At 42.5% G+C, this 118,467-nt stretch overlaps 1 protein-coding gene and 2 long non-coding RNA genes across 5 annotated transcripts; 1 reads left to right on the top strand and 2 right to left on the bottom strand.

Annotated features, from left to right (window-relative positions):
• Positions 1 to 3,560: 3,560 nt before the first annotated feature.
• VTCN1 (V-set domain containing T cell activation inhibitor 1) lies at positions 3,561 to 72,968 on the bottom strand. The gene is given in 8 exon segments (XM_033436530.2): positions 3,561 to 4,594; positions 11,488 to 11,654; positions 16,680 to 16,958; positions 19,832 to 20,069; positions 20,071 to 20,180; positions 20,802 to 20,855; positions 30,990 to 31,054; positions 71,713 to 72,968. Coding segments are annotated over 7 exon segments (900 nt in total). The 5' UTR covers positions 71,745 to 72,968; the 3' UTR covers positions 3,561 to 4,594; positions 11,488 to 11,532.
• On the top strand, positions 71,869 to 73,110 carry LOC125964615 (uncharacterized). Of its 2 annotated transcripts, none has more exons than XR_007477806.1 (3): positions 71,869 to 71,995; positions 72,636 to 72,812; positions 72,957 to 73,110. It is a non-coding gene; the product is annotated as an uncharacterized LOC125964615 (long non-coding RNA). The 2 variants fall into 2 exon arrangements; XR_007477807.1 differs by having other exon boundaries at positions 71,888 to 71,995; positions 72,665 to 72,812.
• Positions 73,111 to 88,302: 15,192 nt separating this feature from the next.
• On the bottom strand, positions 88,303 to 110,192 carry LOC117203027 (uncharacterized). 2 transcript variants are annotated; one of them, XR_007477773.1, is made up of 5 exons: positions 110,090 to 110,192; positions 108,286 to 108,386; positions 102,538 to 102,639; positions 97,479 to 97,720; positions 88,303 to 90,651 (listed from the first exon to the last, which is right to left on the bottom strand). It is a non-coding gene; the product is annotated as an uncharacterized LOC117203027 (long non-coding RNA). The 2 variants fall into 2 exon arrangements; XR_007477769.1 differs by lacking the exons at positions 88,303 to 90,651; positions 97,479 to 97,720 and adding an exon at positions 97,743 to 100,830.
• Positions 110,193 to 118,467: the final 8,275 nt, after the last annotated feature.

Here is a 118,467-nt window from a genome sequence, read left to right as displayed (position 1 = left end):
TTATACAAAAAATTAATGGATGGAATAAAGATTTAAATGTTGAAAAAGAAACATGGAAATACTAAAATATAAAGATTAATATTTTAATGTAATCCAGGGTACAGAAGCCATGTTTAAACATATGTAAACATAAGTACTAAAAGAAGAAACTTTTAAAAATGGAAAAAATTGATAGATTTGATTGCATAAAAAGTGTGGTTGGTCCTGGCAGAGTGGACAGGACCATTTGTGGTCCAGTGCTCAACATTTGTGAATTCAAGGAAGAACTTATAATAATTAAACATATTCTTTCCAGGTATATTTGAGGCCAAACAACATGGAACATATAAACTGGTCTCAAGAGACATTTTGGATCATCTGGTAAAGACAATTATAGCAGATTACAACCATCTTCTGAAGTCTTGGAGACAGTCCCCAAGGAACTTTTGGGAACACATGAAGGTGACGTTAGAGTGAGTTAGGAGGAGGCTTACAATTTCACTGCCAGCCCCTTTGTGAGTTAGGGAAGGGCTTTGGTGGAAATGCCTAAGTGTAATTTAGGAATCATTGCAGTCTCCTCCAGGGGGAAGGGCCGTCTTCCTTACAGATGGCTTCAGATCTTCATGAGCAATGAAGCTGAAAGCTCCCAATGAGTCCTCATAGTTTAATATATATAATAACACAATAGCCAATATTTATATAATGTTACAGATATTTATAGCACTTTTACACATGACCATACTTTTTCAGAAATAGTATGGGTTGTCATGAGAGATTTGAGTTTGAATGCTTTTTCAACCTGTTGGCTTATATGATCTTTGGTAAGTTACTTAACCTCTCAGGACCTGTTTTCCCCTCTGTAAAATGGTGATGGTGATGGTACTAGGGTCAAGGTGATACCCACCTTATAAGATAAGGACTGAATGAGACAAATACCTAGTATGATGTTTGAGACCTAGGAAGCACTTGATTTCCTTTCTCTAAAGATGGTTATTTGCGTCAGTAGACCTCACATTTCCACAGTAGTTATATGTTTATGAAGGTAACATATTCAAATATGTCTCACGTTACACAGTGATTCTTAACTCCCGCAATGGGGGTGGAAGTGGTGATGCCTGTATTGTTAAAGAGCACCCCCGCACCCTCAGTGAGAGTCCTTGGTCTACACTTGACACCCCAAGGATCTCTCACTAGTTGGATATTTTTACTCCTGCTTTACTTCAGTGAAGTGAGGATTATTTACCTCTGTGGGAAGACAGTACATTAAGCTAATGAAAAAGGTAGTCGAGAAATTACCTTCTCATGTGTGGCTAGATGCCAGGGAGCATTGTTTTCTTGGGGTGAGGGAGTGCCTGTGGGGAAGTTGTGATGGAAAGAATGGTGGAAAGACAGAATACTCAGGGTCTAGAGGACCGTTGATTGGGCTGTATGGGAGAAAATGGATAAAAGGGAAGGTGAGAGGAACTGAAGACAGTTGTCATTTTTCTCATAGATCCTCATTTAGCAGTCTGTGACTTGGCTTCTTCTGGGGTACCTACTGCCTCTAAATAGGAACTGCTGTCTTTATGCTGTAAACTTGTCACATTTCCAGTCTCACCTACCCTAGGTATGAGACCTGGACCTACCACTTGGGTCGTATACGGTTACCTGACTCATCAAAGTCATATTAAGTACCATAAGGTCCTGGAATTTTATCTGTCAAAGCCTAATAGTTCTCCTTATAATGATACATAATGGTTACAAATAAATTTTGGGAACTACAGATAAATTTTGGGAACTGCAAATATGGAAGGCAAAGAGAGAAAGGAAATGGTTTCAGTTTGCTATGAACTGCTTACAGGCTAGATTAAGTGAGCATCACTTTTGGCTTATTGTAAAGAAGGGATATAGGACTAAGCTATCCATAAAGTTCTTATTCGAAGTATCCTTTAGAGTTTTGGGTAAGGGACCTTATAATTGAAAATGCTAAGGATACTTCTTAGGCCAGGCAATTAGATTTGAACTGAAGAGATAAGATAATGCTGCAGGTGAAATTATGACTTTGAGAAGAGAGAGGCATATCATTATCTGGGGGAGCCTTGCCGTTCATTAGACACAGAGGCTCCTTTAGTGGTAACTACAGACACCCCCCTTCTAAGTTGTGACTTAACTGCTTTGGCCCAGGAGATGCTATCAATCGGTAAACAAAGCTTCCTGGGAATGTCTGCTTGATCCTCTTAAGAGCAAGTTTCCAAAGACTGCCTAGGCCCCCATCCTTATTTTGTCGTCATCTTGAAACTGTCCAAGTGCTCAGCAATGAGGAGCAATAGACAAAAACAACGTGCGATTTTGTGTTAAATTGCATGTATAGACTAGAGAAGAGTAAAATCATAGTGCACAGGACCACTCAAAGACAGCTTCATGGCAAAGAAGAATTTATGCTCAAGAGAGATAGAATTTAAAGAAAGACAAGAGAGCATCTCTAAGGTTCTGTTTTTGTGACTGTTAATTTTTACTCATGGCTCCCATACTGAAACTCCTGGAGATGATTGATGTGAAAGAGGAAATAAGACAGTGTTAGAAGGAGCAAGGTGCTCAGGCGTGTAGTAAGACAGTCTGAATTAGAGCAGCTGGTTGGATGTATGGAGACTTTACCAGCTGGAGGGAGATTAGGAATTACAAGTTTCATTAATAGAACCAAAGCACATCACAGATGCCATCAGGCAGAAGCCTTATTATGCAGTAATGACCCCCTGCACGCCCCATCCCCCAATTGACAATGCACAGATTGCGGTCACTGTACACTTCCAATAAATCTGGGTATAGCTGGTAGCCAGTACTTCTCCTTGAAGTTTGACTTGTTCCCTCAAATTGTTAATACTTCTGAAATGTTTTAGCTTTTGGCATCTGGATTTGAGCTTCCCTCGATGTTTGTGGTGTACATCATATTCTCGTCTTTTTACTTCAGTTAATAGCATCTGGTGTCTAATGCCTCTGCACGTATCACTGTGTGGTCATGGACAAGGCCAAAGAATTAACCTGGGTTGGGAGTCGTTATGCTTTCAGTTTACTTTCTCAGTTTGGTTCAGCATTATTCTCTTCTTGCAAAAGGCCGTTTGGGAACAAGCTGGGAATGCAGCAGTTATTTCAGAAGTCCCCTGGGAATTTGCTCTTTAGCAATTAAATTACCTTTAGACTTTATTCCAACTACCAGTGTGATTTTGAGCAAGTTATATAGCCTGAGGATAGCCAGTTACCCACACTTCACCCTGGACCTCTGGGTCTTCACCTGAAAAGTGAAAGGACTAGGAAAGAGGATTTTGAGGTCCTTCCACCTCCAAGATTTTGAGAATTTGATAATTCCTGACTAGTAAGAATCAGATTGTTTTGATACTAGAGCAATGGGTTTGTCCACCCGTGTGTATTCTCCCACATTCATCTGCCTCAAGTCTACTGTCACCACTTATTTTCCCAGATGGAGACTCGGCAGGCTGGTAAAGCCTAATGTAGTTCCCTTAAGAAACTAGACCCAGCCACCTTGCCCATACTCACAGGCTCCTGTCGTTCCCTCCCATTCATTCATCCATTCATTCATTCATCCGTTCATTCAACAAACATTTATTGAAGGCCCGTTATGTGCTATGTACTAATCTTTAAAACCTGATGTATGGCTTTTTATCCATTTTCCCTTATACTCGCGTTCTTTGGCAAACTAGGCAGACAACAGCATAGGAAATGTATATTCAATCATTCTTTTGAATGGTCAGAACTCTAAAATGAAGTTTTCTATAACAAAATGTAATACAGGCACAGTAGGTCCAAAGTGCCAGGGAGGCAGTGGTCAACATGCAAAAAGTGTGGGAAGGGGCCTGGCAAGAAAACATTCTTTTCCATCAAAGTTTCATTCCTCAGGGCCTCACTTCAAAGGTTCATTGCCCCTGCTTTCAGAAATCTGTTTCAAGGAAGTTACATGTTTTTGCTGCCTTAATTTGAATTTTGACTAGGCAGTGTGCTGAGATCTAAATTCAGCCTGAGAGAACTTGTGATGGAACTCAGGCAGCTCTCTCACAGGACTTGATTTGTAGAGTAGAAAGAAAGGAAAGGAACGTAGAAGCTCAACCAGCTGAAGATAATCCATCAGGAATTCCTGGTTGCCTGAAACTGAGTTCTGGCTCTCTGTGCTGAGGCAGCAGCCAAAGAGAGAGAAACTAATGCCTAATTTTAGGAAGCAAACAGGTTTGTTTGCTCCCCTGTTTTCTAGATCCTTTTCTACTCTACATGAGGGTTTCTTAATTCTCAGCACGATTGACATTTGGGGCTGGATAATTCTTTGTTGTGGGTGGCTGGCCTGTATGTTGTAGGATGTTGAGCAGCATCCCTGGGTTCTATCCACTAGATGCCAGTAGCACCTCCAAGTTGTGACAACAAAATTGTCTCCAGAATTTCCAAGTGTCCCCTGAGGTGGTGCAAAGTCACCTGGTTGTGTCCCACCGCTGTAGATGCTGGTGAAAGCTGAGGTTGTCACTGTCCATGCAGGATATGAAGTAGAAGCCTCAAACCCTGTGATGGCAGGATATCACACACAGTGAAGATGAGAGGTCTATCTTTTCCTGGACCATTCAAGGATGAACATCATCTGAGAAGTAAAATAGCATTAGTTTGTTTTAAAAATCAGGTGTTCACATAGTTTAGAAAATCAGTGTTGCCCAACTACATTTTTTATGTTAAAATTATGATGTTTTTCCACATATCTTAAGCATGTGTCAGGTGGGAGGAGATGCCAGGGCACTTTCGCATTGTAAATGAAAAGCGAATCATTTGACCCATCACTAAAATACAGCTACCTCTGAATTGTGAAGTGGCAGCTGATTAGCAGCTTCTTACTGAATCCACCAGTTTAATTTGTGGATTATAAAATGTGGATATATTGCAATCAAAACTTTCTAGAAACTTCCTCAGAGCAACATTACAGCAGTATAGCTAAAGATTCTGAGACAAATGAGATGCAGTATCCCATTCTCTCACTCCCTGGATGGGGATGGGGAGGTCCCTGAGATATGGGGATATACTTGTCTCTACAGTCACTTTACTTCAGAGTCTAATACACTTCTCTAGTTCAGATGAATTGTTTCCAACTTTTCATATATGTCTTTGAAGATAAATTTATCTTCTTCACATTGAAGTCTTCTGTGGGTTGCTTTTGGCTTCTTCTTCTTGATGTTATTTGTTCACTCCTGAGTTCTAGACATAAATTCATTTCTCCCCAGAACTATAAAACTAGGTCATATCTTGTGGTGAAATAGTTCTGCAGATTCCTGGAATTCTGAAAATAACAGCAATAGGATACCATTACAGCCATTCAACAAACATTTATCAAGAACTGAAAGTCTCCCTTCCACTTGTTTTTCTGTATTCTGATGATATTCTGTTGAGGCCACATGGTATCATGGGTTGCTAGGGGAAAGGAGATGGCTCGAATCTTCCCTTAAGGAAAGGGATCATCCTCAGAGCAAACAGGAACTGAGAGAGGAACTATGGGCAGGCTCCTAGATAGAAGTGGAAAGGTGGCTTCTATCTGAGTTCTCAACCAGGCAATGTGTGTGACCTAAAGTGTCATGATCAGTTATAATATGTATCTCAAGTAATGATCTCTTCATTTATTTTTTTAAAATTGATTTAAGGTTATCCCTCTGTAATTCTAGAGAGAAAGAGATGGAGCTGCAGCTAACCAGGTAACAGTATATAACCCTTTGTGTACTGCATGTGAACATGTATGTCTTGGTTTATTTAAAAAAAGAAAAGACTGCAAATTTTACTGCTCTAAGGGAATACAAGATAAAGATGAATAAGCTATAATTTATAGGTCAGATTATCTAGTCACAGTATATTAAAAACTCATTTCCTTGTGGGACTCAAGGAAAGAAGAAAGGGCTCCTTCTACTAATGAGACACTCAAAGGATAGTTTCCTTAGGGAAATCTCCCTCCAGTGATAACCATGGAGGTCGGAAATGATGGAAACTGGCAGATTTCCTTACAAAGAATCTGTTCTGTGCACTTCACCATAGTGTTTGGAGAACAGGAGAAAGAATGAAAAGCAGATCAAGAGATCCCCAGCCAAGATGGTGGAGTAGAAATACCCTGAGCTAACCTCCTTTCACAGGCACACCAAAATCACAACCCTTTGCAGAAAAACCACCGATGAAAAAGACCGGAGCCTACCAGAAAAGATCTTCTACAACTAAAGACATAAAGAAGGAACTACAGTGAGACAGGTAGGAGAGGCAGACTCAACGATATAGTCAAGTCTCATACTCCCAGGTGGGTGACCCACAAACTGGAGGATAATTACATTGCAAAGGTTCTCCCAAAGGAGTGAGAGATCTGAGCCCCATATCAGGCTCCCCAGCCCAGGAGTCCTGCACCAGGAAGACAAGCCCCCAGAACATTTGGCTTTGAAGGCCAGTGGGGCTTACTTTTAGGAGAGCCAAAGGGCAGGAGGAAGAGAGACTTCACTCTTAAAGGGTGCACACGAAATCTCACATGCTCTGGAACCCAGGGCAGAAGCAGTAATCTGATAGGAGCCTGGGTCAGACATACCTGCTGATCCTGGAACGTCTCCCAGAGAGGCAGGAGGCAACTGCATATCACCCTAGGAACACAAGCACTGATGGCAGCCATTTTGGGGAGCTCCTACCATGTGGACACTGGTACTGGCAAATGCCATTGTGAAACTCTCCTCCTAGCTCATCAGCACCAACACCTGGCCCCACCCAACAGCCTATAGTCAACAGTGCTGGGATGCCTCAGGCCAAGCAGCTAACTGGGCAGGGACACAGCCCCACCCATCAGCAGACTGGCTGCCTTAAGACCACCTGAGCCCATAGCTGCCTCTGGACATGGCCCAGGACCCAGCTCCACCCACCAGTGGGCAGGTACCAGCCCCAGAATCCCCTGGACCCTGATGCTGCCCTCCAGGAAGCCTATTCTAGCCTCTGGGCCAGCTTCATCCACAAGGGGGCAGACACTAGATGCAAGAAAACCACAATCCCAGAGCCTGAAGACCTAGCCTGCCACCAGTAGGCCAGACCCTGCCCTGGGGAGCAGCTAGGCCCCAGCCCTAACCACTAGCAGGCCAACGCAAACTTTGAGACACCCCAGACCCAACTGTGTCAGGAACCGTGCCCACTCCCCCCCCCCCCACCCCAGCAATCCAAGACCAGCCCTGGGACCCCTGGGCCCTGCAGTTGGACTCTAGGACATGGCTTTGCCCACCAGTAGACCGGCACTAACACCCTTGCTTCACCCATCAGTCAGTGGACAATATTACCAGAGTTTTCTGGACCCTGACTCCATCCACTCATGACCCAGCACTATCCCTGGGTCCCCGTGGGGTTCCGCAGTCAGCTGCCTCTGCAGCCAGCAGCCTCCACGTGAGACAGGGCCTGGCAACGTTGGACCAAGGGCTAACCAAGCTTACTAGACCTCCCACATAGTCAGCCTGCGACAACAGGAGGACCCATGCAATCCTCATATGAAGAACTCCAGGGCATACAGCTTGAGTGATGAGAGAGGAGTGTGCTGTTGGGACGCATAGGAGGTCGCCCACAAAATATCACTTCTCCAAGGTCATAAAATGTAACCAACCTACCAGATACATAAAAATACAAACAGCAAGGTAGCAAAATGAGGTGACAGAGGAACATGTTCCAGATGAAGGAACAAGATAAAACCCCAGAAGAACAACTAAGTGGAGATAGGCAATCTACCTGAGAAGGATTTCAGGGTAGTGATTGTAAACATGATCAGAGAACTAGGGAGAAGAATGGATCCAAAGAGTGAGAAGTTAAAAGTTTTTAACAAAGAGTTAGAAAATATATATTGATAGAACAACCAAACAGAGATGAAGAATTTAATAACTGAAATGAAAAATATACTAGAAGGAATCAACAGTAGACTAAATGATGCATCAGTGAACTGGAAGACAGTAGTGGAAATCACTGACGCTGAACAGAAAAAAGAAAAAAGAATGAAAAGAGGACAGAGACCTCTGGGACAACATCAGGTGTACTAATATTCACATTATAGGGGTCCCAGAAGGCAAAGAGAGAAAGGAACTGAAAACATATCTGAAGACATAATAGCTGAAAACTTCACTACCCTGGGAAAGGAAATAGACATCCAAGTCCAGAAAGTGCAGGGAGTCCCATCCAGGATTAACTCAAAGAGGAATACACCAAGACACATTGTTACTAAAATGGCAAAAACTGAAGATAAAGAGAGAATATTAAAGGCAGCAAGGGAAAAGCAACAAATAACATACAAGGGAACTCCTATAAGGCTATCAGCTGACTTTTCAGCAGAAACTCTGCAATTTGGAAGGGAGTGGCACAATATATTTAAAGTGATAAAAGGGAAAAACATACAACCAAGAATACTCTAGCCAGCAAGACTGTTGTTCAGATTTGATGGAGAGATCAAAAGCTTTACAGGCAAGCAAAAGTTAAGAGTTCAGCACTACCAAACCAGCTTTTCAAGAAATGTTAAAGGAACTTCTTTAAGTTAAAAAGAAAAGGCCAAAACTGGAAACATGAAAATTATGAAAGGAAAAAGCTCATAGGTAAAGGCAAACATAAATGTAGGAAATCATATCATGCACAAAGCTAGTAAGAAGGCTAAAAGACAAAAGTAGTAAAAATCATCTATATCCTCAGTAAGCAGTTAAGGGATACACAAAACAAATAGATGTAAAATATGATACCAAAAACAGTAATCATGAGGGAAGGAGAGTACAAATGCAGGGTTGTTAAAATGCATTTGAAATTAAGAGATCAGCAACTTGATACAATCATGTGTGTATATATATATATATATATATATATATTGCTATATAAAAACCTCATGGTAACCACAAATCAAAAACCTATGCTAGATACACAAAAAAGTAAAAGGAATCCAAGCATAACACTAAAGATGGTCATCAAATCACAAGAGAAGAGAAAAAAAGAAAGGAACAAGAAAGACAGAAACAAACCCCAAACAATTAACAAAGTGGCAACAAGAACACATACATATCAATAATTACTTTAAATTTAAATGGACTAAATGCTCCAGTCAATAGACTTAGAGTGGCTGAATGGATAAAAGAACAAGACCTGTATACATGCTGCCTACAAGAGACTCACTTCAGATCTAAAGACACACAGACTGAAAGTGAGGGGATGGAAAAAGTTATTCCATGAAAATTGAAATCAAAAGAAAGCTGGGGTGGCAAAACTTATATTAGACAAAATAAGCTTTAAAATAAAGACTGCTATAAGAGACAAGGACACTGCATAATGATCGCGGGGTCAATCCAAGATGAAGATCTAACAATTGTGAATATATATGCATCCACCATAGGAGCACCTAAATACATAAAGCAAATGTTAATGGACATAAAGGGAGAAATCAACAGTAACACAACAATAGTCGGGGACACCTCACGTCAATGGACAGATCTTCCAGACAAAAAAATCAGTAAGGAAACACTGGCCTTGAATGACACATTAGACGAGATGGACTTAATGTCTATATCTATCTATCTATCTATATATATATATCACATTTCATTCAAAAGCAGAATACACATTATTTTCAAGTGCACATAGAACATTCTCCAGGATAGATCACATGCTAGGCAACAAAACAAGCCTTGGTACATTTTTAAAAATTGAAATCATATAAAGCATCTTTTCCAATCACAGTGCTATGAAACAAAAGAAGTCAACTACAAGAAAAAAAGACTGCAAAAAAAAAAAAACACACCGAAACATGTGGAGGCTAAACAATATGCTACTAAACAACCAATGGGTCAATGAAGAAATCAGAGGAAATAAAAAAGAAATACCTAGAGACAAATGAAAATGAAAACACAATCCAAAAATCTATGGGACACAGCAAAAGCAGTTCTAAGAGGGAAGTTTATAGCGACACAAGCTTACCTCGGGAAACATGATCTGACCTGAGTCCACAGCAGCCCCATAAGAAAGGGTTTCCTCTGATTTCGTTGTTTGCATACCACCTTCGCAATTTTTACAATATCCGTGTACTACCTTTTATCTAAGTATACAACTTTATATTTGTATTTCAACCACTTTTTTTAATACATCTTTATTGGAGTATAATTGCTTCACAATACCATGTTAGTTTCTGTTGCACAACAAAATGAATCAGCCATATACATACACATGTCCCCATATCCCCTCCCTCTTGAGCCTCCCTCCCATCCTCCCTATCCCACCCCTCTAGGTCATCTCAATCACTATTTTTTAAAATAAATGTAAAAATTTTTTTACCACACTCAAAAAAGCAAAGCAGATCAACAGATTTTTGTCTGCCCTTGAGGACTTAACAATCTAGGCAAGGAATATATGTGCCTTAGAGAGTGTAAGATATTATAAATTATACATGCTCACCAAGGGGATGTGAGATAAAAGGACCAGCAGGAAATGGGTGAAGGAAGTGTGGACCTGAATTAGCACAGAGTAGAGGAGATTTCCAGGAAGGGGCAGAGAGAGAGGGAGCAAGGCCAGAGAGCAGTAGTAGGTAGCTGAGAGAAGGAGGAACCTTAGGGAGAGAAACTTAGAGAGCTGTGACTGCATAGCTGAGGACTTTAACTTTGATATACTAGTGCCCAGAGAGTCACTTTAGGTTGCAGAGTAAAGGACTGCTGTGATGAAAATAGCATTTGAAAACTTTTATTCTGGCACCTTGTTTCCTATCACCTGAAACAGAGGGAGGAGCAAGTACAAGGTTTTAGAACTAGTCGGGGCATGAGATGATTAGGGGCAATCTGAAAGACCACATGGGCAAATACTGTAGAGCTTGGTAACAAATTGACCTGAAGGACAGAGGGGGACAAAAATAGCTCTAAGGTTGTGAGCCTGGTGCATGGTGGCAGTGCCACTGAGTAATGTGGTAGTGTTGACTGTAACTTCACAAGCTCAGTTGTATACAAATTCCACATGCAGAAGAATATTCAGAAAGAGATGTCCTAGCAGTAATTAGAGCCAAAGGAGTGAAGTGAGAGTGGGAAGTCTTAGCAAGAGGGCTAGTTGGTGAGTGCTTTGTCAAGTCTCCAGTCAACAGGGGCTTTGTTGAGGGGGGCTGGGAGGAGGCCACTTATGTGAGCGATTATGCTCATGTCATGATGTTTCATTGTGAAATCCAGAGTAATGAGTGAGGGCCAAATATCTCTTTCTCTTCAATAAGATATGTTTGCCTTCAAGGATGACTGAATAAATGAAAAGGTGTTTGAATTTACACAAATATTTGAATTGCAAAGAGTTGTTTTTCCTGTACGTCTGTCAATGAGGTCTCTACTCTTTGTTAACAAATGCTTACCTTTCACAATAGCAGTGGAAATAGTGCCTACTGCCCTGATGTTATTAAATGTTTCTCTCTGGGGCTGGTGCTGGGAGCTGCTTGATTCCTGTTAGGGACACAAACACACATAGTGGCTCCCTGACACCATTTGTGATTCATCTCACCTGTCGTACCAGTGACTCTGCATGTTTCTGTGTAGCCAAGGTGCATTATTTTAGCATCAGGTAAGGGCAGAGAGGCAGGAGTACCCAGGTGATGGCAACAGAAGAGACACACAGGGAAGCCTTTGAGTTCAGCAGCTGGAGGTGACTTTGCCTTTTAATCTCAGAGTCTGTAAAGGGAGAGAAAAAAGTTCAGGGTCATAGAGGAAAAGCTGGATGTCTCCTTCACATGGCTGGTTAGCAAAGAAAAATACCCCCAAAAAACAGAACAGATTGTTCCTAATATAACTTGTGCCCTAATTTGAGGTCAGTTTTGTACCCCATTCTCTACCTTTCTGTAACTAGCTTAAAAGCAGAGCTTTCCCTTTCTGCAAAGACGTTCCATTCTCTCGCCCACTCCAGTGAGCCCTCAGCCAAATGAAAAACGATTCCAATAAGCACACGGCTGTTGGTCACCAATAAAGAGCAGGCTAAGCCAACAGCCGCGGCCAGTCCTGGGTGTCGGACAGATTCTTCTTCCTCTAGGCAGTGACCTTTACAGGTTCTGTGTCATTTGCTTTCCTCACACCACTACAGAGTAATGAGAAAGTATCGTTCTCATTTTGAAGTAGAGAAAGGCAGAAGTGAAGAAATTAAATTACTCTTTACTCTATTTTCTCCCTCGACAGTCCAGTGTCATTTAGCTCATTTCAGCTCTGATACTTACTAGCTGTGTGACTTCAGGCAAGTTTAGGCAAGTTACTCTATATGTGCTACAGTTTCTTCATCTATAAAATAGGGCCAAAATAATAATCATCAACTTCATAGGATTCTTGTGAGGATTAATGAGTTAATACAAGTAAAGCACTTAGAACCTGGCACCATAGTAAGCATTCAGTAAGTATTAGCTGTCAAGACAATAACAGTAACCCCACTCAAGCCTAGTAAACATTACTTCCATTAAGCTGATCATTTTCCAAATCCACCTCCTTAGCCTGAATTCTGTCCTAAATTCCACATCTGTATTTACAGTTGCTACTATATGTCAGTTAAAAATATAATTATTCAGCAAATATTCTTGAGCACCTGTTGTTTGAGTTCAAAGGAGTCCAATAACACCCTCTCCCCAGCTGAGTTCTGAACCAATTAAAGAGCAAGACAAAGTGAGGCAACTGGAAGACTAAAATCACCTTTATTCCTGATAAATCTGATAATAAAGGATTAAGCATTGTCTGCAGGGAAGTGGGCTGCAGCCCAGACTTCCCCAGTGACAGGCAGCACAAGACTGGGGCAGGCTTCCTCCCACAAGGGCAGATTCTACCCCTGAAAACTGTTGGCTTAGAGGAGAAGAGTAGAATGTATACTTCTGGTTAGCTAGAGAGAAAAGGAAAAATGGGGAGCTGAGCTATTTATACCCAGCTTCTCCTAATAAACTCACTAATTGGGAAAGTTAATTTCTCTTCCTCTGGGGAAGAGTGAAAGAGGAGAGAAGAGAGACTAGAAGGGTTACGTTGGTGGGGATCTCTTCCCGTGGAAGGAAACATGTGGAGGAGGGATGAAGCAGTCTCCCCCAGACTTGGTGTATGCTGGGTAATGTGCTAAGCATTGGACATCTCTACCTTTGTACGTAGTGGGCACTTTCAACTCAGTAGCTCTAAAATCTTCATCTTTTTACCAGACATGTTGCTTTTCCTACATTTTCATTTTTGTTGTTGGTAGCATTACTAACCTCCTAAGCAACCTGGATATAGCAATATCAGACCCCTTTTGACTTGTTCCTTCTCTTGTCCTTCACATTTGTGTCACCAAGGCCTGTAGGTTATTTTCTTCATTAACTTTTGATTCTCCCACCTTTCCTTCCCATTGTCGCTGCCCCAGTTAAGGCCCTCATAATTTCTCCCCTGGACATTGACATAGGCTTCTGACTTCATGCCTTCCTAGTCTATCAAAACCATTCTTTTTCTTCAAAACCCAGCTTGAACTCTTCCTCATCTATTGAGCCACTACAGTCATAATTAACTACTCTTTTCCTGTGGGTACTGTATCCACACTGATTAACTTCTCTTATGACAACTGTGCTATTCATCTCAGTGTTTCATGGGACTTACAAATTACTTTGTATATATTTGGCACTAAATAGATACTTGTTGAATGAATGACCCAGATTAGCAGTATAGTTAGAGAACACAGGATATAAACCTCATGGCCTCATTCAGTTGTTTAAAAACTTACTTTGTGCATGGTAAGAAGGAATTATGTTATTTTATCTTAATTTTGAGCTATGTCATGCTTCTAAAAGTTGGATATAGTCCTAGTACTGGTACATGGAACACTTGTTCTGATGTATCCTATAAGCATGTATGGAAAAAGAACCTGCTCACTGAACAAAAGCTGTGCCCAATTTCTGTGGTTTGTTCGGTTATTGCCATTTCTATTAGAAGACATTAGTTACATAGTTGGAGCTTTTAATTGAGATGTAAACTGAAATACTGTTGTTAACACTCATTGTTTTAAATGCCTAATGCTTATTTCCCCCTTCTCTTCTGGGAAGGCCTTCCATCCAGGTACTGCCTCATTGGTCTAAGTATGGGCAGCTGACCCAAGTGGAGCTGTTCTGGGAATATATTCAATAGAATCAGACTGAGGGATTGAGCTTCAGTCTAGTTACTCTCTTGAGTGAAAGAGACTTTTAAAGGTAGGAGCTCTTGGCAACCATATTCTGCCCTATAGACTAAAACAAGAGAGAGTAAATTAGAGAGCAAAGAGAATAAAGTAGAAATGAGAGACAAAGAATGGAATTTAAGTTCTTGGATCCAGCTGTTATTGAAGCCACACTGCACTTTCTGTCCTTGGTTTCATGAGACATCCTAATACCCTTCTAATAAATTCCTTCTTTTAGCTTAGGCTTCAGTTGGTTTTGTTTTCTGTTATAGGCAACTAAAAGTGTTCTAATTGGTACAGTCACCAGTTTGTTTCACAGGATAGTGGAAGAGCTCTTTCTCATATATATGATTTTTTATTAGATACTTTTTTTATTGTGGTAAAAAATGTGATATGAAACTTACTATCTTAACCATTTTAAGTGTACAGTTCAGTAATGTTAAGTATATTCACATTCTTGTGAAAAAAATCTCCAAAACTTTTTCATTTTGCAAATCTGAAACTATACCCATTAAACAACAACTCCGTATCCTTTCCCCTTGGCCCCAGCTCCTGGTAACCATCATTGTACTTTGTTTCTATGAATTTGATTACTTTAGATACTTTATAAGTGGAATCAAATGGTAGAATCAAATAATATTTATCTTTCTGTGACAGGCTTCACTTATAGCATAATATCCTGAAAATTCATCCATGTTGTAGTATGCAAAAGGATTTCCTTCCTTTTTAAGGCTGAATAATGTTGCATTGTATGTATACCACATTTTGTTTATCCATTCATCTGCTGGTGGACATTGGGGCTGCTTCCTCCTCTTGGTTATCGTGAATAATGCTGCTGTAAACATGGGTGTGCAAATATATCTTTGAGACACTGCTTTCAGTTTTTTTGTACATAATACACAGAAATGGGACTGCTAGATCATTTGGAAGTTCTATTTTAAGTTTTTTGAGGAACCTCCCATACTGTTTTCTATAGTGGTTGCACCATTTTACTGTCTCACCATCATACACAAGTATTCCAATTTCTCCTCATCCTCACCAACACTTGTTGTTTTCTGTTGTTGTTGTTGTTAGTAGCCATTCTAATTAGTATGAGGTGATATTGTGGTTTCCGTTTACATTTATCTGATGATTAGGGATGTTGAACATCTTTTCATATACTTGTTGGCCATTTTGTATATCTTCTTTGGAGAAATGTCTGTTCGAGTCCTTTGCCCATTTTTTAACCAAGTTATTTGACTTTTTCATTGTTTAATTATAGAAGTTCTTTATGTATTCTGGATACTAATTCCTTATCAAACATATGATTTAAAAATATTTTCTCCCATTCCATAGGTTGCCTTTTTGTATATATAAATTTTAATTAAAAAATAGCTGATGAGGAACTTCCCTGGTGGCACAGTGGTTAAGAATCCACCTGCCAGTGCAGGGGACACGGGTTCAATCCCTGGTCCAGGAAGATCCCACATGCTGCAGAGCAACTAAGCCGGTGCGCCACAACTACTGAGCCTGCACTCTAGAGCCTGCGAATCACAAGTACTGAGCCCACGTGCCACAACTCCTGAAGCCCGTGTGCCTAGAGCTCTGCAACAAGAGAAACCACCACAATGAGAAGCCTGTGCGCCACAACGAAGAGTAGCCCCTGCTCACCACAACTAGAGAGAAAAGCCCGCGCCCAGCAATGAAGACCCGATGCAGCCAAATAAATAAATAAATAAAATTATTAAAAAAATAGCTGATGAAAATATGGTTTATTCAGTTAAATTCAGCAAACATTTAAAGGGCACTTAAAATGTGCAAGGTATTCTGTTTGGTACTAGGCTTGATATAAGACAGTGGTTCTTCTGATATACTCCTTCCCCTATAGCTTGAATTCAATTTAACCCCAGCAGGGATGGTTTTAAAATTCATAATTCAGTCTATGCATTTCCTTGACACTAGCTCAACCCTAGGTTTTGTAATATACTAAAGCACTGCAGGGAGACTAGGGTGTTGAGCCTCCCTGGCTCCTGGTCTTCTCAGCCTGGGAGGCCAGCTTAATCTGGAGCTTTCAGATTAATCTTGTGCCAATATTAGTGGGACCTTGAGCAAGTCCTGGAAGGACTGAATAAGAAAGACTGAGGCAGACTCTAAGACCTTTAGTCTTCAAATCAGAAGTCTTCTCAAAGGCAGGATAGACCCAAACCAATTTGGGGGGACTCGGGATGTAGATCACCAGCTGAATATATCAAAGATTTCAAATCATCATCACTTCTCCACTGCTTTACCAAACCAGTCCTTCTGAGTTAGGGCCTCAGAATCCTAAACACTGCCCTCCAGACAGTAAGAAGGTATACAAGATGAAAACTCATTGCCACCTTTGACCTGTATGCCATAAATATTGTTTTGTATTAGTTTTCTTCTTACATAATGCAATCCCAACTGGAATTGTGATCGAGATCTCTGTGAAACTTTCTATGCCCTGGTACATAATATATCTGTTAAAGAAATTAGGTTTTAGTTTACACTAGATTATAACCCCAATAAACCCATACCAAACGTGTAAAGGAACCCACCTGTCACTTTGATATCCCCTGTGGCTTTGGCAATGTTGTTTTCAATCATACAGGAGTATGTGTTGTTGATCGTGACATTGTAGAGTACAGATACAACCTTTATGGTCACATTCTTAGAGTTCAGCTCAAAGCTGGTGTCGGAGACTTCTGAGAAGTTGGCTCCCTGGTCAACTTGGGATGCCCAGACCACTGTTGGCTGGGGAAACCATCAGGGAGCCTCACATCGTAAGCTCTCTGAGGTGGCGTTACAGTCCACGTTCACTTCTGGGATGCTGAAGGCTGCAGGGTTGAAGGTCAAAAAGGGGCAGGGGTCAAGGTCAGACGGATAAGACAATATAGCCTTTGAAGTGCTAGGTCTTAAAAACACATTGAAGTGACTCAGTACTTTCCCAGTGGGCTGTCTATGTATCACCCATTGTATTGTAGATGCAAAAAATGATTTGCTCATAGTATTGCTATACATCACAACACTTTGGACAATATCACAAACTCCAAGGACCTAAGTTCTAGGTATACTTGTTACAACACATAAATTTCTCCAAGTAAGAGAAGTTCCAGTGATCACACAAAAAAAATTATCAATCAGGGAAACTGGGTATTTATTTTCCTAGGCACCTATGAAGCCTCCTGAATTTTATGTAATTTTTCTGCCTGGAGGGTAAAAGCGTGGGGAGGGAGAAGGAAGAAACAAACAGCATTCACCTACCCACAGAAATTCCATACACAGGCCTTGTCATCATGGGGATCTGAAGTTTGCTTGGGTAGAGACTGCCCAGCCCTGGTATCCATGAATAAAGACAGGCATTTGTTTTCTTTTAAGATAATTCTCCTCACTGGAGAGGCAAGTACATTTTGAATTTAAGACTAACTTCCTCTATCTAGGCAGAGAGACACTTACAGAAAATGTTAAGGCCTGGACTTTGGCCTGTAATATGTTTATTATGCCAGAAGGGCAAGATACAAATTATTAATTTATTTAGCATCTTCCTTTGCCCAGGACTGTGCTAGTGTGGACTGAGAGGTGGAAGGAAAGCCTTTGCCATGCCCTTCAAGAGCCTGCTGCCTAGCAGGAGAGACGTACTTGGAGCACATACTCGGAGCAGGCAGGGCACAAGCTCCTGGGAGATGATGTGGGAACCTGAGTGCACATGACAATGAACCACCGTTTATTGAGGGTGTGCTCTGTGCTAGGGACCGAATTCCAGACAATTTTTTTGTTCCTCACAACAGTCCTAGGGATATCTATTATTGTGCCCATTTAACAAAATAAGCTTTTAATTTTAGAATAACTTTAGATTTACAGAAAGGTTGCAAAGATTAGTACAGAGAGTTCTTGTATACTTCTCACCCAGTTTCCCCTAACATTAACATCTTAAATAACCATGATGCATTTGTCAAAACTGAGAAACTATCATTCGTATATTACTATTAACTAAACCAGCCTTTATTTGGATTTTACCAGTTTTTCCACTAATGTCCATTTTATATCCCAGGATCCCATCCAGAATACCACATGGCACTTATTTGTCATGTCTTTTTAGACTCCTCTGGTCTGTGACAGTTTTTCAATCTTCCCATGTTTTGCATGATCTTGACAGTTTTGAGGAGTACTGGCCAGGTATTTTGTAGAATGCCCCTCTATTGTAATTTGATGTTTTTCTCAAGATTAGACTGAGGTTATGGGTTTTGGAGAGGAAAACTATAGAAGTAAAAGTGCCCCTCTCATCATGTCACATCAGAGAGTGCATGCTATTAACATGATTTATCACGGGGATGTTAACTTTGATCACCTGGCTGAGTCTATGTTTGCCAGGTTTCTTTGGAAGCTGGACTTCACTAAGTCTAACACACCCTAAGTGCGGTGGTCGGGGAGGGGCAAGTTCTAAGCTCCGCTTCCCGCAGGGGGAGAGATCTAAATACATTATTTGGAATTCATCTATAAAGAAGATTTGTTTCATCTCCCTTATATAAGTATGGACTTGTGTATTTATTTTATGCTTAGTTATAATTTAATACTATATTGTTTATTTTGTTGCTCAGATGGTTCCAGCTTTGCCATTGGAAGCCCTTTCAGTTGGCCCCAGTGTCCCTTTGACCTGACTTTATTAACCCCTATTTTAAGATAAAGAAGCTGAGGCTCAGTGAGGTTGCCTTGCCCAGGCCACTGTATGTGCCTAGGTCTGACTAGATCTATGCTTCAAACCACTACATACACATATTATGAAAGGTCCAAGAAAGATCTGTGCAGGCTAGCTTAGCCTGGGATGCCTCAGGATACTTTCTGCCTATCCTTCAAGGCTCCTCCCAAATGTCAAATTCTCTCTATGGGGGCCTTCCTGTCCCTTTCCTCCCTATGCATTTGGATATGATCTCTTTCTTCCTCTGAATCCCCAAAGCACTCTATTTATATTTTCTCTTAAAGCATATAATACACTTTACTAATTATTGTAGATATGTTTCTTATCTACATATTTTTCTTATTTACATATGTTTCTCATCTCTGCCCCGACCCTCAACTCTATAAGCTCTACACTCTCAGCTCTACAGAAGGAAGGACAATTATCTTTGTTTTCTTAATCATCTTCTTACTCCTTCCAATATCTCAGTCCCTTGTACATAAATACAGAAAATATGTTAAATTTAGTTGGTAAGAAAGCATGGATTTCATTGGAGGAGGATTAGTGAGTTTATAGGCCAATATTGTTTTGGTCAGTTACCTTTGAACTTCTCCTATAATGGGTTCCAGTGTCGTGAGTCCCTGGAGATACTGATTTCAGACTTGGGCTAGGGCCTACTTAGCACAGAAAAGTCTCAGACCAGATTATAGTCTTCTCTCACTAGCAAGACCAAAGGGAAAGAACAGAGAGCTACTGATGGAGAAAACATATTCTGGCAAAATATTTCAGGGAATATATGAGAAAATTCAGAAGAGGCTAGAGTCCTGAGCAAAAGATTTTAAGACCTAATATTATAGTGGGTTACTTCCGGAGCTGGTGTGGGTCTTGGACAGCAAGGATGGCTGCTAGCAGAATTCGGATGGTCTTTGATATTAGTCACTCGTGAGCATAATATGACATTTCATCAGCAATTCACACTCTCTAGTCTCAAATATCTTCTGGCACCTTCTTTCCCTCTCTTCAAAAGTAACTTACCTCCAGTTTTATACTCGAGGTTAGCATTCCCCTTGCCTTTAGAAGTGATGATGTAACACTTATAGGTACCAGCATCTGTGAGTTGCACATTTTTCAGCCTCAGAGAGGCATTGCCAACTATTACTTGATCAGCAGACACTGCTGTCTGACCTCTGAACATTTCATGCTGGTCCTACAGGTCATCTTTGCCTTCTTTGAACTCATGGGCCAAGCCCATTACACCTTCCTTCAGCCACTGTTATCATGATATCAGAAAGTTTGATGTCGGGTTCAAAAGTGCAGCTCAGGATTCCATCCTCCCCAGTATTCCCAGCTGAGGTGAGAGTAGTGACTGTGATGGAGTGTCTTCCTACAATTCAGGAAACAAGGGTCAATGCCAAGGGAAGCTTTGGAACATCTACAACCAAATCCTTCGTTACTAAAAAGCCAAACAGGGACTTCTGTAATAAATTAGAAATATACAAAACAGGAGAGGCATGAAAAAAGAAGACATAAGAATAGAAAGAGTATTAAGACGATAGTTTTGATACCTACAGCAGATCTGCCGACAGCAGATAAAAAAGCTACACTTTTTTTTTTTTTTTTTTTTTTTTTTTGCAGTACGCAGGCCTCTCACTGCTGTGGCCTCTCCCGTTGCGGAGCACAGGCTCTGGACGCGCAGGCTCAGAGGCCATGGCTCACGGGCCCAGCCACTCTGCGGCATGTGGGATCCTCCCGGTCCGGGGCACGAACCCGTGTCCCCTGCATCGGCAGGCGGACTCTCAACCACTGCGCCACCAGGGAAGCCCCAAAGCTACACTTTTTGAGACCAAGCAACTGAAATCTTGAGACCAAATAAGAGGAGAACGTATTGGACTTGGGTTTTGAAGATGGGAATTCAGATCCTGGTTTTGTCACTTAAGAGCTACGTGACCTTGACTACATCTCTGGATCTCAGAAAAATGGAGGTAATGATATCTGTCTTACCTACCGTAAAGTGCTCTTGTGAGGATCAAATCAAATGGATGTGAACTTGATTTGCAAACTGTAATTACACATATAAGGTATTGTTATTCTCAGTTAACCAGAAGTGGCACAGACGTGAAACCTCACGTTAACTAAATATGGCTAATAATTCTGAAGAATGCTAAATTCTAAGTGTTGTTACTTTTATCTCCACTTGAATGATGAAGAAACGAAGGCATAGAGAATAGAAGTGATTTGGTCAAGGTCAGAGTGCTAGCTATGGCATAATGAAGAATGATACTTAATTAAATTGATTTTTGGCCTAAGATTTTTGGCCTAAGTCACACCCTTCTCTCCAAACATATAACAAGTACAAGTATTAATTATGGTGATAGCCACATCCACTGCCTCTTCCCCACTTGCCCAGCTGACAGCCCACTCTGTAAAGGATTGGCCAGCTCTCCTCTCCGTACTGGAGGCTGCTGACTGGGGATGACTACAGGGGTGCTTTAATTAACTGAATATTCTTGAGAGCCTCCTTCTGTGGCTTGGATGTGAAGGTAAGGAGAGGATGGGTCTTTGAGCCCAAGAAGAGAGTGGAACAGACCCAAGGAAGTGTGGGGGAGAGACCATGAGAGGAAAAGGTGAAGAGAGTCCCCCATCACCAGAGTTGCCTTAGATCCTGAGGGTTTTCCGGTCTAGTTCCTGTCCCACTGGGTATCCTTTAAACAAACACCTTATCTTTATAATGGTCTGCACAAACCTCTCTTTCTTATAGCCAAGAAAGTTCAACATGATGGATGCTGGGCACTTCTCAATGGACTTCTCAGCTTCCTTATTGGTGTTCCTGCCTCTCATCTCTGCCTCCATCTACCCCATTTTACATGCATTAATCTTACAGGTAGACCTTAAAGTACAATCCGAACATGTCAGTTTCCTAATCGCTAATCTTCCATTGCTCCCAAGGGCTGTGGAATAAACTTCAGACTAACAGCATGGCCTTCAAAGTTAAAGATTGCATGCCACATAGGAAATGCCCATAGATATTAGCCCTTTCCAGCCAGACTTCCCACTACATCCTTTCCAAGTCTATATTGTAGTCTTTGCATATCAAGTGATTTATTGATTTGCTGCTTTCAATGAAAAAATACATAAGCAAAACACACTTGCTATTTTTCAAATGTAAGAGGTCAACATTATGAACTTAGGGGATATCTTTGGCATCTTGCGTCTTCCAGCCCTTAAGGGGTTGGAATTGTCTTATTAGCTCCTATGCTTTTATAAAGTAGATGAAGGTAATGGATTAGGGACAGAACTGGAGAAGCAAGCTAGATGAATTTATATTATAAAGAACAGAGAGTTACTGATGGAAGAAAAAGTACCAGTAAAAACGAGGCAGAGGAAACAAAAACCTGTGCCTAGGCTGGGCTGGGAGGATGTTTTGGAGGTTTTAGAGTGTAGGAAAAGAGAGGCTTTGGAGCAGCTGCCATGCATGGTCATTCATGTAGGAGATCTGGGAGAAAAATTATGAAAGAAGGTAGTACGAAGTTTAGCTGTGTAATAGGAATGCAACACACCCCATCCCCTGCCTTGGCATTTTATTGAACACTGCTTTAAAGATTTAATTTGCTTTTTAATTGTTTTCACTTGACAGATTGATATCCAAGACATTGCAGGCTAGTACTGGTTATAATTATACTATGCATCTCCACACACTGCATTGTGCACCTACAATTTATAGTTCCCTCCTCTCCTTTATCACCAGTTATCCATATTCTACTTATATTCAAGGCTATTCAGATGGCAGGACTCGCATGAAACCCCCTTTTGATGTGCCAAACCAAAATTAAAAGATCGTCTCTCTCCTCTTCCTCAACACGTTTCTTTGCCTTTATTGTAGCATCTGTCTCCCTCTACCTTGTCTCTAGTCTGTCTCTGGCACTAATCTGTAAGCTTTTCAAGGGGAAAAAATGTCTTAATCGTATCTGTAAGTCCTGTAACGCTTTGATGGTTAATTTTATGCGTCAGCTTGACTGGGCCCCAGAGTGCCCGGATATCTGGTCAGACGTTCTGGGTGTGTCTCTGAAGGAGATTAATATTTGCATCAGTAAAGCAGATCACCCTCCTTAATGTGGGTGGGCCTCATCCAACCAATTAAAAACCTAAACAGAACAAAAAGGCTGAGCGAGAGGGAACTGGTGCTGCCTTTGAGCTGGGACACAAGTCTCTCCCTGCCTTCAGACTTGAACTGAAACACTGTCTCTCTTTGGATCTTAAGCCTGCCAGCTTTGGGGCTGGAACTAGCCATTGGCTCTCCTGGTTCTCAAGCCTTTGGACTCAGACTGGAACTAAACTGTCTGGGTCTCCAGCTTGCTGCCTGCAGACCTTAGGACTTCTCAGAGTCCATAATCATGTGAGTCAATTCTTTCTAAATCTCCCTCTCTCTCTGCCTCTCACTCCCTTTCTCCCTATACCTCCACCCTATTGGTTCTGTTTCTCTGGAGAACCTGACATATAAATTCTGGTACCAAGAAGTGGGGTACTGCTGTAATAAGTACCTAAGCATGTGGAGGAAGTTTTGGAACTGGGTAATGGGTAGAGGCTGGAAGAGTTTTGAGGTGCGTGCTAGAAATGTGGATGTTAAGGGCGATTCTGGTGAGATCTCAGATGGGAAATAAGGAACGTGTTATTGGAAACTGGAAGGAAACAATCCTTGTTAGAAAATGGCATAAGAACTTGGCTGAATTGTGTTCTAGTGTTTTGTGAAAGGTAAAACTTGTGAGTGATAAAATTGGGTATTTAGCTGAGGAGATTTCTAAGCAAAGTGTTGAAAGAGAGGCTTGGTTACTCCTGACTGCTTATACTAAAATATGAGAACGGAGAGAGATGAATTGGAGAAGGAATTGTTAAGCAAAAAGGAACCATAGCTTGAAGATTTGGAAAGTTCTCAGCCTATCCATATTGCAAAAAATGAGAAGACTGTTCTGAAGATAGCGCTCAGGGTGTGGGTGAACAACCATTTAATAAGGAGATCATAGGTATGACTCATGAGGATTTTAACAGCCACCTCAACAGAAGCCAGGAATAGAGATAGGATTATATACTGCCAGCTTGGTACAGAAAAACTAAAGGGAATAGAAAAATGAGACAAAATGAAAGAAAGCTATCAGACTTCGTAGATTTAACAGAACCAGACCATGGATCTATTCAGCTCTATGCTTCAGCAGGCCAAGGGCCTCTATTTCAACAGGCTGGAGGGCCTCTAATGGAAGCCTTAGAGATGGGGCCATCTGGAGCCTCGGGTGGGGGTTGGCAGTGGGACTTCTCAACTGCTAGAATTGTGAGAAAATAAATTTCTATTGTTTAAGCTACCCAGTGTATGGTATTTTGTTATGGCAGCCTAAGCAAACTAAGACAAGTGCCTAGTGCTATGTTTCTACAGAGAAAAATAATATTTGTTGAGTGAATGAATAAATGAATGAATGAAAGAATGAAAATCAGTAGAAATCAAAGCACTGTTTGAGATGATTCTATCCAAAATGATTGTAGGAGTAAGGAACATTTGGCTAGATTATCCCAGCTAAATTTGGGGGAAATGTGAGTCAGTGAGAAAAGAAAGCAATGAAAATACACCATGATTCTCAATAAAATCATAGAGCAAGCATAACTATGTTAGAGCAAGGGTAAATCTGATTGTAGTTTATAAAGTTCCATTAAAGTTGAATTGAAAAATTAACTTTTTAGAAAAAACACATGATTAGCACAGTTTATGGAGAGAATGAAATGGTAATGACATATCTTAGTTGAGTAATTATGTTACTGAATTAATTTTAATGTGTTGGCCTTGAGCCCACAGGTGGAGGATTTGTTGAACTATCTCTTAGAAAACTTAATGATTAAAAGTAGGCAGCTGTGGAGTGCCCCAGGGACCCACCGCAGGCTCTAGCTCATTTAAGGTTGCATTAAAGATGTGGCGGATGGAATGTGTGTAATGTTGATTAAATCCCCCCTCCTTGTAGCAAATCAGGAGGAGGAATAAAAGCCAGTGAGAATTTAAGAAACCATGAGGACCTGGCCATTGCTTTGCACCCAGAAAGCAATCAATAAATACTTATTTGTTAGGTGAATAAATGATGGTTACAAGTGATAAAATGAGATTTACTTTGCAAGCAACAGTATATAAATATTGCTTCTCTCAAAAAGAAATCTGTTTTCAATTTTGCAAACAAATATTGGCTCAAGGAGCTATGTTCTAGGAACGAGTTTGGCCTAATATGACTCTCCAGACCTCCTAACCACCAGGGGCTCTTGTGTGGTTTGTTGAGGGTAAAAGGGCTTTAAGAGATGGTTAGAAGGAGCTATCTACTGATAGAGAATTTTGTTAAACAGGCACGGGTTTCAAGAATTCCATTGGTCTCTAAGATTCCATCAAACCTCTTTAAAGTTAGAAGTCCCAGCCACTTACTGAAAATGAATTCTCTAGCTCATGAGGGCTGATTACTATCACAGCTCTGGTCTGCGTGGGAAAAGAGGAGCTGTCAAAGGGCGGGAGCAAGCTGAAATTGGAACCATTTTGTTTTCACACGAGTGGGCACTATTCAATTGCCCTCTGCAGTAGGAGCAGGAATCTCTTGGGAGGTGGGGTTATAGGTAACACAAGGCAAGGATTCTTTATAGAAATTACGATTCTGGGTTGTCCAACACCACTGGATGAAACCTGGGAAATGAACTTTCCTTTGACATGACTCAGTAAGACAAGTTCTGTAGATTTCAGTAGCACAGAGAGCATCCTCAGCTTCTGCTGCAACCCAGCTGTCCAGATGGGCACCATAGCACATGGTTTAAACGTGGAAACACATAGGCTTAAGCCTGCACCAGTGGAACCTGTGGTGGCACCTGTGGGTGCCACTCTTGCCAGAGAAGAGGGCAGGGTTGGGGATAACAGTTGCTCTTGTGAGAAGACAGCAGAAAGGATACTGGGCCAGGCTAGATAAAGGAATGAAGTAGGGAAGCTGCAGCAGAGCACTGGCGTTTGAGAACAGGTATCAGGCTGTCTGTGTTCAAGTCCCAGCTCTGCCACTCACTGGATATGGGACCTTGGGCAAGTTTTCTAACTTCTCTATTCCATAATTTTTTTCATCTGTAAAATGGGGATGCTAATAATAGTAGCTTCCTGAGAAGGCCCCTGAAAGGACTAAGTGATACAATACAGGTAAAGAGCTTAACATAGTATCTGACTTGCCACATGTTAAACCTTAAATCAATGATATTGATAACCATTATTAATTAGAATCATTTGGAAAGATTGCAGATCAGAGCACCGGGAGGAAATAAACACTTTACTAAATGCTTATAGTGACTCATTTTAAGTCAGATAACAACCTTGAGAGGTAGGAATTACTGTTCTACCCATTTTATGAATAGGACAAAGAGGCTCTGGGGGATTCAATGGCTTGCCTAAAGCCCCGTATCTAGCAAGTAGTGGAGCCAGTATCAAACTCAGTCTTGTCTGAGTCTGTCCTAAGCCTATACTCCTTCCACCACATTTTGCTGATATCCAGGGCCAGACTGAGATATAGAGAGAGCCTATCCACTAAAACAGTATCCCCACCTTATGTAAAAATAAAAAACAATGAAAAACCATAAAACAAGTGTAAGAAAGGCCAACATCTGTCTATTTTCTCAGATGACTACAGTGACAAAATACGTATCAATTTTTTTCCAAACAACTTCGGTGCTCCTGTTTCGGCACCATAAGCACATGCCTGATTGTTTTATCCAGTGACCAAAGATGGAGCATAATTAGGAGGCAGTGTCCTGTGGCTTCCTGCCCTGGCTTCCCTAACTTCAGAGGAGCTTCTGGGTGTGGCCAGGAAATAGTACAAGTTTTAGGAGGTGCTATGTGAATGCATTAATAATAGCAAATTATTATTAATGGCACTGATGGTATCAATGCAAACAATAACAGCAGCCATTTATTACACACGTATGTGTCTGGCACTTTATAAACACTTTCTCGTGTAATTCCCACGACGACTTTATTTTACCAGTGAAGTTCTGGGAAGTTAAGTCATATCCCAGGGGACACACAGTTAATGTTAGACCTGAGATTAGAACAACTCTGATCCCTACATGTTTCTACTATACAGAGCTGTTCAAAATCACCCAGTGGGTGAGTGATAGCACAGGGACTGGCAAATTATAGTCAGGGACCTTCCACTGCATCTCCCTCCTTCTCAAAGGGTCATCCACGAAGGCTGCCCTAAAACCAGCCTAATGGGAGCTGTTCAGCCTCTCTTCCAAACAACCTACCTCAAAAGCATTTTATGTTTTATGGGGTCCACATTTAGAGCTTGTAAGGAGTGGAATGGCTATGAGAAGGTGACATACACAGCCTCAGGAGAGTTACAAAGAAACAGATTCTTTTCTGTGTTTAGGAATATCTTTACATCTTTAAAATCTGTGTTCTCAGGAATATTGCCTGCAAGGCATACCAGAAAACACCCTTCTCTGCCACATCTCTGCATGACTGTTATCACTGGTATGGAGTGATGGGAAAGAGTGTGGGTTCTGGAAGCAAATTTCCAGGGCTTGAAACACAACTGCGCCTGCTTGCTTGCTGTGTGCAACTTTAGGCAATTTCCTAATCAGGACATAGTAATATTTATCTCCTATTTGTTGTGAGTGGTAAATCAGATAATATATGCAAACTTATTTAGCACAGTGAGGTGAACACAAAAAGGATTCAAAAGATATCACCATCACCGTCATCATTATCTACCTAATGCTATTTGCTTAATTTCACTGTCTTGTGTATTAATCCAGCTAACATTTTATCTAATTTACTTAAAGTGTGATAATATAATGCTCTCGGGTAAGGGTTATGGTCCTTTTAATAGAGGCAATTTAGAAAAATCCAACTAAACAGTGTTAAAGTAATAAATAGCCCACTTAATCCAGAATAGCCAGCTTTTACCTTATGAAATAGAAGGCAGAAAATCTTTCATTGGTGGTAGGGTTTTAATATTATTGGTGGTACACTGCTGAACTGAGTGAACTGTAACTTTTATCTATGTATTCACCCCTCCATGCCTCCGTCCACTTGTCTATTCAGAAAGCACTTAAGGGGCTTCCCTGGTGGCGCAGTGGTTGAGAGTCCGCCTGCCGATGCAGGGTACACGGGTTCGTGCCCCGGTCCGGGAAGATCCCACATGCCACAGAGCGGCTGGGCCCGTGAGCCATGGCCGCTGAGCCTGCGCGTCCGGAGCCTGTGCTCCGCAACGGGAGAGGCCACAACAGTGAGAGGCCCGCGTACTGCAAAAAAAAAAAAAAGCACTTAAGGAGTACCCTCTGTATTCAAGGAACTGAGCTCAGTACCTGAGGTTGCTGTAGCTATGCCACAGGAAAAGGTATACGTAGCAAAGTGTTGACTGTCACAGGGAAGCTGGAGTTATAACTAAAGAAGAGGAGTTAAGGATTAGTGAGGAAGCTACCAAAATATATGTACTGATATATTTAAAAGTCCAAAATATTTGCTTTACTAGTCAATATTTTATTTCTATATATATATTGTAGAAGATATAGAAGTATAACATACATACATAAAGTGTACACATAATTGTGCAGTTTGAAGAATTATCACAACTTCTCCCCATGTACCCAGCACCCACACTGAGAACTAGAACTTTACTATCCCCCAGAAGTCCCCTCGTGCCCCCTCCTAATGGCTGTTCTCTCACTCTTCCCAGGAGAATAATCATTATTCTGCCTTCTAATAGCAGAGGTTCATTTGCCTGGTTTTTATACAGAATGTACTGTCTTGTATCTGGCTCTGTCGCTCAGCATTATGCTTCTCATATGAAAACGCACCCAGTCTGTCAGTCACCAGGAAATATTTAGAAGTTAAAATCACAACAGTGTCCCACAAGATCCAGTGCCGGTGAGGGCGTGGAGCACTGGGTCCCTCATACACTTCCTGTGAAGAGGGACTTGGTAAATCACTTTGGAAAACTAAATGGCGGTATCTACTAAGGGCTGTTTATTGGCTTTCTGGACGTACTGTTTTGTGAAGTGCTTATTTTAAGATATTAGAAAAAGAATTAAAAGACAGCAACAACTAGGTCCTACTGTACAGCACAGGGAACTTTGTCCAGTCTCCTGGTTTAAGCCATAATGGAAAAAAATATTAAAAAAAAAAAGAAGGTATACATGTGTATAACAGAGTCACTTTGCTATACAGCAGAAATTAGTACAACATTGTAAATCAACTAAACTTCAATAAAAATTTTTTTTTTAATAAAAAAGAATTTAAATGGATCATCACTTAAAAAAAAAAAATTAAGGGACTTCGCTGGTGATCCAGTGGGTAAGATTCCGTGCTCCCAATGCAGGGGACCCAGGTTCGATCCCTGGTCAGGGAACTAGATCCCATACGCATGCCGCAACTAAGAAGTCCGCATACTGCAACTAAAGATCCTGCATGCCGCAGCTAGACATGCTGCAACAAGGATCCCGAGTGCCGCAGCTAAGACCCGGCGCAGCCTAAATAAATAAATAAATATTTTTAAAAAAGAAAGAAAAGACAGCAAAACAAAATGGAAAGAGGGACATTAATAAAGATAAAAGCCAAAATTAATTAAATAAGAAAATCAGAGAAAGTAAAAAGAAAACCAAAACCTGGGTCCTTCAAAACTACTAGAAAGCTAATTAACACCTGTAAACCTATTTTAAGATATGAGAGAAAAAAAAAAAAGATATGAGAGAGAGAGCGCCCAAGATTAGGAATAGGAAGAGATGAAATAAAGAAAAAACAAATTATAAAAGAATATTAGAATGAAACAGGCTAGTGAGCTCAGAAACAGATCCATTCGCATTTGGATACTTGATTTATGACAAAAATGGCACTAGTGAGAAGTGGGGGAAGGATAGTATTTTGACCAATCTTGCCACTATCTTTGCCCATGCACAAAATTATTCTAGATAGTTGTAGATATAAATGTGAGAGGTTAAACATTAAAGCTTCTACAAGATAACCTAGAAGAAAATGTTTAGGACCTTGGGATAGGCAGACTTCTTAAACAAACTGGTTACAAAAAACTCCTGGTATAAAGGAAGAGATTGATAAATTGGACTATGTTAAAATTAGGAACTTTGCTCATTGAAAGCCAGCATTAAGAAGGTGAAAAAACAAGCCACAAAGTAGAGGAGGTTTTGCAATACACATAACCAAATTGCACCCAGAATATATAAAGAGTTCCCACATATCAAAAAGAAAAAGATAACCCAATAGAAAGATGGATGAAAGACAAAATATACATTTTTGTTGATAAAAGAAAATGCAGAAGGATGCTTATGTCTTTTCTAGGCAAACATATCTACAACGAGTTTTCTTCATTTAGGCCTTGTGATTACTATTTAGTGGCAGCACACACACTGGAGGAGAGTGACACAGAGAAAAGACAGCTGGAACTATAAAAACTAAAGTTATGAAGTAACAGCTTTGGCCACAGACTAAGTTAAAATAAATGTGTCGTCCTGAGTCAGGCACTTTAAGGGAAATGAAGCAAACGACTTGCTTCAGAGAGGACAGCTGCTGGTCTAACTCATTCAATGTCTTAATTAATCTGGCATCCGTAATAGATGCTTCTGAGACATGGTGTCCACAGAAGAGAAGACGATTCCTGCAGTTGACATCAGTTAGCTGCATTCAGAAACCCGCCATCCATGCCGCAATGGCTTCTGTTTCCTACATGGAATGGCAGTTATGGCCAGGATAAGGATTCTCATCAAGAACCCTGTGTACAAAGACTTGATGTTCTTTAACACTTCAGCTGAAGCTTCATTGCAAAGGAATCATGTACTCAGGCCAGCCATTGAGAGAATGGCTCAGCCACAGCACGTTACCTATGATCCCAGAGTGATATCTTCAGCACTATCTGGTAGACAGAACACTCTGATAGACATTCCATTTGATTCTCTCAACTACCTGGTGAGGTAGACATTATTTCCTCCACACCATACATGAGAAAACTGAGGTCCAGGGAGTTAAATGAATAAAGTGCAGAGAACACAGTCAATAAGTAGAAGAACCAGTTCTCTACTCTGAAGTTTTCTTGGTCCAAGATCTGTGCTCTTGCCATTCTACCACACTGAATGATTAGGGACTTAGGGACCAGGGGTGAATGGATCAATGATAATGCAATAAATCACATACCTGAAATACCAAAACCGATGATAAGTGCAATTGCTCCAGCCAGAATAATGGTGGTGCTAATAATGCTGTGGAAAGAGAGAAAAACAGGAAATTACTTCTTCATTCCACTTGACGTGCTGCTTCGCAACCTGGGCTCATACCTGTCATTTGTAAGAGGTGTTACATAAAGAGTCTCAACGTTTTCTTCAACATAAGCTCTTTCCTAGAAATAGGTACCTTAGAAAAGAATCTCAGCGATCTCATCCCTGTCCCCCTGGGGTGCTGGGATAGATTGAAGGAGTGGCTCTTTTATCAGGCTATGTGTGTCATCGTTCCTATTTCCAGGTCAGTGAAGACCATACACAAAGACTGCTGGGGAAAACCCGATGGCATTTCTGTAATGCCAGGTGCCACTTGAGGGGGGACTGGTTCCATCCCCAGCCCACCCTGAGCATTACTGCCCATCCCTCTTACATCATTAACCTATCTGTTTTGTCTCCTTCCATAGACTTTAAACTCCTAAGGACAGCGGTCATGTCTTCATTTTGTACCCACTCATCTCTAGTCCACTTCACCCTGCAGATCCTCGACAGGAGTTTGTTTCCTCTTATTAAAAAAGTAAGACAGAAAGTTTAGAAAGTACAAATAAGCAAAAATAAGACAATAAAGTCACCTGTAACTCCACCATCCAGACATAACCACCACTGACTTCTTGATATGTATCTCGCCAGTTTTCAATGAGCAGATTAACAAATGACATTTGGGAAATAAACAAATAAGGAAGTATTGCTTACATTTACTGAGTGCTAGAATTACATAGCAGACATGTTGTTTTAGGCACCATTTATGGATTATGTCATTTATCCATGTGATAATCTTATGAGGTAAACAAATGTACTATGTCCATTTTACAGATGAGGAATGACACAGGGAGGTCAAGCATCTTCTGTACATTCACACGGTTGGTAAGTGGTAGGGCTGGGATTAGAATCTGTCTCCAGAATCTGCACCTGCCTACTTCCTACGCTGCCTCCCAGGGGTGAGGGCTCACAAGTGGTCTGTCCCTCCTCTCTGCCCAGAGGGGCCCATGAGGGGATACCGGCTTTAGCTGGTGAGAGTGACTCAGGCAGAACAGAAGGTGCAGGTCAGAGCTGGCATGGGGGCAAAACAGTTCCTGGGAAGCTCGCCCAGTGCTGCCTGCTCTGGTGCATAAGTCATCAGGCAGGTGTCCTCGGCCACACGTTCATTGCTGGCAACTCATACCCTCCCCACACCCACGCTGATGTTACACAATAGGCACGACAAAAGAAAGGCACAGAGAGGCAAAGAATGATGCTATAGAGAGAAAAGGGAAGCACGGGGCATTTTACTTGCTGCCCTGAATAGGCTCATTGTACCCAGCTCTCCTCAGCTCAGGGATGGGCCCACCAGAGAGAAACAACAGACTTACAAGAAACAATCTGAGTAAACAGTTACCCTGGAGGATAAACCCTCATGAGGTACAGCCATAGGGGCAGCAATTGAATAAGCAAAACGAAGCTTTTAATAATAGGGTATCTGCAGTTGATTCCAAGAAGAGGCCACATTTGACCACTTCCCCTCTCTTTACACACCCAGGTGTGGCCTCAGATCTTACTGGTCCAAGTGTGTGAGAACAGGTGGACAAACTCATAGCAAGAGGTATTATACTATCTGGCTCTCTTTGACTACTGAGCTGACAGCAGACTTGCTTTTGTGACCCAGGAACTCACTCACCTTTTGGGTGAATTACTTCATCTCTCTGAGACTCCGTTTATCCTTAGAATGGGAATAAGAGTAATTCCTGCTCTACCTTCTGTGTTACAGGTTGATGTGTGTCCCCCTCCAAATTTGTATTTTGAAGTCCTAAGCCCCAGAACCTCAGAATGTGACTTTATTTGGAAATAGTCATTGTAGATGTGATTAGTTAAGATGAAGTCATACTGGAGTAGGGTGGGCCCCTAATTCAACGTGACTGGTGCCCTTATAAAAAGGGGAAATTTGTGCTCGCAGGGAAAGCACCATGTGAAGATGAAAGCAGAGATCTATAAGCCAAGGAACACCAATGTTTGCCAGCAAACTACTAGAAGCTAGGGGAGAGGCCTGGAACAGATTCTCCCTCACAGCCCTCAGAAGGAACTAACCTTGCTGACACCTGGACTGCTAGTCTCCAAAATAGTGAGACGATATGTTTTTCTGTTGTTACCCAGTTTGTGGTACTTTGTCACAGCAGCCCTAGCAAACCAATACAAATGAGTTGTTTTAAGAACAAAACTGACAATGATTGTTGCATATTCCATAAAGGGCTATTCATATGTTACTTTTTACTATACAAAATTTACTTGTGGCTTTTTGCTGCAAGCTTATTATCAAAAGCTAGGACTTAAGTCTGGAGAATAACCCTACTGGTGATAATGAAAATATCATAGTAGTTTGATATATCGAAAAAAGCACATACTGGGCTTGGTGCTAAGCATTCAATGTGCATTTTGTCTTTTGCTTGAATTACCAGATCCTGTTCTCCTTAATTTCTCTCATATTCCTCCATTTCTATTTCCACTGTTCCTGGTCACCATCATGTCTCACCAGCATCACTGCAACACTCTCCTGACAGCCCTGCTTCTGGTCTAGACCTCTCCAATCCATTCTTCACACTGCCAGAATCAGTGGTGACCTCAGAATTTCTGTGTGAGTGTGGCTTAGGGGAGATAACCTAGTTGAAAGCAAGGCCGAGGGTGATCACTGAGGCAGTATAATACTGTAATCACAAGCATGGCTTCTGGATCCAGCCTGAACAGGTTCAAGTCCCAGCACCACTACTTACTAATCGTGTGACCTCAAATTTCCATTCCTTCTTGTGAAGATTGAGTTAAACACGTTTTAAAAGATCACCTAGGGGCTTCCCTGGTGGCGCAGTGGTTGAGAGTCCGCCTGCCGATGCAGGGGACACGGGTTCGTGCCCCGGACCGGGAAGAGCCCACATGCCGCGGAGCGGCTGGGCCCGTGAGCCATGGCCGCTGAGCCTGCGCGTCCGGAGCCTGTGCTCCGCAACGGGAGAGGCCACGGCAGTGAGAGGCCCGTGTACTGCAAAAAAAAAAAAAAAAAAAAAAAGATCACCTAGAATGGTGTCTGGCGCATAGGAAGCTTTAATGATATTAGCTATTATCATTCTTGTTTTTCTGCTATGGTTATATAACAAGCACATGTTTCTAATGAAGTATATATTTTCTTGGTGGTGCTGATGGAAATGGTTGTAAGGACCAACTGTTACCCTTTGGTTAGCTACTGAGCTATTGGTAAGAATGATCACAAAACTAATCATTATACTCCTCTGCTTAAAACTTCAAGTGCCTTTCTATTTCCCTCATGATAAAAATCCACTTTTTGATGTAGCCAGCATGGCCTTCCAAAGGGGGCCTTGCCCTCTCTCTCCAGCCTTGCCTCTCCCCACACTGCCCCTGGGTCCTGCACTCCAGTCGCACTGAACCATCACAGGTCTCCCTGCTGCAGACCTACCCTCTCTAAGGAGGGGGTTTGGACAGCAGAGACACTGAACAGACACCTGGATACTCACCAACAGGAAGGGGACAGCGGAGGTTTTAGGTTTCAGTCAAAGCAGCTGAGCCCATCTTCCTTACCCCCAGGCCCACATGCTTCGCTCGCTATGGAAGCAGAACCCTGCCGTCTGGCAGCAAGTTCCCTATCTAAGCAGAAATCACCTTGAGGTTTGTTCTGAGCTGGTATTCCCTTGGGAAACCACTCAACCTCCAGAGCCTTGGAAAGAGAGGCAGGAACTATCAGAGCAGCCAGATGAAATAATTCTTGTCTGCTGCTTATTAATTTTTTAAAAAGATGAATAAAATATTTCACATACGGTGTTCTTACATTGCTTTGTGGTTTTTACCTCCCCAGAATAATTTCCAATAACTGCTCTCCAGGAAATTTTTAATGCAAATCTGTGTCTTCTAACCACTGCACTGGAATTCACAGTGCACATCTGTTAGACCCTCCTGACAAAAGAGCCCAGATGAAAGTCGATGCCTTTGGAGGATTTGCTCACTTAATAAACATTTATTAAGTACTTACTATGTGAAAGACATTGTTCTGGGCAATATGGAGAAAGTATAGAGATGATGTAAACAAAGTGCCTGCCCTCAAGGGACTTACAGTGTAACTGAGGTAAAACACACACACACACACACACACACACACACACACACAAGTAAAACATACACAAACATACAGATGCACACGCAGACACACATAACACACCACTGTAATAAGACATAATGTGGTGAGGGCTTCCGTAAAGAGAGGAACAAGTTCTCACAGGAATTCTGGGGAGGTAGGAAGTATTTAAATCTGAGAGAAATAGGGAGAATCAAAGTGCAGTTTCGTGACCAAATTGCAAAGAAAGTAAAGAGAAAGGCTTTGTTCAGAAATATATTTAGCTAATTCATGCTGTAATACAGTCTCTCTCCAGGGCAGAACCAAAAAGAAAAGTGGTTGTTTCTGCTGCACCGCATGGGGTCAGGACCCAAGCATCCCACTTTAGTGCTCTGGGCCGGGAGAAGGTGATTTCAGTGGCTGTAGAGCTCTGCCTTTCAGGGGAGGGACCAGCCTTGCAGCCTGGGAGTCTGCAAACACATCCATACTACCCAAGGATGGCCTTGCTCAGTTCCTTCACATGTCTTTGCTTCAGCTGTGGCCGCTCTCTGTGGCACTTGAAAGAAATGAGGCTTTTCTATTAAGACATGTTGTGTTCCTGAAAAACCTCACATTCTACAAAATCACACAATGAAGGTAACAGGGCTGATGGCAAAAAATAGGGTTAAGAGCAGATTATTCAAAGTCTATGTGACTTTGTAATTGGTCTCTAAGAGATGCAGTAATCGGTACCTTGGGAGGTAAATTGGACGGCCAAAGCAGGCAGCCCACCCAGTAGGCCCAGAAGCTGCTTTGGGGAAAATTTAAAATGCGCAGAAACAATTGAGTCGAAACTCTGACTTAAGGTGCCGTGAGCCAGTGAGACTGCTGTGAAGGTGAGTATGATGGGGGGAAGTGGAACCTGGGAGGTGCAAGGAACCTGGGATGTGTGTCTCTGGGGCAGGAGCCCCAAGGGCAGGTGTTCATTTAAAATTAAAAGAAAAAAAGAACGGAAAGCCACACTGAGCCCTTCCCACTGAAGTTGTCATTCTTCTCTGCTATTTCAGCTCCCCTTGCCTTGGAAAAAGTTGCATGTGAACCAATACTATTTCCATGGTAAGCCAGTATTGTTCCCCTATTTTCCAACCACATATGAGCTAATTAGTGCTCTAGAAATCTATATAGCAGCAGACAGACTGTATTAACGAATTACCAAGAAATAAACCGGGATAGAGGTACCTATCTCTTAAGGACAATTCTCATTGTATCAGAGGTCCATGAGGGTGATAAAACAATAGCTAATTCTTATTGGTCATGTTCTGTGTGCCAGCGCTATGCATACAGAGTCTCGTTCATTCCTTACAACAATGCTACGAGGTAAGTACCACTATCTTTACCTTTTGACATGTGGGGAGACTGAGGCTTAGCTTAAGTAAATGACCAAGCTCTCGCAGCTAGAAAATGGGAGAGCCGGGTCTTAAACCCAGGGAGTCCAACTTGTGAGCCTGTGCTCCTAAGAGCCACACTTCTAGAAAAAAGTGCCATATGGCAGGAGGCTACAAGTTTGGAAGGCTCCCTTGGCCTCACCCCTGCATATCTTCTCTTGCTCCATTTCTGAAAACAAGGCCTTCCTTGATCCCTACGCCATTGTGTAGAGCACTCATCCCAGAAGACGTCAGCTGCTCTTTGTTTTATTCACACATTAATGGTTTCTCTGTTGTCCAGTTTCAGCCTCCTTCTCAAATACTTAGAAGCTGAGAGATACCACATTCCTTCTAGATCATCAGCTTACCGCCACTTGTGTAACTGGTAAATGATGAACGCTCTGAAAATTAGATTAAGTTAGCAAACGTGGGATTAATCTGAATAAATTCTACTCTTAAATATTACAAGCAGAATATTTGAGTAAATCAGGTAAATGTTTGCATCAATCAAACATATTACTTTGTTCATAAACTAATAAAGTAACTAGGTTTATAAAGGAATGCTGAAATTGAAGACATTTATTTCAGCCTATCCAAAAAGTTTCTCTTTCTCTCTTTTTTTTCCCCATAAAAGGAGAAAAGGAATTATTTTAAATACTATATGAAGCACTGGGCTTCAAGGTAAAATTATGTAACTGTTTTCTAGATATTGATTAGTACAGGTTTTAGGTTTCTGAGAAGTTTAGATTGCCACGTACTCAAGTTCTTTTTTTCCCTGAAGAATCCAGGATGTAGAGTATGTTTCCCTAACTCTAAGTGCCTCTCCTTCATCTCTTTATATTGGGAAAAGCAAGGCGAGCGTGGATCCAGGGAACCCAGACCGTGAGCATCAGGAGTGGGGAAGAAATTGGCAAAGAGGAGGCGCTATTCCTTGCAGCTTGAGGAGCGTGTGTGGAAGAGGGCGTCCCCTTTCTGGGCAGGCCTGCTCTGTCCACACTGCGGCGGTCAGCATGGCTTTGTGTTCGGGAAAGGGATTTTAGGAAACTGCGTATGAGAGACTTGGGTGCTCTCAAGGGTCAGGTTGAGGCATCCTTTCTTCTTTCAAGCTGCCACTAGGGGTCGTGACACAGAGTTGTGGGGTCCTCCAAAGCACAGGCCCCAGGATTACATCATACGTGGGCCCCAATGCCACAAAACCAGGGAGACATGACCAGCGAATAGATTTCATCTCGTACACCTGCTTCTTTTGAATGTTCTTGGTGGTGGCCTAGGATATTGTGTTGGAAAAGATTGCAAGGCTGCCTCGGGGCTCAGCAAGAGAGAGGGCCACCACTGATGAGAGATTTCTAAGTGAGCATTTCCAGGTGAGCCCTATCCCTGGGTTAACAGCAACACATGAAAGGGGGCTTTAACTGACCGATCACTACGAACTACCTGAGTCTCAGGCTAATTTAATGGCAAAGTAGGGCAGTGTTAGCTGACACTCCAATGTCAGCGAACAGTCCAATGGCAGTGTTAGCTGACGCTCCTCCGTGTACATTTTGGGCCCTAGGCTTTAAGAAGAACACTGATGAACATGTATATTTAGGACAGTGTTTCTCAAGCTCAGCCCCATCGACTATTTGGGCCAGATAATTCTTGGTTGTCGGGCTGTCCTGTGCATTATAGGATGCTGACAGCATCCCTGGCGTCTAGTTAGGATACCAGTAGCACCCCTGCCCCACTTGTGACAACCTAAAATGTCTCCAGATGTGCTACCCCAGTTGAGAATTGTTGATCTAGGAGTAACAGGACCACGGTGGTGATGTGATTAGAAGACAAGTCTTTTGAAGAATAGTTAGGGAAACCAGGGTAGTTTAATGTAGACAGGACTAACTGTAGTGATGATCATTCCAAAACTTGAAAGGTGCTATACGGGCCTATTCTCCACCACTCTGGAAGCAACGAAGCCAGTAGGTGAAAGTTCTAGGAGGTTAGCTTTAGATTCGCCATACAGAGAAACTTTCCAACAGAGCTTTCTGGCGCTGGCCTGAGACTGCAGTTTCCCATCACTGTGTGTGGCGTACAAGCAGGGGCTGAGTACCCACTTAGGGAGAGAAGTGGGAAGGGAAGAGTTTCTGGTACCAAACAAGGGTTGGAGCAATTCTGAAAGTCCCTTTCAAATACAGTATTATAGTTAAATGATTCTGTCATTTGATATTCCCTGGGATTTGCTCTGGCCTTGCCGTTGCCACAGTTGCGTATTCTGTATATGCCTCCTAAAACCTCTGTTAACAATGAGAGCTCATACTTACTGAGTGCCTGACCTCATTTATCTCATTTAATCCCCACAACAACCCTATGAGGTAGGTCCTATTATCTTTGTTTTACAGGTGGGGAAACCGAGGCCTAGTATTAAGGAACTCATCCAAGGGCTGATCCCCGGGGAATTAGACTCCACTGTCCATGGCCTTCATTATTATACTCTATTTTATACAAATCCAAAGTTTTGAAAATCCCAGGGGTCAAATCTGTGTCCAGGCTCATGTTTTGTACAGTTGTAACCTATGGAAGGACAACATGGCCAGGTTTACGCAGATTGAAGGAGTCCCTCTCGCCCAGGAGCTATCTTTTGTCTGAAACTCTGAAAGGAAAACAGGAAGGGGGAATGTCAGGTGGAAAAATACAGAATGTTCATAACTAGACATCTTTCCCTAAACAATGTTGGAGTTTGCAGCGAAGCCATTCTATCTTATTCTTAAGCTGGCTCTATTTATAACCGTCCCCCTGATTGCCCACGAAGCCCACATTAGCATTTCATCAGGCGGGTGCACAAGCAGAGCGAGACAAAAGTCAATACAAGGTTGATTACTAGTCCTTTTCCTAATCATACCTGTATTTTCCGTTCCTCCTTATTCTCACCTCAGAGAAAAAAAAACATTTCCAGAAGATTCCTTCAGCAGCATAACCGATCCCATTGTGTTTAATAACAAACACACTGCAGCCCTTTTATGAACCTCCATGGCAGCAGGGAGCTTGAATCACTGAGAATGCTGCCATTCATCCTATACCGGTGTCCAAATTAAACACTTCCACCTCCACAGGATTCTTGTAAGGGCCCAAAGAAACAAACCATGCTTTGTAACGTGTAAATATTAGCTATTATATTAAAATTATAAAGGTTAATTTGAATTTTTTACCCCTTCTTAGTACCCCCTAATTTAAACGACTTCTCATTGCTGTAAAGTTCAAACTGAGCCTAGAATTTAAGACCATCCTAAAAGGCCATGCTGTCTGTCTAACCCTTCTCCCCATCTGGAGCCCTGTGTTCCATCGGGCTGATCTCCCGGTTGCCCTCTGCCTAGCACATCCTTCCACCTCCTTTCTGGTTATCAAGAGCGGGTTCCGTTCAAAGCCCAGCTCAGCTCTGTCTGTCCTCTGGCGTCTCTCCTGAAGGCGCAGCCCAGAGCATGCTCTCCTTTCTCTTTCCTTAACAGAGTTTAGAGAGTGGGGCGGGAAGGTGAACCCCAGAACCCGTGAGAGAGGAGGAGGGCCAGGCACTGGCGTCAGGATGGGAGGCGGAGGCAGGGGCTGGATCTGAGTCGGTCTGATGGGGAAGCACCGCGCAGGCTCCCTCCGCTAACCCTTCCTCCCCTCGGTCACTGTGGTCCGGGCCTTGGGCAGACGGAGGGCCCACAGAGCGTGAAAGATCTAAGGACTGGGCCACCTGCGCAGTTCCCTAAAGCCACATTTGACTGTCTGGCTTTTTATTCCTTGACCTGCCTTCAGGATCACGTGCTGTCACTGAAGAGATTCAGAGCACTGCCTGGGCTGTCCCTTCCCAGAATGCCTAGCCCTGCCATCAGTTTACTGTTTATTCATTAATAAAGCTGGAAACAAGTATATTGGGCACCCGCCGAGCACTTCTCTACCCAAGCACACGTACCTGTCTTAGGCAGTCTGATGCCTCGGCGTCCTGAAATGGGACCCAAGGACATACTTGTACACTCCAAGGCTTCTATCACTCACGCTCTTTATTTCAGTAACACTAAAAAATATCCCCAGAGAAAAGCAGACCACTGTATCCTGGAAATCAGTAGGGATACGGTGTATAGTCTTCCAAAAGCCCTACCAGGAATTCTACTGCAAATCCTCACCTGCTTGGACTCACATTCTCGTGTTTTAGCCATGGGCACAGTTCTGCAGGTGTGGCCATGGAAAGTTTTTGAGGACGGAGGTGTGGCAATCAGGCTGCCGGGCCCATTCTTTGAGGGCCTGGCCTGTCTGAGCTGCACTCATCAGCTGCCCTGGGGCTGCCCTGTGTGTCATGACAAGCCTTGGTTTCCCACACCAAGGACAGTTCTGAAACCCAGGGCAGGGGAAACACTCCCTGTCCTAGGATCTCCAGCTGTTCTCAAGTTGAACTCCTTTGTGGACCTATTACAGACGCAAAGTTTCCCTGGCCTTCCTGGAATCTGCGCCCTGCCTCTGCCCTGGAGCTGGGCTTGAACCCAGGCCTTCTGGTAATGATTTCAGATTCTGCTCTCTGTCTTTCCCCCTCTGGTCCAGCCTGAATTCTGGGACCCTGGTCTCAGCTTTCTCCTGTAGATTCATGGTTCCTGCATTCCCCTGATACTATTACATGCAATAAGGTCCTACTGTGTTCTCCTGTACCAACCCCCGACTCCCGTCCCAGACCCTTGTGGGCCACCCTAACCCACCGTGGCCCAGGGCCAGGCATTGACCCAGAGACTGGTTACAGGGCTACAATGAAACACAAGGTTTCTTTTTACCTTCTGATTAAGACTTCTACATATTCAGATACCATATTCTAGTAACAGCTTAAGATTTAAATCTCAAGTATTGATTTGAGCGTTAAAAAATGAAGAAAGCATATGAATTCTGAAAGGTTAAAAAGTTTGAACACAAATAAAAGCTCAAGGATAGTCTACATAAATTTGTGGATAATTTATCCCATTTCTTGCCCCACTTCTGGCCCCCTACTTCCATGTTCCATTTGTTCTAAACTATCTTGGGCCCCTAAATAGGCCAGGCTGTTTCTTGTCTCTATGCTTTGTTCATGTTGTTTTTCCATTTCTTGGAACATGGTAGGAACTTAATGTTTGTTGAATAAATTCTCCACTTTAGAGAATGCTTCCCCTCAGAGTGTCTAGCACATAGTACTTAAAACTTGAAGTAATGATTAAGTCAAATATCAATACTGTGTTACTAAGGGAAACTAACACATTCTTAATTTTTGAGCAGCCAACTATGGGAGAAATGATCATTTATCTTCTTCTCTAAAGGAAAATATTGGGAGTTTTGGAGTGACATGTACACACTGCTATATTTAAAATAGATAACCAACAAAAACCTACTGTATAGCAAGGGAACTCTGCTCAATATTCTATAATAACCTAAATGGGAAAAGAATTTGAAGAATAGATCCCAGTATACGTATAACTGAATCACTTTGCTGTACACCTGAAACTAACACAACATTGTTAATCAGCTATACTCCAATATAAAATAAAAGTTTTTAAAAATAGAGTAAAAACTAACAAGAAAAGTATAACTATTGACACAAAGATTTAAAAAATTTTAAAAAATAAAGGAAAATAATCTTTAAAAAATTGTAGTATGTGAAATCTTGCCAGTGCTATGAGTTATAACAAAATGCCTTGGAGAGTTGGACATAGGAGAAGGCCTGGTTGGCTGGGGTCACGAAGGGAGCCTGGAAAATGAATTAATTGATAAAAGCTATGCTTGATTACTTGTTAAACTTGTGTCCTTTCAGTCATTCCTCTCCACAAATGACTTACAAAATAGAGGCGTACCTCTAAAAGAAAACTTTACAGGGAATGAAAATTTAAATTTCCAGCAATAGTGAATATAAATATCTTTTTAAAAATCTAACTTTATAAATACTGAATAAAACAAAACAAAGCACAACCAGACACATATTTTTGAACACTTGGTTTTGCTGGCAAGAAAAAGAAGAGAAATGTGCAGAGGCTAAAAATGAAGGAGACACATGAATCCAGACAAGAGAGTGCTGAACAGTGGCTATCTATGCTTCCCAGTGACCAAAAGCTTCTGTCTTAAGAGCCATGCAGAATACAGAGACAAAGCTAAGGGGCCACATAAGCTAGGGGCTCTAATTGGAGACTCACATAAGCTAGGATCCCTACTTCCCCAAAGGACAATAACCTCACTTGGTCTTGGTTCTGAGTGAAGAGAAAAAAATACTCTCCTGCGAGTGTGTATGTACCAGCCAGTCATCATGCAGGTTTGAGGCCCGAATTCACAACACATCCAGCCCCAAAGAATCCTAAACCAAGAGTTAAGTTTAAAGCATTCCTAGTTGGTAAAGTCCCAATGCTTAATAGAAGCAAAAGGAAATATTCTCTGAAGAAATGTACTCTCCACCAGATGAATGGATAAAGAAGATGTGGTATATATACCCAATAAAATAAGAATGAAATAATGACCATAAGTAAGAATGAAATAATGCCACTTGCAGCAACATGGATGGATGTAGAGATTATCATACTAAGTGAAGTAAGTCAGAAAGGGAAAGACAAATATCATATGATGTTGCTTATATGTGGAATCTAAAAAATAAGAATGAACTTATTTACAAAACAGAAATAGACTCAGACATAGAAAACAAACTTATGGTTACCAGAGGGGAAAGCAGGGGGAGGGATAAATTAGGAGTTTGGGATTAAAATATACACACTACCATATATGGAGTAGATAACCAACAACGACCTACCATATAGCACAGGGAACTCTACATAATATCCTGCAAAAACCTATAATGGAAAAGAATCTAAAAAAGAACATCTATATATATGTGTGTGTGTGTATACATAGTTTTATATATACAACTGAATAACGTTGCTGTACACCCGAAACTAACACGACATTGTAAATCAACTATATTTCAATAAAAATTTTAGAACATAGAAAATAAAAATGATTTTCCCACCTCAAAAAAAAAAAAAAAGAAAAAAAATGTACTCTCAACCCAGGGCACAATAAATTTCAGCAAATGAAATTCCCCAAAATACAAGCTCATGATAATACAAAAAAAAACCCCACTAAGTACACAGAGAAACAACTACCATGAATAAAAGCTGATAGAAACAAGCAGATTTTTTTTTTTTTTCGGTATGTGGGCCTCTCACTGTTGTGGCCTCTCCCGTTGTGGAGCACAGGCTCCGGACGCACAGGCTCAGCGGCCATGGCTCACGGGCCTAGCCGCTCCACGGCACGTGGGATCTTTCCAGACCGGGGCACGAACCCGTGTCCCCTGCATCGGCAGGTGGACTCTCAACCACTGCGCCACCAGGGAAGCCCAAACAAGCAGATTTGGCATGAAAAGACTTTCCATATTGAAACCACTAGATACAGAGCATAAGCTAAGATTTTCAAATTTGTTAAAATAAATGAAAGAGGGAATGGAAAGCCTGAGTAAGGAACAAGAGACTAAAAAAACTGATCAGAAAAATTTGAAAAAGAACTAGACAGAATATCTAGAAATGAAAAATAAATAATTGATTTTTAAAACTCGCTGGACAGGTTAAGTAATAGATTGGGTACAACGGGAAGAGAGAATTAGTCTATCAGAAATAAGAGTTGAAGAATTACACATGATATAGTATAGAGAAACAGGTTAAAAATATAAAAGAGGGGGAGGAGGGGGATCAAGATGGCAAAGTAGGAGAAGCTCACCTGCCCGCACAAACATGTCAAAAACACTCTACATGTGGAAAAATTCTCACAGAAAACCAGCTGGAAACTGGCAGATTTCCTATACAACCAAAGCTGCACATAAGATCCTCATGTAACTAGATAGGACAGGAGGGAAAAAAAAGGCAAAATAGACTTTAAAATGAAGTCCATAAAGAAAGACAATGATGGACATTATATAATGTTAAGAGATCAATACAAGAAGAGGATATTACATTTATTAAGATATATGCACCCAAGAGAGGAGCACCTAAACCCATAAAACAAATACTAACAGACATAAAGGGAGATATTGACAGGAATACAATAATTGTAGGAGATTTTAACACCTCACTGACATCAATGGACAGATAATCCAGATAGAAAATCAATAAGGCACAGAGTTTCTAAATGACAAACAAACCAGTTCAACTTAATTGATAACTACAGGACATTACATCCAAAAACAAAACCCAGAATACACATTCTTTTCAAGTACACACGGAACATTCTCTAGGATAGACCACATTCTAGGTCACAAAACAAGGCTCAACAAATTTAAGAGGATAGAAATTACTTCAAGCAACTTTTCTGATCTGAAATTAGATATTAACCACAGAAAAAAAAAAACAGGAAAAGAATGAATACTTGGAGACTAAACAACATGCTACTAAAAAGCCAGTGGTTAGGGCTTCCCAGGTGGCTGGATAAGAATCTGTCTGCCACTGGATAAGAATCTGTCTGCCAGTGCAGGGGACATGGGTTCGATCCCTGGTTGGGGAGGATCCTACATGCCGTGGGGCAACTGGGCCCATGCACCACAACTACTGAGCCTGCATGCCTAGAGCTGGGCCCATGCACCACAACTACTGAGGCTACATGCCTAGAGCCCATGCTCTGCAACAAGAGAAGCCACTGCAATGAGAAGCCTGTTCACCGCAATGAAGAGTAGCCCCCACTTGCCGCAACTAGAGAAAGCCCGTGTGCAGCAACGAAAACCCAACACAGCCAAAAATTTTTTAAAAATTAAAAAAAAAAACAGTGGCTCAATGATGAAATCAAAGAAGTCAGAAAATAACACAAGACAAAGGACAATGAAAACACCATGTAACAAAGCATATGGGATGCAGCAAAAGCAGTTCTAAGAAGGAAGTTCGTAGTGATATACAAGCCTCCCTCAAGAAACAAGAAAAATCTCAAACAATCTAACCTACTACCTAAAAAAATTAGAAAAAGAAGAACAATCAAAATCCAAAGTTATGAGGAGGAAGGAAATAATGATCAGAGAGGAAATAAATAAAATAGAGATTTAAAAAAACAATAGAAAAGATCAATAAAACCAAGAGATTTTTTTAAGATAAACAACATCAACAAATCTCTAGCCAGGCTCACCAAGAAGAAAAGAGAGAAGACCCAAATAAACAAAATAATAAATGAAAGACAAGAAATAAAAACTGATACTGCAGAAATATAAAAAATCGTAAGAGAATATTATGAACGCTTGTATGCAAACAAATTAGACAACTTAGAAGAAATGGACAAGTTTCTAGAAACATACAGCCTGCCGAAACTGAGGCAAGAAGAAACAGATAATTTGAACAGATTGATCACTAGAAGTGAAATAGAATCTGTATTAAAAAAAAAAAAAAGGAAAAAGAAAAACTCCCTACAAAAAAAAGTCCAGGACTGGATGGCTTCACTGGGGAATTCTACCAAACATACAAAGAAGAACTTATACTTATTCTTCTCAAACTCTTCCAAAATACTGAAGAGGAGGGAACACTCCCAAGTTCATTCTATGAAGCCACCATCACCCTGATACCAAAATCAGATAAAGACACTACAAAAAATAAATAAATAAAATAAAATTACAGGCCAATATCTTTGATGAATACAGATGCAAAAATTCTCAGCAAAATATTAGCAGACTGAATCCAACAAGACATAAATAGAATCATACACCATGATCAAGCTGGATTCATCCCAGGGTCACAAGGATGGTTCAACTATGGAAATCAATCAATGTGATATACCACATTAACAAAAGGAAAGACCAAAACCATATGATCATCTGAATAGATGCAGAAAAAGCATCTGACAAAATTTAACATTCATTCAAGATAAAAACTCTCACCAAAGTGGGTACAGAGAGAACATATCTCAACATAATAAAAGCCATTTACATCTGTTTGTGTCATCTTTGATTTCTTTCATCAGTGTTTTATACTTTTCTGAGTACAGGTCTTTTACCTCCTTAGGTAGGCTTATTCCTAGGTATTTTATTTATTTTGTTGCAACGGTGAATGAGATAGTTTCCTTAATTTCTCTTTCTGATTTTTCATTGTCAGTGTATAAGAGTGCAAGAGATTTCTGTGCATTAATTTTATATCTTGCAACTTTACCAAATTCATTGATTAGCTCTAGTAGTTTTCTGGTGGCATCTTTAGGATTTTCTATGTATAATATAATGTCATCTGCAAACAGTGACAGTTTTACTTCTTCTTTTCCAATTTATATTCCTTTTATTTCTTTCTCTTCTCTGATTGCTGTGGCTAGGACTTCCAGAACTAACAGGACAGCTAAATGTAAAAGAATGAAATTAGAACACTCCCTAACACCATACACAAAAATAAACTTGAAATGGATTAAAGACCTAAATATAAGACTGGACACTGTAAAACTCTTAGAGGAAAACATAGGAAAAACACTCTTTGACATAAATCACAGCAAGATCTTTTTTGACTCACCTTTTGAGTAATGGAAATAAAAACAAAAATAAACAAATGGGACCTAATGAAACTTAAAAGCTTCTGCACAGCAAAGGAAACTATAAACTAGATGAAAAGACAACCCTAAGAATGGGAGAAAATTGTTGTAAGCGAATCAATGGACAAAGAATTAACCTCCAGAATATACAAACAGCTCATGCAGCTCAATATCAAGAAAACAAACAACCCAATCAAAAAATGGGCAGAAGACCTAAATAGACATTTCTCCAAAGAAGACATACAGATGGTCAACAAACACATGAAAAAATGCTCAACATCACTAATTATTAGAGAAATGCAAATCAAAACTACAATGAGGTATCACCTCACACTGGTCAGAATGGCCATCATCAAAAAATCTACAAACAGTAAATGCTGGAGAGGGTGTGTAGAAAAGGGAACCCTCTTACACTGTTGGTGGGAATGTAAATTAATACAGCCACTATGGAGAACAGTATGGAGGTTCCTTAAAAAATAAAAATAGAATTATCATATGAGCCAGCAATCCCCCTACTGGGCATCTATGCAGAGAAAACCATAACTCAAAAAACACATGACCCTCATGTTCATTGCAGCACTATTTACCATAGCCAGGTCATGGAAGCAATCTACATGCCCATGGACAGACGAATGGATAAAGAAGATGTGGTACATATATACAATGGAATATTACTCAGTCATAAAAAGGAATGAAATTGGGTCATTTGTAGAGATGTGGATGGATCTAAAGACTGTCATACAGAGTGAAGTAAGTTAGTTAGAAAGAGAAAAACAAATATCGTATATTAAGGCATATATGTGGAATCTAGAAAAATGGTACAGATGAAACAGTTTGCAAGGCAGAAATAGAGACACAGCCGTAGAGAACAAACGTATGGACACCAAGGGGGGAAGGGAGGGTGGGATGAATTGGGAGATTGGGGTTGACATATATACACTAACTAATACCTATAAAATAGGTAACTAATGAGAAACTGCTGTATAGCACAGGGAACTCCACTTCACTGTACAGTAGAAACTATCACAACATTGTAAAACAACTATACCCCAATTTAAAAAAAAAAGCCATTTACTACAAACCCACAGCCAACACAATACTCAACAGTGAAAACTGACAACTTTCCTGCTAAAATCTGGAATAAGACAAGGGTGCCCACTCTCACCACTTCTATTCAACATAGTACTGGAAGTCCTAGGCACAGCAATCAGACAAGAAAAGAAATAAATGTCATCCAAATTGGAAGGGAAGAGGTAAACCTGTCACTATTTGCAGATGCCATGATACTCTATATAGAGAACCCTAAAGTATCCACACAAAAACTATTAGAACTAATAAACGAATTCAGCAAAGTAGCAGGATAGAAGATTAATATACAGAAATCTGTTGCATTTTTTACACTAATAATGAAATATCATAAAGAGAAAGTTAAAAACAATCCTGTTTAAAATGATATCCAAAAAAAACCCTAGGAATAAACTTAACCAAGGAGGTGAAAGACTTGTATGCTGAAAACTATAAAACATTCATAAAGGAAATTGAAGATGAGTCAAAGAAATGGAAAGGTATCCCACGCTGTTGTATTGGAAGAATTAATGTTGTTAAAATGGCTATAATATCCAAAGCAATCTACAGACTTAATGCAATCCCTACCAAAATACCCATGAGATTTTTCACAGACCTAGAACAAATAATCCTAAAATTTATATGGAACCGTAAAAGATCCAGAATTGCCAAAGCAATCCTGAGGAAAAAGAACAAAGCTGGAGGCATAACCGTCCCAGACTTCAGACAATACTACAAAGCTACAGTAATTGAAACAATGTGGTATTACCACAAAAAATGGCATATAGATCAATGGAACAGAATAGAGAGCCCAGAAATAAACCCACACACCTATGGATAATTAAACTATGACACAAGAGGCAAGAATATACAATGGAGAAAAGACAGTCTCTTCACCAAGTGGTATAGGGAAACCTGGACAGCTACATATAAATCAATGAAATTAGAACACTTCCTCACACCATCTACAAAAATAAGCACAAAATGGCTTAAAGACCTAAATATAAGATACGACACCATAAAACTCCTAGAAGACAATGTAGGCAAGACATTTTCAGACATAAATCGTAGAAATATTTTCTTAGATCAGTCTCCCAAGACAAAAGAAATAAAAGCAAAAATTAACAAGTGTGCCCTAATCAAGAGCTTTTACACAGCAAAGGAAACTGTAAACTAAATGAAGACAACCTAGGAGAAAATATTTGCAAATGATGCAACCAACAAGGGGTTAATATCCAAAATATACAAACAGCCCATACAACTCAATATTGAAAAAAGAAACAACCCAATCATAAAATGGGCAGAAGACCTAAATAGACATTTCTCCAAAGAAAGCATACAGATGGCTAACAGGCACATGAAAAGATGCTCAACATTGCTAATTATTACAGAAATGTAAATCAAAACCACAATGAGGTATCACCTCAGACTGGTCAAAATGGCTATCATCAAGAAGTCTACAGGTAATAAATGCTAGAGAGGGTGTGGAGAAAAGGGAACCCTCCTACACTGTTGGTGGGAATGTAAATTGGTGGAGCCACTATGGAAAACAGTATGGAGATTCCTTAAAAAACTAAAAATAGAGCTACCGTAGGAGCCAGCAATCCCACTCCTGGGTATATATCCAGAAAAGATGAAAACTCTAATTGAAAAAGATACATACATCCCAGTGTTCATAGCAGCACTATTTACAATTACCAAGATATGGAAACAACACAACATAAGTGCTCATCAACAGATGGTCAGCTTAAAATGATGTGGTATACAATAGAATATTATTCAGCCATAAAAAAGAATGAAATAGTGCCATTTGCAGCAAAATCGATGGACCTAGAGAATATTATACTTAGTGAAGTAAATCAGACAAATATTATATGATATCACTTATATCTGGAATCTAAAAAGTAATACAAATGAACTATATACAAAACAGAAATAGAGTCACAGACATAGGAAACAAACTTACGGTTACCAAAGGGGAAATGGAGGGGGGAGAGATAAATTAGGAGTTTGGGATTAATAGATAGAAAGTACTGTACATAAAATACATAAGCAACAAGGATTTACCATATAGCACAGGGTACACCAGGAACTAACACAACATGGTAAATCAACTATACTTTAATGAAAAAAAAAGTTTTCACCACAAGAACAATAATTCTATAACTATGTATTGTGATGGATGTTAATTAGACTTGTGGAAATAATTTCTCAATACATACAAATATCAGATCTTTATGTTGTATACCTGAAACTAATATAATATTGTATGTCAATTATACCTCAATAAAAATTTTAAAAATATATGTAAAAGAGAGGATAAGACAAATGAAAAATAAAATTTTAATATATATCATACCAGAGGTCCAGAAAGAGAGAATAGAGAATGAGAGAGAGGCAATACCTGAAGAGAAAAAGTATTTTTTTAAGTATTCATGAAAGATCCCAATCTTCAGATTCAGGAAGCTCAATGCATCTCAAGTAGTGTAAATAAAAAGAAAGCTACCAGACATTTCATAGTGAAACTGTAAAAGAACAAAGACCCAAAAGGTCTTATAGGCAGTAAGAGTGAAAAGACAGATTACCTAAAAAGGAATGAAAATTAGACAAATAGCTTATATTCCAAAGTAACAAAAGAAGCCAGAAAAATGATGGAATTATATTTTCAAAGTACGAAGAGAAAAGGAAATTTGAGATATGAAGTATATGTTTAGTACCCATTAGGTATTATGGATACTGATACGATATGGAGAGCATGTGGTACCCATGATTAAGGCTTCGTGCCCAATAGAGAGACTACTAGATTATGCTATAAACACATAAAAGTAAGATTTATACCTTCACCATAGGGGTAAAATCAGCATTAATGGTCATCCAGAGAATTTGTTTCAAGCATATTGAGCAACTTGGAGAAACGAGTCACAGACAAAGCTTGATAGCTTTCCAGGGATCAAAGCTATCAAGAACTTCAGGAGATGAACCAAAGAAAGCTGTACTGGGTCAGCATAGGGTAACTAGAAGCCCAGGCAGCAGCGGGCTATTCACAGGGCTGATAAGCTTGTCCTATGGCATCTCTCCCACTGCTGACCAACCCACTCACACATGGGGGCCAGAGATCAGAGTTAAGTTTCAACGAACTCATCTAGAAATTTACAATCAGGAAAACTAGATGGAAGTGTTTTTTAACTTGTGTATGCATTTTCTGGTTTTATAGTTTAGTGTCCTTTCCACTTTGAATTACATGCTGGTTGGTGAGGGCATAGGTGGGCACCTCTAACAAATTTTTTTAATGCTTAGGGCATTATTTCTGAGCTCGAGGTAAGAAATATTTGAGGGCTAGGGAGGGAACTACCTTTTTCGATTGGTGCCTTTCTCCATGATGTATATAATGTCTATAGGATAGTGCCTGTCATGTAGCAAATGCACTAGAAACGTTAGTTTCCTTTCCTGCTCTCGAGAGATTAAGGCCCACGTCAAGAACCAGGGTGACGGTGGTACAAAGTATGTATTTCAAGACCAGAGGGGTGGAGGGTGGTCTTAGGGAAGGAAGACCAGAGACACTTGGGGCAGATTCTGTTAGGGACTGAGGGTCCTGCTAGGCCTGGGAGGAATGCCTCCCCAGTTTTCCTTTGGTCTAGAAACTAATTAGCTTTGCCTCTTGCTAACCCAGACAGAGATGAGAAAAGAAACCAATGCTGGTGCCCTCAAAGTTGCCACATTATCCAGTCATTTTACATGTTGACTTAGATTTCAGAAGTTAGGATAAGAAACTAGCTTTGTTCGTGTCATACTTAGATTTCAGAAGTTAGGATAAGAAACTAGCTTTGTTCGTGTCATACTTAGATTTCAGAAGTTAGGATAAGAAACTAGCTTTGTTCGTGTCATATTTACAATGTTTCTTAGTTTCCTCCCCCTTTCTAGGCATATCTTACTCAAAACAAGGACAGAAACAATTTTTCACATTTCAGTCAAATACAACAGTTCCGGTGGCCATGGAGCTGAGAATTCCAGGAAGGAGCCGGGGACATGGCAGCACAGGCAGAGGCCTGAAGAAGAGACGCAGGAATGACCTGGAATACTGGCCTTTTTCCATTCGGGCAAATTTCCTCCTACCCAGAAAAAGCAACCACATTCTCCCAGAGGGCTGCCCTGAGAGTCAGAACCTAGCTGGGTTGGGAGTACCCTGGTCAGTGCCAAAGGGGCATTTAAAAAATTTTTTTATTTTATATTGGAGTATAGTTGATTAACAATGTTGGGTTAGTTTCAGGTGTACAGCAAATGATTCAGTTTATATATATGTATGTATATATATATGTATGTGTATATATATATATATGAATCTATTCTTTTTCAAATTCTTTTCCCATTTACGTTATTACAGAGTATTGAGCAGAGTTCCCTGTGCCATACAGTAGGCCCTTGTTGGTTATCTATTTTAAATATAGCAGTGTGTGCATGTCAATCGAAAGGGGCATTTCTTGGACGAAATGCTGCTTCTTGCTCTGAAATGGTGTCAGGTTATGGGAGCAATCTTTCCAAAAATGGGAACTGTGGTTTGACAATGGTTGTGTGTGTTACTTCCAGGTGAGAGAGGTCTGAAAGACATAGTTTGGATTCATAATTATTTGAATTTCTGGGATAATTCAATGGCTCGGAGGGACACTAGGCAAAACAACGGAAATTACAACAGTCCTGCTGATCCTGAGACACACAGCCTTGGTTTGATCCTCTCAGTGTGTAAAGTGGTTTGTATCTGTTTGGACAGCCAGATGGGACATCTCTAGGGTTCTGGGGCTCAGTGGCATAAACTCCATTTGAGGACCGAACAGAATACAGCTCCCTTCTTCCCTGCCTTAACAGCATTAGAGGAGCAGCTCATTGATAGATTTTTCTGCTATTTTCCAAGCAATTTTATAATGCTATATTTTATGTTGCGACTGGGGGCTGGGAAAGTGCAATGAACTATTCATTCCAAAGGAAAAGAAAGAATTGGTAGGAGAGAGAATGAAGAGAGAGAAAAGGTAGGTATAGTGGATGGGTCCCTCACGCCCCCTCTCCACTTCTAATGTCTGGGGAAATGCTTGTCCAGATGTCCTCTGTATGGTCACTGATGTGCGGAACCAAGAGCACAGGAGTGAGACACATGTGAGTGGCCCAGGCCCCAGAACTAGCCCTGTTTCTACAGTATTGTAAGTAAGATTCAGAGAGCATGACTATTTTCACATTTGTCTGCCAAGATTTCTGGGCTTCCTTTCAAACCCTTAAAAAAGGGTCCTTTTTCTATCCACTTTAACCAATTATACAGTATTATCCCAAACCCATAATTTAATCATTCCTCCAGGCACTGAGTAACTGGGGATAAATCAATAGCATTTGTTCTGAAGCATGAAGTTCCCAAGAAGACACCACATTCTTTCCGCTCACTTGCAAGCTACACAGACTCCTTATTCTTTTGTGTGTGGCCTTCCTCCAGGTAATGTTTGAGGGAAAATAGTGGCGATGTGTATCAGAAGCTGTCTCCTTGCCCTCACGGTCCCCTGCACATTTCTCTGTCCGACAGCTTGTCACATTGTATTGAAATGATCTGTTTATACATTTGTGTCTTCTTTAATCTCCTCTCAATTTCTCAAGAACAGGAACTGTACCTTTATGTTTTTGTGTAATAATAGGATGTTAAATTTAAAGTTTCAGCGGAGATTTGAGATACAATAGATGCTGCACACAGAAGTGAGACACCACGTCACTCTGTAGAGTTTAAAAAGGGAATCTTTGACAAGCAGTCCCATGATTCTTAGCCACCTCAATCAGATGAAGGGCTATAAAAAGGAATCAAAGTAGAGAGAGATTTGTGATGCTATTTCTTAGGAGAAAAAAATTTTTTTCTCTGCTATGAGGACATACTCCTCTCCCTCCTCGACACACAAATACAAAGCACAAAGTTGGGGTGTGGTGGGTACACCATGGAGTACAGCCAAAGTCATACTTGTGAAATTTAATGTGGTCTAGAACAGGTCAATGAGAGAGAGAGAGAGAGAGAGAGAGAATGGGAGAATATGCATTTGGAGGTCAGTACTCTTTTACAAGGCAAGGAATAGGTGAGTTTGTCCAACAGGCCAGATATCCTAGAGCCGTGATGAGTTCCCACCAATAGGAATACCTGGGAGAGGGGACCTGAGCATTGAGAGTCATGTGTGAAGTGGACCTTTGGGGAACCAGGTGCTGAGGAGACATCAGGCAGCTGATGGAGAGGACAAGTTTTCATCAGAGGCTTCAGAAGTTTCAGCATGTATTTCCCTACTGAATGCACTTTAAAAGGTCAGAGGGAAATAAAAATTAAACTGTGCTTTGATAATAACCTACTCGTCATATTGGATCAATATATCAAGTCACATATATTTCCCTAAGTGTCAGACATAGTGCCTGACTCATCCTGGGCATTTGATAAATGCCAAACTGAGCTAACTGCTTTTAGCACATACTCTTCTATGAATCAAAATACGTCCATGAGGCAGCCCAAATGAATGGCAGCCCACATTTTTATTTCAGGGTTATGTCTACTTAAATTACCCTTCAGCGAAGATTTTAAGGAAACACTTAAAATTAGCTACTAAATATACATTTAGAAATAAGCTCTTAATTATTATACATAAATATTGTCAAGCTCCAGAGACACGCTCCTATCGTAACCTATACAAAGCCCAAACGTCTCATGGTTTGGTTTTTGACAATGTTACAGTCAAAGAAATATCAATCCAATAGAAAAGTTTGACTGAAACCGATGGACATCTAGGAAAGCATCCGAAGGTATTACATGGATAATGCACAGAAAAACTAAAAAAAAAAAAAAAAAATCCTCCTTCCCAACTTCTGTTCTTATTAGAACAGAAAATTCCCTTCTCAAAAATTTCCCCAAACTCCCTCTGAAATTCACTCCCTGTCTCTTCTCCCTCCTGGCCTCAAATCTATTCTCAGCATTATCCTCTTCCCTTTCTCTTATACCCTTTTCAGACTTCTCAGCATGTTTTTTTTTTAATTAATTAATTTATTTATTTTTGGCTGCATTGGGCCTTTGTTGCTGCGCACGGGCTTTCTCTAGTTGCAGCGAGTGGGGGCTACTCTTCGTTACGGTGCGTGGACTTTTAACTGCAGTGGCTTCTCTTGTTGTGGAGCACAGGCTCTAGGCGCGCGGGCTTCAGTAGTTGTGGCTCACGGGCCCTAGAGCGCAGGCTCAGTAGTTGTGGCACACGGGCTTAGTTGCTCCGCGGCATGTGGGATCTTCCCCAACCAGGGCTCAAACCCGTGTCCCCTGCATTGACAGGCAGATTCTTAACTACTGTGCCACCAGGGAAGTGCTCTCTACCTGGTTTACTCCATTGAATTCATACTTATGAGTGGGAGGGTGAGGAGACTTAGCAGAAAACACCAAGATTTTCCTGAGGAGTTGGGCAGAGAAAGAAGAGGCTGTGAACTTCATTTTCCTCTCCATAAAAGGGAGACTTGCCAAAGAACAGCTTTAGGAGTAAGAATACAGTAATAAACTATAATGGAAATGAATCTGAAATACGTATATGACTGAATCACTTTGCTGTATACTAGAAACTAACACATTGTAAATCAACTATACTTCAATACACCAAAACAAACAAGAACAAAACCCCCAAACACCTGGCCTCTGTTTTACTACCTCTGGGGCTTTCTCCACCTCACAATAACTCATCTTTAGCTTGATAATGAAGTGAAACCTTATAAGAAATGTATTTCTTTGGTTTTGTTTGTGATTAAGATGTATAGTGTAATATTTTATCTCATTAGTCATTGATACCTGGGTGTAAATGAATGTCTTAGTTTCTTTACTGAGAGCAGGGTTGGATGGTAAATTAAGAAAGAGAGGCTAAGACATAAGAAAGAAAATCTCAATAATGGGGAAAAGTGGGAACATTGGATACAAAATTTGCCATTTTCTTTTTCAAAATGTTGGCAGGGTTAGTTCTGGTCCTGGAGAAAGGCTTATGTAGGAATTATTATTTTGGGGATTCTAGCTGGCTGGTAGGGGTGTGAGTTGGAGCAAACTTTAGGGTGGCGATAGGAGGACCATTTGGCCACATGTATCAGCAGGTTTCAATGTGCATAGTGAGCCTTGATCCAGTGATTCTACTTCTAGGAGTTCATTCGAAAGAACCAACAGGATGTATTTCCAAGGATGTTAACTATAGCATTGATTGAAATTAAGACAACAGTTGTGAGCAAATAACTGGAAGCACCTACATGTCCAAGAATCGGGAACTGAGTGAGTAAATTAAGGTTCATCATGAGAGGCAATACTACGCAGGTGTAAAGAATCACATCATAAGAGAATGTTTACTTATATGAGAAATGTTCACAAAATTGGTAAGTAGAAAGTAGTTTCTAAAATAATATGTACCGTATGCTACCGTTTATTATATCTAAATACAGAGAAAAAAGACTGGAAGGATACATTGAAGGTGGTTATCTCCAGGTTCAGGATGATATAGATTTAGACATTTTTTCTTTTGTGCTTTTCTGTATTTTCCAAATTCTCCCCACTAACCCCACATTACTTTTGTAAAACAAATAAGGAGAACATATTTTTAAAAAGAAAGCATTGCTCTAGTTTTTCTAGGTTTGACCTAACTCTCTTTGAGAAGGTGGGTGGACAGGCATCTTTCAGTTAGATGCTCCCACAAAGTTGTTAACTTACAACGATTTCCTAGGTCAATGGTTTGTACTTTCTGTAGAACTCCCACGGGAAGAGCCAGGACCCAGTGAGTGTGTGCTAGAAGTTACCCATAACTGGTTTTTCTTCCTTTAAGTTAGCAGACGTGTTCTTCATAACTCCATAGGCTGTTCACAAGGTGCCCGAGGTGATGATTGGAGAACAGCCTCAGTGTGGCGGACCCAGGTTAACAGCACCAGGAGCCCCAGATAAACTGAGCACTTCCTTCACAATTCAACACCTTTTGGGGATGCTGATGAAAGCCACCATCCTGTGCCTTGCTTCTTTACAATTTTGCCTTAAGGGTAGAAAACTGGGAAGCTAGCAGGATCCTCTACACGTATTAAACGGATTCTCTTGTAGGTCCCACACTTTCTGCCTCAGAAAATTAACACTTACATTCAGATAACACACTTACTAGAATAAATGGAATAGGTTGGGGTCATTATTAGTGAAAGTATAATTACTTATTTGCTGGATCTACAAAAGTCAAGCATTTCATAGTATTTTGCCTATGAGAAATGTCAACCTAGAATATGAGAAAACAACCAGATTTATCTTTTTTTCGAAGTTTTGGTCATGTTCAAAAGCTTTCAAGGTTTTAGTCTTCTCCTACAGTTTAAGCACAGAAGTTTTGGGGGATCTCTTTAAGGGGAAAAAAATTCTTCTAGCGTTCCAAAAGAACCAAGATCTTGATAGCTTTGTAATATCAAAACACTTCTTTCTCATACCAATAGTCCTCTCTGCTAACACTTCAGAGTTTTACTTCTAAAGGTTTTCAAAGAAAGGCAGTGGAACCTGGCATTTGGGGTTTTGTCACTGGGACTCCTGGGAAGCTGGGCTCCTGGGCTCTTGATAAAGTGCAGCTACCAAGACCTTGGCCGTAAGCGGAAGTTGCCTGGTAAGATTCACCTTGCACCAGCCTAGCCACCTGACTTCCCCAGCTGCTCCACACGCCTAATCATAGTATCAAAAATAAAATAACTTTTTTCTAGACTAGAAAAGGGCATAGACTTTGGAGGCAGATAGATCTAGACTCTATTTTTTATTCCCTTTGCTTACATCGTACTAAACAGTTGTGATAATGGATAAGCAGTGAGATTGACGATCCCTGGGAGAAAAGTATCAGTAAGGGGCACCATGGGCCCAGCAGAGTCTGACCATTAAGCAGTGGATCCTGACCTCACCATCTCTTCCTGCCATTTGAAAATCATTCTCAAAAATGATTTGAGTGGTGACCTAAATGGGAAGGAAATCCAAAAAAGAGAGGAGATATATATATAGAGAGAGAGAGCTGATTCACTTCGCTGTACAGTAGAAACTGACACAACATTGTAAAACAATTATACCCCAATTAAGAAAAAGGATTTGATTTCATCTGCTGGTTTTGCCATCTTCTAATCATTCTCCCAAACATCCCCATTCACTTTCTCATGTCACTCTATGCCTTGATTTGCTCAGCTGCAAAGTGGGAAGATAAAACCCACCTTATTCAGTTGTTGAGGAGATTAAATCCAGCTCATGCTCATCTCTGCAGCTACCACTCTGCTTTCCTCTTCCCATCCCCACCCCCCCCCCAATAGGTCTTGCCCTTTGCCTGGATATTCTCCTCACTTCTCCTTGCTTGGCTAACTCCCACTCAGAAACCACCTCCTCCAGGAAATCTCTGGAATGACCCACCACAAATCACCACCACCACGACTGGGTTAGACGTTGATTCCAAAGCATTCTGCAACTGGCCTGTGGTGGCACTGAGCATACAGTATTGTAACTGTGTGTTTATCTATCCGTCTCCCCTTCTCGTCTGTACTCTAAATGATGGTGGGCCCTATACCTTGTACCTGACTGTAATCCTAGGATCTATGGTGCCAGGTACAAAGTAGATGATCAGTAAAAATTTGTTTAATTAATCAATAATGTACGCAGAACTTGCAGAAGTGTACTGGCACACGGGAGGAACCCAACATTGGAGGCCATGATTATGAGGCTGTGGGACTGTGAGGTGATCCCATAAGAAGGCCAACCCCAGAACTGACATAAATTGTTGGCCAAGAGATCCAAAATGTCGGGCTACATCCCTAATACAGACAGACTCTCTGGAAGCTGAACCTGAAGGGAAATGAACAATTGGACATAAAGGACCATTGCTTTTTAATATTTCTGCCTATTTTAATGGGTGTATGGGTCTTGGCTCTTTTTAAAAGTTATATTTCTCCAATGGGCAAGGCAGCTTCTCAATGAAAGATGTAGACATGTCAGGTATTGCAAGAGAGCTATGTGTTGCCATCAGTGTCACTATCATGACCTCCTCTTGTACCTTGTCACTTTTGATCCTCAAGGCGGTTCTGGGAGGTCCATTTATTGCCCTTACTTAACAAGAAAAATTAAGTGACTGGCATAGGATCACACGCAGAAAGGAGCTGCAGTCGAAATCTTTGTTTTCACTCACATCATGAGAAATCAAACAACCTTGTTCTCTCCTTTCCTGGTAATTATACGTTTGCAGCAATGTCCCTGAGAGGCCACGGATTTCTTCTGTGAGCATGCTCACTCTGGGCAGTGCCTTCCACTGCAGGGCACAAAACTGTCAGGGTCCCATTTAATGTCATTTAAATCCCACCACACTACAAGTAACAACTTTAAATAAACTCTGTGCTCTCACAGGCAGGCATCACCCTACCTTTCGATTCTCATCTTCCACTTCCCGGGAATATCAGATAATTCCTACCCACACCTAACACCTGCTAGATGACCAGAGGGGCCAGGTGATGTCAAAATGCCTAGTGGCTCCACTGAGAGTCCGTCACGCTGATGTCCACCAGGTTGCATGTGAATGACGGACAACCCTGTTAAAGACTCTCTGGTGGGAAGAATTCCAGACAGTGGGACAGTGGGGGGTGGGGGTGGGTAGGGAGTAGAAGCACGGAGGATTTAGTCCTGGCCAAGCCTCTGTCTCACTGTCTGCTACTTCAACCTACCCTGTCCGACGATTCCAGTCTCTGTCTTAGACATCTGGCTCTGGTCCCTGGAGAACAACATATTCAAAGCTGGCCATGTGCCCACGTTCTTTATACAGCCCGTGGGAGGTGCTCCCCGGGGCACCCCAGCCAGGGTGAGCCTCTTGTCTGCCCCCAGATTAGCTTAACTCACCTCCTAGTTGTAAGCAAATTAGATGAACACTTATGAACTGGGATAATAACATCCTGAAAAGATGAACTAATAATTATAATGAGAGAGCAGTCAAAATAATACCCATGTTTATTTAGTATCTGTCATTTGAGGAATATGGGGTGAGCCATTGCTGTCAGTTCATGAATCCTCCCTACATGTTTATGAGGGAGAAAAAAAGCAGAGGTCGGTCAGGAAGAATCACTGCAGCAGGGGAAGGGCTGAAAAATATGATGACTTTGGATATCAAAGCTGGGCAGGCAGGCACTCCGGCAAGGAAAATATCCACCTGCCCCCTCCCTCCTGAGCCTTTGCTCAGCCTTCATGCTGCCCTGGGCTCCTACATTCATGTTCGTTTTTCTATCCATGACTTCTGTTCTTTTGTAATTACTCCAGGCCCGAGTTTTCCAAAGTGTGTCCTGATGTATATTAATAAGTATTATTTTTAAAAGGATTACACTGAGTCAATCACAATCAAATAGATTTCTTTAGCTATAGGACTTTTCAAAAGCTCTTAATACGCTAATATGCATAGTGAATGTCCCAGCGGAGTATGTACTAGGTTGAACCATTTGAAATCCCTCTTTCGGAGGTCAAACACAATTGAACATTGGCAATTTCATGTAGTCCAACCTAATAGTATTCAGCACTTCCAATCTTGCTTGACCACAGAACTCTTCTGGGAAAAATGTTGCCATATCAGTGTCCTCAGAACTCACTTTGGGAACCACTGTGTTAAGTAAATACTTAAATACAGAGACTGTTAGGTGCTTGACCGGGGCACGTTGCTTGGACCCCAAGAGGCTCACATGTAACAGGATAATAGATTGAGCAGAATGGGCAGCAGGCAGATGGGGGAATCCCGCCAGGCCTTGTGTTTCCAGGAAGGGTGGCCCAATATGGCATTTTCCAACCCAGTAAAAGTGCAGAAATGCACATTACTGTATAGAGTTACAACTGCTGCTATATTAAGGTGTAAGGATTTTTTTTAACCATAAAAGTGCTTTAAAATATTTAATTTTTAAAAAATTAATTTATTTTTTTAAATTTTATTTATTTTTGGCTGTGTTGGGTCTTTGTTGCTGTGCGTGGGCTTTCTCTAATTGCGGCGAGCAGGGTCTACTCTTTGTTGCGGTGTGCAGGCTTCTCATTGTGGTGGCTTCTCTTGCTGTGGAGCACAGGCTCTAGGCGCACAGGCTTCAGTAGTTGTGGCACGTGGGCTCAGTAGTTGTGGCGCACGGGCTTAGTTGCTCCGCGGCATGTGGGATCTTCCCGGACCAGGGCTCAAACCCGTGTCCCCTGCATCAGCAGGCTTCCCACCTGGACCTGTCTGGAAACTTAACCTCAGGCTTCAAGGCTTCTGCCAGGGCTCCTCTGGGGTCTGGAAGAAGCTCCCTCTCACACAGCCCTTGCTAGTACGCAACTGGCCCTCCCTCGCCTCGTAAGACTTATCCTGACCCTGAAGCTTACACCAGCCACTTTTTTTTTTAACATCTTTATTAGAGTATAATTGCTTTACAAGGGTTTGTTAGTTTCTGCTGTATAACAAAGTGAATCAGCTATATGTATACATATATCCCCATATCTCCTCCACCAGCCACTTTTAAGGGGCAGTTGTCCCCATACTGGTATATTCTGTTCCTGGACCCTGAGGCCTTTTAGCAAAGGGTACAGTCAATCATTGAATATGCGAAATGAGTGAAAGGCTACTTCCTCATACCAGAGGCAGTTTCCCTGGAGGTGGACCCTGGTGGTTTTGAGCTGCATGGGGCAGTTGAGGAGGGCGGCTACCACCTGACCAGGTGTAGAGTGGCAGAGGACAACCCCAGGAGATGGGACCAGTGTCATGGGGTAGGGGTGAGGGCGGGATTCAGGAGAGTGTAGCGTCTTGGAGACCATGGAAGAAAGTGTTTCAAGGAGGCAGTCGTGGGACATTTTGTGTTGAATGCTGTTGTGAAGACAAGTAAGATCAGATCAGAGAAGCTGACATTAGATTTGGCAACATGGAGGTTGCTAGAAACATTGACAGTAGTGATAGATACCTTGGTGCAGTGAGGACAAAACCCCACTGGAGTAACTTAAGGAGAGAATAATAATAGAATTTGCAGTTTACAGTAAGTGTCTGCTAAACGCTTTACATGCATTCATTCACATATTTCTCACAATCTTACGGTGCAGATTCTAATATCATGCCCATTTTACAGATGAGGAAGCCAGGCCCAGAGACGATAAATAACTTGCCCAAGGCCACACGGCTGGAAAGTGGCGGAGCCTGGGTTGCAACCCACTGCCAGGTCCAGTCTGCCCCGAGCTTGAGCCACCCTTCAAGCTCCCTCTACAACACCAGCAAGTCATAGTTCACTAACTCTGGGCAGCTTTCAACAAGTTTGCTAAGAAGGGAAAAAGAGGGGGGGCAGGAGAGGTTGTGGAGCTGAGAGAGGGCTTTTCTTTTAAACTAGAAAACACTGACATTCAGGTGGCATGCTGACAGGGATACTGGAGGAGGGCAGAGGAGACGGATCCAGGGCACAGAGGGGTTGCCCTTCTCTCGGAGCTGGGCTCGTCCTCTGGTACCAGGATGGACGCAGAGAAGAAGGGTGCAGATGAGTGTGGCAGGGGGCCGTGGAAGAGAAAAGTTGAGGGAGCCAGAATCTGCCGGGCTCCTATTTTCTCAGTGAAGGATACAGAGAGATAAGAGGCTTGCAGGAGGCCTGGAGAGAGGAGAGGTGTGAAATGGCCTTTTTGGGGTGAGGAGGGAGGAGAACGCAGTGAAAAGCCAAGACAGGGAGCAGAAAGAGACAATTCAATACCCTGACACTTCAAGGATGCTCTGTTTCTCAAATCTTTCATGCTTTTTATTCTATGAAATTTTTCAAGGATGCTCTGTTTCTCAAATCTTTCATGCTTTTTATTCTATGAAAGTTTTCATTCTAAATCTGCAGGGAAAGAAAGAGGGGAAACTGTCTTCCCTTTCTCTCATTACTGCTATGCTGGAGCGGTAGGAATACATTTGGAAGAGATGTGATAGTAAATCTGAAACATCCCGGGCAGAGGGTTTGGGATTGTGGGAAGCTTCATGTTTTTTTCCTTGGTTTTCGTCAAGGCCCATCTGCCCCTCTTTAGAACACTTCTTAAGGAGAAATGCGGAATGATAAATGATCACGGGTGAAATTTATCACTATCAGGAGTCAATCCTCGTGCTCTCCCTGAGGAATCACAGAGCCCAGAGAGAAGGCTAAAACAGCATCACCTGAAGGGCTTGTTAAAACACAGATTGCTTAAATTCCATATATATGTGTTAGCATGCGGTATTTGTCTTTCTCTTTCTGACTTACTTCACTCTGTATGACAGACTCTAGGTCTATCCACCTCACTACAAATAGCTCAATTTCACTACCAAACGTAAGGTAGATAGCTAGTAGGAAGCAGCCGCATATCACAGGGATATCAGCTCGGTGCTTTGTGACTGCCTGGAGGGGTGGGATAGGGAGGGTGGGAGGGAGGGAGACGCAAGAGGGAAGAGATATGGGGGCATATGTATATGTATAACTGATTCACTTTGTTATAAAGCAGAAACTAACACACCATTGTAAAGCAATTATACTCCAATAAAGATGTAAAAAAAAAAAAGCAAAAAAACCAAAAAACACAGATTGCTGGGCCCTGCCCCTAGTTTGGGATTCGGTAGGTCTGGAGGGGGGAGTGCAAATCTGCATTTCTCGGAGGCCCAGACCAAGGAGCGAGTGTTACCACTCCAGGCAGCGAGCACTTTCCTGAATCTCGTAGAACAAGGACTAGAGAAGAAGGTATCTCCACTGAAATCCCAGAAGAATTCAGACACAGAGGTCCCTTAAGCCCAGCTGCTACTTTTGGACTGGTTATTCCTCACCTTCCCTTTGAGTCACTTTGTTATTTTGTAAAAACAACGGGAGGGCATGACTGAATAAGTATCTAACACATACATTGGTAACTACGTGCAAGGTGCTGCTCTGAGCTCTTTACATGGATTAACTCATTTAGTCTTCACAACAAATGAGAGGCTGGTACAATTATTAACTCCAATTTCCTGAGGAAATGAAAACACAGAGAGGTTCAGCAACTTACTTGGGGCCACCCAGCTAGGAGAGCAGGAATATGAGACTAACCCCAGCACCGACATTATTTCCACTTCTTTTTATGTCAAAGGTAAATATGGATGAAGCTTTGGTCTCTCAGATTTAGGGATCTTTGATGTTTTGGTAAATCGTGGTCAGCTGGGGTCCAGTACGGTTTTTAGCTAGGGTCACTGGGCAATATGGAATCATTGAAAGAGCATTATTCTACCCATTTTTAACTGCATGACCCTTTGGCAAGTTGCACAATTTCTTTTTATTATCTCATAGATAAAATGAGGGGGTGTACTGACTTCCTGAATTTTCAAGCTTTGAAAGGATGTAATTTTCACTGAGTTTCAATCACTTCTCACTCATCTAGAGCAGCTGCCTGAAACAACACAGACCCAGGGTTGATACGCCACAGGCTCCGGCTTGTTCTGGGGACAGCGCCCTCCTCGGCCGGCTGAGAACTCTTCCACCCTGGCCGTCTGGTCCCTGAGGAGTTTTGCCAGTGTTGAGCTGGGGTCTGCTTTAAGTGGCAGGAGATGAGGCAGAGCTGATTAGAAAGATAATTTTCTAATAAAAGTCAGTATAGAGGTCTAGGTAGGAGCTTGTTGGTTTCTGCTGACCCGGGGCACATGGAGCGGGTCATCTTGCCTCAACATTTGCATCTGTGAAATGGAGATAATTAGGAGTGTGGTGTCGTTTAGCTAATTAACCATTACCCAGCGCTTGGTCATAGCCCCATAGCTCCATCGGCCCCCTGAAGGCTGCAGCTCTTGACAACAGCAGTGCCTCATCGGAAGATTTATTTGCTGAGCTTGTACACTCAAGGACCTCCCAGACTCCCCTCACCCACCTTAATGCTTGATACTGGCAGAGCCATACATATATTCTAAACCCTAGTCATCCTCAGGTTGACAGAAGAATGGTCTCAGACTCACAGACAACAAAAGGTGGGGTGGACTTTTTTTTTTCAAAATAAGAAGCTGAAAAACTCTGAATAGTCTCCAGAGTGTTGTTAGAGTGACCTGGCATTAAGAGACCCCGGTAGCAATTTATCCAAAGTATACTAGAACGCGTAGTTCACAGCCATGTATCTGGAATTGTAGAGAGATTTGCAGATGAAGACTCTAGCAATAACTCTTAGGATGTGCCAGGCACATAATTATCACATGCCATTCAAAGAACTCTAGGAGTTAAGTTCTATTATCAGCCCATTTCATAGGTAGGTAAATTGAGGCCCACACAGTTCAAGGTGGCACAAGGATTTGAACCCAGGCAGTGTGATTCCAGAGCCAAGATGGGTAGCCATGGAGCTACGCTGCCTCCCTATGACAAGGGACAAGACAAAGGCCAGGCCCTCGACGAGCCAACCCCACTGAGGGAAACAGACGAGCACAGGAACAGGTGTTCATCAACATGGCTGACCACGAACATAAAAGGAGCAATTAACTGCAACTAGAAAGATCCAGCAAGACCTCAAAGTGGAAGCGGCATGCGAGCTGAATGCCGAAAGAAATGAGTAACATTGCAGCAGGTGCAGATGGGGCTAGAGCAACATGCTAAGGAGGTAACCTGCCCCTGGTGTGGGCAGGAACACAGGCACCTCCTGTTTAGTCTTTCTTCCAATGTGCAATTTATCTCATTTTCCAACTCTCTGTTCTGCTCATGACGATGGGCACTCAAGGTCCCAAAGTCTCAGGTTTTATAGGCTCAGAGGGTCTGAAAGTTGGACCCATCTTTTCATACCTCGATGGGGTTTCAAGTGTCAGCATGGCCTGTGCTGAGATCCTCCCCAGGCCAGGCCTTTGGAGACATTTTCTCAGTAGGCAAACTTCTGTTATGTTGCCAAGCACCACTTTGGCCATCAAAGTCTGGTATGTATGAGCCAGCCACCAGCTCGAAATCTTGGGGGCAATGGGAAACCAAGATTTTGGAACAAAGTTCCCTGTGCCTCCCTTGTTCTAGCCTCCCTCATTCTCTGTTTCATCCACCTTCCTCTGGTTGACTTCTGCTCCTTTTCTATGCAGTGGCTTCCTTCCTTTGACATGTCTTCATTAATCCCATTGTGGCTGGCGATTTCCCCCAGTCTTAAGTGCTCTGAAGAGCTCTCTTCAGATACAAGAGCCAGAATGAGACAGATGAAGAATCCAGGGAGAAGGAAGGAAGGGAGGGAGGAAGGGAGGGGGGAAGGGAGAAAGGGAAGGAAAGAAAGAAGAAAGGAAGGAAAGAAGAAGGAAAAAGGGAAGGAAAGAAGGAAGAAAGAAAAGAAAGAAGGAACAAATGAAAGAAGGAAGGAAAGGAGGAGGAAAGGAAGGAGAGAAAGAAGGGATGAGGAGGCCGGGGAGAAAGGAGAGCAGAGTAACTATGTTAAATCCATGCCACTGGGTCTCACTTCTGCTTTAGCTGTGTCTCTGCTTTCTGGAAGGAGAGCTACAAGATGCTACAGCTATCTGGTATTCTCTGTTGCCAGCGCATGGTCAACACACCCATGAACCTAGACTCAGGATCCTTGCCTCTTCCTGGCCTCATCTGGGTTCAGGAGCTACTTGGCATCATATCTTCCTCACTTTCTGGGCAAAGCCACATGAGTTCTGCTTAAATGCTGCACAGGCCATATTATTGTCTGGATTGGATCTCCCGACCAGCACCAGGCCTGATACCCCTACCAGTCCAGGGTGCTCCATGAAACTTCTCTGTTGACATCCATGAGACCCTTCTATCCTGGTTTTATCCTACCTCTCCCACCACTTGCTCCCAGTTCTTTCTTTGACTCACCTTCCTCTGCCCACCCTTAAACGCTGGTGTGCATCAGCTTCCCATCCCCGGTCCCTTGCTCCTCTCCTGCTATGTGCTCTCCTTACAAGACATCCCAGCTGACTATTCCCTGCCTCCTGCTTCTGACTCTCAAACTGACATCTCCAGCCCTGACCTCTCCCAGTTTCTCTCAGTGGATGCTGTCCACTGAGCATCTCCGCCTAGAGGCCCCAGGAGAACCTCAAATTCTACACATGCCGAAGTTAACTCTCATCTCTTCTCCCTCTTTCCCAACTCACTGTATCTAATCCAGGAACATGGGGTTCATTCCAGGCTCCACCCTTTGCCTCATCCATTCCTATTCTGTACCACCCTACCTGCCCCTCCATTCATTTACCAAATATCACCAATTTTTTTTTACATCTTTATTGGAGTATAATTGCTTTACAATGGTGTGTTAGTTTCTGCTTTATAGCAAAGTGAATCAGTTACACATATACATATGTTCCCATATCTCTTCCCTCTTGCATCTCCCTCCCTCCCACCCTCCCTATCCCACCCCTCCAGGCGGTCACAAAGCACCGAGCTGATCTCCCTATGCTCTGCAGCTGCTTCCCACTAGCTATCTACCTTATCACCGATTTTAAGTCCTAAACATTTCTTGAATAGTTTTCCCCTCTCTGGACCCCTGCTATCATTCTCAACTTCAGGTCCTGAGCATTCCTTATGTAACTGTTTCCCTGCAGTTTCTCTGCCCTCCTATCCATTCTCTATGCTGCCTCTGGAATAACCTGCCTAAGATGAAAACCACCAAGATTCCCTTGCTTGAGACTTCAATGGCTCTTCATCACCCACACCAAATTCCTAGCTCTGAGTCGGCTTGATAAAGGCCCAGCATGGCCTGGCTCTGCCTCTCCAGCCTCATCTCAGCACCCCCCGCCTCAAACTTCACGCTCGGGTAATGATATGGAGTAGCTTGTAACTCTCCAACACCCCATGCTGCTTTGTGAGCTTTATTCCATTATCCTATCCCATCCTGTCCTGTCCTGTCCTATCCCCTCTGTCTAGAGGGTCCTTCCCATCCTTCTTCACCTGGACTATGCTACTTCATCCTCAAGACTTAGCCCAGCCATCACCTGGTTCAAGAAACCTTCCCCAAAGCCTCAGGTTAGGGAAGTGCTCCTGTTGCATTCTGCCCTATTGTCTCATGGCTTATGAACAGCAGGTTGGAATTGTCTGTTTGGGAGTCTTTCCTTCCCATTAGCCTAAAATCCTGTCAGTGTTTTAGTTGCCTTCGCACTAGTGCACTAGTGCCTGGTGCAGTGCCCAGCACATAGTAGGTGCTCCATTAATGCTGTTGATTAGAATGTAACCCCTTCAGATCAGGGATCATGACTTTTCCACCCACAGACTCCTAGCAGACACTCAAATGTTCCACGGGTCACAGTTATGGTCAATTAATCTACAACAAAGGAGGAAGAATATACAATGGAGAAAAGACAGCCTCTTCAATAAGTGGTGCTGGGAAAACTGGACAACTACATGTAAAAGAATGAGATTAGAACATTCTCTAACACCATACACAAAAATAAACTCAAAATGGATTAAAGACCTAAATGTAAGACCAAACAATATAAATATCCTAGAGGAAAACACAGACAGAGCACTCTTTGATATAAATTGAGGCAATATTTTTTTGAATCAGTCTCCTAAAGCAAAGGAAATAAAAGCAAAAATAAACAAATGGAACCTAATTAAACTTAAAAGCTTTTGCATAGCAAAGGAATCCATCGACAAAATGAAAAGACAACCTATTGAATGGGAGAAAATAATATTTGCAAATGATAAGACTGATAAGGGGTTAGTACCCAACATATATAAACAGCTCATACAACTCAACATCAAAAAAACAAACAACCCAATTGAAAAATGGGCAGAAGAACCAAACAGACATTTCTCCAAAGACATACAGATGCCAACAAGCACACGAACAGGTGACCAACATTGCTAATTACTAGAGAAATGCAAATCAAAACTACAATGGGGTACCACTTCACACTGGTCAGAATGGCAATCATTAATAAGTCTACACATAACAAATGATGGAGAGGGTGTGGAGAAAAAGGAACCTTCCTACACTGTTGTTGGGAATGTAAGTTGGTGCAGCCACTATGGAAAACAGTATGGAGGTTCTTCAAAAAACTAAAAATAGAGTTGTCGTATGATCCAGCAATCCCACTGCTGGGCATATACCTGGACAAAACTATAATTTAAAAAGACACGTGCACCCCTATGTTTGTAGCAGCATTATTTACAATAGCCCAGACATGGAAACAACCTAAATGTCTATCGGCAGAGGAATGGATAAAGAAGATGTGGTATGTATATACAGTGGAATACTACTCAGCCATAAAAAGAATGAGATAATGCCACTGGCAGCAATATGGATGGAACTAGAGATTATCATACTAAGTGAAGTAAGTCAGACAAAGACAAATGCCATATCACTTATATGTGGAATCTAAAGTATGACACTGATGAACTTTTATGAAAGAGAAACAGACTCACAGACATAGAGAACAGACTTGTGGTTGCCAAGGGGTGGGGGGTGGATGAGGGATGGAGTGGGAGTTTGGGGTTAGCAGATGCCAACTATTATATATAGGATGGATAAACAACAAGGTCCTACTGTATAGCACAGGGAACTATATTCAGTACCCTATGATAAAGCATAATGGAAAAGAATATGAAAAACAGTGTATGTATGTGTATAACTGAATCACTTTGCTGTACACCTGAAACTAATACAACATTGTTAATCAACTGTACTCCAATATAAAATAAAAAGTAAAAAAAATAAAATAAAAACTAGACAGTCTCATGTCAGTTAAGGTCACATTTGGCTGTTTAAAGTTAATAAAAAACTTGACTTCAAAACAAAACAAAACAAAAAACACAACATTGTGAGTCAACTATACTTCAATAAAACAAAAAAACAAAAAAACCCTCCACAACCTGATTAAAAAATGAGAAGAACTGAATAAACATTTTTCCAAAGAGGAAATACAGATGGCCAACAGGCATGTGAAAAGATGCTCAACATTGCTAATCATCAGGGAAATGCAAGTCAAAATCATAATGAGATACCACCTCACACCTGTCAGAATGGCTATCATCAAAAAGAACACAAATAACAAATGTTGGCGAGGGTGTGGGGAAAAGGGAACCCTTGTACACTGTTAGTAGGAATGTAAATGGGTGCAGCCACTGTGGAAAACAGTATGGAGGTTTCTTAAAAAACTAAAAACAGAGTTACCATATGACCCAGGAATTCCAATCCTGGGTATATATCTGAAAAAAACAAAACCACTAAGTCTAAAAGATACATTCACCCCAATGTTCATAGCAGCATTATTTACAATTGCCAGTATATGGAAACAACCTAAGTGTCCATCAACAGATGAATGGGTAAAGAAGCTGTGGTGTATATATATATATATATATATATATATATATATAATGGAATACTACTCAGCCATAAAAAAGAAAGAAATTTTGCCATTTGCAGCAACATGGGCAGACTTGGATGACATTATGCTAAGTGAAATAAGTCAGACAGAGAAAGGCAAATACTGTATGATCTCAATTACATGTGGGATCTAAAAAATACAACAAACTAGTGAATAAAGCAAACAAGAATCAGACTCACAGACCTAGAGAACAAACTAGTGGTTATAAATGGGAAGAGGGTATGGGGGAGAGGCAACAGAGGGGTAGGATATTAAGAGGCACAAATTGTTATGTATAAAATAAATAAGCTACAAGGATATACCTACAAGGATATACTGTACCACACAGGGAATATAGCCAATATTTTATAATAACTATAAATGGAGTATAACCTTTAAAACTTGTGGATCACTATATTGTGCACCTGTAACATTGTACAGCAACTATACTTCAATTAAAAAAAAAAAAAAGAAAAAAAATGTTCCATGGATGAAGGCTGCTTCCATTGATGGCCATGAAGGGAAAAGGGGAAGACAGTTCTGACCACAAAGCTCCTAAATGTACCATGCAGGCAGGCCTGGTAGGACATACACACCAGCATCCCATCTCCAAGTGGCATGCATTCTGAGTGTGAGATTTGAAGATAGTAAGCTCTCTGGTAATTATTTAAGAAAATAATCCACTGGGTCCGCAGAGGATGGGGAGATCCTCTCATGAACTCTCCCACATCACCAATGGCCATGATCACCTCATGAACTTAATATACTCATAAAATGTATGAGTATATTAAGGAAAATTATGGCCTTGTTAGGGTGGAGAGTGGACACCAGCTTCACCCAGATGGGCTCCACCCGCTTCCCTGGAACAGCCCTCCAGCCCCCCTGCTTCCCACCCAGCTTGCCCATCGGCCCTCTTCCCAGTGGCCTCTTTGCACAAAGGTTCAGCCATGCTCACCTCCTTCATCCTGGGGGCTACAGAGGGTCCACCTGCATTCCACCCATCATCAGTCATAGATTCCCTTCCACCCTCCCAAATAGCCCTATGCCACCCTGCTCAGTGCCCCCACAAGAGCCTTGACATCCCAGCCTGGCACACACACTGGCATGTGACAGCCCTCCATGGCAGAAAACCAACCTGACCCTGAACGGGGGTCTTGAGAGGCTGGGGTGTAATGTTAAACTGAGTCCACTTAGGCTCTTGTCTGGCCAGATTCCCGCCAGCCCAATGCTGGATCAGATAAGGGTACAGGTGGGGACCTATGGGACAGCCCAGCAGTCCTCAGCAACCCCCAAAGCCCTCACCCCAGTTTCCTCCACCTGTAAGCATAGAGAAGAGAGTGCTACCTCCAGAAGATGACCTGCCCCCGGGAAGCCATGGTGGGGGGAACAGGCCCTTCCCGCAGGGCGCTAGATGCTGGGGTGAGTGGAGCTGCCGCTGCCTTCCCGTTGCCGTGACTCACAGCTGGCCAGGGTGCGCCGGCCTTAAATACTGGGCTCAGACGGGAGTGGTCAGTGCAGCTGTGGATGGCTCAGAAGTCCTGCTGCTGAAGTCCCTGCAGGCACAGAGGCTGCCTGTCCCAGCCAGGGAGGCCAGGCACGCGGAACCGCCTTGCCAAGCCTTGACCCGGTGAGAGGGTGGGAAAGAAAAGCTTCCCAGGCCCCCCTGCTTCAGGGCTCATATTCACACACGTCAATTCTGACTGAGGAAGGGAGAGCTAGGGAGGGAGAGTTCATCTCCACCTAAGCAAGGACTGGAAGAGCTCAAAGTGGCGGGTCTGTGCCAGGAAGTCGGGAGGCTGGGAGTCCTTCCTGTGGTGGCTGGTGCTCAGACAGAGGCTGGGTCATCCCTGGTGGGATCTCTTGTGGAGGACACTCGTGCTGAGGGACCTCAGAAGGCTGTGAGCCAAGATGACAAGAGTACTGAGTCTGTCACTCAAGACTGAGCTCACCTCGGGCCCCTGAGACTGCCCGGCTGGGTGGGCAGATCTCCACTGGTTTCATTTCAGTTAAAGGGTGAGAGGTCCTGCCCTGCCCACCTCACAACTAGTTTGAGACTCCAAAATGACACAGAACGTGCACTACATAGAAGCTATTGCTGTTGGGTGAGTGGGTTAGAAAAACTGGTCTCTGACATTTCATCCAGCACTCAGATTTCCAACAAGACAGGAAGTCTAAGGCATAAAGCCTCTCTCTCTCTGTATTGTCTCCTCCATCCCCCGAAGGGGCACCCTGGATGGGAAACATACACTGACTGGATGATTCACCAGCTACTAGCTGGCTACTGTGTTTATTTCAGGGTAAAGATGCCCCAGGACTTCAGCTGAATGACTCCAGTGTTGGTGCACCAGCTGCTGGAATAAGCATGGAGCACAGCTGGGAAAGGAAGAGAGAACCGGGTGGTGGGGAGAAGACAGAAGAGGAGAGGGTAATTTAATAGTGGGAAGGTCTGTCTTTGTTTTTATTTCTTTAAATATTTTTTCTCTCTAGGCTTTTTTTAAAAATTTAAGTATAGCTGATTTACAATGTTGTTAATTTCTGGTGTACAGCAAAGTGATTAAGTTACACATATATATTCTTTTTCATTATAGGTAATTACAAGATATTGAATGTAGTTCCCTGTGCTATTCAGTGGGTCCTTGTTGATTATCTATTTTATGTATAGTAGTGTGTATCTGTTAATCCCAAACTCCTAATTTATCCCTCCCCCCTTTCCCTTTGGTAACCATAAATTTGTTTTCTGTGCCTGTGAGTCTGTTTCTATTTTGTACATAAGGTCATTTGTATCATTTTTAAAAAAAGATTCCACATATAAGTGATATCATATGCTCTTTGTCTTTCTCTGTCTGACTTACTTCACTCAGTATGACAATCTCTAGGCCCATCCGTGTTGCTGCAAATGGCAATATTTCATTCTCTTTATGTCTGAGTAGTATTCCATTGTATACGCGTACAACATCTTCTTTCTACGTTCCTCTGTCGATGGACATTTAGGTGGCTTCCATGTCTTGGCTATTGTAAATAGTGCTATGAACATTGGGGTACATGTATCTTTTCGAATTAGGGTTTTCTCCGGATATACGCCCAGGTGTGGGACTGCTGGATCATACGGCAACTCTATTTTTAGTTTTTTAAGGAATTTCCATCCTGTTTTCCATAGTGGCTGCACCAATTTACATTCCCGAAAACAGTGTAGGAGGGTTGTTGGAAGATCTTTAGAGTCAACCAGAGCCAGGTCCAAATCCTGGGTTCTTAATCACGTGACTTTGGGGAAATTCCTTTACCATCCTTCAAGGCCTCTCTTACTGGGCTGGGGTGCAGAGTACCTGAGGGGCTCCACATGCTTTCCCCTTCTCCAGAGTAAGTAAAGGGGTGACGCCTGGGGCTTATGAGGTGCCTGTGCTAACTGGATCCTTTCTGGGTCTGGGGAGGCTGAAGGAAGTGGGAGCAGTGATTTCAGTAATTACTATAAAGTGTCCATCGACAGATGAATGGTTAAAGAAGATGTGGCACATATATACAATGGAATATTACTCCACCATAAAAAGAAACGAAATTGAGTTATTTGTAGTGAGGTGGATAGACCTGGAGTCTGTCATACAGAGTGAAGTAAGTCAGAAAGAGAAAAACAAATACTGTATGCTAACACATATATATGGAATCTTAAAAAAAAAAAAAGGTTCTGAAGAACCTAGGGGCAGGACAGGAATAAAGACGCAGATGTAGAGAATGGACTTGAGGACACGGGGAGGGGGAAGGGTAAGCTGGGATGAAGTGAAAGAGTGGCATGGACATATATACACAACTAAATGTAAAATATAGCTAGCGGGAAGCAGCCACATAGCACAGGGAGATCAGCTCGGTGCTTTGTGACCACCTAGAGGGGTGGGATAGGGAGGGTGGGAGGGAGACGCAAGAGGGAGGGGATATGGGGATATATGTATATGTATAGCTGGTTCACTTTGTTATAAAGCAGAAACTAACACACCATTGTAAATCAATTATACTCCAATAAAGATGTTAAAAAAAAAAATCCTATACATCTGACCCACCCCAAAGGCACAAGGTTTCTGCCCAGTCCTCAACCAGCCTCAAAAAGGACAGGCTCCCCTCAAACAGCCCGGAGCAGGGTCACCCAGTATGTCTCCTCCAGCCAGCCATCATCACTACAGGATGGGCTAAGGAAGGTCTGGAGGAAAAAAACAAGACAACCCACTGACAGATAAAGTGACCGACAAGCAGCTTCTGTGAGGAGGAAAGCTTGAGGAGCCCACCCGCCACGAGGGCAAGCACCGTCAGGCAGCGACACAGAGCTAAAAGCCTCTGCAGAAGCAAACAAACATCATCTGGTTCTGTCTCCAAAACCTGAAGAGCGATGCATGTAAAATAACAAAAAAATCATTGCAAAGCAACAGACCAATATTGCAAAATGTTAGAATAACATAAGATTGTGTGCGTGTGTGTGTGTGTGTGTGTGTGTGTGTGTGTAGAGAGAGAGAGGCTTTGAAACCTTCATCTCTCCAGGATTTGAGAGCCTCTCTAGACACTTTCTTCTCTGAGAAACGCCTAAAGCCTCCTGCTCTGTCCTGTCTCCAGGCCGTTTTCCTTCACCTGTCCCATAAGTGATGGGGTTCTTTGTGATTCTGTCCTCTGCCTTCTCTTCCCACAGGGCCCATGTCCCCTGGGCGACCGTGTCCACGCCTCTGCTTCAACTGCCCCCTTCTGCAGACTGGGACATCTGTACCCCCAGCCCATGGTTCCTGACAGGCCTCCGGGACCACATGTCCCGCTGCTCCACTTGCTGTCCTGCAGGAACCACAAAACCACACGTGTCCAAGCTGGAATGCACCCTTGTCCATCTCTAACCCCACTGCTCCTCCTGGGTTACACCTCTTGGAAACGGCAGCATCCCATGCCAGATTGCTCAAGCCAAAAACTTGGAAGTCAGGGCTTCCCTGGTGGCGCAGTGGATGAGAGTCCGCCTGCCGATGCAGGGGACACGGGTTCGTGCCCCGGTCCGGGAAGATCCCACATGCCGCAGAGCGGCTGGGCCCGTGAGCCATGGCCGCTGAGCCTGTGCTCCACAATGGGAGAGGCCACAGCAGTGAGAGGCCCGCATACCACCAAACAAAAAAACCCAAAAACCTGGAAGTCAGCCTCTACTCTCTCTTCCCCTTGCTCTTTACACCTCTGTGCTCCCCAAGTCTCATGATTCTTCCTGCTTGCATTAGTTTGCCCCCGTCGACATAACAAAGTACCGCAGACTGGATACGGAAATGCATTTCCCCACAGCTCTGGAGGCCGAAATCCAAGATCATGGTATCAGCCGGGTTGGCTTCTTCTGAGGCTTCTCTCCTTGGCCTGAAGATGGTTGTCTTTTCCCTGTGTCCTCACATGGTCTTCCTTCTGTATGTCTATGTGTCTCTCCCCAAGATCGACAAGGAGAAAACAGATTTTGTGTTTGTTTCACACATCTGCTCTACCTTTTGTCCGAATCCTAAATTGTTCTTCTATCTTATAAGTACAGCAGCCGTATAGGATTAAGCCAACCCTAATGACTGTTAACTTAATCACCGCTTTAAAGACCCCTATCTCCAAATACAGTCACAATCTGAGGTACTGGGGGTTAGGACTTCGACATATGAAATTTTTCAGGGGAGGACACATTTCAGCCCATAATACTCCTTTATGCTTCCAAAATCCACCCCCTTCTCTCTATCCCTATTAGTATCTCTTAAATTCGATCCCCGTTTGAAGTGAATTATTAAGCAGTCTCCTATTTCTATTTCTGCTGGAGTGATTTTTCTAAAATGCAAATCTGATCAGAGTACTTCCTGAGTTAAAATGATCCATGGTTCCCCAGTGTAAGGCCAACTGGCCCGAGGCAGGGGAACGCAATCAGACTCACAGGTTGCATCAGATCGAAACTTTCCGGACCACCCAGTTCCAGAAACTGACCTGGAGACTTTCCACCTGGCCCAGCCTTTCCGCCTTTGGAGCATGAGCTCCCCTTCTCCAGCCACTGAATAAAAGCCCATCTCACTTGCACCTGTAAGGCCAACTGGCCTGAGGCAGGGGAACGCAATCAGACTCACAGGTTGCATCAGACCGAAACTTTCCGGACCACCCGGTTCCAGAAACTGACCTGGAGACTTTCTGGACCACCCAGTTCCAGGAACTGACCTGGGGACTTTCCACCCGGCCCAGCCTTCCCGCCTTTCGAGGGGCGGGACTAACGGTCCCAAGACTGATGCAACCGGCACCGGATATTGCCACGATACCCGAAGGGACCACCAAATAAGGAATAACCTGCGCTCTCCCGGATTCACCACACCCCTTTCCCTTCTTCCCCTATAAATTCTGCCCAAACCCTCGCCCGGGCGCAACTTCTCTGGCCCCTTTCTCTCGGACCAGTGAACCTCGCCTGGGAGCGTTCCCAAATAAAGCTTGTTTAAGCTCTCCTCCATTTCTTGGTGCAGTTCCTTACACCCAGTGCCTGTGGTCTGGCGTCTACCAACCTTTCCAGATTCTGCTCTCACATTCCTTCTCCTCACTGCATGTACCAGGCCTGCTGAGCTGCTTTGGGTTCCCCCCAGATACCACACCCTCCCAAGCTGCTCCAAGCTGTCTTTGTACGTGCTGCTCTGTCTGCCTGAATCCACCCCCTGCCCTTTCCTTATTTGTGATCAATTCTATGGGAAACTTTCCCCAACTACTTCCACCTGGCAGGTGCCATGCTCTGGGCTCCCATGAGAACCTCATGCCTACTTCTGAGTTCCTAAGTTATGACTGCGGACTTCTCTGACTTCTTCACTAGACACTCCTTCAACTACAAAAAGGCGTCTTGTTTACTTTTATATTTCACAGCAGCATAAGGCACGCACAGAGTGAGGGGTGTTACATGTTTGTTGAACAAATGCATGTTTTTCTCTCACAGCACACAATGATAGTACTATTTCCTGTTTATGCATCTATCTCATCGCTAGTCTGTGAGCAACTAGGGGATTAAAACGAGGCCTCATTCATCTTTGTGTCACAAGTTCTAACACCATGGCAGACACATAGAAAGGACTGGTAACATTTGATGGATGGGTGAGCAGGGATCCAATCGGGGTGTGATCCATCAAACCCATTCTAGAGCAGGTGTCTTGTGAGCGGGGTCGACACTGTTAGAAGTGGGAGAGAACAAGTTGCCTTTGAGCTAGAAGAACAGTTTAAAATTAGGACAAAGGGTAAAGCAGATGTGTGATACCAATACAAGGTCTGTTTTCTCCTTGTCGATCTTGGAAAGACAAAGATCAAGACTAACAATGGGGCTTCCCTGGTGGCACAGTGGTTGAGAGTCCACCTGCCGAGGCAGGGGACATGGGTTCGTGCCCCGGTTCGGGAAGATCCCACATGCCGCGGAGCGGCTGGACCCGTGAGCCATGGCTGCTGAGCCTGCGCATCCGGAGCCTGTGCTCCGCAACGGGAGAGGCCACAACAGTAAGAGTCCCGCATTCGGCAAAAAAAAAAAAAAAGACTAACCATGTATCTAGAACTGAAAGGTCTTCTTGTGAATTTTTTTTTAAGTTAGTGGGAACCTGCTGTATAGCGCAGGGAGCTCAGCACGTGCTCTGCAGTAAACTAGGTGAGTGGTTAGTGGGGGTCGGGGGGAGGTCCAGGAGGGAGGGGATGTATGTATACATACAGCTGATTTACTTCTTTGTGCAGCAGAAACTAGCACAGCATTGTAAAACAACTATACCCCAGTAAAAAAAAAAAACATTCTTTAAGCAGTCCATTCACCCGGGGCTCTATTTTCTCATTGAGTATCTCTACATTTCCCTGTGCACCAGCTTAAAGTTTCCTTCCTCACCTATCCTGGCTGAAGGAAGAGCACCCACTTTTGTGTGGGACTTTGCACTTTTCACAAAAGGCCGTGAGCTCACGCGATCCTGACCGTAACCCTGTGGGGTGAGTTTTACCAATGGGAAACCGAGTCTCAGAGATTAAGGGATTTGTTCAAGGTCAATAATTTGAGTTTTCCCAGGCCTTCTTGCCTGTGTGTACAGAAGGGATCATAGAGATGTATATAACAAAGCTTTCACTACCTTCTGAACTTTACCATCTAATCTCTGGCAGTCTGCAAGTTTTACCTCTGTGAGTCTCAGGACATGTTACAGAGGTTCTCAGAAAGGCAAACTGTGAAAGAGTCTTACACTGAAGGCCCCAAGGAATCATGCCTTCGTGTATCCAAGCCTCTGTGCAGTCCCCTCCCGCACTGACGCTGGGCTTGACACTGGGACGTTAGCAAGTGTGATGCAGGCGGAGGCATGAAAGGTGCGTGTGCATTCAGACTTGCCCTCTCTGACTGCTGAAGGCTCTTCCCCCACCTTGTGATAAAGCTTCTGGCACAGATGAGCCATCCCAGCTGAGAGCCCTACATCAATCAGCCTCCAGCCAACCTGCTGGCCGCAGCCTGTGAATGACCACCATTGAATAGAAGAATCGCCCAGCTGAGCCCAGCCCAAATTGCTGACCCACATAATCACCAACAAATAAAACAGTTGCTGTTTTAAGCCATTATTTCTGGGGTGGTTTGTTATATAAGCAATAAATACACCGTTCTTTCATCTTATTCTGCTCCATGTCTCTCTCTGATGGTCACTGCCTCTGAGGTCACTTCTGAAGACATCTCACCATTATCACTACTGCAGGGGCCTGCTAAGTCAACCTTAATATCTATAGCCAAAGTGCTGTCTGGCCCCCAAATTACAGTGGTGTTCCATGGAGCACCGAGCAAGCTATGACATGTTATGAACACACACACACATGCACACACACACATGTGTGTGTGCATGTTTAAAATTTTAAAAAAGTTTAAAATTAATCTTTAAAATTAAAGCTTTAAAACTTTAAAATTTAAAAAAGTTTAAAATTTAAACTCAGAGTTTAAATTTTTTGAAAAGTTTTTTTGTGGCTTTTTGTTTTGGGTGTTGTATCTGACTTCAGGAAGGAAACACCTGCCGAAAGCAACCACAACACCCACACCTCTGGACCTTTTTATCAATATTTCAGGCTTTCTCTTATACACCAGTACACTCTAAAAGCTGCTCTGAGAAATACTTTGTGTTTTGCGGGGCTATGGAATCTTACGATACTCTGCTAGAGGGAGAGATCTCACGATACTCTTCAGACCTGGGAAGAGCAGACCTTGTGGTCTTAATATAGCAAACTTCAGAAAGGCTAATTGAAAGGAATGCTGATGTCTAGTAAAATATTACAGAGCTTTCATTTCATGTGAGGCTCTGACTTTGTCTTGCTGGTTGCTGATCCTCTCTCATCAGAGAAGGGCTGGCTGCTCCATCACCAGGCAGGCTGGGGACCCACACCCAGGCAGATTCCAGGCTTGTTCTCCATCGCCCCCTTCCCTTATCCTCAGCAAAGCCCTCAGGCCGTTCACCAGTTTACAAGTTTGTGTGACCCCTGCTGTCTTCACAGAGTCATAATGTGCTGGAGCCTGGGTACATTCCCTGGCCAGCTGACTCCAAACTCAATGCTGCCTTCCACCCCACAGCCATAGAAGATATTGCTAGTTGATCATGGGTTTCCTTCCTGCTAGCCTAATGTGGCACCAGAAACCCTTCAAAATAGCATCCAGGCAACCCTCACCAAGCTACTGGAGATGCTCCTTATACTCCTTTGCTAGGGCTGCCATAAAAAATTACCGTAAACTGGGCGGCTAAGCAGCAGACATTTATTTTCTCACAGTTCTGGAGGCTGGAAGTCTGACATCAAGGTGATGAGAGAGTTGGTTCCTTCTGAGGCCCGTGAGGGAAGGATCTGTTCCAGATCTCTCTCCTTTGCTGTGGGTGGCTATCTTTTTCATTTGGATTCATATCATCTTCCCTCTGCACATGTCTGTACCCCAGTTTCCCCTTTTTGTAAGGATATCAGTCATATTGGATTAGGACTCATCCTAATAACCTCGTTTTAACTTGATTACCTCTGTAAAGACCCTATCTCCAAAAAAGGTAGCATTCTGAGGTACTGGGGTGGGGTTCATAATGCAGTATATATCTTTTTAAGGTGGCACAATTCCACTTATAACAGTCCCCTAGACGTGGCCCAATGCTCCTCCCTTTCTATACTCTGCTGCTCTGTATGACATGCATGCCCCTGCTCTGAGCAGGGTCCATGATCTGGGGGAGAAAGGTCGGGTGTGAGGCTTATTTGCCTCTGGCATGCATAACCTCAGGCCAGCGATGATGTTCCTGACAAAGCTGGTAGGATGTGGTCCCCAGCCAGCTTCAGGCTCCGTGTGTGTCCTTTCCAAGAGCTGCACGTTTACAGAAAGGACAATAGTGAAAGACTGAAATGTGCTTCTTGTTTGTCCCTCCTCAGGGGAGGGTTATACTTCCCTATCCCACTGGCATCAGGATTGGTTGTGTGACTCCCTTTAGCCCATGAAAAGCAAGTGTTATTTCTGAAAGGAAGCTATAAGAGGCACTGTGTATGTGGTCTTGGTCTCTCTTCTGTACAAGATGGTCAGTGTCCTAGATGGAGGGTGGGTCATCAGCCTGGGTCCTCAAGTAAAGCTGATGGGGGGCAGAGCTTACTCCAGACCATGATGGACATGCAGCATGAGCATGAAATAAATCTTTCTTGTAAAAAGCCACTAAGATTTAGGAGTTGTTTGTTACTGGGTATAACTGCCTATCCTGACTGATACAACAACCTTCCCCAACAGAGGACAACTATGTTTTGGTTAAGAATATAAATGCGGAGTGAACACAAGGATAAATTCCAAATGGATCAAAGCTTAAATGTAATCAATGAAGCCATAAAAGTACTAGAAGAAAAGAGGAATTACCTTTATAACCTCAGAGTGGGCGAAGGTCTTTCTACTTACGACTCGAAATCTAGAATCTGTGAAAGAAGATTGACAAATTGTAGTACATAAAAATAAAAAACTTCATAGGAAACCAAACTAACAACAGTAACGTGAAGAAAAAGAACTAAAATCCCAAACAAATCCCATAAGTGTGGTAGATTGTTTGCAGATATGGCCGCAAATTTCTTCCCTTTGTTCATGCCCTTAGGTATTCCCTTCCTACCCTGAATTCAGCCTTAACCCTGTTACTTGATTTGGCCTCTGGGCAATAACAAATGTGACACAAGCAGAAGCTTAAAAACACTTGGGCTTTGGTACTTGTTCTCTGGCTGTTTTTGGAACCTGTGACCATCATGAGAAGAAGACCAGACTAGCCTGCTGGATGGCTAGTGACCCTCGTTACCTCTACTGACAGCCAATCAACCAACAGACCCATGAGTGAGGCCATCAACCACCAGCTGACTTTAAAGCATAAGTGAGCCCAGCTGACACCTTGTGGAACAGAGATGAACTATCAGCTAAACCCAGACTATAGCACCATGAGCAAATCAATGGTGGTTGTGATGAGCTGATAAGTTTGGGGATGGTTTCTTACACACACACACACACACACACACACACACACACACACATAACTGATGCAATAAGCCAAATCAAAAGGCAAACAACCAAAGAAGAAAGTTATTTGCAACTCATGTCACAAAGGGCTTACATTTCTAAGAGTAAATTTTTCTTGTATAAAGTTCCTTATTATAAAATACAGAAGACCAACAACCCAATGGAAAAATGAGCAAAGGATATAACATACAGTTCGCAGTAAGGGAAATATAAATAGCTTTTTAAAAATATGAAACATGCTCAATCTCATTCATAATAAGATAAATTCAAATTAAAACTACATTGAGATGCTATTTTCACCTATCAGATTGGCGACAGTACAAGCGTTGGCAACACACTGTGCTGGCACTCATACATTGCAAGTGGGGGTATAACCTGATGGAGGGCAAATTAACAATAGCTATGAAGATGATGTTGCACAATGTTTGATCCAGTAACGTACTTCTAGGAATTTATTGTACGAATGTATTCACATGCAAAATGGCATATGCACAAGGTTATTTACTGCAGTATTGTTTGTAACAGCAAAGAACTGGCAACAACCTAAATGTCCGTCAGTAGGAGACTAGTTGATGAATTACGGCACATCCATGTAATGGAATACCAACTGCGAAAAAGAATAAGGAAGCTGATACGTACTGATGTGAAAATAATCCAAGATGTGTTGTTAAAAAATAAAGCAAGTTGCAGAAACACATATATACGCATTTGGATTTGCTTCTATATGCGTAGAGACTCAGAAAAAGATACACAGCAATCTGCTGAAGGATGCGCAGGTTACTTACGGGATGTGGTGGAACGGGATGGACAGTGGACAGGGGTGAGAAGGAGACTTTTCATCACATAGCTTTTTGTAGTTTTTAAGTTTTGAAACTTACAATATTTTTTTATTATTTAATTTTTATCTATTCAAAAATTTAAATAATCAAATTTAATATTTAGGAAAGGACGTAGCTATGGATGTGTAAAGTGGACCACAGAATGTAAAGAAGCTGAAGCTCAGAGACGTTAAGTGTCCAAAGGTGCCCCAGCTGGCAGGTGGCAGAGCCAGCGTCTGAGCACAGGTCTATTTGACTCTGAAGTTAGGAACTTGAGAAAGGCTTCTCTAAACTTCCGTTTTCCCAAATGTAAAATGGGAATCCTAGTAACACCAGCCCTGCCTACACACAGGACTATCGTGAGGCTATAGTGAGAGTGCTTTGCAGACCACGGAGAGCTCTAACCACAGATGCTCAATGGATTTCCACATGCTAGATGAGGTACAACCTTTTTTTCTGGTCTCACTATTGCCAGCACAAAGGGCTGTGTAGTTTACATATATTATCATTTCACCTAGTCTTCATTACAACTCTAGAGGTGAAGTATTTTATTCCCATTTCAGAGATGAGGATATGAGACTCAGATTTATTAATTTAGCTAGCATGTGACACAGTGGGATTTGAGTCCAAGTCTGTTTGACACTGAAGTGGTTGCCTCTCAATTATATTGTGTGTGTGTGTGTGTATGTTTGGTGGGGATCATCCTACCCCATCCTCAGAAATGGGCTCCTCACCATCTGATGGGCACAGCTGGGATTCATTCCCATTTTCCAATAGATGTGCTCGTGCAGTTCCCCAAGTGGGTAGCCTTGTTTTCTCCTCTCTCCCTGCCCAAAGGTTGCCCATCCTTCAAGGCCCATATCAAACCCATCCTCCCTTTTGAAGACTTTCATGGTCCCATCTCTTATCACTGAACTCTGCTTTCTCTAAATTGTCATTGCTCTTAATGTCTTGATTTTCAGTTTTATACACTTGGAATAGTTATCTTTTCAAGTGTATAAGTCTTATTTTCCTTTAATGACTTTTCATTCTTAAGGTTGGAGACTGTCTTATTCATCTTTGTAAAAGAGATAAAGTATGTACAATACCTAGCTTAGAGCCTGATGCATAGCAAGTACTCAACAAGAGTGATTCTCTGGGTCTCCCTCACAACATCTGACACAATACTTTTGCCTGGAACCTACTCAATAAATGATTGCTGATTGAAAGCGTAGCTGCCTTGAGGGACTAGGAGACACACGAAAGAGGAAAAACTTACTGTGAGAAGGCAAAGGTCCAGGAAAAGGCTGGCATGAGATAGATTCAGAAGTGCTGGCCCAGTGTGATCAATTCCAGAGCTCGGGACCTGACCAGAAAATCAGGTTCCCCACTCTGCCACATGGCCTTCCATAACAAGCCATGTACCCACCTTCCAAAGGGCACTCTTAGGCACAGATGCCTGAGGCCGCATTGACTCAACCCAGATAACTGATGGCAGGTGTGGCCCAGTGAGTGTGGAAAGACCCCCATGAATTCAGATTCACAAGCATATTGAAGGTAACATACTGTGTGTCAAAGATTCTCACACATGGTATCTATTAACTTAATTGTCCCATCAAGCCTTGAGTTCAGAATAATCATCCCCACTTTACACCTGAGAAAACTTGGCATCCATTAGGTAGTGACTAACCTACAAAGACACACATACTATCACCATCATCACCATGTCATCACCACCATGACACATCTTTGTTAAGTCTGAATATTAGGAAATGATTGAATTGAGTACATTTACAGCCATAAGGAGAGTGATAGGAATAGATACCTAGGACATGAGAAACTAGTTATTGGCCTGGTTAATCCACCTTTAAACAAACAGAACAAAAGGTTAACCCACCTTTGAACAAAAGTTGGGTATAAAAAAAGTGAATAAGAGGGGAGGATAGAAACTCGAGGGATGGATGATTGACATCTTAAACTCGAGTTTCCAAAATATGACCCATAGGGCGTGGCTGATCTAAGATGTTTAGATGAGCAAAAACATTTTGACTAATTAACACTCAAGCCAGTAGGCCACTAGTGTCTAATAAGCTTCACCCCACAACTACAACAGGTGTGTAACTGTTTCTTCCTGGATTAGCACTAGCTGGCTTTTATCCATTAATAATAACACTTGAAACTGAATGTAATTCTAGAAAGTATCATTCTACCAAAATTTCTTCTTGAAATAGGACATTATGGAGGATCCTGACAACTAGGATAATAAAGATCAACAAAGTACGTGAATTTGGTCCCTGCTGTAACTTGTAGGCCAAGCATGGACCACTTGAATCCCCATAATTATGAATAAAAGATTCACATGGCCCACACCCAGGGATTTGTGGTCACCTGGCTCACTACTGAGCAAAACGAAGCCCCTCCACTAGTTAAAGCCACGACATGGGAATAAATATTAATTTACTTTTAGAGTTTTGGGGCTTCCCTCTCTTATTTCCTCTACTTGCTTCTAAGTTTCTTGAGGCCTGAGATCAGACTTTGTGTCATTTCGTATATGGGCTTGTTGTATCTTTCAGGCCTTATTTCTAACCATGTCATTTCCTATCAAGTTTCTGATTCCAGGTAGTCAAACACCGCAGTGACCACTGTTGGCATCCAATCTTCATCTTGGCCCCTGTTTTGGTCACGAGATATCCCACACATTCCAAGCTAAAGCCAGAGGTTGCCACCGAACAATCAAAAGGATCTAGTTCCTTAAGAAATAGTGGACCCATTTATAGTGGAAGGAGGGGGAGTGGGGGGCTGTTTTAGAAACAGATCAGCAAGGCGCCTTCAGGGTGATTCGCTTAGGTGAACAGAAATCGGTTCACTGGCGGGAAAACACAAAGCCAAGCTGGAACCTCAAGCTGAAACCATGGTTTCAAGTGACTATTTTTCACTCTCTGAAATCACACCCTTAGAGGATTTTCTTTTTTCCATCAGAGCCAAGGCTAATGACCTCTGCCAGGGCCTTGTACATCATTCTCTTACCCCAATAATAAAGCCCGTAGTTAATTTCTCAGCTTGCCATTCGTGAGCTACAGGAAACCAGGCTCCGAGCTGACTCACTGCTGTCGTTCCTCTTCGCACTGGTACAATTAGGTGGGAGTGGCCACGTGACCGGCAGCTGGGTTGGCCAGCGGGCTTCTGCGGCTATTCCTTAAAGGGGAAAGGCAGGCATCCTTTAAGGAGCCCTGGCCAGAGATCTAGGCGGCCCTTTAAGGGGCCTGGGGGCATGTGCTTATTGTTGGGTTTCACCTGACACCCATCTGTTGCGTGACCTTGATGAAGCCCCATCACCCTTCTGTGATCAATTTCTTCACCTGTAAGTTTACACTAGTGATGATCTTTACACCTATTGGTTTGATTCTAAACCTTTTAAACCTGGTATTCAGTTACCACTGCATTGGTTTCTCTTCAGAAAGACATGGTCTTTTCTGTAGATACTACGTTCTATTTCCTAAATACAATGGACAGTCTTATAGTTCAGATGATTGGATTTACTGACTCATTACAGTTTTAAAAATAGAACAAGTCACATAAAATTCTACAGATTATCTCCCTGAGTCTGATAGAATTGGTAGCAAAGAGGCAGCGCTTTCCTCTTTCAGGATTTAACTTGAATGCACATGTTGTATTGGCATTAGAAGGATTCCTGGGCGATCAAGAATCCCAGTGTCAGAGGAGAGAGAGGAGAGAGGCCTGTTGATGCCATCGCTTGGATTTCCTGCATCTGAGTCCTTGGTCTACTACCTCTTAGCCTGCTGGCTGCCTTCCCTCTTGCTGTGCCCAGCAAACCTTATCCATCTCTCAAGTCTTCAAAAACCTCCCCCATGTTGCCTGCCCCAATCCTTCCCCTCACTCCCCTAGCTGGAAGGAGCCTTCTCCTCTTTTCTCTCCCTAAGCACATCTTTGCTATAATACACTGCTTCGAACCATGGATGTTTGTGCCTAGGTTTCATTCTCTTTCTCCAGGTCAGGGTCACATTGTTTGTATCGTTGTATCCCATCACAGAGCACCCATGCAGGGTCCTGCCCACAGCAGGCAAATGGAGGACTTTGGACATGAGGATTCACTGTCCTCGTTCCCCTTTCCTTTCTCTTTTGCATGTCATGCACGCTCACCCCATCTGCTCTGTTCTTGGATCTCAAAAAGTTCATCTGCTGAGCCACTTTACTGAGCGCTGTGGTGGGCGCTGTGTAGGCCACCCAGATCTCTCTGGAAATGAAGGAATTATTTCCCCAGATCCTGGGAATGCACTTGGCATTAAGTGCTGTTGGCAGTAAGTGCTCACCTGTCAGCCCACTACACAACTGCCTAAAGAGAGCCCTTCCTGCAAGGCCATGCCCCCTTCCTAGGGCAATCCCCATGAATAACTGACCTTAACGGGTTATAAAAGCCCAGCCCAGCTCTGAAGGGCCATCCCAGCTTCAGAACTTCCTGTAGGATTGGCTGAAGCCTTCATTAAGACTGTATCATCACTCAACTTCTTCCTCTGCCCAATTCTGTTTCCTTCCCTTCCCTTTTATACCTATTGATCTGAAGAGCCCTCCTTAATGGAAATCACACACACTAACCCTGTCTGCTTCCCAGGGAACCTAACCTTCAACAGGTACCTGCCCAGCAGTAGACATTATTCTCAACAGGGGTTAGAGTGGTGAACAAGTCCCTGCCCCATGGAACAGTCCTTCTACTGGAAGGAGACAGAAAATAAACAAATATACATGGAATAAGTTCAAGTGGACAGAATAAGGGAGTTGGTAACTGACTCAGGAATTGGAGGAGGAATGCTATTCTTAAGGAAGAGATTAGCTGAGAAGGCTTCACTGATGAGTAACAACCTGAATAAAATAAGGAAGAGGGACGGGGAGATATTTTGGGAAAGAGTATTGTGGGCAGTTGGAATAGCAACTTCAAAGACATTAGGTCAAAGCAATACAGAGAAGGATGGTAGCAGATGAGGACCCAGAGAGTGAGATCACATAGGGCTTTGTAATCCATTATAAGGATTTTGGATTTTATCCTGCATGAGATGGGAAGCCATTGAAAATTATGAATAGAGTCACATAGAATTTACATGAGCTTACCTTAAAGAATCACTCTGGATGCAACGAAAAGAATAGATTGGCGGGCTTCCCTGGTGGTGCAGTGTTTGAGAGTCCGTCTGCCGATTCAGGGGACACGGGTTCGTGCCCCGGTCCGGGAAGATCCCACATGCCACGGAGCGGCTGGGCCCGTGAGCCATGGCCGCTGAGCCTGCGCGTTTGGAGCCTATGCTCCGCAACGGGAGAGGCCACAACAGTGAGAGGCCCGCGTACCGCAAAAAAAAAAAAAAAAAGAATAGATTGGCTTGGGGCAGGGGCGGGGGGAGAGAGAGAGGTTGGGGAGGTGATGCCAAAAAAGAATGGGGGGGGCTTCCCTGGTGGCGCAGTGGTTGAGAGTCCGCCTGCTGATGCAGGGGACACGGGTTCGTGCCCCGGTCCGGGAAGATCCCACATGCCGCGGAGTGGCTGGGCCCGCGAGCCATGGCCGCTGAGCCTGCGCGTCTGGAAGCCTGTGCTCCGCAACGGGAGAGGACACAACAGTGAGAGGCCCGCGTACCTAAAAAAAAAAAAAAAGAAGCAGGGAAACCAGTTAGAAGACTATTGCATCAGTCCAGGAGAGAGCCCAATGGTGGTTTGGGCAGTTATGGTAATGGAGATGGTAAGAGGGTGTTTACTGGGTGGGGAGTGGTACAGGGATGGGGTTGAGGAAGATCACAGAGGATAACTTACATTATTATCTATTTTCCGTATTGGGTGGTATGTTCACAGATATTTATTATAGTGTTTAAAATAATAAAACAATAAATAAATAAATTGAGAAGAAGGCCAATCATTAACCAAAAAACAAACAAACAAGAAACGAGTGTGGCATCAACAAAAGGTTATAATTAATTCATTTCTATGCACCTGAAATTTAACGGAAGAAAGAGAGAGAGAGAGATGTTTATTCAAAATCCAAGAGGAGATGTTGGATACATGTGTCTTAAATTCAGAACCTGGATATAAATTTGAGAGTCATTAGCATACAGGTTAGGAAGTAAAATATGGGAATAAATGGGATAGAAAAGAGATGTCTAAGGGCAGAAGCTGGAATATTCCAACATTAAGATATTGGAGAGCTGAGTAGGAACCAGCAAATGTGACTGAGGAAGAGAAGCCAGTGAGGAAAAAAGGAGGGGTGATGCTCTAGGTCAAATGATTGCTTGAATGGTCAAGTAAATGAGGTCTAAGAATTGGATTTGGCAAAATGGAGGTCATTGGTGATCTCAAAGTTTCAGTAGAGTCCTAGAGATGAAAGCACAATTGGAGTGAGGTCAAGAGAGACTAAGAAGCTAGAAAGTGAAAACAGCAAGCGTATAAATGATGCTCTTGTGGATTTTTCTATAAAAGGGTGCAGAATAAGGGTACCATACCATGGCATGGTAGTTGGAAGGATGCATAGTCAAGAGAGGGACAGTATAAAATGAGGAATATTATTCATTCTTCAGTGAATATTTATTGAGCACCTACTAACTGTCAGACACAAAATTATGCATTGGGAAAACTGTAGTCAACTCCATCAGCAGATGATTTGGGTGCCCAAGGCCACCTAAAGGCAGCTCTGTTTGACAGTTCTATGTAGGTAGCCAGCACCCAAGCACACACCAGAGAACCCCTTGACTTTCTGCCTCAGGGCCTTCTCCTAGACCAATCTGTATCCTGATGGGAATTATCCAGTTGAGAGGAAAAACTGATGATGCAGGAGAGAGGAGTCAACTGCAGGACCAAAATCTTGAGTAGGCAGAAGAGAGTGGGATGCAGTGCACAATTGGGATAGTCAGACTTAGATAGGAGCTGGGACAAGCTGTCCTTTGTGATAAGTGGGAAGGAGCAAATATGGGTAAGGTTGCAAGGGAGGTGGTTGACTTTGTTGTGGGAGTACATAGCTATTATTCTCAGACTAATTCCATTTTCTCAGTGAAGTAAGTAGCCAGGCCAATAGCTGAGTACTGAGATCTGAGAATTTGAGGGTTTGAGGTCTGAGGAAAGAAGAAAAAGTGTAAAACACCTGTCCATAACATTCACTACACATGCTATGTGCCAGGCCTTATTCTAGGTTCTTGGGATATACCAGTGAACAGAACAGAGATCCCTGCCCAAGTAGAGCTCACACTCCAGTGAATTTCCTAGAGAAATGTATTCTGGTTGCCAGGCAGCACTTAGGACCCACCTCAGGTTTAGAATCAAGGCTATAAATGAAAGTGGTCACATGATTTAGTACTGATCAGTTGTTTGAGGGCATCGTTGAATGTTCAGTGTAGAGGCAGAAAAACTTGTCCTCTATCCTCTCAGGTTCAGTACCTGAAGCCTGCAAATTAAACTGACAAAAGACAGAGTAACAGGAGGAAGGTTTCGTTTGCATGTACATGGGGGCTTCACAGAAGAGAAGTGAAAACCCTAGGAGGGAGTTAGACCCAAGGACTTATATACCACTTTAACAAAGTGTGATAAATTGTGGAGAAGTGACTAGACAAAGGAAAGGGGGGTGGTTTGGGCTTTTAGGATGGTAAATTGTGGGAAGGTGACTAGGAAAAGTATGGTAGATAAAGGTTATTTATTAAGGTTTGTTATGCAGACACAAGTCAGTGCTATCTCCAGTGATAAGAGTCATCTCTGGTGATTAAAATTGCTCTCTTTCTGGTGCTAGAGAGGGAGAAAACTTTATAAATGGAAATTTATGCTACCTTTACAAAGGGAAATTTATGCCCTGCACTCAGGCAGTAAGGGGGAGGGCAGAGAGTTTCCCTTGTGTCTGCTATGTCTTAATTGCCTTCAGTTCAAAATAATCCTTAAGCCAAAGTGGCATATTTTGGGGTGGCATATTCTGATCCCCTTCATCAGCTAAGGAAGTCCTGATGTCCAACAGAGCAGTGTCTGGAAAATATGAAGTAGAAATAGAAAAATTAAACATAAAAACTAACACTTTTTAATATCTGTCTAAAACTATAGAAAACCCAGCTTTATTTACAAATCCACCTCCTACTTCCACTCTTCTTTATATCCCCATTGCCACCGCTCAAGTTTAAGCTCTCAGTGCTCGGCTGGACTATTTCAATAGCATCTTAACTTATTTCTCTTTTCCATTATTTTCTCCCTTTAAGCCAGTCTGTAAAACCATAACCGTCAATGTGTCACTCTCCCTCTCAGAAGCCCAAATGGCTTCTCATTCCCTACAGGATAAAGTCTAAACTTATTTTTATTTTCCACGCTCTTTTCAATCTGATTCCCCAAATACCCTCGTCATTCGAGTATCCCCATATTCCCTTACCTGAATATCCTGTTCTATTTAGACTAATTTACTCCATGGCCCTTAACCATTGCATGCTCCTGACATGCCTCATGCTCTTCACTTGAAACATACAACCTCCCCACCTATCTTAATGTACTTCTCCACACTCTCAAGTAGCCTCTCTCCTTACCCCCCAACCCCGACCCCTGCCCCACCTAATGCTACCAATTGTTTATATTACCCCTTTAGCTCTTACATGTCTGAAAGTGATATTTATCATTTATGTGTCTAGTTTTCACCTCCCCAGCTAGGCTACAAGCTCTTAGTGAGCAGAAGCCATGCCTTATCCTTCTCTGTCTGATCCTCAACGCTTTTGCACTCGGAAAGTCAACACTTTTCCAGCATTTAATTTTGTGTGCTGACTCAGACACAAAAAGCATTCCATCAGGGAGCCCTCATGCAACACCTCTGATTGGTGGTTCCAATTACAGGAAGCTCACGTGAGAAGTCACCTCCCATTTGTTTTCACTCCATTAGGAAATGCTTTGTGTCAATTCAACATTTTATCCTATGACCCGTTAAGTAAAGCTACTTTGAAAGCAATTTAATTAAAACCCTGGGATTTTGCAAGATTGCCAAAAATTCAGTCTCTCCAGGCAGAACTGTGGCTTATAAAATGCAGCATTTTCAGATATAGCATAGCAGTGGAGAAGCCCAGCAACTCAGGCTTATTTGAAGATGAAGTTCTGAGAAGTTTCTCCCACATTGGTTGAGGTCACTTGGCTGGTAGAGAGATTTTGCAAATGTAGCTGACTGTCAAAAAGCTGCAACATAAATAATACAGCCTCCTCTTCCCCACACATATACATACATACGTCCTCTCTTTATATGCCTAAATAAATATAAGAGCAATCTGAGTGTGCCAGCACAGCCCCAGCAATTACAGTTAAAAACAGCAATTACCACTTTGTAGCACCTAAAGTTCTCCATTCCCCAGATGAAAAGTCACCCTGTTTGAAACTCTTTTCTGCATTGAGAACTGTCATTTTCCCAGCAAAGATTTACTGAGAGCTTATAATTCACCAAAGGTAAATGGGGTTGCAGTAAACAATACAAAGAAAAATAAGGCTTGGGTTCTTCCCTCAAGGAGTTTACAAGCCACCAACAGGAGACGGGTAATATAAGGTAACTAAATTCAAGTTCAGGTGCCAGGAGACATGTGTACATCAGAAACAGTCGTAATACACAGAAGGAGAGATAGCTCAGGTGGAAGGGGAAAGGACAGGTCAAGAAAGACTTCAGAAAGTCTGTCTTAAAAGGTGTTCAGTTGATTGACACTTCCTCAATAAGTTAAATATAAAATTACCATATAACTCAGCAATTCCACTCCTGGGTATTTATCCTCCCAAACTGAAAACAGCTACAAACAAAATCTTGTACACAAATATTTATAGCAGCACTGTTCACAACAGCTGAAAGATGGAAACAACCCAAATATTCATCAGTGGCTGAATGGATAAACAAAATATGGTATATCCATACGATGGAATATTATTCATCCACGAAATGAAATGATGTGCTGATACATGCTACAACATGGATGAGCCTGGAAAACATTATGCTAAGTGAATGAAGCCGGGCACAAAGGCTACAGACCGCATGATTCAGTGTATACGAAATGTCTAGAATAAGCAAATCCATAGAGACCGAAAGCAGATTAGTGGTTGCCAGAGGATGGGGAGGGGGCAGGTAGAAATGGGAAGTAACTGCTTCATGGGTACAGGGTTTCCTTAGGGATGATGAAACTATTCTGGAAATAGATAGTGATAATGGTTGCACAACACTGTGAATGTACAAAATGTCACTGAATTGTATACTTTAAGATGGTTAAAATGGTAAATTTTGTTATATACATGCTGCTGCAATAATAATAATAATTAAAACACACACAATTGACACAGGGATGGGAAGAACACTGCAGGAAGAGGGAACAGCATGCCCAAATACAAGTGGCTCCAAAATTGCCTGGTGGCGACTTCAAGAGATTTGATGTGACAGGTGCCAATAGCATCTCCCAGCCATCGTGACAACCAAAAGTGCCCCTACACACTTCCAACCCTACCAAGGTTTTCTTTTCCCAGTCCTTAGCTATTCTGTAGCTTTGAGTCTTTCAATAATTCAGTCAAGAAATATTTGTTAAGAGCTTTCTACGTGCCATCATGGTTCGAGGCATTAGCAATACTGAGACACATGAGACCCTGCAGCCCCCTTTCCTTTAGCTTCCATCATATTATATCAGCTTCATCTCAGGTGTCCAATTATTCCTTCTACCAAAAGACAAACAAAAAACTCCCCAAACTAGAAATTTCCCTTATACCCCACAGCTAATCCATCAGCAAGTTATGTCATTTCTACCTTTAAAACACAGGTCAGGAGATCTCACCATCTCTACTCCTACCGTCCATGTCCCAGCCGCCATAACCTCTTCCTAGGACCATCTCAGTACCTCCAGCTGGTCCCTCCATGGCCACACTTGTTCTCCAGAGTTTGAAGCAGGCAATGTGACCCTTCCAAGAAGCAAGTCAGATCACGACACTCTCCTATTGAAAGCCTCCAATGAGTTCTCCACATACCTTAGAATTAACTCTAAAATCCTACAAGGTCTTCTTCTGTGACCTGGCTGTTGCTTGCTCCTTTGCCCTCAGCTTTTACTACTCACCCCCTTCCCATCACTTTTTAGATACTTTTTCTCCACAAAGTACCGGTTTATGCACGAGTTTCTCCAGGAAACTTCTCTTCTCTCAGCTGAATGTTTCTCCCCATTCTTTGTTGCCCGAAGAACTCTGTCATTTCTTACGGTACTTACTCATTTTACCTTTAGTAGAGTTACTTATTTATCTGTTTTATTTCCTATAATTCATAAGTTCCATGAGTGCAGGAAATGTGAATTATTCATCTTTGTTTACTCCAGAGGACTCAGCCCAAGAGTTGCTACTCAATAAATGTTTGTTGAATGAATGACTGAACTCCTGTTTAGTTCAAAATACACTTTGTCATTCTGTGCTTTTTTTCTCTTCCAGCTGTTAAAAAAGAAACCCGCAAGATAGTAATAAAAAAAATTTGAATCATTTCTTTCTGCAACAAGAAAAACACTGATAGCCAGGTCCTCACAGCCATTTGTGATAATAATCAATTTAGATATTATAATGAAATTCAAAAACAAATTTATTATAATCAAGGAACATAACACCACTTACTATTTGTAACAAAGAACAAAAAAACCTTGAGTTCTCAATCATGGTCATAAAACAGAATTCTAAATTAATGCAAAGACAGTCTGTTGTGAATATTCGATTTGTAGAATAATTTAAACATAAGAATGGGGAGAGTCAACATTCAGAACTCCACCCTTCAAGGTAACTTTTCCTTGTTCCCCAGTTTGGAATAAGTTTGCCTTCTCTTAGGCAGATGAAAAACTTGGATGAACTGTGGGTAACTGAGACCAACTGCCCACAATAGTCCCCACCACTGCAGGTCTGTTCTACTGCTAGGCTTAGGGAGATGTGTCCACAGCATAGAAGCAGAGAACCCAGAATGGATTTTTTTCCAAGAGAATGATGCTATATATGAGGCAAAATTTCAAAATAAAGCTTTTAATGATCCTCTCATAGTTTGGGTTAAATGGCTCTTGGGATCTAGCCTGGTAACCTAACCATAAAACTTTAATATACATGTTGAATTCCTATCAACAGACCAACTTTTGAAACATCCTCTTTCTGCATTTTTAGCAGCTAGAAAAAGTCCTCTCCTTTCCTCACTTAGTCCTGTTGACCTTGCCAAACGTCCTTAGGTCCATGACTCTAATGACCTCTGTCCTGGAGGTATGGAAGATATCACAAGTAGACATGCCATTTGCTGAATGACACTTGAAACCCCACGCAAGTGGCATTACTAAGAAAGTAAGAAAAAAATACAAAAATGAAACTGTACGTACAATGAGACACTGAAGATAATTTTTGAAATATTCTTTCTGTTGAAATATTCTTTCTGAGATTTATTGCGCTTATACTCTATTCATTTGTGCAAAGAACAATTTATTTCTCACACAGTTCACCTGAAACCTATGCTGTTGTTCTCGTCTGCCCAGAAATCATAAACTCACAAGGTTGGAGGAGGCCTTGGAGATCATCTCGTCCAATGCCCTTATTTGGCCCTCAAACACAATGAAATTGCTTCTGTTTTATCTTTATCATAAATTCTATATGCCACAGTGTTCTGAATGCTTCCTATGGGTTCCAAACATAACCTACTGGGTTGTATAAAACTGCAGGGAAAATTAATACATGGTGATTCTTTGGATAATACAAGACAGAAAATAATACCAGAATCAGTTCTGTAAAGTGGAATTCTGGAAATAAAAGACCACAGGCTCAAAATTTTAAATTAAGACTCTGCATGCAGGAAGGATTAATAGGAGAAGAGCCCAACAGCAGTGGCTTAACTCCCAGACTCCTCGGCACTTTGGAGATATGCTGATTCTTTCATCTAACTTTTTGGAAACTAGCTTAGCAATTTAATCAAATAACCAGAGGCCTCTTTATAAGATCTGTCTTTGTGGTTGGAGATCTCTTTGTCCAAAACCTTCTTTTTTTCCCCCTGACAACTGGGAATTTCTTACGGCACTGGAAAGCTATGAGCAGGGGCACCTGGTAATACAGGGGAGTCGTCTTCTGGGGTCTCTGGTGATACAGGAGAGTTATGGGTGCTCCCAGAGAGGGTGAGTGGAGTCTTCTTTAGGTGGTGAAGAAGATGAGGAAATAGAGGAAGGTGGCAGAAAAGCAAATATATTATAAATGGATGCAGATAGAAAACTACTGAAAACCAGAATGAGAAAATAGCCTCTGGTTCAAACTCACGAATCCCTCCTTCAGCCATGTCAGTTCCACCTTTATCTCAATTCTGTACATGTATTGAGATTCTGTGCAACATTTCGTTTTTAAAAAGAGTGGTATTAAGGGGTGTTCAAAAAGACGAGAAAACCATTGGTCTATTTTGACTCCCTCAATTTACATCAATTAAAAGACATTAGTAAGCATCTGCTACATTTTGTGAATTATGCTGGTTTCTGGGTTTATAAAGATGAATAAGACACACTTCCTGCTCTTCAGAAGTTTATCATCTTGTGGGAAAGACAGACTCATCAATCACAACAGAGATGATAAGAGCTATGGGTACACAAATGAAGGAGCAATTAATTCAGCCCGAGAGAGTCAAAAAAGCTATAAAAAAATAACGTTTGAATTGGTCTTTGAATCTGTTAGAAATTTGTCAGGTGGACAAAGAGGATAGGAGAACTCAAGGGCAAGAGTGCCTGGTGTGCAGTGGGAGTTAGATGCCTGCCAGGGTAGTGGAGGATGCTGGGAATGCTCCGGAGAGGGATGCTGTGGCTAGATGCAGTGAGAGACGTGTTGCCACGAGATGTTGACAGTATTGTTTTAAGACGAGGCATGAAAAGATCAGATCTATGCCTTAAATATGCAACTTTGGAAGCAATATGGAGGGTAGAAGATGGAGGAAACCCAGTTGCTAGGCCTGAAAAGAGTCTAATTGGAGGATGATGAGAGCCTGGACTCTCAGCAGGTCTGGATGGGAAAGAACAAGCACTTACAGGTGGCATTGGTTGTATTTAGTGATAACTGGGTATGAAAGGTAAGGAAGAAAAGGGAAAAACATGGAATCATAGGGCTAATATGTTTCTATCATTCTGTCTGCAAAGAATAGACACTCAGCTTGGCCAAAGTGATAAATATATTACCCTGACAACCCACGTTTGGGTTAAGACACCAAACTGGAGGTGCAGCCAGGCATCTAGAATGAGAGAAGTAGATACCATCTAAATTCGTTCTTTCTCTTGTTTTCCCTCCCTCCTACACATACATTCCTCATTTATACTTATTTCTAGGTTAATTTGTCACCTCATCTCTGCTTTATTTTAAAACAGCTTAGTTGAGGTATCATTGACATAAAATGAACTGTACATATCTAAAATGTACAATTTGAAAAGTTTTGGAATATGTACCCACCTATGGAATCATCCCCGCATTCAAGACAGGGACCATGTCTATCACCTCCAATTTTCCCTACACCTCCTTGTAATTCCTCTCTCCCACCCCACTCTACCTCTCCTCACCCTCCTCTTCCCAGCCACGACTGATCTGATTTCCGACACTCTAGATTCGTTTGCACTTTCAAGGGTTTTGTAGAAATGGAACCATATGGCAGGTGCTTAGTTTTGTCTGGCTTCTTTCACTCAGGCTGATTCATGTTGTGTGTATCTGTGGTTCATTCCTTTGTACTCTTGAGTAGTATTCCATCGTCTCTGCCTTCTTCTCTGTGTTGGTTTTCTTCCTTCTCTGCTGCCTGGCTATCTTATGTAGAAGGAAGTCTGGCCTGTGGAACTCCCAAGGTTTACCTTTTACGGCTGCTTGATTGAGTCTCTTCTGGCCCAAGTTCAGAAATTTCGGAGAAGGGCTCTGATTGGTCTATCTTGGGTCGGATGCTCACCTCTGAGCCAAAGGACTGTGGTTGGAGGGGCAGGGACACATGAAGAACACGGCAAAGCTATGAGAATCTTCTGAATGTTTGATTCCAGCCTTCAGCCCACGTGGGAACATCCTTCTGACCTTCCTCCTTACCCTACCTTCCAGAGTCTCACTGAAATTGTAAAATGCATTACACTAGGATCCATTCCAAATGAATTAAATAAGAAAGGTAAAAAATAAAACCTATAAAGAAAGCTCCTATATAAATTCAGAGTAGAAAAGACCTTCTAACTGTGATATAAAATCTAGATGGCATAAAGTAAAAGATTTAACACTTAAATTCCATAAAAATAAAAATCGTTGCTTGGCAATGAGCAAAGTAAAAAGGCAAATGGCAAACTGGGAACAAGTTGTTTATAATTCATTTCACAGACAAAGTTTAATGTCTTTAATATTTTAAGAGCTCCTATAGGTCAATAAGAAAAAACCCAATTACCCAGAAAAAAAACTGGGCAAAAATGTTAAGAAACAGTTCACAGATAAAGGAGATACAAGCAACTTTTAAATACATGAATAGCAACCTCTCTTATATTAAGAGCAACATAAATTCAAAGTACAATGAAATACCATTTTCACTATTAAATTAGTAAGAAAAAAAGTCTCCCTGGCAAGGCTTGCCAGGGAGAAAGCAAAGAACCAGGTGAGATTCTTGAGGTGCCTTTGTCTCCAGCCAAGGCTCCTGGCTCTCTCCCTGGGGACAGTGCCAGCTATCCTCCCCTCCCCCACTGGTCAAGCCCAGAGCCAGGCCACCCTATCCCTTCCCACAAGCCAACATGAAACAAACAGTGAAAACACCAAGCTTTGTTGCTAGGAAAAAACCACCCTAGGTATTAAAATTATGATGTATTAATGTACGGTGTTGGCAGGGGAGGGGGAAATGGACATTCTCCTACACTGCTGTTGCAAGTGTCAGTCTGTGCCACCTGCAGGTGGGCAATTTAGTAATAACCATCAGAATTGGTGGGAGGGAGGTCCGAGAGGGAGGGGATATAGGTATACACATAGCTGATTCACTTCATTGTACAGCAGAAACTAACACAACATCGTAAAGCAAGTTTACTCCAAAAATAAATAAATAAATAAACAAGCGACATGGTACCTTGAAGTATAAAATGAATAGTGCTTTAAAATGTAAAAAAAAAGGGACTTCCCTGGTGGCGCAGTGGTTAAGACTCCATGCTCTCAATGCAGGGGACCTGGGTTCAATCCCTGGTCAGGGAGCTAGATCCCACATGCATGCCACAACTAAGGAGCCCGTCTGCCACAACTGACAGGGCACAACCAAATAAATAAAATAAAATATATTTTTTTAAAAAAAGTAAAAAAAAAATTCGTAATTCATTGGAATACTGTTTGCTACTGCAAGAAATTGGCAACAAGTTAAATGTCTACCAGGACTTCCCTGGTGGCACAGTGGTTGGGAATCTGCCTGCCAATACAGGGGACCCGGGTTCGAGCCGGGACATTGTTGGCCCGGGAAGATCCCACATGCTGTGGATCAACTAAGCTCGTGCACCACAACTACTGAGCCTGTGCTCTAGAGCCCGCGAGCCACAACTACTGAAGCCCGCATGCCTAGAGCCCGTGCTCTACAAGAGAAACCACTGCGGTGAGAAGCCCGCGCACCACAACGAAGAGAAGCCCCCGCTCACTGCAAGTAGAGAAAGCCCGCACGCAGCAACGAAGACCCAACGCAGCCAAAAAATTTAAAAAAAAGAAAGAAAATCTATGAACTAAAATAAGTAAATAAATAAATAAAAATAAATGTCTACCAGTAAGAGGTTGGTTAAGCCCATTATGATAATACATCCATTCAATAGAATACTCTGTAGTTGTAAAAAGAGAACGAGGGCCTTTCTTGTGATTTAAAAGATTTCCAAGATGGATTATAAAGTGGGAAAAAAAAAGTAAGATGCAGTGTAAAATGCATAGCATGCTCTCATTTGTATAGAAAGGAAGAGATTGCATTGTAAATTTGTATTTACTTGTATAGTACTTAAAATCTCTGGAGGAATCCACAGGAAATGTTAACATGGTTACCAGTTTGGGAAGGTGAAGAGGAATTGGACACATGGAAGACAGGGATAGAAAATACATATTTATGGGTATGTATTTATTTAATTTTGAATCTTATAAATATATTATCTTCTTAAAAGATTAAGTGATTTTTGAAAAATTCTATTGCCTTGTCTTAAGTTGAACCAAGCCATTTTTTTCTAAACATTTTGGCTCAAGGAAAGTTTAACTTTCAGGTTTGCCTTAGTTTAGCAAAGCAGCATGTTTATGTTTAGTGTCATGATTTTGGTTTAAGTCCCGGTTACCTACTTATCTAAATCACACAAATACACATATTCACACACACACTGAGGTACACACTAAGCATAGACATTCTTGGACACTCCTCTAGATCAGCATAAGATCTAATCGGAGGATGAAGCATACACAGAACTCCAAAACAGAGTTAAGCAAGTAGGCATCTCTAGGGAGAGAGAATACAAGGTGGAGGAAGAACGATTTGGGAGGTAACTCGAAGGGGAAAGAGAAAGTGAATTGTGGGCTAGCGGATGGGGTGGTGGGACATGAAGGATGGGATCAACAGAAATAGAATTCAGTCCCTTCCTGTTTCTTGCTGCAATTGCTACAGGTGCCTGCAAGGAGACAATCGTCTCTGATTCAGCAGATCTCAGAGCTGAGTCACAGCCTTCTGGTGACAACTCAGGGGTTTATCCAAGAGGCCCTGGATGACCTCACCCCTATGAGTTCACGTCCCGTACTCTCTTTAATTTAAGGCACACTCAGCGGAGCTCTGAGGATGGCTAAGAGCCCTCTGGACACATGTGGAGCCTATCCTGATCTCCCCACACTTTATTCCTGATAAACAAAGAGAAGACTGAAAGGGAAGGTCTACTTTAATGTCCCCAGTTAGGGAGGTGAAGGGATTACTGTGTCACCCTTCCAGATTCAAATGGAGTCCTCCCTCCAGACCTCGCTTGCTGGCTTTAAGGCCTCTGGGGCTAGAATCTTCATTCCTGCAACAGGTACAGATGTGTCTCCTTAAAGCTTCCAACTCATTTTCTGCAGCACCTCCCTTACATCACCACCGGACAATGTTTTCAGCCAGGTGCTGGGCTTGCACAGAGTGTGATCTCAGTCCTGCTCTGGGTGCTTCCAGCTCACATGAAAAACTCTGACGTACAGGGTCATAGGTCCCTCATAACAGAGCTATTAGGAGGAGAAATGGGATGATAAATAATTGCTGACATTTATCTAGCACTTAGTATGCGCTAAACAACTTACATAATTAGTTAATTTAATCTTCACGACTACCTTACGCATCTGATGTACTGTTATTATCCCATTTTACAGATAGAGAAAGTAAGGCTTAGAGGTTAACCGACTTGCTCATGTTTGCAGGGTTGGTGAGGAGGGAGCCAGAATTTGAACTCAGATCTGTATGAGCCCAGAGGTTTAAGGACAGTGCTTCATCCCGGAACGTTTATGTGAAACACTTTGTAAACTAAGGTTCTGCACACATTACTTGTTATTGTTTCTATGGAACATGATAATAGCTAGCAGTTATTGAGGATTCATGGTGTGCCACATATTTTACATATATCATCTCATTTAATCTTAGCAGTGCCCTTTGAATATATTACTGTCTACATAAGGTTTCCTGGTCCAGGGTTACACAGCTGATGAATTTTGAACACTGGCAGTCTGACAGCAAGGCCTCCCCTACACTATGCTGTCTTCCCAAAGATTAAAAGATTCATGAAAAATAGTCAATCAGGTGTTAATATTCTGACTGGAAACAATCTGAGAATTGTGATGTCCTGTTTTGCGGCAGCTCAGAATTTCAGCGCTTGCGCAGATCCGTTCTGAGGAAGACAGAAGTGGGAGGGGCACACATTTTGTCCGAGTACCTAACTCCATCGCAGTTCTGTGTCTCAGTTACATAGGGCTCTATGCCCTTTCTATAAGGCCATTAAAGATCAATAGTTAGCACAATTGTTAATTTAAGATCTCCTTTCCTTCCCCCCTCCCTCTAATAGGTCATTAGTCCCATCAGACAGGTTGACACGTCTTTCTGTTGGATTTTCTTCTGACTCTCCATGGAAGAGTGCTTATCTGCAAACAAACCTTCAACTCAACTGTGCACAGATAAACCAACCTCCACTCTGACAGGAAACGACATTCAACTGTCCTGAAGAACTAATTTTAATTGTTCTGCACGTACTACAAACATTCTGTTTACACATTTCATATGTCCACAATATTACTTCTGAGTAATCTTTAAGATGAGAGAGCGGGAGAGAGAGAGAGAGAGAGAGAGAGAGAGAGAGAGAGAGAGAGAGTGTGTTTTTCCTTGACTGGGACTCTTGTATCCACCTATATCTACCAACATGCTTTGCACAGAGTACTCAGTACCTGTTTGCTGAATGAACGTTATTTTCAGATTTAGAAAACACTATTTCAATCAAAGAGTGTTTATTATTTTTTGTAGAACTTCCTCTGTACCATCAAAATTTCTCCTGACCAAACAGTGTCAATAACCTGTCCTGCGTAAAGCACGTACTATGTGCCAGGCCCTCAGATGCTGAGGACACAAATGTGATGAAATCTAGTTCCTCCACTCCAAGAACTCACAATCTATGCTTTAGCCTTTTTCCCTGAGTGGGGGTGGAGGTCCTATTGGTCCCTTAAGGACATAGAGATGCTTCTGGAGTACAGAATTCTCTCCTATATTTCCAGGTCCCCAGATGTAAGCACAAGCTGCAAACCCAGGTAGCTTAGAAAGGAAAAGCCGGCCAGTCGTGCTTGTGCTCGCAATGCCCTTGTTATTGTTCTGGGTGGAAGGCAGAAGACTGAGGAGCAGAGAAATGACAGATGAAGCCCTTTAATTTGCTAGCGATTAATTCTGTTACTTACTTTAAATCAAAATGTTCAGCCTTTCCCAGTCACTCATCAACAACTGTTAACATCAGTGTCTTCTCAGCCTTTGGAAGGCTCTGAGTATAAACAGCCCATTACCTTGCAATGAAAGATAAATGGTAGAACCTTGATTAAGCATAATGCTCTGGGAATGAACTTTACCAGTTCATTGATTCTTCTACTTATTGGAGACTTAGCCAAAATACATTAAAAAAAAATTTAACATTCTTGCATTCATTCCATCAACTAATCAACATAACACAGAGTGGTTAAGAGCAATCTCTGGAGCCGGGCTGCCTGGATTCAATCCCAGCTCCGTCACTTGGTTACCTTGGACAGCTTGCTTACCTCTCTGTGCTTCTGTCTCCTTATCTGTAAAACGGAGATGATAACAGTACTTATCTCATAGCATAATTATGAAAATTAGATATATTAAAATATATAAAGTTCAAAGGATGGTGCCTACTATATTGTAAGTGCTACGTAACCTACATAATAATAATATTCTTGTCATTGTTGACCACTCCATATTCTGTCCATGAAAGGAAAATAAGCAGGATAAGTTTGATCCCTGCCTCACGGTGAATTTCTACTATTATAAAAACATTGAAACACTATAGAATCATACAGAGTAAAATATGAAAATCTACCCCCATCTCCCCTGATTCTACTCCCCAGAGGTAACCATCATTAATAATTTTATGTGTGTCCTTCCAGACTATTTTTCTAGGCATATGAAAATATATACATAAACATAAGTTGTTTGTTTTTATTTTAAAAAAATCATTTTGCTAACAATATATCATGCACATTTTTGCAGGTCAGTCCATACAGACCTATCTCCTTTGAAGTGGCTGCCTTTGTTTTCTTTATAAGATAAACCATACTCTTAAATTTAAGTTTCTTCCTATTGATGCACATTAGATTGTTTTCAATGTTTCACTAATGAAAACAACACCAAAGTGAACATCCTTACACATGTAGCTTTGTACATTTGTAGACTATTTCTTAAGCATAAGTTCCTTAAAATGGATGTTATAGCCCATTTCCCCATAATATGAAAGTGTCCACTTTGACAAAGCAGGAATAAAGCAGGGTTGAAAGGACAGCCTCAGAGCCATTATGACAAATTCCCATCCCATCTCCCACTGGGCTGTGGCTGCCACTGTGGGAGATAGCCAATTGGGTTGAAAGTCTAGCAAAAGCCTAGGAAATTCGTTTTTTGAATGAATCTCTCATAACAGCTTATTTGATTGCAGTTCTCTTCTTCCTGAAGATGTGGTAGAAACATTCTCATTAATGGAGAGCTGTGAATAGCCAAGATCCAAGTAATTAAGGCTTTCATCTTCATCTCAGAACCTCATTCACATCCCTTTTCTCTCCTAGTCCATTCTCCCCAAGGCATTGTGACCTGGCACAAAAACCTATGACTGTATGACTTCCATTCTCCTTCAAATATTTAGAGAACCTGACTGATGAAAGAAGGAGCAAGTGAGCAAAGAGGGAGGAAGAGCTAAAAGAAATGACAGCCAGATGGGGATCATGATATGTTTAAACTGGAAAATCATTCAAGAGAAACCTCATGCTATAACTATTCACAGATAATGACAAGTTGGGTAAATGCCTTTGTGGTCCTGAGCTAAGCTAAAGACATCACCCTGGATATGTGAGTTAGGTTACAGGCTTAAGTTCCCTGCAAAGAGACCCAAAATACAGTGGCTTAATCGAGACAGAAGTTTAATTCTCCCTGTTGGGAAGTCCACAGATAGGCGGGAGTTTTAGAGCAGACACATAGCACTGTTCCCTAAGGTCATCCAGGGATACAGGCATGGGGGCAGCTCTTCCATCCTCAGCGGTGGCTCCCATCTTTGGTTTAAGGTGGCCATTGCAGTGGCTGTCCTTTCCCACACAGTGGGAAATGGAGAGTGGAGTACAAGTCCTTTTCTCTATAAAGAATGTTGTACTGATGTTGTTCACATCACTTCCACTCACATTCCAGTAGCAAGAATGTAGTTATATGTCCCTCCTAGCTGCAAGGGAGGCTGGGAAATGTGGTTGCTTCCTGGATGACAGTTTGCTCAGACAAATCTTGGTGTTTTATGAAGAAGAAGAAGAGGAAGAAGGAGGAGAAGAAGAAGAAGAAAGGGGAGGGGAAGGGGGAGGACAGGCAGAGAAGGGAAAGATGAATATGGGGGGTTTGTAGAATTTGGAACTAGCAGGTAGCACGAGAGCATGGCAGCAAGGGGTAAAACCAGTCAGGCAAGAGTTGATGACAAGTGTCTTCCCGCTTAAACATCCTTTGGGGGCGCCTTCCTGTGATCCCCAGACTAGATCAGGACCCTTGTTTTACCCTGTGACACCACTCTGGGCTTCTTCTTTCAAAGCTCTGATTACACTTGTAATTGATTATTTGTCCAATGACCATCTTCCCTGCTAGAATGGGAATTCCATGAGGACAGAAACCATGTCTGTCTTATTCGATACTGTATCTTCAGTACTATCATAGGGCTTGGTACTAGTAGTGCCCAATAAATGTTTGTTTAATGAAGGGGAAACAAAGTCAAGAGAAACCTAGACTCTTCTCTCAAGACAGTCACAGCCTAATTGGAGAAGTGGGGATACAGACACATATGCAGGTACTACACTGGGCAAGTCCTGTAAGAGTGGAATTCAGAAAGTGACATGAGAGCACAAAGAAAATAACCTCCAACTGAGAAGGTGGCAGCTGACACTGAATGTCACAGAGCTGAGGTCTTGGTTCTACTCCTCAGCCAGGCAATGGAGAAATCAGATTGCATCCAATGGGACTGCCAGCCTTGATGTGTGACTAGAGATTACGCCTCAGATAAATGGTTAACTGCCTCAGGCCCCTAACCACACACTGAGTACCCATTCTTTCAAGACTCAACTTTGAATATCACTTTTATATAACAATTTCTCTGATTCACCCTACCCCACCCTACCCTGTTCAGACAGCACAGATCCCTTCCTCCCTACATCCCCCATTGTATCCTACACTTCAGTCTGTCACAGCACCTACAGCCCTTCAGAGCACTTATGGTTCAGATGTCTGAGACGCTCCCCAGTGAAAGCTTCCTGAGGGCAGGGGCTGTGCTTATGTATCCTTGTTTCCTAGCATATCACACAGGGCCTGGAGTTCAGAAGGCATTCAACAAATATTGAGTGATGGAAGTCAGTCCATGGCTAGGCATCACATACTTCCAGACCGAGGAATCTGTACTCATTAAAATACTTACTGCCTTTACAGTCATTTCTTTACAGATGGGTAGAAACTTGGCAGGTAGTTGTGGGCCCTGATCCTTTGGTTAGAGGGAAAGGGATTCTTAACTGGGACCAGTGGGACTTTCTTATGGTTTCCATTGTCTCAGCATCATTGGCCCAGGGACAATGAGTGGGAAATGACACAAGTACCAATGGTTCAGAAGATGCTGTTGCCGCAATGAAGCAGGTACCACCTGAAGTTCAAGTGGCTTCAATGGCTGGTTTGGGATGTGTAAACACCACTGTTAAAGAGCTCTTGGATACACCAGGGCATAGTGCTTGATGGGATACCTGGACAAGATCCCATCCTTTGAGAAAACTTGGATGTACATTATTTGTTAGTGCTATGTTTTGGGATGTGGTCCAAAATGCTTCAGATTCCTCAAGTTGTTTTCATTTCCTTCATTTTGGAGAGGTCAGACCAATGAGGGACTCACTCAGGGACTGCTGGGCACTGAATGTAAGCTGTTTTTCTCAGAGTCAGCTGGTAGATCCCAGAGAGGTCACGGTCAAAGAGAGCCAAAACATGGTAATGCCAAACACACCAATAACCACCAGGACTTGTTATGTTCTAGGGATAATCTACTTGTTCAAAGTGCTTTCATATAATCATTTTATTTGATCTTGCCAGAAATCCCATCAGACAGGCAGAGAATGTACGGGCCCAGAAAGACAAGGTGAGTCGCTCAAGGTCACCTGCAAGGTTGTGGTGGAGCAAAGGAAAAACAAAAGCCAACATTCTCCAAGGAAAGGACAACAGATGGAAGAAAGCTACAGAAAGATCAGTTTTCACTCAGTTCAAAGGGAAAGCTCTAGCTGACAGAGCTGTGTTGTTGAGTCAAGGGGTAACTGTGTCCCATGTGCCTAGGTGTTGGTGGGCTGCAGGGCAGGAAAGCTCTGGAGGAGGTGGAGGGCAGGAGTTGAGGGTTCTTGCACATGACGACCCTTAGGTTTCTTCCACCCCTGGCATTTCTGATGTTAGGGGGGAATGTCATCAGTTGGTCCTAAAAGAATCTGAAGCTTAGAAATAAGCAAACAACACTTAGCTTACCCCTCTAGGTGAGGTCTGGGACTGTGACCTACTCCTTTGCTCTCTACCTGTATGCTGCCCTCTGGGCCTCCCCTGGTACCCCACCCTCCCCTTCACCCCTATGCCCAATCTGCAGCCCGAATGCTCAGTGTAGCCTGCTCTCACCTGAACACTATTGTGTGCTGCTGCAAAAGCACTGAGCACACTCTGGAGAACCTGTGTCACTAGGAGCAGCCTGGCCAGCTGGCCATGGGCTCATGGCTATCCCCATCGAGCTGTGGCTGCCTCGTCCAAGCTTGTGTCAAGCCCTCAGCTTGGGCCACGCAGTTAGAAGTTCACACTTAGCACCAAAGGGAAGACTAGTTTTCTAGTTCCAAGGGTAGAACTTGAGCTAGTTCTTTCTCTCTATGTGAATGGACTTTGCACAGTCTCAGGTTTCCAAGAGAATACATTAAAAACACAAGCCAACTTTAATATGGTCTCCCAAGTTCCTGACCCACATTAGGGAGGAAAAGGAGAGGACCCTTGGCCAGAGAAGAAAGTTGAGATTACAGTTTTTTAGTCTATCACACAAAAACACTTTAAACACAGCACTGACACCTATTCTAGTCTATCTTATCCTATCCTATCCTACCCTATTTTATCCCAATAGACGCCACCACTGAAGCAAATTGCATCAGTTTTATAACTAGGACTTACAAGCCTTAATTACTCTGGGGGATAGTTGAGTAACCAAAGAAAGAAAGTCTTGCTACAAAATGGAACTTAACTGGAGGACTCTAGGCTCTAATGAAAGGATGATCCTCTTAATTAATAGTTAACTTCTTTTCTACAGAGTCTTTGACTGGATGCACACCTCATAGAGGCTCTGGACATCCTTCAGTCTGGCATAGGCTCTTTTTTTTTCTAAACACTTTCCTTTCTAATTCCCCATTCTCAGCCTCCTTCACCAAACACTTTCCTTTCTAATTCCCCATTCTCAGCCTCCTTCACCTGACTAATTTCCGCTCACTCCTCAGGTCTCAGTTTAGGTCCTACTTCCCTTGGAAAGCTTTTCTTCCCCCTCAAGAATGAAGTAAATGTTCTTCTTATATCTTCCCAATGGTGTAACCACGTTCAGTTGAGCAATTGTGCACCACAGGACCCTAAGGAAGACCACTGACGTCAGAGACGTGTTGCATAGTATACAACCTGCAAAACTGTCTATGGCTGCCCCACTCCCATAGTCCTCTATACTTCTCCCCAGAGTAGCAACTACCCTTGAATGGTAAGTGCCTGTTTTCTAATGAAGCTTCTTGAGGAAAAGGATCTTGTCTTGAGCACTGTCGTATCCCCAGGGCCTCAAACTGATCTTGGCACTTAGTAAGAACTCAATAAATGTTTGTTAAATTAACTTACAAATATTTTTAAAAAACCATTAAACTCATACATACCTCAGACCACACATTATCACTGCTTCCTGTTTCCTTTTTACCTTCTTCCACTTCTTTCCCTGTATCCTGCTACCCGTCAGTCAACATCTTGCATCTGGGCCCTGTCAACATAGGGACATTCTATCAGAGCAGGGAAAGCCTTTCATGGTTGTTTGAGTTTCCTTGGGCTGCCATAAAAAGGTACTGCAAACTGGGTGGCTTAAAATAACAGACATTTATTGTCTCACAGTTGGGAAGGATAGAAGTTCAAGATCAAGGTGTTGGCAGTGCCATGCTCCCTCTAAAACATGTAGGCAAGAATACTTCTTTGCCTCTTATAGCTTCTGTTTTTTTCTGGCCATCCTCAGCATTCTCTGAATTATAGATGCATCACTCCAATCTCTGCCACCCTCATCACGTGGCCGTCTTCTCCCTGCGCATCTGTGTCTTCATATGGTCATCTTCTTACTAGGACACCTATCATGTTGAATCAGGGCTCATGCTAATGACTTCATCTTAACTTGATTGAATCTACCAAGACCCTATTTCTGAATAAGGTCACCTTCACAGGTACTAGAGATTAGGACTTCAATATATCTTTGGTATATAATTCAACCCATAACAGCGGTATAGACAGTGGTTTTTCAAACTCTAGCCTGCATCAGAATAATCTAGAGGATTTGTTAAAATACAGATTGCTGGGTCACATATCCAGAGTCCCTGATTCAGGAGATCTGGGGTGGGGCCTAAGAATGTGCATTTCTAACAAGTTCCCACGTGATGCTGACGCTGCTGGCCCTGGTAGCACACTCTGAGAACCACTAGTGTAGGACCCTGCGACTCCAAATGCAGTCCATTGACCAGCAGCATCAGCATCACGTGGGAAGCTGTTAGAAACACAGACTCTCTCTCCGTCCATACCTTAGACTTATGGAATTAAAATTCCATTCTAATAAGTGATGTGCTCTAGCACAAGCTTGAAAGTCAGCGGGCCCTGGATATAGAGGCAAGCTTCTATAAAGTCAAGCCAGTAGGTGCAGTCTCAGTCAAGTTCACCTCTTCATAGAGGCCTCACAGAGCCTTAATTGGTATCTGGCTCGCAGAAGAGGGCACTTATTTCTTATAGGCGCCCACCCCCACGTCTACCCTCAAACCTGCCGAAGCTTGGGGGACACTGGGAAGTCATACCTGAGATCAAGTTTTCAGACAAGCAACTGAATTTCAGGTTGTACATACCACCTTTGCCAGAGAGAAAATAGGGTTAACTCTGAGAAGCCAGTGAAACATACTGAGAGATGCTGACAGGCCAGAGGGAATTACAAGACCCCAGAAGTGCAAAAAAGCATGTAAAAAAAATGTATTATGAGGGTTTTTCTTGGACCATGCCTGATCTCTTGACGTATCTTTCTTTCTTTTAGTGCAATCTGTTACATAACTATTTATTTTCATGGCTACTCTAATTCGAGATATAGGTTTACTTTGTTGTGATATGGTGTGTGCTTTAAAAGAGAGAGAGTAGAAAACGATACAGCTCCTGTGAGTTCCTCTGAATGCACTGAAAGATTGTGCAATTCCATCTAATATAGTTCCCAGTGATATTGTTTGGGGTGAGATATTTGTTCTGGCAAGGACTGTTTTCAGTGATTATTATCATGGTGTTCTAAATAAAGAACCAAGCCCCAACCTGACCCCTGAACTAACATAAAGGAAAGCTCTGATATCCAAAAGGTTCCAGTGACTCAGGCTACACCTTTTTTCACTGGGCCAGGTCTGTGGCCTCTCCGCGGCTCTGAAGCTAAGCCAGCCAGAGTCGTTTGCTGCTTACCTGTTCATCTGCACCCACTGAAGGCAGTTTACAAAGACTTGTCCACCTCCTTAAGAGATGCTCCCGGGGCTTCCCTGGTGGCGCAGTGGTTAAGAATCCGCCTGCCAATGCAAGGGACATGGGTTCGAGCCCCGGTCTGGGAAGATCCCACATGCCGCGCAGCAACTAAGCCCATGAGCCACAACTACTGAGCCCACGGTCTTAGAGCCCATGCTCCACAACAAGGAGAAGCCTCTGCGATGAGAAGCCCGCGCACCGCAACCAAGAGTAGCCCCCACTCGCCACAACTAGAGAATGTCCGTGCGCACGGCAACGAAGACCCAACGCAGCCATAAATAAATAAATAAATAAATAGATGCTCCCGAAGTCTGTCCTCTCATGTGAAAATCTGACTTACAAGCAGTAGCAGAGAAGAGTTTCAGAGCTGACACCTGTCTTACAACTTATCAACTTCAATCTCTTCCTTTTATAGGTGCAGAGAAAAGTGACTCAACCTGGCTCACACAACTAGCCTGTGGAACAACCCGGAGTAAATTTCAGGTCCACAGTCACTTTCCAGCATTTTCCATGCCACCCCTTCATCCTGCCACCTGCCTTGGAGATGAACGGACTGAAACCAATCCTAAACTAATAACCCGCCATGTTGCTCCGAACCATCCCCAGCCTGCATCTGTGTTCTCTGCTCCTCATCGAGGACAGGAGTGTTAGCCCCAAATTCTGTTTCCAAGGCAGTACGACGTCAGGGATAAACCTACCGCCCCCAAACCATGGACTAAGGGGCTGTGTAACAGGACTAGGCAATTCAGGAGCACATGGGAGTCACACAGGTAGGTGAACAGAACCGGCCCGCTGGACTAGGTTCTGTGGAAACTGGGAGCACAGGCCCCATCTAACCGGGCAGCTAATACTCACCTCCAGTAGATGGGAGCCTTTGGACTGAGGGCCCAATGTTGCCAGACAGACCCATTTTTAAAAAGATGGTAGAATTTTGAATGTGTTTATAAGTGAAATCTCTTGCATTTAAAATATTGGCTCACATTTTAAATGTCTTTCAAAATACTGGCAGGCTAAACACAACCCCAGCCCATGGGCCACCAACACAGCATCGGCAGCACAGCTGTGGGTCCAGGATGGACACTACAGCCAGACAGACCAGTGTGGATCCTGGCTCAGCCCCTCTCTGTGACCTTGGGCAAGATACCTCTCTAAACTTGTTTCCTCATCCATAAAACTAGGATATTATTGGTCCTATTTCACAGTATTCTTGGGAAGATTAAGTGCCGTCATGTAGGTGAAACACTCAGGAGGCTTCCAGGCACACAATCAATCCTTGATATAAGTGAGCACTGCCACTATTATAACACTGAATCACGACGACCTGAAGGTCTCCAGTCAACAGCTTCACCCAGAAAGCTCTCTAAAGCTAAGCCAGCACTCATCATCCCCCGCAGCCAGTCCCTGGCTCAGTGTCTCCTGTGGCCCCGTGACCCCTGCTGAGCATCCTTTGTTAGCATAACACAGCAGCCAGCACGTCGTCCCGGTGGGGCTGGACAAATAGAAAGATCAGACAAAGCAGGCTGCTCAAACCACTCGGGCGGCACCTGGAGAGCGCCAGGGCGTGGCCAGGGGCTGTGAGCCTACGCAGAGGAAAGCATGGCTCAGGCACGGGGCTCGCGGTGTTGGACGAGGAGATGAACTCGGGTCCAGGACCAGCTTGGGTGATCTAAGAATGAGGCCTCCGGCCTGAGAGAGTTTGGTGCTGTTCAGGCAGACGCGAATGATGTGCCTGAGACCGGGATCTGGCCTGCGGTGTCTGACGGGGCGCATGAGGGCTTAAAAGTGGTTGAAAACTCTTTGGAATGCTGCCCAACTAGTGCTTTGGGTGTTACTTAAATTCCCAGCGAGGATGGAAAGGAATTAATAAAGAGAGATGCTGGGAATTCCCTGGCGGCCCAGTGGTTAGGATTCCGCAGTTTCACTGCCGAGGGGTTCGATCCCTGGTCGATCCCACAAGCTGCGTTGTGTGACCAAAAAGAAAAAAAGAAAGAGCGAGGTGCTAACTTGATCCCGTGGTGCTTGGTATGGGGGGCCGTGGGTGGGGGTGGGATCGGGGAGGGGGGGGTCTTAGTGCCCTTGTGGAAATGCAGGCAAATTCGCCTCTGCTCGCTGAAGGCTGGGAGCTGGATCTCTTCAGGGGATAAAACAGCTGCTGAAGCAAGCAGGGCTTCCGAGGGCACAGTCCAAGGTGGGCACGTTTAGGATGGAGGAACACGTGCAGGGCTCAGGCAGGAGGGATGGAAACACTGAAGACAGCCTTGATAGGATAAACTCTCTTTTGAAGAGGTTTAAAAAATGCGCTGAAAGTTATTTTGCTTAACACTGTCTGCGGAAACCACAGAGGTCACGGAAATTGTAAATAGCTCCCTACCTCTTGGGCAACAGATAAGGCCTATTTTCAAGATGCACTGTTCTGTGGACGCTACTGTCTTGAATATTTTATAAATTCCTGATGTATTTGAATATTGGGAAAATGCTTCTTATTCTATTTCCAGTTCTTTTCATGGACATGGAAGAAAATAGACAAAGAGGAAGGGTTTAATATTTATGCAGTACCTAGTATCCCTTTTTTTTTCTAGAAAATATATTCACCCTCCTTTTTTTCCAAATCCAATTCTTCTCTCAGTGCTACAAAAGAATTCATTGTTCACAGGAATTACAGGGAAGCATGCTGTAGCGTAGTTCCAAGATGTGGTATTGTGTGGTTGTTCATTTGCCAGTTTTTTGGAGTCAGTCAGAATTGAGTTTCAGATCTTACCCAGCCACTTCCTAGATGTGGACTTGGGCAAATTACTGAAACTTTCCAAGCTTAGTTTCCCACAGCTATAAAATGAAGCTAATAGTAGTCTCTACCTCAGAAGACTGTTCCGAAAATCAAATAAGCTAATGGATGTAAAGCACTTAGAAGGATCTGATGCATATTAAGTGCTAAATTAATGGTAGCTATTGTTAAAATTTCCCTCCAAGTTAACTCTTTAAAAAAAAAAATCCACATCTTAAAAAATGGTTTTTCCTTCAAGTGAGGTGTGCCTGTATTGAGGATGTGCTTCAATTTCTGGAGAGAGAACACAGAAGAAGTAAATCATTCCCACTGCTCTACGTAGCTCATGTTGTAGGTGGGCTTCACCTAAAAGCCGTCTGGCTGAGTCATCACAGGGAAGGCCTCAGAAGACTCCCCGGGAGTTTCAGACCCAGACTGACCTTCAGGGTTTCCTGAGTTGGAGCAAAGTGACAAGAGTTTTATACTCACTACTGATCAGTCACTGGATGTGGGCCACCTGGACGCAAGGGCTAACCTGGGTGGGGAGGCTCTCTGCAGGGGGGCAGCTGAAGGTCACCAGCCAACAGCATTGAAATGGAAGGGGCACCTGGTGGCCAATCCCAGTTTCCACTACAGCTCAGCTGTACTGTTTCTGTCTTTTATAAAAAAACTACATTTTTCTTCCAAAGAGCTCTCAGCACTTCACAGACTAGCACATTTTTCTCACCCATTTGCAGAAAGCTCTTGAGAAGTGAGGGGCTCCCCGCTTTGCCCATGCCCAGTTTTCACATGAAGAAAAGTGAACATGGCAAGCCAGTAACACTGACAGGGCATCACACACAGGGCTCCTGCCATTCAGCCAGGGTTCTGCTACTGCATTATTGCTTGCTTCTTATTTTGCCACCATGTCCGGGTGCTGTGAAGCCAAACCTGAATGTTGTTTTGGGTTTTGTTTCATGGCAATGATGACTTCTCAAGGCTCTGCCCCATTTTAAGAGCATCATGACCTGTCTCAAGCATCTTGCACTCCCATACCTCAGTTCCAGGACTAGGATTAAGTGGGAATGGATGAGGATGTCACAAATCTCTGCCAATCAAATGAAGCAAGTGGGCCTGAGGGAAACAGAACTTCTTGCCTGGACACCCAGGAGCCAGGTCTTCCTACACCTTACCCCTCACCCTGCTCCCTCAGCTATGTTAGGAACCCGTCCAGTTATCTCATTTCACAGTCGGCACCAGGGACAGCTTCCCAAGAGGGTCACTTACACAGTCCAGGGTGAATCCCAAGTGCACCCACTTGGGGAACAGTCTTGATGTTTGGACATTGTAGGAGATTTCTAAGTTGGCTGACAGATATGCAATTTCTGGCCCTAGAAAAATTGCAATTTCAGCATTCCTGGAGGAGTCACCAATATATCCTCTTTTTTTCCTGCACAATAAGCATTTGAAACATACAGTGCATTAATTTCTCTTGGAGTTCAGCTGGTCCACAGGGTGTTGTTTTTACCTCTTTTTGTACATCAGGAAAGGGGGTCCTGGAGCCATCAGAGGTTCCCAGATTCTCTCTTCAGACAAACAGAAAGAAAGCAGGGGTGACTTATTTCAGACAAAAAGGATTCATGTCAAAAAGCATTAAATAAGTCAAAGAAAGGGGCTTCCCTGGTGGCTCAGTGGTTGAGAGTCCGCCTGCCAATGCAGGGGACACGGGTTCGTGCCCTGGTCCGGGAAGATCCCACATGCCGCGGAGCGGCTGGGCCCGTGAGCCATGGCCGCTGAGCCTGCATGTCCGGAACCTGTGCTCCACAACGGGAGAGGCCACAACAGTGAGAGGCCCGCATACCGCAAAAAAAAAAAAAAATTAAAAAGCTATCTCTAAAAATGAAAAGTGAAAGGAAACAATCCTAACTTGTATCTAAATGGTGGCATAACCACATGGAAAGAAACTAGTCAAAGTGACTTTAAGACATAGGAATTTAACTGTTTATCTCTACTAATATATAATCTAAGAACAAAACATTACATAAAAAATTTTAAACTATTTACAGTAATCATATTATTAGCGGCAGCAATGGTGTTATTGTGTGTGCATTTTGGGATAAAGCAAATGAGTAATTAGGGTACTGCATTAGTTTCCTAAGACGGCCATAACAAATACCACCGACTGGGTGGCTTAACGGAAAGTTATTTTCTCAAGGTTCTAGAGGCTAGTAGTCCAAAATCAAGGTGCCATTTAGGGTGGGTTCTGGCGAGGTCTCTCTTTCTGACTTGTAGACAGCTGTCATCTTGCTGTGTCCATGGTTTTTCCTCTGAGCACAGGCAGAGAAGAGCTCTCTGTATCTCTTACTCTTCTTACAGGTGTCACTCTTATGACCTCATTTAACCTTAATTACCTCCCTAAAGGCCCTATCTCCAAATACAGTCTCATTGGGGTTAAGGCTTCAACATATCAATTTGGGAGGGACACAATTCAGTCCATAATAGGTATCCTTGAGAACTGAAATTTCTGATATGGGAGAAAGGGAAAGTGGATGTAAGATGAATAAGGCTAAATAAAAACTCTGTAGTCCTGAATTCAAATGAAACTCTCAGTATCAGCCCATAATTTATTTTAATGAATAATTATTTATAATTGATATTAATTTTAATATAAATATGTTATAATTATATAATATATACTATATACAATAGAACATATATTACATAAATATGTATACTACACCTATCCGTTGAAAAGACATAGAAACAAAGACCAATCCACTAACAATGAGACCACTAGTACCCCAGATTATAGCCTATAAATACCATTTCCCATTAAAATGAACCAGAGCTCCTTAGAGAACGTCTGATTCCGGGCTTGAGAAGGGAAATGTACAAGCTGGGCATAGAATATCTTGTCATCCAGGTAGCAGAGAAGTTATTAAAGTTATTTCAAAGGCCTCAGGAACTGACTTGAGTAGTCTTCTCCTAGACTAAGATGGGATAATTTGATTTAGAAATTGATTTTGACTACAGAATATCTGAGCCTGATTGCCCATTCTGACTAGCAATTTTATGAATCATCCGATGTGGCTTTAAGACAGTAATTTGACTGTGTATCTCTCATAGTATATACTCTAAGGACAAAAAAAATTACAGAAAAATTCTTAATGATTTCCGCTTCAGCTTCAAAAAATAGATCAGAATTGTTTTTGTTACTTGCAACTAAAGAAACCCAACAGATAGCCTGAGGAAAACTGCCTAGCACAAGGTAGGGCATAACAGATATTCAGTAAATGTTGGCCTTTTTCCTAGGAGTCAAAAACCTACAATGGCTTCTTTTCAGATGTTAAAATCTGTACAGGAAATTTCCTCTCTATGCATGAGGAAAATTCTGCCTCTGTTCACACCCTCTGTAGCTCTCCCCAGTTCCTCCAACTCAAGGCAAGAATATCTGTAAACTGATTTTCCATCCAAGGTTTTGATGGGGGAGGGTCACTATGTTGACCCGTCAGTACCCACACCTTGTTCTTTTGTACTTTCTACTTCCTATCTGTCTTTAATATGCAGCCATGAGATCTCTTACCTCTTCCTCAACATGGTGCTAGGAAGATAAGTGAATTTAGCACTCCTCTCTGGGCCTGGAGCTCTCTATCTACCAATATGCCTAAGATTTTGATTTGAAGAAAAGTAAAAGACCCCACATAGACTTTGAGGCTTAAGCCACGAACTCAAGCTCATCTTTTACCAGAAAACTTTGCATTGAGAATTATCAGGTGCTGGCTCAGCTATTGATTCTCATTTGCTGCTGTTCCTTGCTTTGCAGAGAACTCCCTTGGGAATCTAATGGCAAGAAGGAACTCTGAAAGGGCAGAGCTCAGGTATTCCTGGGTTCCCTGGGTCGGGGGAGAAGAGAGGTGACACCATCAAGTAACACCAAAACCCCTCTCTCATTCTTACAGAACCACTAAGAGGCAGGAAGCAGAAAGTGCAAGAGAGAACAGAGCATGGGTGCTGACATTCAACACAGGACACTCAAGTTTGTAATTAGGGGCTCTGACGGCTGGGAATAGGGTAGACAGAAGGTGAGGAGGAAGCAGGTGGGAGGAGAAAGAAGGGGGAGTAAGAAAATAGTCTCCTTTATGTTCCCCACTCCATTCTCCTTACCTCACTCCCCCCCCCATTAATTCCCACCCACACATCCAAGGAAGAGAGTGATAAAAAGGGTAATGAGGATGAGTCAAGTTCATAGGTATTTTATTGGCCCCACTATTCTCTCGAGTGTACACGTCTTAGGAATTTTTCTTTGGTACCCCTGTTGTGCTAGGAAGGCTTGTAGTAAGTGGCTTATGCTATCTCTGTTTCAGAACTTTAGGAGAAACTTGTTTTGATCTCCTTTCCTTGACATGCTTTTCCTTGGATTCATCTTTTCTTGCCATCAGAAAGCTAAAATATATAGAAACAGTACTGTTCTATACGAGTGACCAATTATGCTTTCTTCGGCCTACATTCTTTATTCTGCAGTGAAGTTGAGACTTATAAGTCAAAACAAAGGAACTAACTTACTGTCCACCAGTTTATACAGAACTCACGGTATATATGAGTTTCTTAAACTAAGATCTGTTAAAAAGAAATCTGTTTCAACAGATAACCATGTACAATACCATGTGGTGAAAATGAATTCAGACCTTAAAGGATGACCTTGTTAAAAAAAAAAGTTAAAATATAGACGCTCAAAAAGAGGTATAAACCAAAGAAGTATAAACTGAGGGGAAAATGTGCCAAGGAGATCACTTGGCCTACTTTTAATATTGAATTTTGCCTTTAAATTAGGCAAGAAGAATCTTTTGGTGGTTACTCCTGGCTTCTCAACGGCCTAGAGTAGTGTTTGAGGCCTAAATACCCTAATAAAATGCATGTACTTGCCTGGCCCTGTCCTCTGAGCATGGTATCTTCCTTGTGGATCCCATGGGCAAGGGCATGGCTCTGGCAAGAAGGGATTTGGTTTTCAGAACCATGGGCCCAAGCCCAGCACTACCCCAAAAGCGTACCATGTCATCCAAAGCAAGCAGCACAGGTGGTGATAGATGTGCCATTCCAAGAAAGACCACTGTGGCTGATGCCTTAGCAGGTGACTCCTCTGATCTGAGCCCAGCTGAGCAGTGGCTGCTCATAGGGATCAGAGGGAGAAAACACACAGCTGTGAGGAGGACCTAGGGCCTGAGAATCGTTGCTGTGACCTCCTGGTCTGCTCTTTCCCTGGCGGTGCCTCCCTGTTTTCTGCTGTCTCAATCAGTCTCTTCCTGATGGATCTCCTGGTGCTCCCCAACTTTAAGGAAACCTATTCCCTATGGAAACTCTGAGAAATGCATCAAGGTGCAAGGTGATGGCCTCCAACAGCGGGACACATGTTCTGCCGATGACGTGGCTGATATGGGAATGGATCACTCTGTTTGGGAGATGATCCTCTAGGACGGACTCCTGGATTGTTGCTGCCTTGTCTTAGGTTTGTTCTCAAGTCGCAGGTCCTCTGCTTCCCTCTTCTGGTCAATTGGAAGGACTCTTAATAGCCATTTATAGTTCA

Source organism: Orcinus orca, chromosome 1, assembly GCF_937001465.1.
Source record: "Orcinus orca chromosome 1, mOrcOrc1.1, whole genome shotgun sequence".
NCBI lineage: Eukaryota > Metazoa > Chordata > Mammalia > Artiodactyla > Delphinidae > Orcinus > Orcinus orca.
Note: the sequence above shows the minus strand (reverse complement) of the source record. Positions and strands in the feature narration are given on the sequence as shown.